General features: G+C 42.7%; 6 protein-coding genes across 16 annotated transcripts in view; 1 reads left to right on the top strand and 5 right to left on the bottom strand.

The window, feature by feature from the left end:
* Nucleotides 1–21,458: 21,458 nt before the first annotated feature.
* Nucleotides 21,459–41,387, bottom strand: LOC130189462 (large neutral amino acids transporter small subunit 3-like). Of its 4 annotated transcripts, XM_056408240.1 has the most exons (11): nucleotides 41,272–41,383; nucleotides 29,072–29,164; nucleotides 28,080–28,213; nucleotides 27,072–27,214; nucleotides 26,244–26,384; nucleotides 25,863–25,898; nucleotides 25,241–25,373; nucleotides 24,842–24,971; nucleotides 24,633–24,706; nucleotides 23,049–23,172; nucleotides 21,459–22,958 (listed from the first exon to the last, which is right to left on the bottom strand). In XM_056408240.1, the coding sequence occupies exons 2-11, from the start codon at nucleotides 29,153–29,155 to the stop codon at nucleotides 22,752–22,754; spliced, it is 1,206 nt and encodes a 401-aa protein (XP_056264215.1). In that variant the 5' UTR covers nucleotides 29,156–29,164; nucleotides 41,272–41,383; the 3' UTR covers nucleotides 21,459–22,751. The 4 variants fall into 4 exon arrangements, with proteins under 4 accessions (XP_056264215.1, XP_056264216.1, XP_056264217.1 ...); XM_056408241.1 differs by lacking the exon at nucleotides 28,080–28,213 and having other exon boundaries at nucleotides 41,272–41,387; XM_056408242.1 differs by lacking the exons at nucleotides 28,080–28,213; nucleotides 29,072–29,164; nucleotides 41,272–41,383 and adding an exon at nucleotides 27,845–28,073.
* Nucleotides 41,388–43,209: 1,822 nt separating this feature from the next.
* slc43a2a (solute carrier family 43 member 2a) lies at nucleotides 43,210–52,188 on the bottom strand. Of its 6 annotated transcripts, none has more exons than XM_056408251.1 (6): nucleotides 52,029–52,188; nucleotides 48,322–48,467; nucleotides 48,071–48,229; nucleotides 45,883–46,066; nucleotides 45,723–45,778; nucleotides 43,210–44,592 (listed from the first exon to the last, which is right to left on the bottom strand). In XM_056408251.1, the coding sequence occupies exons 3-6, from the start codon at nucleotides 48,222–48,224 to the stop codon at nucleotides 44,510–44,512; spliced, it is 477 nt and encodes a 158-aa protein (XP_056264226.1). In that variant the 5' UTR covers nucleotides 48,225–48,229; nucleotides 48,322–48,467; nucleotides 52,029–52,188; the 3' UTR covers nucleotides 43,210–44,509. The 6 variants fall into 6 exon arrangements, 5 of the variants coding, with proteins under 5 accessions (XP_056264226.1, XP_056264227.1, XP_056264225.1 ...); XM_056408252.1 differs by having other exon boundaries at nucleotides 48,328–48,467; XR_008830799.1 differs by lacking the exon at nucleotides 48,322–48,467 and having other exon boundaries at nucleotides 45,883–46,104.
* A 3,074-nt stretch (nucleotides 52,189–55,262) lies between these two features.
* si:dkey-28b4.8 (sarcoplasmic/endoplasmic reticulum calcium ATPase 2) lies at nucleotides 55,263–77,452 on the bottom strand. Its single transcript, XM_056408230.1, has 24 exons — nucleotides 76,667–77,452; nucleotides 74,716–74,835; nucleotides 73,785–73,802; nucleotides 73,553–73,635; nucleotides 73,256–73,360; nucleotides 71,527–71,665; nucleotides 69,320–69,486; nucleotides 67,510–67,665; nucleotides 67,267–67,408; nucleotides 66,993–67,159; nucleotides 65,775–65,863; nucleotides 65,508–65,610; nucleotides 65,247–65,378; nucleotides 64,837–64,962; nucleotides 64,080–64,301; nucleotides 63,844–63,955; nucleotides 62,045–62,277; nucleotides 61,729–61,949; nucleotides 61,406–61,608; nucleotides 61,204–61,289; nucleotides 60,035–60,168; nucleotides 59,780–59,897; nucleotides 59,544–59,678; nucleotides 55,263–58,950 (listed from the first exon to the last, which is right to left on the bottom strand). The coding sequence occupies exons 2-24, from the start codon at nucleotides 74,831–74,833 to the stop codon at nucleotides 58,768–58,770; spliced, it is 3,192 nt and encodes a 1,063-aa protein (XP_056264205.1). The 5' UTR covers nucleotides 74,834–74,835; nucleotides 76,667–77,452; the 3' UTR covers nucleotides 55,263–58,767.
* Nucleotides 77,453–78,364: 912 nt separating this feature from the next.
* Nucleotides 78,365–90,395, bottom strand: pold4 (DNA polymerase delta 4, accessory subunit). Of its 3 annotated transcripts, XM_056408256.1 has the most exons (6): nucleotides 90,287–90,370; nucleotides 81,595–81,674; nucleotides 81,035–81,147; nucleotides 80,748–80,831; nucleotides 79,626–79,737; nucleotides 78,365–78,649 (listed from the first exon to the last, which is right to left on the bottom strand). In XM_056408256.1, exons 2-6 carry the CDS (start codon nucleotides 81,621–81,623, stop codon nucleotides 78,625–78,627), a joined length of 363 nt encoding a protein of 120 aa, XP_056264231.1. In that variant the 5' UTR covers nucleotides 81,624–81,674; nucleotides 90,287–90,370; the 3' UTR covers nucleotides 78,365–78,624. The 3 variants fall into 3 exon arrangements, 2 of the variants coding, with proteins under 2 accessions (XP_056264231.1, XP_056264230.1); XM_056408255.1 differs by lacking the exon at nucleotides 81,595–81,674 and having other exon boundaries at nucleotides 90,287–90,394; XR_008830801.1 differs by lacking the exons at nucleotides 78,365–78,649; nucleotides 81,595–81,674 and adding an exon at nucleotides 80,075–80,215 and having other exon boundaries at nucleotides 79,651–79,737; nucleotides 90,287–90,395.
* A 24,909-nt stretch (nucleotides 90,396–115,304) lies between these two features.
* Nucleotides 115,305–123,513, bottom strand: LOC130189464 (P2X purinoceptor 3-like). Its single transcript, XM_056408244.1, has 12 exons — nucleotides 123,392–123,513; nucleotides 121,992–122,127; nucleotides 121,808–121,879; nucleotides 121,172–121,232; nucleotides 120,895–120,988; nucleotides 120,643–120,720; nucleotides 119,995–120,136; nucleotides 119,365–119,501; nucleotides 117,864–117,957; nucleotides 116,691–116,756; nucleotides 116,311–116,388; nucleotides 115,305–115,462 (listed from the first exon to the last, which is right to left on the bottom strand). The coding sequence occupies exons 1-12, from the start codon at nucleotides 123,511–123,513 to the stop codon at nucleotides 115,337–115,339; spliced, it is 1,206 nt and encodes a 401-aa protein (XP_056264219.1). The 3' UTR covers nucleotides 115,305–115,336.
* Nucleotides 123,514–126,152: 2,639 nt separating this feature from the next.
* Nucleotides 126,153–128,692, top strand: part of LOC130189868 (P2X purinoceptor 3-like) — a 7,383-nt gene continuing 4,843 nt past the window's right edge. Inside the window, exons 1-3 of the mRNA XM_056408855.1 lie at nucleotides 126,153–126,274; nucleotides 128,059–128,197; nucleotides 128,321–128,392. Of these exons, the coding sequence (XP_056264830.1) occupies nucleotides 126,153–126,274; nucleotides 128,059–128,197; nucleotides 128,321–128,392 (333 nt within the window). The remainder of the gene's footprint in view (nucleotides 126,275–128,058; nucleotides 128,198–128,320; nucleotides 128,393–128,692) is intronic.

Here is a 128,692-nt window from a genome sequence, read left to right as displayed (position 1 = left end):
GTTTCATTGTCTGTTTCTCAACAGTTTACAGACATTGAATCATTTCATGTGAGGAAGGCAGAGCTGTAATCTACACTGAAGTCTATCTGATGGGAATACTGCTGTTCCTGCTTTGAAAAATAACATACTGGTGCTGGTGTGCTGTCATAAGGATAATAATAATATTAAACTTAATTTGTGTAACGCTATCTTAAAGATGTTACAAGGTCCATCACAGCCAGAATGAACGTTTTTTTATAGAAGAATGTTTTGAGAAGATATTTAAAATGTGTGATAGATTTAGCACACCTTTTTCTCATTTGGTAAATTGTTTTAGAGTTTGAGTTGCCAGACTGCAAAAGCCCTTTTGTCCTTTGGTCAGCAGTCAGGCTCTGGTAATAAGATAAGATAAGATATCATTTTTGTTGTCCCACAGTGGGGAAATTGCAGGATCACAGCAGCGGATGCACATTAGAGCAGTAATACAAAATAAAATAAAATACAATAATATTAAATATACAGAGGAATACAAAATATATATAGAAAGTAGTGATTAAAGTGTAATGCTCAGAAGTCCACAACCAGCTGATCTAAGAGCGCACACGGGTTCATAGGAGGTTTTTTCCTGGTTCAGATTCAGATTGATGATAGTTAGTGAAAGGGTGTGGACTGTTGGGAAACACCTGGCAGACTGCCGAAGGACAAGGAGATAAGTGTGGAGGAAAATACAAGGTCAGATATTTATTGTCTCACATCGCACAGCTTCCAGTTAATGATTTGATCCTTTCATTGTATAGCTATGATGACTGATAGGCTGCGCAGATATGGTGACAGAGAGGAAATAAAAAAACAAGCGACGAAAACAATCACAAACTTTATGAGATTTCCAATCAGCATGTCATTAATTCATTCGTTGCTCTGTTTCACTACAGTAAAACGTGTTGTGTCTCTCTTGTGATGATTCCTTGTGAAGGTTTCCTCTCTCTGAGCTGACCTCCTGCATTTCTGCACTCTATATGGTTTTCTCATCTGATTTCTTGAAGGAAATCCTTTTTACTTTTAGCATGTTTTGGGCTTCAGTGCTCAGAGTGGCCAACACGCTCAGACAGAAGCTCTACGTCTCAAACTATGACGCTCTATGTACCATCCAGCAGCATGCTGTCCCAGGGACATTAGCATGAACTAGTGTTGTTACGAGATGTGCCGACGCTTCGAAGCGTGTGTCGAGAAATGGAGGGGGCGTTTCCTCGAAGCGCGTATCGAGGCTTGCTTCATTTAGGGGAGGAGCCAAAAATGATGACGTCCGAAGCCTCGCTGCCCGGCTGTACCACGTGACTGCTTCGGGAAGTGGTTCAGATTTTGCCGGGAGGTTTGACAGCAATATAAACCCCTCAGGCTCCATTCAAAATGTGGGTTGTTGGTTGAGAGTTTGGAGAGTTTAGAGAGAGAGATAGTTTGGAGAGTTAGGAGAGTGAGGAGAGAAGGATAGGTGATAAGATGAAACTGTTGAGAAACTGTTATAAAAATGAATAAAATGTCCCCTGTCCTGTAGGCCTACATCACTGTCCAAGTTACACAAGCATATTCAGTCCCCTCTTCCTAGTTCCACAAGCACTTTCACTGTCCTCTGCCATGCCATTTTCCTAAAGTGACATAATAACATTATTACACAACCTGCCATATCATATGATAGGCCTACTACCATTTTGGGAACATTTACAGACACAGAATACATTCAACAAATATTTTATGATGCACATATGTGATAATTTATGCAAAACGAAATTTTCGGATATCAGTCAGTCGCGCGCAATTCCAGGATGCTTTATTTTCATTGGTTGCTGGATTAAATCTTACCCAGATACAACAGATACATTTTTTTCTGATTGGCTATTGTGTAGCCCATTTCTTTTTTTTGATTGGCTGATAAGTGGCACCTCACAGCAGAACTCCAGGGGACCGCTTGATTCCTCCACGGTGAGGGCAGCGCGGCCAGCTCATGTTGGCGCGCTTCGGCACATTAAAACATTAAATAGCCGAGAGTTTTTTTCAGCGTGAGAAATACGATGTGTGGCGGGAGTGCGTGACTTAAGACCGAAATGCGTGAGTCTCACGCTCAATGCGTGACACTTGAGAGCCCTGCATAACAGACACAAAAATTCAATGCATCACATGATGTGGTTCAGATACAGCTGCCTGTAATTATACACTTGGCCAGTAGGTGGTGTCGTGTGCACATGAAGCTTCGAGAAATGAACCCTTTCTCGAACCAATCGGCTGAAGTGGTTCGATGCCTCATGAGGCTTCATCTCACCATCACTAGCATGAACCCAATAGCACGACTCAGGAGACAGAACTACAAATAATGATCCTTTACTCAGAGTACCGGCAAGAACAAAACAGGCAGAAATAGAGAAACACAATTTGGAACGCTGGAGGAATTGGTCGGAAAACACAAAACAATCTGGCCGAGGACAAGCGCAAGTGAGGGGACCTAGGTCGTGAGGGACTAATGAGGGAATGGGTTACAGGTGAGACGGGCATGAGGACCAGGTGAAGGTAATGAGACTGACGAGGTGGGAGTGACTGAACCTAACGTGAGGAGGGTGTGAGCTGAACTGTGACACATACTTATTCAGAAGGTTGGTCTCAGACATCGTGGGCCACTGCAAGTATTCACTCGAGTCTTACGAGTTGGGAGTATAAACAGCTTATTGCACAGTCTGACTTAGACATTTAAGTGAATACTGAGATTGGGCCTTGCTCCATGCTTTTTTTTTTACAGTGCATTCTACACATTTTTCAAAGAGATACATATGACCCATTTGAGCGTTAGGACATCCGAAAACGACCCGTCTCCCGGGCCTATTTGACACGGTTTTACGAGTACCTCTATGGTTTAATCAAATACTGAAGGCCTGCAGCATGCCTCCTCTTAAATTTTAAAACTCATCGCAAGTCGTCTTGTCGATGAGGTATTGATTACAGATTACTTAGCGCTGTCTGTGCAGTGTTAGTTACTGGCCAGGTCACAAAAGTGTCTGATAAAACAGACAGTGTCTACAGATGTATGACCGTAAGAGTCTGAGCTGGGCAGGAATGAGCTTCATTCTGAACTTCATTGATAACCGGAACAGTGCACATTATAAGCGTTGCTGTCCATGTGAGTTAGCCAGAAGGCTACTTTTCCTCTATACTCTCTGCACTACAGTCTCAATGACTGACCTAAAACTATACTTGATTTCTGTTTTGTCTTGACACTTTCTTGGTATGTTTGAAGGTCCTTTATTCAACATTATGAAGACACTGCTGGCCATAGCAAAACATATGAAACAATATTATATTTTAATCTTGTCGTGTATATGTTTAAGGTGTTTCTTTTAGGGTTCTCTGAGGGTTGCATCTTGGAGAGAAAAATGGAAAATGGAGCTCACTTCCTTATTGATGAAGCATTTATATGCGTTAGATTAAAGTTTATTGGGATATAGTTCTTATCACGTCATGATGACTTCTTATACGAGCGCTATCCATTCTGCCCACAAGGAATCATTTATTTACAGACCTTCTGGAACTCATTGAACACCACACGCCGCAGCCGGCATTGACTCACAGACTAGTTATAGCGAGTGATACATTGGTGTACAGTGTTGTATATTATTGTACAGTGTTGTGCAACGTTGTACAGTGTTGTTCATTGTTGTAGTGTTGTACATTGTTGTAGTGTTGTGCAGTGGTGTACATTGTTGTAAATTGTTGTACAGTGTTGTACAGTGTCGGCGATGCAGAACATCAGGAAAGCCGCTGTATGCCGAGGAAGTTTATTTAGCGCTTGAGAAACTTCTGGATGTGTTCATTATGTTCCCTGGCCCATACACAGATTGACATACACATATTCAAACTCCTCCTCCGTGAATCGCCACCTTAACGTGGTGGAGGAGTTTGAGAGGCTCAGTGATCCCGGGAGCTATGTTGTCCGGGGCATTAGCCCCTGGTAGGGTCTCCCAAGGCAAACAGGTCTCGGGTGAGAGTCCAGACTAAGAGCGGTTCAAAAACCCTGATGAATAGCAGCCCACGGACTTTAGTCACCTCGCCCGGACAAGGGAAACCGGGGCACCCTCCCGGAGCCAGACCCAGGAGGGGAGCTCGTCGGCGAGCGTCTGGTGGCCGGGCCTTCGCCTATGGGGCCCGGTCGGGCTCAGCCCGAATAAATGACATCGAGCAGCAACCCTGTGGACTCACCACCCGCAGGGACAATCATCGGGGTCGGGTGCTATGTAGACCGGGCGGCAGGCTGGGCAGGGGGCCTGGGCGAGCCGATCGCCGGCGACATAGACTAGCTCTAGGGACGTGGAACGTCACCTCGCTAGCGGGGAAGGAGCCAGAGCTGGTGCGGGAGGTGGAGCAGTACCAACTAGATCTGGTTGGGCTCACCTCCACGCACAGCGCTGGCTCTGGAACCAAGCTCCTGGAGAAGGGTTGGACTCTCTTCTTTTCTGGAGTTGCCCAGGGTGAGAGTGGGGATACTCACAAGCCCCGGCTGGCGCTGCCGTGTTGGAGTTTGCCCCGGAGAACGAGAGGGTCGCCTCCCTGCGCCTACGGGTTGCGGGGAGTAAAGCTCTGACTGTGGTTTGTGCTTATGCACCAAACCGCAGTTCAGAGTATCCGGCCTTCTTGGAGTCGGTGGGAGGGGTCCTGGAGAGGGCACCGCCTGCCGACTCCATAGTTCTCCTGGGAGACTTCAATGCTCACGTGGGCAATGACAGAGAAACCTGGCGGGGAGTGATTGGGAGGAACGGCTTGCCCGATCTGAACCCGAGCAGTGTTCTGTTATTGGACTTCTGTGCTAGCCACTGCTTGTCTATAACGAACACCATGTTCGAACAGAAGGTGGTTCATAAGTGTACTTGGTACCAGAACACCTTAGGCCGGAGATCGATGATCGACTTTATAATCGTATCATCTGATCTGCGGCCGTATGTCTTGGACACTCGGGTGAAGAGAGGAGCAGAGCTGTCAACTGATCACCACCTGGTGGTGAGTTGGATCAGATGGCGGGGGAGTCAGCCAGAGAGACCTGGCAAGCCCAAACGTGTAGTGCGGGTGAACTGGGAACGTCTGGTCGAGGACCCTGTCTGGGAGGTCTTCAACTCCCACCTCCGGATGAACTTCTCACACATCCCGAGGGAGGTTGGGGACATGCAATCCGAGTGGACCATGTTCAAAGCCTCTATTGTGGAAGCGGCCGACAGGAGCTGTGGTCGGAAGGTCATCGGTGCCTGTCGAGGCGACAACCCAAGAACCCGGTGGTGGACACCGGGGGTCAGGGAAGCCGTCAAGCTGAAGAAGGAGGCCTACCGGGCCTGGCTGGCCCAGGGGTCTCCTGAAGCAGCTGACAGGTACCGGCAGGCCAGAAGGGCTGCAGCTGCGGTGGTCGCGGAAGCAAAAACTCGGGCATGGGAGGAGTTCGGGGAGGCCATGGAGAAGGACTTCGGTCGGCCTCAAAGAGGTTCTGGCAAACCGTCCGACGGCTCAGGAAGGAAAGCAGGGTCTACCCAGGCTGTTCTCAGCGTGGGGGGGGAGCTGCTGACCCGGACAGGGGACATCGTCGGACGGTGGAAAGAACACTTTGAGGAACTCCTAAATCCGGCCAACATGTCCCCTCTAGAGGGGGCAGTGCCTGTAGACTTGGGGGGGGTCGCACCAATACCCCTGGCAGAGGCCGCTAAGGTTGTTAAAAAGCTCCTTGGTGGCAAGGCGCCGGGGGTGGATGAGATCCGCCCTGAGATGCTGAAGGCGCTGGACATTGTTGGGCTGTCTTGGCTGACACGCTTCTTCAATGTCGCATGGGGGTCAGGAACAGTGCCCTTGGACTGGCAGACCGGGGTGGTGGTTCCCATTTTCAAAAAGGGGGACCGGAGAGTGTGTTCGAACTATCGTGGAATCACACTTCTCAGCCTCCCTGGGAAAGTTTATGCCAGGGTACTGGAAAGGAGGCTCCGACCGCTGGTCGAACCTCGGATTCAAGACCAGCAGTGCGGATTCCGTCCCGGTCGTGGAACTGTGGACCAACTCTTCACCCTCGCAAGGGTCCTCGAGGGGTCCTGGGAGTTTGCCCAACCAGTCTTCATGTGTTTTGTAGACTTGGAGAAGGCTTTCGACCGGGTCCCTCGGGAATTGTTGTGGGGGGTACTGCGGGGGTATGGGGTTCCGGACCCGTTGCTTTGGGCTATCCGGTCTCTGTACGCCTGCAGTAGGAGCTGTGTTCGCATCCTCGGCAGTAAGTCAGACACGTTCCCGGTGGGTGTTGGTCTCCGCCAGGGCTGCCCTTTATCACCGGTCCTGTTTGTGATTTTCATGGACAGGATATCTAGGCGCAGCCTGGGGGTGGAGCAGGTCAGGTTTGGGGGTCTTGGGATCGCCTCTCTTCTGTTTGCAGATGATGTGGTCCTGTTAGCATCCTCAGACCATGACCTCCGGCACTCACTGGGGCGTTTGCTGCCGAGTGTGAAGCGGCAGGGATGAGAGTCAGCACTGCCAAATCTGAGGCCATGGTGCTCTGCCGGAAACCGGTGGATTGCTCCCTCCAGGTGGGGACAGAGTGCCTGCCCCAAGCGAAGGAGTTCAAGTATCTCGGGGTCTTGTTCACGAGTGAGGGTAAGATCGACAGGCGGATCGGTGCAGCTGCAGCAGTAAAACAGGCGCTGTACCGGTCTGTCTTGGTGAAGAGAGAGCTGAGCCGAAGGCGAGCTCTCAATTTACTGGTCGGTCTCGTTCCAATCCTCACCTATGGTCACGAACTTTGGGTAGTGACCGAAAGAACGAGGTCGAATACAAGCGGCGAAATGAGTTTCCTCCGTAGGGTGGCGGGCTCAGCCTTAGAGATAGGGTAAGGAGCTCGGACATCAGGAGGGAGCTGGGAGTCGAGCCGCTACTCCTTCGCATTGAAAGGAGTCAGCTGAGGTGGTTCGGGCATCTGATTCGGATGCCTCCCGGACGCCTCCCGTTAGAGGTTTTCCAGGCACGTCCTACTGGGAGGAGACCCCGGTGAAGACCCAGGACACGCTGGAGAGATTACATCTCCCGGCTGGCCTGGGAACACCTCGGGATCCCCCAGAATGAGCTGGAAAGTGTTGCGGGCGAGAGGGAAGTCTGGGTCAACCTGCTGGGTCTGCTGCCCCCGCGACCCGACCCCGGAATAAGCGAATGAGAATGGATGGATGGATATTCAAACTCCTATTCTATTTGATCATCTCCACATACATATACAAATGTATATTATCTACTTATTCTGGAAGAGTTGAGCCATTAAGCCAACTGCCAGCCAAAGAAATATAATCGGATTGATTGGGGTGATGAGGGACTTCAAATGATCCAAAACATTTTCCCAACATTTGTGCTGCGTTCACACCAAACGCGTTGAGAGTATATTCTTGAATGCGCAGATGAGAATGGATGAGAATAAAAAGGATTTTCATCCAGTTATTCAGAGGTAGTCGGTGGAAGTTACCGAGCTGTGTGAGTCTACGGTGATGTTATGTATAAATATATATATGATAGTTATGAACCCATAGTGCGTTTGATGTTCCAATGTTTGTGGGAGTTCCACAACAAGTATAAAGCAGAAATAGTGGTTATTTCGTCCCCCTACAGCGCAAAGGAAGTGAATGAATTCAATGACAGCAGTGTTAGATGTTGATGATTATGGTCTGGAATTGCTCATATGCATTTATCATCATCTCCTGCTCGTCATCGTTTGACTTTGTGCTGTTATAAAATCATGGTTTCAGTGATCGACGCTTCCCTCTTTTGATGTCGGACGGGCGCGCGCAATCATCCTGAGAAATGACTTCTCGTTTAAATTTACAACACAGTTTGAGGGCGGCTCAGCCTTTGAAAAATCGAGATAGCCTGATGTCATCATCTCGTTAATTTAAGCAGGATAATAGGACATTTGATCAACTTTGTTAAACCACGTACGAGAAATAGGACCCAGGAAGAAGGGAGGTTGTTTTGTTAAGAAAATGTTATTTAAAAAATCCTTATCTTTCACCTACGAGTGATATCGGTCTGAGCTATGACTAGGACCAGAAACACGTGTCAACTTAAGATTTACGCTGTGCTATGAGTTTCGGACACTACACTCTCCTCGCCACATCAATCACATACCAAAAATCATGAAAATAGTTTATTATGTTTTTATTTAGTTTCTTATGTCATTTTTCTTGTTTATATTGTTGTTACTTCTATTTTTTTGTTTACTCTGTAAAGGTCCTTGAATACCCTTTTAAAGCGATATACAAATCAAATGTATTATTATTATTATTATTATTAATAAATTGACTGGTCGGGTGAGCGCGGCCCGTTGGTCAGGGATAGAACATGAGATAGCCACTGGGAGACAGCTGTGTGAAGCTTTGTAGCTAATTCAATTCATTTTATTTTATATAGCCCAATATCACAAATTACAAATTAGCCTCAGAGGGCTTTACAATCTGTACACATATTCAATTGATCTTTTTGATTTTCAATCAAATTAGCCAAGTGTGATTGGTCAGGAAGTGATTAAGGTCACATAAGGCCACGCTCTGCACAGAGATCGTACTACCGGCTGATTCAGAGGACAGACTGGATGCACATGTCCAGCATGTTAAACACGATGCAGCATGTACCCTGTCTATAGAAGTGTTATCTGTTTGTGTGCTTTATTTGATCTTATACCTACCATTGTAAATGTAATGTTTACATTATTGCACTATCTTGACTGTTGATAGTTTTGTTTGTCTGTCTTATGTCCACACCAGCCACCAAGTCAAATTCTTCGTGTGCCCAACACATGTAGCAAATACATGATTCTTATTCTGTTTCTGATTCATTATTATCCTGCAGAATAAAAGATCATGCACATTAAGCTACTGCGTTTAAGGCAGGGATGCCAGGGTGAAATTGGACAGGGGGCCAGATTTTTTCGCGCGTGTTCAGGGTGGTATGGCCGTAAGCGAAAAATTTGCCTGCAAATGAGCTTTTTAAAGAATCGGGGACAACAATTTATTTAAAAAAAATAAAATAAAAAATTCTCCCCTTATCACCCGCGGTCCGGATGTGATGTACAGTCGGGCCGAGTCTGGCCCTAGGGCCGTAACCCTGGCACCACTGGTTTAAGGTATTATTTCAGTTGTGCAGCCTTGACCGACTCAGCAGCAGCTGAGCTTGTAACGCCCTGGTTTGTGCGTTTCCCTAGTGTGTCTTGATGTTTCATGCCCTGCACCTGCCCTCGGCCACTCCTGTCTTGTCATTGTCTCAAGATTCAAGATTCAAGATTCAAGATGTTTTATTTGTCACATACACACACAGGGTGTGCAGTTAAATGAAAGTGGCAATGCTCAGCAGGAATGTGCAAGGGCAACAAGTACACACTATTTACAATAAAAAACAACACAATATTTACAGTAAGTGTGTGTGTGTGTGTGTGTGTGTGTGCCTAAGAGGGGCAGTTGTGTGGGTCTATGTGGGGGTCCTGGTGAGGTCGGAGTTCACAATCCTGATGGCCTGAGGAAAGAAACTCCGTCTCAGTCTCTCTGTTCTTGCAGCGTGACTACGGAGGCGCCTGCCTGACCGCAGCAGCTGAAACAGTCTGTTGTTGGGGTGGTGAGGATCCTTCATGATCCTGCCGGCTCTGGTTCTGCACCTCCTGGTGTACAAGTCCTGCAGGGTGGGAGTGTAGTTCCAATAGTGCGTTCAGCCGAACGCACTACTCTCTGCAGAGCCTTCCTGTCCTGAGCGGAGCAGTTGCCAAACCAGGCTGTGATGCTTCCTGTCAGGACGCTCTCTACAGCTCCAGAGTAGAAGGACTGAAGGATCCTCTGGGAAACTTTAAATTTCCTCAGCTGCCTGAGGTGGTAGAGGCGCTGCCTTGCCTTTCTCACCAGAGTGTCTGTGTTCGTTGACCATGTCAGATCCTCGGTGATGTGGACTCCCAGGTATTTATACCCGCTCACCCTCTCCACAGTAGTCCCGTTAATCCCCAGTGGTGAGTATGTCCTCTGTTGTTGTACCCTCCTGAAGTCCACAATCAGCTCCTTAGTTTTGGTGACATTCATGAGGAGGCTGTTGTCCTGGCACCAGAGTGATAGATCAGCAACTTCCTCCAGGTAGGCCTTCTCGTCGTTGTCGGAGATCAGGCCCACCACCACTGTGTCATCCGCAAACTTGATGATGGTGTTGGAGCTGAACCTGGCCACACAGTCATGTGTGTACAGGGAGTACAGTAGGGGGCTGAGGACACAACCCTGGGGGGATCCTGTGTTCAGGGTGAGGGGTTTGGAGGTGTGTCTGCCCACCCTGACCACCTGTGGCCTGGCGGTCAGGAAGTCCAGGATCCAAGCACACAGGGGGGTGTTCAGTCCCAGCTCAATCAGCTTGCCGGCCAGTCTGGAGGGGACTATGGTGTTGAAAGCTGAACTATAATCAATGAACAGCAGTCTCACATAGCCCCCCCTCTGGCTGTCCAGATGAGAGAGTGTGGTGTGCAGTACCTGGGAGACAGCATCATCCGTGGATCTGTTTGGGCGATAAGCAAACTGCAGCGGGTCCATGGAGGAAGGGAGGAAGGCGCAGATGTAGTCCTTTATCAGCCTCTCAAAGCATTTCATGACCACCGAGGTGAGGGCCACCGGTCGGTAGTCATTCATACATGCTGGAGAAGCATTCTTGGGCACAGGGACAATAGTGGATCTCTTGAAGCAGGCGGGGACCACGGACTCAGCCAGAGAGAGGTTGAATATTGTGGTGAACACTGGAGCTAGCTGGTTAGCACAGGTCTTCAGTACTCGCCCAGATATGCCATCTGGACCTGCAGCTTTCCTGGTGTTCACCCTCAACAGAGCCCTCCTCACACTGTGCTCGGTCACAGAGAGTGTGTGTTCATCCCCAGCGGTAGAACTCACCTTGGCTACGCTAACGGTGTTGTTGTTAGCCGGCGAGCTAGCGCTGTTGTTGCTAGCCTCAAACCGTGCATAAAATGAGTTCAGGTCGCTAGGGATGATGCTGGCACTCACCATTGCGCGGGGTCTGCTCCTGTAGTCTGGTGAAGTCCGTAGCCCCCTGCCAGGCGCCTGGTGTCGCGCTGCTCCATCATGTTTCACCTCTGTCTCGGTACCTCCTCTTGGCTTCCTTCACCGCCCTCCTCAGTCCATAGACCGCTGCCTTGTACTCGTCCATGTTGCCGGATACAAGACCGGAGTTATAGGCAGCAGTACGGATGGATCTATCAACCCACGGCTTTTGGTTAGGAAAGACCCTAACTTTTACCGTGGGGACGATGGTGTCTGCTAGCGTTGCTATGAGGCTCATTGCTACGTCCGCAAACTCGCTGACGTCACTGGAACTGGATTGGATCATGTCCCAGTCGACGACACGCAGAGCATCCTGTAGCTCAGCCTCTGATTGGTCAGACCACCGCTTTACGTCCCTCGTCACTACCGCTTCCCGTGCAATCTTTTGTTGGTACTCCGGTAGCAGAAAAATGGCGGCATGGTCCGATTTGCCGAACGGAGGGAGAGAGACAGCCTTGTAGCCTCTCTTGAATGGCGTATAGCAGTGGTCCAACATTCTTTCCTCTGGTAGCACACGTAATGTGCTGGTGAAAGTTCGCATGACTTTTTAGGTTTGCCTATTAAAGTCCCCAGCCACCACCACAGCCGCTCGGGATACTTGTTCTGATGCGGACATGACTCATCACGTAGGTCCGATACTGCTACGCCGGTGTCCGCTTGTGGTGGTATGTGAGCGGCTGTGGTGATGACCGAGCTGAACTCCCGGGAAGGTAGAATGGACGGCATGAGATCGTCAGATGTTCCAGGTTCGCGAGCAGGAACGAGAAAGAGTCTTAATGTCATTGGGGTTGCACCACTTGTTGTTAGTCATGAAGCAAACCCTCCACCCTTAGATTTACCAGACTCTTCCGTTCTGTCTGCACGGAAAACAGAGAAGGACTCGGTTGGGCATATGACTCGATCCGCACCAGCGGGTCAGCCATGTTTCCGCCAGACAAAAGATGTTACAGTCCCTCATGTCCCGTTGGAATCTGATCCTTGCCCTAACATCATCCATCTTATTTTCCAGAGACTGGACGTTAGCAAGAAGGATGCTGGGCAGAGGTGGACGGTGGGCTTGAACTCTCAGTCTGTTCCGAATTCGCTCCGTTTCCCTCGATGTTTCGTCGTCTCCCGTACTAGCGGCTCCACTGTTGTTGTTGTGGTTCGCCGCACGATCTCTGCCGGCCACGCTGGATCGATGGAAAAAGTGGACAAAAACCCTTGTTTTGCGCAAAAGTTTATGTCCAAAAGTGTGCTGCGGTCGTATGCTGTTATTGCCGATGTGTTTGTGGCAAAGAAAATATTAAAAATAAACACAAAAACTAAAAGAGCGCACAATCTCCGCGGAGCTACCACGACGGCGTTTGGACACAGCCGCGCCATCTAGATGCCATCTGTAGCGCCATCTCATGCCGTACACATGCTTTCCCCCCTTCATATTGTGCCTGTCTTTCCCTTGCCCCCGGTCGGATTGCTGTCTTCCATAGTCTGCTTGTGCCTGTCTGGATTAGTGTCGCTGTATCTGCCTTGTCTGCTTGTCTTTGTCGCTGACCTGAGTTTTTTGCGTTGAACCTTTTGCCTCAGGAAAGAGTTTTTGTTTCATGTTAACTGGAGTCCTGCCTCACTTCTTCTGCACGTGAGCCCTTGCCAGGGATAACTCTGCTTCCTTTTCCGGAGTCCTTGTGACTTCACATCTCATAGGGTCCATTGGACCTGGCTGGGTCTGATGCCATGGCCGCTGATGCTCCGCCCACTCCTCCTGTCTTCTTCCATCTGTCTGATGGATCACGGAGATCTGGATCTTGGTCCATGCCTACCACCAACTAGTCATATTCATTGAATGTGTTGTTAATCTGTAATGGTTTCTTCTGTACACATGACATCCAGTGTTTCCCCTAGGTTTACAGCTTCAGGGGGGCGGGACTAGTGTCGCTGCTAGCCATGTTGGTGCCCTAAGCTTAACTCCTTCACGATGCCCCCCCCCTGAGATAGGAAAGGGACCCACGGCGAGCACCCTGTTATAATGGTAGGGGAAACACTGACATCTATTGCATCTGTCCAGCCGGGGAGAGGGATCCTCCTCTGTTGCTCTCCTGAAGGTTACTTTCCTCTTCTTTTTTTTTCTTTTTTTACCGTGAAAGGGTTTTTTCTATCTCTGGGGAGTTTTTCCTGATCCGATGTGAGGTTCTGGGACAGGGATGTCTATGTGTACAGATTGTAAAGCCCTCTGAGGCAAATTTGTATTTTGTGATAATGGGCTATACAAAATAAACTGGATTGAATTGAATTGCCTCAGCCGATCCCTGACTCTTCTTGCAAGTGTTGCAGCATTAAGATTCTTCCAGACAGCTGCAGCTCCACCTAGAGCATCTTGCAGCAACCTGCACTGCTGCACCATGTCCTGTTGCAATGTCAAGACCTCAGTGGAACAGCAGGAACCCACTCGTAAATATTACCTTTCAGATAACAGGCAAACACACAGCTCTATCGGAGTGGCTGATACATTCAATCTAACTTTTAGTTTGCATTCTGTTTACTGTGATGCTGAACTACGTGGCGCAGAAAGAGCTCTTTATCCTCCTACTCGTCTGAACTCAAGGTAGCATAAGATGTTTGGTAGTGTCTCGGTCTTTAGCCATCTCTATCTAAGCTCTCTTTAACTTGATTAATTATTTAGAAGTTTGTATTCTCCTCCTTTCCTTTAACCAGGCCAGATCCCAGTACTAATGGATAACTGGACCTTATCAACCAGGAACAGAGACGTGGTTGGGGTGCCTCAATCAACACCCTGGTGCTTTTGACCTGGCTGCTCAGTGGCCATCATACAGGGTGGTCTCCGTATTCTTTGGGATAACTTGATCCACTCGCCACCACATCGTCCATAGTCACTGAGGTCACCACTTCCCGGAGACCCTTGAAGACCTGGAGGCAGAGAGCCTCAGAGCTTTCAGGAAAGCTGCTGGATCAATCGACGGCTGCCATTTCTGAATTTAGCCACCAAGAGGCCCTCTTGATGGTCGCTGCAATAAAAACAGAAATATTTTCGCTTCCATCATCCTTTAGGCTATTTGAGACCTTCAGTGCCGCTTCATCCACACTTACGTGGGCTGGTCTGGGTCATTGTACAACTCCAGAGTGCTCCTTCACAGCCCGCTATACCAACTTTCACTCTACCCTCCTCTAGGGCACTTCATCCTTGCAGATGGAGGGAAACCCTGCCTCCAAAACGGACTCTCCCTCATGACTCCTTGAGAGCCTGTACAATGTGTTGGAGGCCAGCGACTCAATGGCCATGATTCCAGGGCATGCTGGAGGTGCATATACTAAAGGAAATACAATAAAACTATCTGAGCTTTCTTAGAAAACTCCTATTTTGTAATAATGTACAAGAACAAGAACACAAACAGAATTTTTAATGTATGTTTTTTAATTCTTTACATTTCTCTACAACAAAACAAAGCAACAATGCAAATCAAGTTGGAAATCCCCCAAATATGCAACACAATACTTTGAGAACGGTTATTTACATTGGACAATTATTTGTAATTACATTCTGCCTGGTCATTTGGTTCGAAAGATGAAAAAACATCTGTTACTTATTTCTTGAACTGTGTTTATTTGTCTTACTGTTCTATGTTATGGACCACCCGCCAAGACAAATTCCTTATATTTCCAACAAAATGATTCTGGTGACTTCATGCGTTTGATTTTGATCACTCAGTCGGTGGACACCATACAAGCAGCACTTGTACATTGTGATGTGATACAATAAATAGGACCTCTTAAAGCCTAGAATGTCAATTCCCTGCAGAATAATTTAAAAGGTCAATGTTTCTGTATTTGATTGGACCTGCTGCATATTTTATCGAGTCTGTTCAGACAAACAAACAGATTTTTCAACAAGGTGCTTTCTGTATTTGTGTGTTCTTTTAAAACAAAGCACTTCCACATCAGCACTTCTAAAGCATGCACAGTATGTCGCATATACCAACTGTAATTATTTTACATTTTGTGTAACCACTCATTATAGTTCATCATTAAACAATTGTCACATTTCTTGTATTACCACTGCACAAGTGTTCTATTGACAGATTTTATGCCTGATGGCATTCACAACAAATCCTTATTCACCACAGTGTGCTGGCTTTGTAACATTCAAGTGCTTCTTTAATGCAACTATATAATTATATTCACACTAACATTTTCTTGCATGAACTCCATAACTGTGCCTGCACAGGGGAGGAGAAGGAGGGTGCTGGGAGGGAGGGGGCCAAAATCCTTTAGCAGTCATGAAACTAAAAACAATTTTTAATGAGACTTTAAAAAATGTTTAAGGAGTCTCATTTCATACACAGATTTTTTTTTTTAAATGAGTAGTTTTCTTCAAATAGTCAACTCATTAAAGAAATACATGACCTCCTCCATGGTGAGACACATGCATTAACACCTTACTGTTTAAAACACTTCCTCATAAACAGGCTATGATGCATGTGACACTTTAATTATACTGCACCCGTTGTGTGTTGTTTTTCACATTCACTTCAATTTATCAAGACTTTTCTCCGTTGTTTTATTCTTCGTTCACCGTATGAGAGGGAAAACAAGGTTTCTTCCAGAATCCAAGGTAAGGCAGGGTGAGTCATTAATATTAAGATGGTCGTAATAGGGTTTAAGTATTTCTTTCAGTCACATTTAAAGAATCCAAACTTGACAAATGTGACAACCTGCCAAAGTAGTGATCTTACATCACCTTATCCTCAAACTGACGGTCAAGTGTCAGGTGACAGAAAGGCTGCTTGGTGCTAATAAAAAAATAATGATACATTTTTACTTAGGAAGCGCTTTTCAAAAAACTCAAAGACACTTTACAAAGGAGAAGAAATACGAGTAAATACATTTATTTGTGATCTTTGAAGGTGCTGCTAGGTAGTTGTTTTACAGTTAGACACGGTCAGGTAGGAAGAAGGTGGTTCTTTATGCTAAGCTAAGCTAATCAATGAACCTCAAATGAGCACACAGACATGAGAGTGGTATCAGTTTTCCAATTAGTTTTTAAACTATTCCTGGGGGATTAATTGCAATACTACATGCATGTAATGTGTGCTACATTCAGCAAGTAGCTACTTTAACAGTAGAAATACCTCGTCAAATGTTTGTTTACATTGTAGGGAGAGCGGGGTAATGTGGGACATCGGGTAATGTGAGACACCCCCTGTATCTAGGCAAAGGAACCCATTTGTGGTAATGTGAGAATTATGTTTTCAAGCCCCTCCCATTCCCCCCTTGCCATGAAAAAGAAGTGGTGCTGGTGCTGTGTTAAGTATGTTTTTTCACAAAAATTAGTTTTTTGCATGTAAAAGTAAATTTTCCTGCTGTGAACTAAATCAACTTTTGTGTCAAAACAAATTGATTTAGGTAGAAAACCATATATCATACATGTCGATGAACCTCGAACATATACAACCATGTGATTGATGCTAGCTGAAGATTAGCCTGAATGGCTAAGATATGTTGTTTTTTCTCAAATAGTGGCTGTGGGGTAAAGTGAGACAAATGTTATGGGGTAAAGTGAGACAGTTTACCCCAAGTTAAGTTTAGTCTTAAACATATTTGAGTGTAATATTACATTAATTATGTTGTATTTGTAATATCATAAACATTGGAGAAAAGCCATCATGCCAAGAAACTACACCAGGAAGACAACATAGGGCCAAACACCCCTTGCAGAGATGGAGAGTGCAGCCGCTGAGGTCATGCAAGGACATAAGTCCTAAAGAAAAGCTGGAAGGGATAGAAATATTGACAAGACAACCCTCAAAAGATTTATAAAGAAAAATAGAAAGGGGAAGTAAAATCAGTATCCTGGGGTGCAGTAGCTGAGGCAAAGAGAATATTTACAGATGAGATGGAGGAGGAGCAAACACTTGAAACAACTAGCTGACCAGTTCCATGGCCTTGCTCCAGTTAATTGCCGTGAACTGGCATATGAGTTCTAATCTAACTGGTTCTATCTGTCATTTGATTGTTAATTAAAACATTTTGCATTATATTTTGTTTTATAGGATTTTGTTTGGAGTTACTTTCAAGTGTTTAAATAAATGTGCTTAATTGATCTTAATCTCCATGATTCTATTACTAGTCCGATATTAGTTTTGGAATGTGTAGTTGTCAATCTAGCTGTCAGGATTGTAACTATTACAACATGTAATTATGGTAGTTTTAAAATGGAAAAAGTAAGTGGTTTTTTATTTAATGTTATGTACGTATTTCATTGTATTGTTTGTATTTGTCTTTATTTTTGTTTTATTTATTGTTATATTGTTACAAAGGGAAGGTGGTGTAAAAATAAAAAGCTAAAACTAGTGCAATGTGCATCTTTCTCTTAGGAACTGTTTTTTTTTTTTTGTTGTCCCTGAAATAAACTTCTAATTTTTTTTTACAAAAAATCACTTTACCCCCTTGATTTCTCAGGTCTGTCTCACTTTACCCCTAAGCTGGGGTAAAGTGAGACACAAGACCACTTTTTTTGAAACAATCATATTTTCACTGTCCTTTGTCCAAAAGACATTCTGATAACGTACATTGCTAGGTAACATCCTGAATTAATGGGAAATGTGTACGTTTTACTGATATATCATTTAAGCTCGCCTAGAGAGGAGCAAATGTAAAAAGTGTATCACATTACCCCGCTCTCCCTATATTGCCATATATGAATGCTATGTGAGATATAGAAGTACGGGGTGGCTGTCTTTCTTTGGGCACATTATCTTAACATTGCAATCTAAAGCCAGACGAGGTGACAGTTGTGGAACAGTAGCCACTGCTGACATTCTTGGCTTTGTATGGATCCTTTGTCCCAGCCCCTTAATTACTGTTGCGAGTTCAGAAAAACTTGACAACAGGAAACGTGAAGACGCTGGCAAAGAGTACAGAAGCAGAGACAAGACCCTGGTGCTGTTTTGAGAACCGGCGTTAGAGGGCACTGTGGTAGGACGCAGACATTTTGCTCTGAAAACACCACTGAGTCTGCGGTCATCGATGTATACAGGTACATCTGGAAATCCCGGAATCTTTCAACTTCCCAGTGCAAACTCTTGAATGGCCTCCCTGCACCCTCATTTTACTTATCCGGTCCTGCCGACTCCTTGCTCGCTGTATGTGACTGTAATGGATATATTGGCTGAACTGTAAAGCCTTTAGTATGATGGATGTATTATGGTTTTATTTTTTATTTTTTTATTTTATTTGTATAGCTGTATAGCCCATTTTCACAAATTACAAATTTGTCTCAGAGTGTTTTACAATCTGTACACATAGACATCCCTGTCCCAAAACCTCACATCGGATCAGGACAGCCATGTAGTAGCCGAGTAGCACAACCTAAACTGAATTTAACGCAGTATTAGTTTGAGGTCATCTACTAACGCGCAGGCTAAGGCCACAACCTGTTATGCACATCCATGGTCTGCGGTACATCTATGTTTGAGTCCTTGACATGAACAAGTTTGAGATTGTCTTCAAAATCCTGAGTGCTGGATTTCTCCTTTATGCTCATCTGGGAGGCGTGAGAAAGTTAAATAAATAAATAGTTATAGTATGCATATTTAGGATATTTATACTCTTCACCACATACTCTTTCTAGATACATAAAATATATGACAACGAATACTCTATAGGATGTCTAATTGTTCTTCGATATTCAGTCTAAAATGGTGGTTTGCTTTCACTTCCGATGAATATCATCTCTTTGATGCTTGTTCAGTATCACCGTGTGCCGCAATGTGTTTGAATCTGAGCGCCAGGCCTTATAGCTTCAAGAAGTCGACAGCAAGACCTGCAGTATGCAATGAAATTCATGTTCACGATGATACATTACACCCAGCTGACTTTTACCGTTGGGATGCACGTTGTGTATATCAAAATAAATAACAAAACAAATTAATTTAGGGTGGCACACAGCAGAGTATAATACAACCAAACAAACCAAATCAGACAAAATCATGCAGGTTGACCAGAGAGAGTGTGGCGCTCGGCCACACTCCCACTTTGCTCATTCCTCGGAGTAACTGTGTACAATATAAAAATCTGTCCATGAAGAATGGATCCAAAGAAGAAAGTTGACGGAAGTTCTGCCGAATTCAAAGCCCGTTCAACTGTTAACGGAGCTCAGAGCGAGAAGGGGTGGGACTTAAGGAGCGCCTATTGCAGGATGATCGTTACTTGGAGAAGAGCCAGCGAGTCAGTAAAGTGGCTTGGTGATCGTAGATTAATACCTAGCTCACGTTTAGAACAGCATCCAGGCAAAGCTACTGATCTGACTGGATCAAGTAAAATTCAATTCAATTCAATTCAGTTTATTTGTATAGCCCAATTTCACAAATTACAAATTTGTCTCGGAGTGCTTTACAATCTGTACACATAGACATCCCTGCCCCAAAACCTCACATCGGACCAGGAAAAACTCCCAAATAACCCTTCAGGGGGAAAAAAAGGGAAGAAACCTGGAGGAGAGCAACAGAGGAGGATCCCTCTCCTAGGATGGACAGATGCAATAGATGTAATGTGTACAGAAGGACAGATTTAGAGTTAAAATACATTCAATGAATATGACAGAGTGTATGAATAGTTCATAGTAGGCATATTCCACGATGGAGAACTCCACGATCCATCAGGCAGATGGCGGTGGGGAGGAGGAGTGGGCGGAGTCTCAACAGGACAGTGGCGTAGTCATGAGCAGGAATTCCACGACCCAGACGATCCATCAGGCAGATAGGATCTATGCCGTCTCATAGGGTCCGATGACCCCATGAGACGTAAAGTCAAAAGGACTTCCGGAGAAAGCAGAGTTAGTAACGTGTGATTGAGAGATGAAAATTCATCCTTAAGGAGAGAAACAAGAGGAGATAGGTACTCAGTGCATCCTAAACGTCCCGCGGCAGCTATAAGCCTATAGCAGCATATCAAGGGGCTGGACCAGGGCAAACCTGATTCAGCCCTAACTATAAGCTCTGTCAAAGAGGAAGGTCTTAAGTCTACTCTTAAACGAGGTGACTGTGTCTGCCTCCGGACTGAAATTGGAAGCTGGTTCCATAAAGAGGAGCTTGATAACTAAAGGCTCTGGCTCCCATTCTACTTTTTAAGACTCTAGGAACTACAAGTAGTCCGCATTTAGTGAGCGTAGCTCTCTAGTGGGGCAATATGGTACGACAAGCTCCTTAAGATATGATGGAGCATCACCAATCAAGGCTTTGTAGGTTAAGAGAAGAATTTTAAAAGTGATTCTTGATTTTACTGGGAGCCAGTGCAGAGCAGCTAGTGCAGGAGTGATGTGATCTCTTTTCTTAGTTTTAGTGAGAACACGAGCTGCAGCATTCTGGATCAACTGGAGGGACCTAAGAGATTTATTAGAGCAGCCTGATAATAAGGAGTTGCAGTAATCCAGTCTCAAGTAACGAACGTGAACCAATTTTTCTGCATCTTTTGAGACAAGATGTGCCTGATTTTGAAATATTACGTAGATGAAAGAATGCAGTCCTTGAGATTTGCTTTACGTGGGAGTTAAAGGACAAGTCGATCAAAGATAACGCCAAGATTCTTTACAGTGGTGTTGGATGCCAGGGCAATGCCGTCTACAGAATCCACATCACCAGATAATTGATCTCTGAGGTGCTCAGGGCCGATTAAAATTACTTCGGTTTTGTCTGAGTTTAACATCAAGAAGTTGCAGGTCATCCATGTTTTTATGTCTTTAAGACATGCTTGAATTTTACAGAGTTGGTTGCTCTCCTCTGGTTTTATCGATAAATATAGTTGAGTGTCATCTGCATAACAATGAAAGTTTATGGAGTGTTTCCTGATAATATTGCCCAAAGGAAGCATGTATAAGGTAAATAAAATTGGTCCAAGCACAGAACCTTGTGGAACTCCGTGATTAACGTTGGTGGTTATCGAGGCGTCATCGTTTACAAATATGGTAGAAACAAAATCCCTGAGTGTAAATTTAGCAAAAGTGTGTCTCAATATTTATGAATTCAACTTTCCATTTATATATTTCTTACATAGTCTGATTTTAAACATCTAGTTATCTTGAGATAAAACATTTTTGTAGTGACCATATTTGTCTCGTTTTTTTTGGGATTACAAATAATATTTTGATATTTTAAGCTAATTAACCTCAAAGGGCAGGTTCACCATTTTTCAAGTCTGCCTTAAAATCATGATAGTGAGTTGGCCATATGAATACACTGTACCCATTCCTCCTGTTTTTACTGGCCATGGACAGTAATGCCCTTTAATGCATCTCCACAGCCCTCTGTAGTATTGAAACGTGTATCTGAAGCTACCATGACATTCCAACAGTCCAAATCATGTGAATATTGTCCAAAGTTCCAATGAGTTTGGTAATTTATTCCCTCTTTTTGTTACTCTCCCTCCACTGCAGCTCAACAGCAAAACAGTTCAGTAAAACACAAATTGGGAATTTTATAATAAAACAAGTGTGCAATTATCCTCTTGATTTCTCTCAGACATCTGAAGCCTCTTAAAACTACATAAAAGGTTGTTTGGACCAAGGAATGTGGATTTTGTCCCCCATAACTTCCATGGAAAAAGTATTAGCATGAAGACTGATCACAGCAAACAAAACCGTATTCATTGTCCACATCTGCAGACGACTGTTGTCTGAAGAGAGACTTTAATCAATTGTGAAGCTATTCTTTAACTATACATTAAAAACACGTCCAAATTATCATGTCAAGATGACAGATAGTGCTCATAACTGTAACATACAGTGTGTGTACGCCTGCTTCTATATTATTTATGTTTATTAAAGGGGAACTCCACCTAAATAAAAAATTCCAAAAGTAATTTCTCTGGATTAGGACAATTCAATTACCATCAATCACTTTTAATAAGATACTCTTCCCTCAAATCCAGAAACTAGATAAATAGAAGCCACTCCAGAGACGAAGTGGAGAAAGTTGAGATATATTTATAAACAATGATGCACACATTTAAGTTTTAGGACTCTAGCTTTCAGATATGGGCGAGTGTTGCTCATGTTTGCTAATATCTCTCTTAGAATATAACATGATTGCAAGTTTCAAGCACATTCAATAATCAAAAACGTCTTGAAATGCTCAAACAGAGCTACTGTGTGTGATGAGAAGTGAACAGCATAAAACATGCAGAAACATGAAGTCTTCCTTGCACATGTTCTTATGTTCTTTTATCTCTCTAAGGTCAAGGGTCAGGGGACTGGAAACTTTCCCAGCATCTAATTCCCCGGTCCATCACATGTCCACTAAGTGCGCTCCACTGAGCCACCTTTACTTGTCATGTGTGAAAGATTTCCTCGTGGCATCTAGTGAAGAGTCAAAAAGCATTTTATAAATGAGGAGCCTGGCGTTCGGGTTACAGATATAACTTCCTGTTCCTTCATAAGCTTTGCCAAAATGTGGAACTATTGCTGGATATGATCTTTGTGTTTTGGTCGCTAAAGAAAGATATAAGAAGACTTGCTCAATATGTCTGCTTTTTTGTCTTGTTTTGATTTTGCTCAATGTGATAATTTTCAACCCAGAGAGAGGTTACATCATCAGAATAGATAACTACTGAACGGTGTAACATAAATCCATCATTTCATACCTGTCAATCATCTTCAACACGATGCACATTTGGTCAGTACCCATTAGCCGAATGCCCTTTGGCTTTGCTTTTAGCAGTCCCACTATCTGTTTGGGTGAGAGGAGCATTTTCTTTGTCTGATTGGATAGCAGCCAACCTATCACACTCAGCCTTTGCCCTGATCAGGTTTCTCCGGTGATAGAACAGGTAGCCCGGCAACAAGAAGCCAGCCAGTGAGAAGATGAGGAGACACAAATTGATCTGTTGCGAGGAAAGATATGTCAGTGCATGTTATACAACCTGTTGTATGTGTACACAACCTGATTGTGTGTATGTGTGTGTGCTCCCTACCCAGTAAGGATCTCCATTCAGGTGTCCCAACATCAGTATGAACAGTGGCTGTTGAAGCAAGGCGAAAGCAGCACTGATCATTGACTGCATGCCTGTCAGTGTTCCAAAGTGGTTGGATGGATACCTACAGTGAGGTGGGAGATAGAAATGATTCACAATCATCAGATTAAAAGCAAAGGAAGACAATGTTTTAATTCACAGTTAACACATTCTACACCAGCAACGCCAGAGGATCAAGTACCAATTCCACACAGTTGTGGAATGTACGTGAGTACATGTACTCAAGTACTGTATTTAAAACAAACATTTGAGGTACTTGTAGTTTAGTTGAGTATTCCAATTGTTTGCTACATGAAACTGTTACTCTACTACACCTCAGGGAGAGCGAAATACTGTACGTTTCACTTCATTACATTTAGAGTTGGTGTGAATGCTGCAGAGCGTTTACTCGAGAGGGTGCTATGTTGGTGAGAGCGTGGGAAAGCAACAGTATGCATACCCAAAAGCTTAAGCAATGAAAAGTTGATGCCAAGTGGGGCTGATTGTCTGTTGCCCCTCTGCAACTGGCCATTTTTCCAGTACTGTCTTCAGTTGCTCATAGTTGGCAGGAGTTTTAGGATATTTCAAAAAAAGATACTAAGTGTGATCTCCATGAACAATGTGAATTATCTTCTACAAAACATATTTGAAAGTCTGCCTTTAGTAAAAAATATTTTTAAAAGAACACCTTGGTGCCCACGAAACACGGAATATTTTTCGCGCGACCGAATCCCATGAAAAGTCAACGTACAGACGCGCGTGGCTGCGATAGACGGAACATTTTTCCAGACGGCGCGTTTGGGGCGACGCAATGTGGGCGACGCATTTACAGCGGCGCAATTTTCGCCCCGAGTTGAAATATTTCAACTTTGAGGCAATATTTTCATAACTCAGGCCAATCAGCTCTTGAGTTGCTCCGTGCGTCATTGCCATCCCGCCGCTGTGGAATGGGACAATAATGTTCTGAACACAATAACATATATTATAATGTCATGAACACAATAACATATATTATATATTATAATGTTATGAACACAATAACACGCGTTTAGATGTTCCGCTCTCGTAGCGCTGGAAGCGGAAGTCTTTCAGACGTAACAGTAACTTCATCGGTGAAAGTGGCCGAGCTGTGTGAGTCTACGGGTGATGTCATGAACCCAAACACGAGGGCGTTAGTGTGTGGGATGTCCTCAACAAGTATAAAGCAGAACTAGTGGTTCATATTCCGTGGTGGATGAAGGAAATGATAACGGTCTTTACGGAGACGAGACACGGAGATAAGCCCCGCCCCTCGCGCAGCGTCTCGACGCTTATGGCGTGAACGCGGCAAATGGTCGAGCGAGTAAACTCACGCGTTTTGAGCGACGCGACAAATCGCGTCGTTTTTGATGTGAACGCACCATTAGAGGACTACCGCATGTGGAAGCAGCAGGACAACGTAGCTGCCCAAACCGACGGCACATTGGGCGTGATTGTGTTTGCATTTGTCCAAAGTTTTGTTCCATCATGCCATTTTTAATATAAGATGCCAGTGGTGTTACTTACACAGCAGCATAGAGTCCTCCACAGCAGGAGTGGATGAATCCTCTCACTATGGTATGCAGAACAAACGACACCAACTAATAGATGAGGAAAGAGAAACAACAGATTCAGAAATGATCTTCAAAAGTGTCACTTTGTATTTGTAAATTCAAAGGCATTGTTTATGTAGTTAATGTCAAATAGGTTGTATTTCTGAACAGTATTTTTCTAACCTGTATATGCAGGTTGTCAATCATGGAGATAATTCCGAAGGTGACCAATAGGATGTTGGTGAAGATGAAAGCTCTCATGGCATTGGTCAGTTTCTGGATCTTTCTGTCTCTCTTTGAGGGATCTGATTGGCTGAAGAGGACAAACATCAAATGAGGAGGGCTGGATAGAGTATGAAACTGTTTTCTTTGGTCTTTTAGAGTCTGGGCAAGGAAAGGATCACTTGAGGGCCAGTGTGGGCAGCAAATCAAAACTATTTCATTGTGCATACATTTGAGAGAAACCTTCTTAGACTAATGTATAACCAAAAACATCTGTGTTGCTGACTGCTGTACAGCAATGTATAAATGTAGCAACAGGAGGTCTAAACCTAAAGAGAAGCCACTGGACCCTCTTCCTACCTCTTCTCTGTTTGTGTGTTGGCATTCTCCTCTTCACACTCCCTCAACCTCCAGTCCATGATGTAGCCAATCAACGGACAAGTCAGTAGACACAGCAGCTGCATCGTACCGAAGATAGACGAGTAGAAACCAACTGAGGAGGACACGCCGAGGTAGAGGGAAGTCCAGGGGAACGCATGGAGAAAAAGAAATAGGAGACAGGTTGAAGCCACAACATTCAGTATTGTATTATTTTAGAAATTCTGAGGCCTTAACACACTGATGTTTTAAGATTTATTATAGAACAGCTCTGGGTCAAAAGGGCAAGATGTTGCTTATCGTCCACCTGATGTATTGCATTCATCAGGTTATAAGAACAATAAGTAGTTGTAATATGTTTGATTTGTTCCCACAATGGTAAGCTTAAAACACTTTATTATAATGCCTAAAACTACTATTGTCATGTGTTTAAATAATAATGTTATGTTTCCAGTATTGTAACTGCTTCCTCAAAGGCCTGATGTGAATACATTTCTGAGAATAGTGACCTGGACATTTTTTTAAAAGTCAAATAAAGACAAAATATGATTAGAAACATCAGACTCAACATTGCAGGCACTCCACTGAGCCTCTAAACTCTTACCTTGTTCCTCCTTCTCCTTCTGCAGCTCCTCTGAGGCTGAAACAACAACAGCGTCTGGTCAGCGTTCACCCAGCTGGTTTGACTCAGGCTGCTCTCAAGCACTGTTCATACTCATACCTACGAATTGTAAATCACTGTATTTTGTATATAATCCATTTTATAGTGAGCCAGGGTGTGCAGGGCTGCCGCTAAAGAAGTTAGGTGATGTGGAATAAAGATGTTGGAGATTAGATATGATTAAGTCAGTGGAAAAGAATTCTTCACCTAGAATGTTGTAAGGGAATGGATGTAAGGGAACCATACATCCATGTTCTTGGCATTTTGTTCAATGATAACAAAGTAGTATGATAAAAACATGTCCATGGAGGTTATCATTCTTACGGTTGGGGTTGCCGTGGGTGACCAGGAACTCCAGCATCTTGTTCATGGCACCCATGAAGAAGATCAGCCTCAGCTGGGTCATCGCCATGGTGATGAGACTCCACAGGAAGATAGGAGTGCAGACAGAATGCCAGAGTGTCACTGCGCCAGAAGAAGGAGAGAGCTAATGTGAACAGAGGACTACTGATGGAGTCACTCAGTTTCCAGTTACATTGCATCAATTCACTGGGAGTTCAGTTCCATGGAAAAGTCCCAGAAGGCACTGTTCCTCTTTTAATTCTCATGGCACTTACATACCTAACCCTGAAGTTGGAGTTACATTATTAACATTCTCAACTTCACAAGTTAATGGAGGTGGCTGATAGCTGATCAGTGTCCCGAAGTTCATTGAATCCGTGTTTACATTCACCAGCATGATTTTGTCAGAATACGACCCGGTGGCACCAATAACAAGCTTTAGGAATGATGATGAAAAAGGCAAATCTTCTCCATTCAGTAACATCCATTTGGACCATTATTTTAAAAAATCAGTCTATCTAAATCCACAAATATTATGGAAGTTCAATACTAAATCGCTGGAGTCTTCTTTCTATTTGCATAATTAAAGCAACCACACTTGGTCTTTTCTCTTATTTCGACAAGCCACAAAGTGACTGAATTGCTAGCTGTTATGCATCAGCACGAAAACAGAGAGTTTGGTGTCATAAACCGCAGTGATCTAAAAGCTGTTTCACACATTCATCTATCCATGTTTCTAAGACAACAGGTAACATGTATATAGAAATGTAAATACAACAAAAGTTTATAGTCAATAAGAATGTTCCACACCTTGGGTTTTGCTTTGAGAGTCTGTCTGCTCAGGATCTGGCTGCTTGGATCCCATCATGTCTTCCATGACAGTCACATTGGTGACGTACCGGTCACCAGTCATCTTGTCCTCCGTCACAACTCCACTCATTTTCACCTTTTTACTGTTGAGTAAAGAGAAGTAGATTGATGCAATATCCACACTAATATGTTTTGGTTTAAAACCGGGGTTTTAGCCAGGGTCAGCTGTGTGATCGCTTGTGGCCCATACTGACCAGGGGCCAGTTAAGAGAAGTGAGTTTGGAGAAAGTCAACGGCAGTATGAAAAAGGCAAAAAAAAGGGCCCAGATACCCCAAGGAATATGCAGTTTGGTGCAGCAGTGTTCCTGATAATCTGTGGACAGACTGAGCTCACCATCTCCTGGTGAAGATCATAATTATCCTGTGATCATTATTAGATGATAAATAGATTGCCAAATCAATTTTCATGGCAATCTATCGAGGTGTTGCCTAGTTTTCTTGCTCTTGAGTTGGACTGTTTTCCCATCGGTTTGACAGTCCAGTTGAATCGGAGTCTTCAGTCTCTGTTCTGTAATCTCCCTGCAATCTGCCAGACTGGTCACTATGCATTGGGCCAATTCCTTACATTATAGCATAGTAAGAAGATTAATTAACCCAAAGTATTACCTGGGTGGGAATTGAGATATTTACATCCAGAGCTATTCATTTGAAACATGTCAGCCACGTTTCTCCGATCACCAACAGCATAATAATATATGAATGGGTCGCCTCACAGCAAGAGGTTTGGATCCTGGTCTGGGCAGTTCTTCTGTGTGGAGTTTGCATGTTCTCCCCACGTCACTGTGGGTTCCCTCCGAGTTCTCCGGCTTCCTCCCTCAGTCCAAAGACATGCAGCTCAGGTTAGTTGGACTGTAATTTGCCCGGAGGTGTGAATGTGAGCGTCTATTTTGGTCTGTCTATATGTGCTGTGCTGCCCAATGTCAGCATGTTATGACAGGCTGAACTGACGTGTATCTGATGTCTTCAGGTGCCGGGAAGGATTCACCCGGCCAGTTGAGGAAGCAGTTGATGAAGACTGTGCAGGCCATGCCGGACCAAACCCACATGATGATGCGGAATGAAACGCCAAGGTCGTAAATCAACTGCAGCGGTAAGAGGAGGGTTTGAGAGGAAGACAGAGAGAGAGAGAGAGAGAGAGAGAGAGACAGATAGACGAGGAAGGCGAGAGAAGGAACATGTGTTAAATTCAAGATGAAATGAAAAAGGATGCTTGTAACTTTTTTTGCTCAACACATTTCCAATATTTCTCCAGATTTAAAATCTTTTCTTGGTGCAAAAAAGTCGAGTACCAACCAATTTCAACCAATCACATCATGATATCCATCCACCATTCTGCAACGTTTAGTGTCAAAGGTATCGTGCATGTGGAGCCACAATCCTCCGTAGCTCCGTATCATGCGATATTCTACATTGTATTTGATTTGACCTATAAAAGAGGGCGCTTGGTAGCACTCAAATAAAATACAAGGATTTGTTTTAAATCCTTGTGTAATTGTACTGAGCTTGAATACTCTGTTTCACTGGGGAATAAGTACAGTCCAGATAAAATGATGAAATCACACTGTGATCCCTTCTTCTCTTTCATTTCCCCCGTCTCCCTTCTATCTCCCCGTGTGCATGTTTTTCTTTCTAATCTATTCCTCATTTGCTGGATCTCATCTTTTTCATTCTTCCTTCCATCCTCTCTCTTTCCTCATCTGTATTCTCTCTCTTCTTCCTGTCGCTGTTGTTCTTTTTGTAACTCTTCTTGTACTTCTTATGATCCACTGTAGAACAATGTAAACGACTCGGTTTGCAAATATGTTGCAGATTGAATATTTTTTGGAAAACTTCATGACAACAATCCTAAATAAGTATTTTTTGGAATGATTATGTTGGATAAAAAAAGATGTGTTTGTGTGGTTGTGTGGGTGTCTGTGTGTGTGGTTGTGTGTGTGTACCTTGACACCAGGGAAGGTGACGGCTGAAGAAGCATAGGAGCCGATCATCAGGGAGAGGATGATTGATCGTACATTCCCAAACATGTTAGGCAGCTAGATGACAAGGAGAGAGATGAAGAGAAAGGAGACATGAACCACCATCCTTACCGCTCAGCACTAAATGTGATCAAATAAGCTTCTGCTAAATCTATTAATCTTCTACTCTATGACCTTTGACCTCTTTCAGACATTTAAACTCAAAATAAAATTGTAAGTTGGTCTAAATTAAATGAGTCTATCTAAACATAAATCACTGACTAAATCACCGTAATGAGTGAACTACTTTTCATTCTCAGTGATGCAAGTGCAAAGAAAACCCACTTGGTGGTGCTACTGTATTGTGACACAAGCGTTTCATGCAGGGTGGACATTGATCTGATTAACACACACGCACACACACACACACACACACACACACCTCGCAAAACCAACACATCAAATCAGCAACAAGTGCAGTCAGAATCTACCGCTCAAACTCTGAAAGTAAATGCTCTTACTGCCAATACTCCCCCCCCACACGCACGCACGCACGCACGCAACCAATGTAATGTAGTCACGATTTGACATGAAACCGACTGTAGCAGCAGACAGTCCCTGTGAAAGCTGTGCAGCTTGCTTATAAACACATTGATTATAATTATTTTAGTTACATCACAGGGACACACCTGCCTCTATGTAACTATACATGTTCTAGCTCAGGTGTGGTGAAATATTGATGGGCACCTGATGTCATCAGCTTCACTCACTGCACGAATGCAACTAAATGAAACGCCACATGTGCATGACCCCTGTTTTAGTCGATGGAAAATGAAGGTTTAATGTCAGCGGTCGGTGAGATTGCAGAGGTCCAGTCAGGGGCTAGTGAGGCGCTCGAGGAAATGGTGTGCATGTTTTCGGATATGCCCCCCATACACACCCATCCTTTTGTCATAAAAACCTGTCATGTGTGAGTGAGTGTGTGTGTGTGTGTGTGCCTGTGAACATTCTCTGGCAATGCAGATGGTAAGTTTGGAGTGTGTGTCTGTGTGTGTGTGTGTGTGTGTGTGTGTTTGTCTACAGACGTTCACGCTAACTATAGACACAGCTGGAGTGCCGCCAATCACACAGCTGTTCACACTTCAGGCCTTCATGTTCCATTTAAACATATTGCTCAAATCAGGTGTTACGGATTGAGAAGCCCCATTGGCTTCTTGTGGAGGGAACGAGGATCGATGATAACTTCCTATTAGCCCACAGAATGACGTCATTCCTGCATGACTTTAGGGCGTACTTGACATTGATCCAGAGTTTTTATTTCCCTTGTGGCGCAGTCCATATATGTTGATGGAAGTTCAGCACAACATCCTGAACGTGCACACACAGACTGGAGAACAGTTTCTTCCCGAGAGCCATCAGGCTGCTAAATGGACATTGACACACTATCGACACTTTTGCACTCGTCACTTACATACACTGTCACTTTCAAATCACTGCTTGTACTTACACTTACATACTGTCTCTTACACGACAAATACATATTTATCAGAATTATTGCACTTCCTGCTACTCCCATTTGTCTGTAGTTTAGTTTATTATATGTTACTATATGTGTATTATATGTTATATGTATATATGTTAGTATTATATGTATAGGTTGGTATATGTTTTAGCATATTGTATTGTATATTTATCTTGGATATTTAGTAAGGTTATTATATGTTATTACATGTAAATTATGTTCAGAGTACTTGTATAGAGTGTATGTCATGTTATGTTATGTTATATTATGTTTGCTATGTTATGCTATGGTAGTTGTTGTGTGGTGCCTTGTCCTAAGAATTTCAGTGCCCAGTCTGACCGTGTGTCATTCTGTGCATCTGACAATGAAAGACTTTTAACTTGTAACTTGTAACTAGTAGAAAACTGAGGTCATTTCAAAAACACAAACACACTCTCTGAAGTGTCTCCAACTCTGATATCATTCTGCTGCTTCATTGCGATGCGGGGCGCTGGGCCCAAACACAGGGCTGTTCCACCTCAGTAAAAACTGTGGACTGATATCATTCTGTGGGCTGCAGGCAAAACTAATAAATGGTCAAACTTGGCTCTTAGCCAATCACGCGGTCAATTGTGTACACTGTAAACCCGAATAAGTTAGTAGAACTCAAAAAATTTGAGGCAATATATTGCCTCAAATTTTTTGAGTTAATGAACTTTTTAATTTGATTTTGCAGAACTTAAAAAGTTTGATGACTTGCTACTTGTACCTTTTGATTACAGCTTAAATTAAAGTGTTAATTTAGCTCAACTCAATTATTTTCAGTTAATAGTACTTAAAATGTTCAAGTTTTCAAACCACTGGAATAAGTTCACAGAACTTAAAAAAATAAAGTACACAACCACACCATTTCATGTTAACCAAACTCAATGTTTTCGAGTTCACATTAGTCAAATGTTTTGAATTTGTTTACTTAAAAAGATAAGACTCGAAACTTAATTTTTTTTGTGGCAATTTATTGCCTCAATTACATTGAGTTTAACAAACTCAAAATTTAAGTCATGAACATCTATCTATTGAACAGTATTTTCTTGCACTCACATTTAGCACACTGCAATATTAAAATAAATAATTTGAAAATATACTTTAATAAATTGTAGCTTAAACTTAGAGCTGGTGACATAAAACAATACCAACATTTTTTGTTATAGCGAAAAAACACTGCTCTTGGCTTCCTGAGTATATAGTGCAGCATTTTGGATTAAATACAACAGAACTGTTTCAGAACATTTTCAGGAAAAAAAGAAAAACTTCCATCTTTATAGTGGCTGATCATTTAATTATTTGAATGAATATGGGCACAACAAATAAAACATTTCAACTTTGCAACCAAAGTTAAACTTCCAAAATAAATTGTATCTTTACGTTTAAAAGATAATGATGATCTTTACCGCTATAGTGGGTTAAATATTGTTGATAAATTGACATTAACAGGAAACACGTACATGAGGCATAAAAGAATTTAATTTTTTTTTATCTGCACAAAGATAACAACCCGAGAACCATGACCTCTGCCTTTTTTCCTCCATAATACACAACACAATAACATACATGAACAGATCACATGATGGCGCTGCATTGCAAAGCTGCAAGACGTGATCATAGACCTTTTAACTTGAACATGTTGAACCTTTTATAATGGTATACCGCTGCAGCCTTCCGTTTCTAGGTCATCAAAACATTCTTGAGGGTCTGCAACTTCGGTGACAGTTTGCCACTTTCTAGGCCAAGTAAGATCTTTTGAATGAACTCAAAAGTCTTGGTAAGTGCTTTGGGGTAGCTGAGGTGTAGTGCATACATGAATCCAAAGACTACCAGGAAGGCATCGCCAAGTCTCAGGAGACTAACCATGACATCACTTTCAATAATCACAGAGATTTTCACAGGGTGGTAGTGAACTGCACTTGTGTTATTGTCACTGGTGACAGTAAGGAGGCCCACTGCAACCCCATCAAGCTCTGGCTCATCAGACTCGTCCTGAATGAATGAAAAGAGATACCAATCACAAACTAACACATGGAACAGCACAGATGACATAATGTATATTTCCTTAACCAAGTCCCAATGAAAACAAAGGCCTCTTTTACAAGGGAGACCTGTGTCTCATTGTAAGAGGGGAACAACATAAGATCCATGTTCTGCACACAAATCAACCAAATTACCAGAGAATCCAAGTGGTGAGACTGAAACCAAGCTAAAGGACATTTACAGGAACATGTTTTACTGAACATCTTCTCACTTGCCAATACAGTTCCTTTGTAGTGAGGCGAAAACAGACTATACCCGAAAAGTGTATGGGTAGACTAAACAAAGGTAAGTCCTAAAAGATATTAGTATTTTGATGAACTGTTTACATCATGCACACGTAGAATCTGTTAGTGACTTAAGAAGACTCACTGTGCAGGTTCTGAAGAATCCAGATACATCCTCGCACAGATAGACAGGGAGGCCGTGGAGAACAGTCGTACGTTTGGTGTGTATGTCCTGGTTTTCCTATTCAGATAAAAACACATTTGTACATTTAAAATAATCCATTCAGAGCATATGGCCACAAATAACCTGTTCACATCTTTAATGCAATCAAACAAATGTCAAACACAGAGTGGACTAATTGCAAAATTCACAAAGCTCATTTGAGTCATTGAACCTGTTCGAAGTTCCACCGGTTCAACCTATGAAGTGTGTAATAATCTATTTACCTGTTCATCGTGGATTTTTAAAATTTCAACCAGAGCATCTGCTGTCTTTCCAGTTCTTGATGCCTTCTGCCTAAATAAAGTCATTAGTCGTGGAAGATGGCGGTCAAGCTCAGCATAGAATCGGTTGGGCAGGTTCTGATTGGTTATCCTCTGGAACTCTGCATACAACTACATTGAAATAACAGCAACAAATAAAAAAACATTCAATTTGAAGAATCTAGCACATTTATTAAGCCGACAATAGCGGTCAAATGAATAAGAATCACAATTTTCACTTAAAGAGATGATCCATATTACCTCAGAAGATCTGATTCAAGTGGTCTACTATTTCCTGAATAGCTGTGTTCGAGACATGAAGGATAGCCTGCATCTTTAGAAATAAAGAAGCTAAATTTGTAAATTTGTTTTAAGTTGATTTCTTAGACTGCCAGTGTCACACTGATCACCGTTCCCCACTTCTCTGCTCTGGTCTAGGCATTCTTCATGCGAATCACTAGTTTCCTCAGAAATACTGGCTTGAAGAATATGGGGATCCTCACTGACAATATCAGTTTGAAAGTCAGATGCAAGACCTGCTTGGTGTTCTCTACTTTTATGAGAATTGAACGAGGAGTACACATTTGTGCTATAGCTACAATCCTTATATGGGCATGTCACCGTTTCATGATTTTTCAAATGCTTTCTGAGATGACTGAAAACGGCTGAAATAGAAAAGGGTTGCTGAAATGTGCATAAGGGGCATTTGAATAACACAGGCCCCTGACTCTGCTCTGTACAAATGCTAGGTTGTGCTGTATGATATATTGATAAATGAGTACTCAGTGAATTAAGTGTCTGAAACGTGCAAATGCAATCGGTGTAGAGGCATGGAAGAGGGCTGATTCTGGAAAAGTGGCTGTGCTGCAGCCTACAGTGTCTAAATAACTGTATTCTGGAGGTGCAAGAAGCTGCGCACAATTTACACTTCCAGATTATTTTGGAACCAGCAACCTAAAAGGCAAAGAAAAAAATGACAAAGTTTAGACCAACATCTAAAACTTTAAAGACAGAATTACTATTACTTACTAATTAATATAACAAGTTAATTTCTATTAGCTTACCAAAACATGATCATGGACTACAGCTAACACTGCTTTAAAATTGCATGTTTTCCATTTTTGTATGCGATGTAAAACTAAAAGTAAATATTTGATTTGAAAGAACACTGACTAAAAAAGGACCGGTATATTCATCAGAGAAGAGAAGAAAATGAAAGACTGAGTTTTGAATGCTATTACAAACACATTCTTTGCACAATTTTTCTCATTCTAAAAATATATAATGTGTGGTTCTTAACCTTTAAATGAGTCCAAAAATATGTTACTGGTTGGCCACCTTTTCAGAAATACTTTTTTTTAGTGGAGATAGGTTGATGCAAATGCTATGCCATAGTACAATTACTGTCAATTATTTCATTTTATTTCTTCAAACAAGATATTTCTGTGCTGTTCTTTGATATTTCTTACTTAAGGACTCTTCCCACAACACGTTGTGATTCCCATGCAACAGCCTGTGAGGTCCTGACACCCAGGTTAGGAACCGCTGGTATAATGCACTGACAAACATAGTTGTCAATACATAATTTGTTGGTGGCATATCTAAACATTTCATTTATGCAGCTTACATGCAAGTCTCAATAACACCACCGTAAAACACTATCTATCTAGGATTTTCCATACAGGGTCTAACAATAACGTGGTTTTTATTTGACGTGCACAAAAACAAAAGAAATGCCAGAGATGCGAGTGACGTGAATAGTCAAGCATAAACACCGGGCGCCGCCCGGGAACCAACAGAGAAGCACGGAGATCACTGTCGTTACGTTAGCTAAGCGTCGTTAGCCGCGATGTTCTCAGTCGAACAAGGTAGTTTAGTGGAACACCTCGTGCTCCTCCGCTGGTACGTCAAGTTACGTTAGCTTGCGCGAACCGGCGGCGTTAGCTATAGTACCTTAGTACACGAGGAGCGTACGTTAGCCAACGTTAGCCGCCACTTGTGTCTCTGAGCTCAAACCAGCCACTGCTGAAGTTGAGAGACAGACTCGGGAGAGGACTGGAGTCTCGTGAGTGAAGCAGACGTAGCTAGCTCGTAATGTCTCTCGCAAAGTCTAGGAAATTATTTAAAGTTTTAGTTTTTCGAGGTTTGGCAACTGGCTGATTGTAACATCATGTAACTAAACACATTACACATATCAACGTATATATAAAAACACTTAAGATCTCACTCACCTTGAAAACAGTCCGAGTCGACGATGACACCACAGCCTCGTGCGAAAGGGTGCAGGACGAAAGTAAAGTAACGACTCATGAAATCCCCATAATGCACTTTGATAACGGCCAAAACACGTGATGACTCCAAGTTGATTTACACTACAAGTTGAATGTGAATTTTCAGCGTAACGTTTTATTTGTCGTTGATATGTTACTAGTTATTTTGTATTATCATGACAACTTCAATTGTCTTTTATGATACCGACTAAAAAACAACTAAAAGGACATTACTGTGTATTTTACACTTTTATTGTATTTTAGCATGTGATTTAGGTTTCTTTTTAAATCATCCATATTTAAAACAATAGAAATAACAGGACTTTATCATTAGCAGCATATAATTACTAAATTCTATTACGTTGGGCGTACGTTATGTTTTACAAAATAGTTCCATTTAATAAAAAAATATTAGTTACAATTACTCAAAAAGAAGAACATGTTACACCAACTTGACATATTTAAGTTAGTAGAACTTTCTCTAAAACTTTGAGTATACACTACTTAATCTATTTGATTAATTTGGACGTTCGGGTTTACAGTGTACTCTGCTTGTGTGTCTTTTCCCTCTGTGTTATCTCAAACACTCTAATCTAACTTATTCTACATTCATTGACGACAAGCTTTCTGACTTTTCATGATTTGTTGATTCAGTTAACTGGAACCTCATGAGTTTTTATTACAGAGGTTATATTGTTGAAACTAAAACTACTGAACATTAAGTGGTTTGGTGCTCGCATATATGAAAACACAAATAGCTCAAATACATCTGCATAACATTGGAATACGTGTGATAAGTGTACAGGTCATAGCTGCTCACAAAATGTTCAAAAGCATTCTGCTTTTATAAGGAAACAAGAAACTTAATAATGAGCCATCATTTGTATTATCTGAGGATCATATACCTTCAGCTGATGGTGCAGATGTACTTGTGTGATTCTTCTCCACTCGTAAGGCAACAGCTGAACTCTGGTCGGCTGGCCTTCTTCCTTTCCTGTGTGTGTGCTACTGCCCAGTCTGTCTGTGTAACTATTTCATCAGCTCATATTAGAAATAACATATCTGATCTATCCAGTCAATAATGGAGGCTGATTGATTGCCACACAGTCATTGTGGAATTGATTATTGCTTTCGTAGAAGTATTAGAAGTATTAGACATTAGACAACAGCATGTACTCTTCTGCCTTCAAGTGGTTTCCATCAAGTCCAGAGCTCTAACTTTATTTAGTTAGTATGCGAGCACAATAAATTAAAATAACGAAGGTCTTAAAACATGGCTTGCCTCTCTTATAAACAGGGCTCCAAGAATGTAGAACAATGCCAGACCCACATTAAGTAATGCTTTACTTTAGTGGTGCAAATGCCCTCAGGAATTTGCAATTAGTCACTTTGTCAAAAGCCAATGGACACAAAGTCACCTGTTGGGGACATGTAGCAATTGCTATACATTTCTGAGAACTTTGGGAAGTTTTCAAGCTGGTAATAAAAGTAGTTAATAAAAATAATGAATGTTGTATATAGATGTTGATGGCCAAATATCACCTGTGTGTCTCTCCATCTGTCTTCAGTCCTTAAGCTCAAATAAAGTCATCACTCTCTGATCAGTCATGTTTCCATGTTGTTGCTTTGATCAACCTCATTTCTTTCCATTCTTATTTGCCCTCCCCCTTTTCCATCCTCCCCTTGTTTTTCCATTCACTTTTCCATCTGCTCTTGCCAACAGTTCCCTCTTCTCTCTTTCGTTATTGTGCACTGCTATAGTGCACACGTAATCGTTTGTGAAACATGTATGACCACGAAGCTCTCAGTGCTCGGTTCTCTAATATCAGGTAGCAGCAGGTAGCGATGGCTTTGCCTAACCCAAACGCCAAACTAGATTGGTGATATTGTACAATTCTACAAAAACAATTATGTTCAATGCCAACATTATTTATGTCAAATACCAAGTCATAAGTAGACTTTCATGTTTAAGTTTTCATTTCCTTTATTATTTAAATTCTCAAATGTAATATGCCCTGCTATTTTATTGTATATTTGTAGACATGTTTGCTGCTGCTTCAAGAAATGTCCCCATGAGGATGAATACATTAATATCTAATCTCAGCCAAGGTTTTTCTAAGTCTCACTTTCTGACTGCTCATTCTAACTACAGTATTCCATGTTTAGTAAAAGATCCTGGTTATGGCAAACTATGGTTCAAATGAGATCCGGGTTAGGAAACAAGATTTAGAATTAATGTCACGGCTTAAGTAAAAGGAGAGCATTAAACATATTCTTCTCACCCTCTAAACTTTCTGACTTGGGACAGAAAGGTAGTGCCTTGAATTCTAAAAGTGTTGGTGATCTTCAGATTGTTGGTGTTCACACTACAGAATGTATGCAAAATGTATTTTATTCGTCCAATACTTTGGTTCGCCTCGGCTGAGGCAGAGGACATGCTGTGGCTGGTAGAATGCTGCTACATTTGAGTTTTAATTAGTTGTCTTTTTGTATTTGTCATAGGAGTTGGGAGGTCGATTGTGGGTCAGTGGTTATCAGGTCTGTCTTTCAATCAGGGGTTTGGCGCTTCAAACCCCGCCCTAGTCGATGTGTCTTTGAGCAAGACACTTAACCCTGAATTGCTCCCTGTAGCTGTGTCTACGGTGTATGAATGTAACCTGATTGTAAGTCGCTTTGGATAAAAGCGTCAGCTAAATGACATGTCATGTAATGTAATGTATATGAACCTTAAGACGATCACCGCACACAGCCAGACCTGTAAGTGGAGTCAACTGGCCCAGGAAGTAGAGGTGCAATGGAAGCTAAACTAACCCAGCTAGGACCTAAGGCTACTCCTCTACCCAGTCGACTCCTGGCTAATGTCCAGTTGCAGGAAAATTCAGCAACAGAAGGTCGGTGACTGTTTTGCCAACAGAGACCTAGCTCCATCGAGGCATCAAGTATCAAGTATCACCAGACAGGTGGAGTGCAGGTAGCCTACATGGTAAATGGACCTGTACTTGTATAGATCGTTTCTAGTCTTCCAACCACTCAAAGCTCTTTAACACTACATGCCATCATTCACCCATTCACACCTATGTATACACTGATGGGAGGAGCTAACATGCAACGTTCCACCTGACCCTCATGACGAAGGCCACATTTACACATAGCCGGGTATTTACAGAAACAAATATTTCTGCCCCTCCGTTTTCAAAAATAACGTCGTACACACAAGGTCGTTTTCAAAAAAGTTTCTGTTCATATGAACCCGCATAAATACGCCCCCGGGCGCCATCATAACTATGCCAAACCTGTAGTCGGCAGTGTAACGAGAAGGATAAAGACATGCAAACCAATCAGAATTCTCAAAACCAACAACAACTATGAAAAACACGATCAACTTCCTTTTCCTTTAGAGAGTAAATATGGCGCGAGGTTCATTTGTATGGACAGACAGCGAAGTGGAGCTGCTGCTTCGAGTCGCCTTAGATTATAAGGCAAATAAAGCACTCAATAATGTGGATTGGGAATCATGCCAAACTAAATATAGGGATATGTTGGCATTGTTCTTAGAACAGTACCCGTCCGAGACCTCCGAGGAGTATCCTCATGTCAAGGAGGAAATAACTCGGGCGCACCTAAGCAAACTAACTGTAAACATAGGACGCTCACATGACGTGAAGCATTTTTAGTCGCATATTGTGACGTTTGACAACCTAAAACTCCATTTGACCTAGTTCACACGCAAACACAAAAACGGAGTTTTCAGAAATCTCGACTTTGGCTGGAGTTTTTAGAAATGATCGTTTTCCGTGATAAAACCTCCGTTTTTGTGTAAATGAAAGGCCAAAACGCATGAAAATATATGCGTTTTCCCATCGTGTAAACGGGGTCTAACTAACATTCTTAAATGTATACACCATGCACACCCGAGACAGAGCTTGGGGTTAAGTGTCTTGCCTAATGACACATTGGCATGACACGGAGCCGAAGATCGAACTGCCGGTCCTCTGTTTGAAGGACAATCCTGCTTTACCACTGACCCACAGCTCCCTGGTGTTCAAACATAGTCAAAGGTCATGAACAATGTCTGCAGGAAAGACAATGGACCTGTACTTATACAGCGCTTTTCTGGTCTTCCGACCACTCAAAACGCTTTCAACTCAGTGTTTGCGTGATATACACTTTGCAGTGTTAGCGGCTCTGGTCATCATTTTCCTGGGAGACTGCGACATGGTGGAAGAGCCATTCCATTTTACAATCAACATTTACTTGACAATGAGAAGTTAAAGGACATGTTTGCTACTTTTTAATGACTCTGCTGGCTCTGGTCAGTCAGTATATTATAGTAAAAACTGCCTTGCAAAGTTCACAGGGAATGTGTTTGCAGCTAGTTAGGTTAGCTGGGCATGTACACAGTTTACCTCAAGTAGTTATGTAAGAGCGTATCATCAAGATAATACACATCAGACACAAACACACACCAGACCAGAAGTGACAGCAGTGAGGCCAGAATGACTATGTCAAGTCTAGGACATGGTCTAGGTCAGAGAGGGGGAGGAAGAGAGAGTTGACAGGGGGTGTGTTGTTTCGCCCATGCTTTGGATTGGCTGAGAGGCCGCATCAGAATTTGTGAAAGTGGAACAGCATGTGCTGCTTGGCAAAATGCACGCACACAGGCACGCACACACACGGATGAACGTGTGTTTATAAACCCAGGTACGCACAAAGCAGCCCAAACTACACATGACTATTGGACTTTATGCTAGTAGATATATGGACTGGACTTTCTACTTCAAGACTTCCACACGGGTTAGCTTCTGCTGCACTGGCAATGTGCACAGACTACACATCACATGGCCTCATTAGTTTGACAATGAAACGCTAATTATCTTGAATTTCCTTAGCTTCAATTGGAAAATGTCAAAGAGGTAATGAAAGGTAATGTAGGCAGTCATCATCAATTCAAAATAGGAACACTGAAAGAAGCAGTATACGTTGGTAATGCTCCGTTCTTTTTTCCACCTAATAAAGTTGTTATGGTGAGCATGTCAGCAAACAGTTGTCTATCTACACAGCCAGCGGACACACAGCAACATCAGCATTCAACTGGAGTTCAGTTGGTGTCCACCAGATTAAATAAAGTCTATTATTCACTGTCTTTTAGTAGCTCAGTTGTGTCTCCACCTACTACTGAGAAAAAAATATGTATATATGTCTCTTTAAATGCTGAATGCTCCGATATGATCACCAGATAGTCTCTAACATTGCTGCTGTTTGGTGTTGGGCATGTAGTGGACGGTGGCTGAACTTAAATCAGTGGGATTTAAGTTCATGAGATGGAACCGCTTCAGGTTATAAAACCAAAACAATGAGTTAAAAAATGCTAAGCTTCTTCATAGCGCTGAGGAAACTGCAGAGTGGGCTGAGGATTGTCTCTGGGGGTGTCACTAAGAACACTGTTCACACTCTGTATCATTCAGTGACTTGGTGTTGGCATTTGTGTTTCGATCACGTCTTACAGCAATATGACATCATAACAGAGTAAGCTTTAAGTGGGTGAGCACAATATCTCATCGTTCAGATTCAGTGCACTGTGGTCCACTCAGTCCAGTTTTTTGTGAGTGGGAATCATACTGTGAGTGAAGTGAAGGTCAGGCAAATTCCTCCGAAGCCGTTGAAGGAGACAGCGAGGAAGATGAGGCCAGACAGCACTGAGGGGACACATGGAAATGAATGTTAAAAACATTATTAGTACATTCAGCTCTATTTACAATGTGGGTGTCAACCGTTGTACCTTTGTAAATCATCCCCAACTGAAAGGGAGTCCACGTAACACATCAGTTATTATCAGAATCAGAATCAGAAGAATCAGAATCAGAAACAGGTTTATTGCCAAAGAATGAATGTTTTCACAAACAAACGAGGAATTTTTTTTGGTGGAAGGTGCAACATTTGGACATGACAAACAACAATCAACGCAAGGAGGGAGGGGGAGTGGGAGGAAGAGGGAGGAGGAGGAAGAGGAAGGAGCGGGAAGAAGGAGGAGAGAGGAAGGTGGAAGAAGAGGTGGTAGTCCTGGGGGTGACAGTCAGTCAGTCCCGGGGTCCATTGATGAGCCCGACCGCCGTCGGGAAAAAGCTATTGGTGTGGCGGGAGGTCGTGGTCATGATGGACCGCAGCCTCCTCCGCGAGGGAGGGACTCGAACAGGAGTGTCCAGGGTGGGAGGGTCGGCGACAATCTTTCTGGCCCGCTTCAGTGACCTGGAAGTGAACAGGACCTGGAGGAAGGCAGATTGCAGCCGATAACCCTCTCGGCCGAGCGGATGATGCTCTGCAGCCCGCGCTTGTCTTTGGCTGTGGCTGCAGGGTGCCAGACGGTGATGGAGGAGCAGATGATGGACTCAACGATGGCCGTGTAGAACTGTACCATCATCTTCCCTGGCAGGTTGAATTTCCTCAGCTGCCTCAGGAAGAACATCCTCTGCTGGGCCTTCTTGGAGATGGAGCCGATGTTCAGCTCCCACTTGAGGTCCTGGGAGATGATGGAGCCCAGGAAGCGGTAGGACTCACAGCGTCGACGGGGAGTCACACAGGATGAGAGGGCGGTGGGGCTGCATTCCTCCTGAAATCCACAACCATCTCCACTGTCTTCAGAGCGTTGAGCTCCAGGTTGTTCTGGCTGCACCAGGTCACCAGGTGGTCAGTCTCCCACCTGTAGGCGGTCTCGCCCCGCCAGAGATGAGTCCAATGAGGGTGGTGTCATCCGCGAACTTTAGGAGCTTGACGGACTGGTGACTGGAGGTGCAGCTGTTGGTGTACAGGAGAACAGCAGAGGAGAGAACACAGCCTTGGGGAACCCGTGCTGGTGGTCCGGGAGCCTGAGACGTGTTTCCAGCCTCACGTGCTGCTTCCTGTCGGTCAGGAAGTCTGTGATCCACCTGCAGGTGGAGTCGGGCACGTGCAGCTGGGAGAGCTTGTCCTGCAGCAGGGACGGGATGATGGAATTGAAGGCAGAGCTGAAGTCCACAAACAGGATCCTGGCGAGGTTCCTCGGGAGTCCAGATGCTGGAACCTCCGTTTTGTGTAAATGAAAGGCCAAAACGCATGAAAATATACGTTTTCCCATCGTGTAAACGGGTCTAACTAACATTCTTAAATGTATACACCATGCACACCGAGACAGAGCTTGGGGTTAAGTGTCTTGCCTAATGACACATTGGCATGACACGGTGCCGAAGATCGAACTGCCGGTCCTCTGTTTGAAGGACAATCCTGCTTTACCACTGACCCACAGCTCCTGGTGTTCAAACATAGTCAAGGTCATGAACAATGTCTGCAGGAAAGACAATGGACCTGTACTTATACAGCGCTTTTCTGGTCTTCCGACCACTCAAAACGCTTTCAACTCAGTGTTTGCGTGATATACACTTTGCAGTGTTAGCGGCTCTGGTCATCATTTTCCTGGGAGACTGCGACATGGTGGAAGAGCCATTCCATTTACAATCAACATTTACTTGACAATGAGAAGTTAAAGGACATGTTTGCTACTTTTAATGACTCTGCTGGCTCTGGTCAGTCAGTATATTATAGTAAAAACTGCCTTGCAAAGTTCACAGGGAATGTGTTTGCAGCTAGTTAGGTTAGCTGGGCATGTACACAGTTTACCTCAAGTAGTTATGTAAGAGCGTATCATCAAGATAATACACATCAGACACAAACACACACCAGACCAGAAGTGACAGCAGTGAGGCCAGAATGACTATGTCAAGTCTAGGACATGGTCTAGGTCAGAGAGGGGGAGGAAGAGAGAGTTGACAGGGGGTGTGTTGTTTCGCCCATGCTTTGGATTGGCTGAGAGGCCGCATCAGAATTTGTGAAAGTGGAACAGCATGTGCTGCTTGGCAAAATGCACGCACACAGGCACGCACACACACGGATGAACGTGTGTTTATAAACCCAGGTACGCACAAAGCAGCCCAAACTACACATGACTATTGGACTTTATGCTAGTAGATATATGGACTGGACTTTCTACTTCAAGACTTCCACACGGGTTAGCTTCTGCTGCACTGGCAATGTGCACAGACTACACATCACATGGCCTCATTAGTTTGACAATGAAACGCTAATTATCTTGAATTTCCTTAGCTTCAATTGGAAAATGTCAAAGAGGTAATGAAAGGTAATGTAGGCAGTCATCATCAATTCAAAATAGGAACACTGAAAGAAGCAGTATACGTTGGTAATGCTCCGTTCTTTTTTCCACCTAATAAAGTTGTTATGGTGAGCATGTCAGCAAACAGTTGTCTATCTACACAGCCAGCGGACACACAGCAACATCAGCATTCAACTGGAGTTCAGTTGGTGTCCACCAGATTAAATAAAGTCTATTATTCACTGTCTTTTAGTAGCTCAGTTGTGTCTCCACCTACTACTGAGAAAAAAATATGTATATATGTCTCTTTAAATGCTGAATGCTCTGATATGATGACCAGATAGTCTCTAACATTGCTGCTGTTTGGTGTTGGGCATGTAGTGGACGGTGGCTGAACTTAAATCAGTGGGATTTAAGTTCATGAGATGGAACCGCTTCAGGTTATAAAACCAAAACAATGAGTTAAAAAATGCTAAGCTTCTTCATAGCGCTGAGGAAACTGCAGAGTGGGCTGAGGATTGTCTCTGGGGGTGTCACTAAGAACACTGTTCACACTCTGTATCATTCAGTGACTTGGTGTTGGCATTTGTGTTTCGATCACGTCTTACAGCAATATGACATCATAACAGAGTAAGCTTTAAGTGGGTGAGCACAATATCTCATCGTTCAGATTCAGTGCACTGTGGTCCACTCAGTCCAGTTTTTTGTGAGTGGGAATCATACTGTGAGTGAAGTGAAGGTCAGGCAAATTCCTCCGAAGCCGTTGAAGGAGACAGCGAGGAAGATGAGGCCAGACAGCACTGAGGGGACACATGGAAATGAATGTTAAAAACATTATTAGTACATTCAGCTCTATTTACAATGTGGGTGTCAACCGTTGTACCTTTGTAAATCATCCCCAACTGAAAGGGAGTCCACGTAACACATCAGTTATTATCACTGATTGCTTATGAAGAATTATGGTAAAACAGGTAAAGTCAGGAATCAGGACGGCAGACGACACCATTTAATTTCTTTGCAACACACAGTTTGGGTATTGGTTGTTCTTTCTTTTCCAAGTCTTTTCCAAGTGTTATAGCCCAAGTGTTATAGCCCATGTGTTATAGCCCAAGTGTTATAGCCCATGTGTTATAGCCCATGTGTTATAGCCCATGTGTTATAGCCCATGATCATCGGTGCCAACCTGCCCACCATCCAAGTCCTGTACACCTCCAGAGTCAGGAAACGGGCAGGAAAAATCACTGCAGACCCCTCCCACCCCGGACACAAACTATTTAAACTCCTCCCCTCTGGTAGACGCTACAGATCACTGTTCGCCAAAACCTCCAGACACAAAAACAGTTTCTTCCCCCTCGCCGTCTCACTACTAAACGGCTAACCCACTGTAGCATATATATATTTATCACTGTACTTCTCGCACTCTCCACTTGTTCTTGTACTACTGTTTCACAGCTACTGTATATAGCCATTCCGCCTTGTATATACTTTCTTAAGTCACTTTCTTAAACTTCTTAGACCGTTGCACTGTTTTGCACTGTTTGTTTTGTACTGCACTGTTTTGTTTTTGTTTTGTATTGTATTGTGTTGTAATGTAGATTTTCTGTAAGCACACAGAGTCACTTTACCAAGCCAAATTCCTTGTTTGTGCAAACTTACTTGGCCAATAAAACCTGATTCTGATTCTGATTCATGTGACTGCTGACTCTCCTTGTCCTGTTGGAGTCTGCTGTAAAGATGCTGCAGTTTCTCCAAACCTCACAGTGAAGCTGCAGAGGAAAGTGTTACCATACCGGATGATTGCAAAACTACCGATGCTTCCTTTAAGTACTGTACATCTGTGGGAATAATAGTGCTGTTGCAGTAGCAGGAAGGAATGGAAGCAAGCGAATGGCGACTCGAGGTTTGACATGTTGTGGTTGAAGTGTCTTACCGTCGGGGTCATATGCAGCAACAGCTATCATCGCACAGGAGGCTGCAAAACATGAACTGAAATGTCCACAGGGGTGTGGTTTTAATGTCATTTTTCATTTTAATTGTTAAACTCTCTTCTTCAGGTGGAAAGCAGACAATAAATGACCTGTCTGACTCACCTGCCAACGAGCCTCAGTGGGCGAGGTCCATATCTGTCCATCAAGATCCCCAGGGGTAAAGTGGCTGCACTCAAGAGGAAGGAGCCAATGGTGAAGCCAAGGTTCAGTACCTCCTCCTGCTCCACACAACTCCGCCAGACACCGTCCTCCAGAGCAGTCACGTTGGCGTTGACACTCACATTTTCTAAGTTGGGACGTTGAGAGAAGTCAGGAGAGGATGAACTGTTGAAATTCGAGAACCGAACACAAGAATAGACGTGAATGAATGGAACAAAATAAACACAACACGTCACGACTAACAGGACAGGCCCTGATGACTTAGTCAGTGTTAGAGGTCAAGGGCAAGGGGCACCTCCAGGTCTGAAAAATGAAGCCAATGCGTGTTGATTAAAGCTGCATTCCCTCTCATGTCCATCAGTGGCCACTCCTCTCGTTGGTCTACTTCTCTCTTGATAACATTTCCTCATTAAACTTTGTAAACAGTTATGGTTTCAATCTCTAGTTTGAAGTCATCTGATTGAACTCAATATGTGTATGTCAACAATGAAACATCCATGACTGCTAAAGTTAGTAAACAAAGGTCTGTGCTTAGACCAGGGGTTCTCAAACTGTGGGGCGCGACCCTCAAGTGGGGCGGCGAGGTATTACAGGTGGGGCGCGGGGGGGCAGTGCTTTGAACTTCACATATTACGGAAGTTTGTGTAAATACTTACGTTATGGTTACGGCGTTAACAGGTTACGCCGTAATGTAAATATTATTATCGTATACACCTTACCAGGTTTTGACCGATGCTATCATCTTTATCATTAACTTCTTGATGTTAAACTCAGACAAAACCGAAGTAATTTTAATCGGCCCTGAGCACCTCAGAGATCAATTATCTGGTGATGTGGTTTCTGTAGACGGCATTGCCCTGGCATCCAACACCACTGTAAAGAATCTTGGCGTTATCTTTGATCGGGACTTGTCCTTTAACTCCCACGTAAAGCAAATCTCAAGGACTGCATTATTTCATCTACGTAATATTTTAAAAATCAGGCACTTCTTGTCTCAAAAAGATGCAGAAAAATTGATTCATGCGTTCGTTACTTCTAGACTGGATTACTGCAACTCCTTATTATCAGGCTGCCCTAATAAGTCTCTTAGGTCCCTCCAGTTGATCCAGAATGCTGCAGCTCGTGTTCTCACTAAAACTAAGAAAAGAGTTCACATCACTCCTGCACTAGCTGCTCTGCACTGGCTCCCAGTAAAATCAAGAATCACTTTTAAAATTCTTCTCTTAACCTACAAAGCCTTGATTGGTGATGCTCCATCATATCTTAAGGAGCTTGTAGTACCATATTGCCCCACTAGAGAGCTACGCTCACTAAATGCGGGGCTACTTGTAGTTCCTAGAGTCTTAACAAGTAGGATGGGAGCCAGAGCCTTTAGTTATCAAGCTCCTCTTTTATGGAACAACAAACACTATGATGTTCATTGAGTAAGTTATGGTCCATTTCAAGTCAGATGGATCACAAAGCAGGGTATGCTTTAGGACGTGGCTACCTTGTGATTGACAGGTCGCTATCACTGCATTGTTCAGTTTTTCCCAAGCCATAATTAGCATCTTAATGTATATCACATTTAACATGACGGATGCACCTTGTTAATGTACCATGGGTAACGGTTATCTTTGTTATTTGAGTGTTCATTTAAAACGTACTCACAAAAGCATCCTCTATCATGTCTAACCTCTCCTGTACCAGCTGACAAAAACATCCTCCATCCTTCTAGTCCTGGATTCAATGTGTATAAAATATATGAATGCACGAGTTAATGGCAAATGTTGATGGACAATGCTAGATACAAAGCGTGGAACACAAACACTTGGCGTCTTTTTGTTGGCAGACACATCCAGGGTTATGTTGTCCATTGCAGCCAGATCCAACACAAGCAATATGAGGAATCAGATGGTAGGTTGACCTTGAATAAAGCTGAAACACCACTCATAACATGGTCAGAGCGTCTCTTCACCAAGTCATTGGCACCACAATGTTCAAGCATCCCGTCTGTGGCACATTGACCGTATCACCAGAATGCAGTGTAATGTAAACGTCTGTATGTGAGTGAAACTGCAGCTTTGTGTCTGATATAACGGACTGTGGACGATCACTGCATCCAGAAGAGCTGCGTGGAGGGTGGTCTTACCGATACAAAGGTAGGAATAGAAGCCTTCATTCTTCAGCATGATGAGCAGTGAGCCCCAGCCCAGCAGAACGGCAGAGAAGAGCAGGTTCTCTATGATGGCTGTGACAGCCATCCACCACCTCCTCCTGTATGCTTGGGCCAAGCTGGGAGCCATGGCAGCTGTCGACACAAGAAAACATTAGTCCACCAGACAGCCAAGTTGTGTCTGAGAAGGCAAATGTCCGAATCACTTGACATGAAACAGAGTTTACCCTGACCGATGCCTTGTTCAACGTCTGAGTAATGTCCAATGTGTGAATGGAGCTGCTCATTGTCCGGAGAATTCACGACGAGCGAGTGAGTGGGTGCATGATGTTTGTGTCATGCAGCTGCCGCTAAACCCGAAGAATACAAACATCTAGGGTGAAGAAGAAGAAGAAGGGTAACTTACACAAAGGCAGACACAAAAAGTTCTTACTTCAAGAGACTCTGTTGTTTATGACCAAAACACGCACTGGCTATGTGGCATGTCCTGCATGCTCTGCCCGGGCACCACCCAGCTCCTAAACCAAGGTGAGTATTTACAGTCGGTGACAACACATCTGACACAAACAATCTTCCACGTCAGTGACACATAACATTGAATGCCCTTGCACAGAGCTTCTTCTGTGTTTTCATTTTAATACATCCTTCTGTACTTCAGTTTACATGTTCTGTTATAGAAAAGTGTCCCTAACCAAGACAGCAAACTCCTCTTCCTCTTTTTCAAGGAAGGCTTTCTTTGAGCTTTCACTCAACTTGTCTTGCCAAACTCAACAGTCACCTTACATCAGAGGTGCCTTTCTCTTCAACTGATCCTTTTCTGTGGTGTTTTTGGCAGTGGTGGGCCGTCAGGGCCAGCAAGGCCTTCTCTGCTGGCCTAAACATCATCAGAATATAATTTTTTTTTTTAAATAAATGTTCCCAAAAATATGTATTAAATTATTCCCCAGAGTAAGAGTTATACTCTTCATTTCATAGCTTTCCTCTTGGTTGCACTGCTTCCAGCCCCAAGTTGAGATTTGGAGGGCTGGTCTTTATGTTAGATCTTTTATCCAATCATATTCAGCCATCGTGTGTTGCCAGGGGGCTAAAATCTTCCCTTAGGCCTTCAGAATCAACATTGCGGGCGCTGGTAGCTTAAAGTGAATGGGAATGACAAATTTAAGGACGCTGCACAGGAGCCAGCTAGCAGGCGTAGTGCGTGCACGTCTTTTGATTGGATTACCAATATTGAGAGGCGGGGCCTATGGGCAGGTATATGTAGAACCTCAGAACTAGGAAACTGAATTTGATAAACGAATTAATTCGCGTACTACTGAGCTGTTTTTTCAACCCACAATGATGGAAGGAGGAGAAGATATCGATTTGGTCGAGGATATAATTATAACGCCATTCTCAAGATGAACTTTAAAACCGACGCCGACGCTACAAAGCCCGTCACAGGCGGGACAGGGGCTCGCTCGCCACTTTAAAAGTTCCAACTACGAGCGCTACCGATGGCTCAGACTCCGAGAAGCTCTGCACACCGGACTGCTGGGAATGCCTGTTATTTGCAAGTGATCGATTTGGTGTTTGGACCCACACTGGCTTTGCAAACTTGAGTTGTCTAACGAAGGCAGCAACGAGACACCAAAGTACGACTCGGCACTTTCAAGCATCGGTGCTTTTGAAAACTTTTGGGGACACGGAGCGGATCTACAGATCAACGAACAAGCGGCAGGGCAACGGAGCTGCACAACGAAAAGGTGAAGAACAAGAGGGACATATTGAAAAGACTCATTATTGTGTCATGTGTTTGGGTAAACAGGAGCTTTCATCTTCATCACGGTGAAACTGCTTTGGGTGACAATGCGCTGTTTAGTGAACACACTGTAAAAAAAAGTTGGACTTAAAGTTTAAAGTTTGTGGACCAGAAATGGATAGAAGACGAATATTAATATAACTCTGTTGCACTCGACTATGTTCTTGCCTATTAGTTGAACTGAACTGTATTGTACTCTTCCCCTGCAATTCTCTGAATAAAAATGTCAATTTCAAGGTGACGCAACGCCTGGTTATACTGCGTCTCTGTCTAACTGTATAGTGTCTAAAGCCATGGCATCATAATGATGGTAATAAGAGGTGGATTAATTTGGGTGGGACTGTGTAGGACCTCACTGACGGCCCAGGCCCACGGCACGCCACTGGTTTCTGGCCTCTCGTTTTCTCTCTCTTGTGTTCTACTAACACAGACATAGGGATGGGGACACATTTCTGCAGAGGGAAGAGGGCAATAATGCAAATGTGTAGATTGTAGGATCCACAGTGCTAAAAAACAAGAATGTTTTATTATGGGTGTGGGGAGATAATGCAATTGGTCCTGTGTGCGTGTGTATCTACCTGTCCGCCGCTAATACTGGGCCCATCAGTCTAATATTTTGAGCACATGTATGACTATGCTAAAAAATGTCTAGTGGTTGTAGTGATTCACAATTTAAATTTTAAAACTATGATTTCCAGTAGTAAGTGGTGGTTGGTCTGTGAAGGATGTTCGTGCAATTATTTTGCTGTTTCCTTTTTTTAATGTTTTGCCCTGGGGCTTTCTGACCACTGTTGCTTGTAATTTGTAGATATAGCGCCACATCCCAGATCTTAGCTCTCTGCACACAGTTTGTTTTGGTGAGAAACACTGAATGGAAACTTGAACCCTACAGAGTACCCTGCAATATGTCACCATTAAATTGTACGTCATCATCACTGTTGCATCAGAAACATTGTGTGGAGCTGCACATGGTATCAGCTGGGAGAGGTCATGAACCTGAAGAGAAGCATGGGGAGTGGGAAGATGAGACCAACCGGGGAGGAGTTTGACCTTAAGTGACCTTTTACGGTAGCTGGAGCAAATGCAGACTACGAGCTGGAGCTATCAAGTGTCCTGCACTGATCTCATCCATGTGCACACACCAAAGCCCACACACAGACATTCCTGTTGAACTACAATTCAGTGGACCCTGTGTTCTGTGTGCAAATATTTAACGGACTGACTCTGGTGAGTGTGTGTTGGTGTGAAGAAAGCAGTGACTCAACCTGAGTAAATGACAAGGCTGCACACCGGAAGTCCAGCAGACCATAGAATAGTAGCCCTCCCTCTCACACATACGTACACACATTCTCACCCCTAACTCATCAAATATAAACAGTCAGTGAGCTTACGCTAAACTGTGACGCTCCAGGTTTCCCTTTAGTGCCGCTTTATGACATGTCAGTTTCCTCTTGTTTCATGCAGAGTGTCTATTTTCAAAATATACGTTCACTTAGCTTTTAGGTTTACTTGGTCAGGTTTAGGAAAGGATGGTCTATATTTGTCACGGAAAATAAGTATGTTTATTACATACCTGGAATGCACGCGCACACACACACACTTCAAGTCTGTGTCAATGCCCATAAATATTACTTCAAAAAGTACTTCCTCCAAATATTAGTCATGCTTATTTTCACAGACCAAAGTCAATGTCCCCTAACAAGGTCATGAATACCACTTGAGTTGGAATGGACTCTTCTAATGAACACAGTAAACACACAGACGTCATGGTCATGTTCCTCTGCCTGTCTCTGCCTCCAGAACAGGTTTATACATTCCCCTTTACGCACACACTCTTAAATAACACACATCAACACATGTTTGTTGCCACAAGCTGAATTATACAAAAGCTATTTGAGCCAACCTATTATCATGTAGCTCCCTTTCATGTTGGACATGTTGGACAATAAGACTCAGCCGTCAAACAATAATAAAGACACGAGGGTGGTTGACAGAAGAGGGAACTAACTGATCCCAATGCAGTTGTGACAACATGCACATTGTCAGACAGCAGAACTCCAGTCATGAAATCCTCAGTGCCGGTTATGTTATGATCGTCTCCAATCCAAACGATGTAACACGTTGAAAGTCACTTACTCGATGAGGTGAGCTCCTCCAGTCGAGGATCTCTGTTTAAATGGTGAAGAGTCCACGCGGTAGCTTCTGTTTCCTGCCAGGACAGTTTGATTCTGTTTTGGAGTTTAATCTTTCTTTCTGTCTCTGGTAGATCTTAAGTGTGCTATCCCTCCCACTGAGTGGCAGCTGTATTCACTGGCACATGTGCACTTACATTAACTCCCCCCCCTCTCTCTCTACGTACAGTATGTCTATAAATGGAGCTCAAGACTCGCCCGCCCACTGACCTTAACACACACACACACACACACACACATTTTGACTTTAAGGGACCAGGACGGCTTTTGTTCAATTTGTCCACACCGAATGTGTCTTACAGTCTGGAGAGATCTATAGTTCTCTGTAAGTGTATATCTCCACTGATATTTAATACTAAAGTGAAGGATTTACTTGTCATTAAAACTCTTTGGTTCCGAAAAGTTTCTCAGCTGACAGAGATAGTCACCGTCTGCCTCCTCCCTGGCCCCATCATGTGGTCAGCTGCAGTATGTCTCGAAAGCTTTGGTTGCACACTGAATCTAATATTTAAGGAGGAGGAAGAGGGGATGAGAAAAACCAGATTCGGTACTTAACTGTTAGCAGGTGAGGAGAGGCCAGGGAAGTAGGGTCTGTCTCGCTGGTCCTGGTGCGGCAGCCTACCAGGAACCAGACGAGGTAGGGCTGGCTGAATAATTATGACAATAGAGAGGGAACCGCAGTAAAGAAACAAACATTAAATTTAAAAAAGTGTGAACTAAGAATATTTAATTTTAGCAGGTGATCCAAGAAGGTGTATAGCTGACAACTGGGTTGATTTTTTAAATCAAATTTCAAACCAGACATTGGATGACAGAGGCCTGGGGGCAGTAGTTGTGGTTGCAGTGGTCTGCTGTGCCGAAGATAGGACCTCCGGTTTATTCTGGTTTCGCTGAACGAAGCTTTTTGCCATCCAGGATTTGATATCTTCCATGTAATTCTGCAGAGAGCTGAGGCTGAAAGGAACACAAGCTGGGAATTCTGTTACTACTGCTAGCGGTTAAATCCCTGTAATGACAGAACGGTCAAAGATGTTAGAGTACAGCTGTATTTCAGTATGTAGAGGACATAAGCTACAAACAATATAGGAATGTAAATAACAGAAAAACAGCAATGGAAAGAATTAAGATAGCAAACTGCTGGCTAAAGATAAACGTAAATACAGTGAGATTGTAATACAGATCGGCGGTAATGACTCCCGACTACCCCGTTCGGAGGTCACTCAACTTAACGTGGAATCGGTGTGTGCTTATGCCAAGACCATGTCGGACTCCATAGTTTTCTCTGGTCCTCTCCCCAACGTGATCAATGATGACATGTACAGCCGGATGTCGTCATTCAACCGCTGGCTGTCGAGGTGGTGCCCAGCGAACAATGTGGGCTACGCAGACAACTGGAAGACTTTCTGGGGGAAACCTGATCTGATGAGGAGTTTGGATGGAGTGCGTCTCATTTCTGATTCTGATTTCTGTCTCATTTCTGAAAATATGACCAAGTACAACCCAGGGTTCAGATCAGGAACCGGGAGCAGAGTTGTAGTCTTACACCCTTCTCTGCTCTTCTATTCGAGCAGTTACCCACCCACAACTCTATAGAGACGGTGTCTGTCCCACGGCCACTTCAAGTCAAAAATAACCAGAAGGCATACAAAATAACCTCATAAAGGTTAACACCACTATTTCAGCAGTGCAATAAAACAGGAGAATTAAATGTGGACTCCTAAATATTAGATCTCTGTCATCTAAAGCTGTATTAGTACATTTTTTAATAACAGATAATCACATTGATTTATGTTGTCTAACTGAAACCTGGCTGAGTCATGAAGAATATGTCAGCCTAAATGAATCGACTCCTCCAAGTCATATTAATACTCACATTCCTCGAGGCATCGACCGAGGAGGTGGAGTAGCAGCCATCTTTGACTCGAGCCTATTAATAAATCCTAAACCTAAATTAAACTACAACTCATTTGAAAGCCTTGTTCTTAGTCTTTCACATCCAACCTGGAAAACAATACAGTCAATTTGTTTTGTTATACTGTACCAGCCACCAGGTCCATATTCAGAGTTTAAATCAGAATTTTCAGTTTCTATCAAGTTTGACCTTGTGGCAGCGGGGTGTGTTTATGCTCGGCTGCAGAGTGGAGCGGAGGTGTGGTTCAGGGAACGGTGTCTAATTGGCCTCAGCTGCTGGCGAGTGAGGAGCAGAGGCACAATCTGCTGGAATAAAGAATCTTACCAAATACATCCGCTGTAAATGCTCGTCCTTTGGTGCTTGGGGGGGGGAGATACATACCTGTGACAGCCACCAACCTGTTACAGTCCTTAAAACTGATACGGTTATTATTGTAGGAGATTTTAATATCCATGTGGATGTTGATAATGATTGCCTTAGTGCTGCATTCATCTCCTTGTTGGACTCGATTGGCTTCTGTCAGAGAGTACAGAAACCCACTCACAGCTTTGGCCACACCCTCGACCTTGTTCTTACATATGGCGTTGACATTGTCATTTGAAGGTCTTTCCACAGAATCCTCGTCAGACCACAACCTCATCACTTTTGAGTTTATACTACCGGAGTGTACACGAAGACATCGGGTGTAAAAACTTTTGACGAACTGACAGTGCTGTAGCTAAATTTAAAGAAGCGATTCCTTCTGCATTTGATTCAATACCACGTCTCAATATAACAGAGGACTCCTGGTCTAACTTTAGTCCGTCCCAGATTGATCATCTTGTTGATCGTGCCACAGGCTCTCTGAGAATGACACTGGACGAGGTTTCTCTTTAGCACTGCAGCCAGGCTGACAGTCACAGCTCTGTGGAGCCGAGTACTCCTTTAGACCTCAGTGGTAATGACTTTATGAACTTCTTTGACGAAAAGATTTGAACTGTAAGAGGCTAGATTGATCCCTTTCCCTCAACCAGTGCCGATCTGTCCTCAAGTGGAGTGGCCTTGGAAACGGCTGCATATCTTTGTGTATTTTTGGATGGCTTTTCTCCCATCAAGCTTGACCAATTGTCTTCAACGGTTCCTCCTCACAGATGTGCGGTCCAGTGTATACAGTTTGTAAAGCCCTCTGAGGCAAATGTGTAATTTGTGATTTTGGGCTGCACAAGATAAATGTAATTGAATTGGAGTTTTTGTGTCATGTCAAACAAGCACAGCATACTTCACCCATTCGGACCCATTTCATTTATTCTTGTCTTCATCCTTTAACATCATTTCCATGACAACAAAGCTCTTCAGAAGTGGAATGAATAAGAGAAGCAACAAGAATTACAATCATAATAATAATGAAGAACAAAGTTGGTACATTGGGGACGTTGTATAATACACCCTTGCAAAAAGATACAATATAAATTATTAATGACAATAGAAAGTAAATAGTTAAGTTAAGTGCATCTACGCACGCTTCTTCCGCCTTAAATGTGCCAAAACCAAAATGAGCACGTGAGGAACGGAGCCAAAGCAAACTAAACTAAAACAGGCCGAACTTTGGGCAACTTCTTCTTTGTGTTTGGATACTTGAGTCGTCGTGGGGAAAAAAGAGATTTTGAGTTGGTCTAACTCAAAATTACAAAGAAAATCAAAATACTATGAGTAAAGTCAGAATTCTGAAATGTTTTTACAAGAATAAAGTGGCAACTTTACTGGTGAAATTTAAAAAAAATTACAGGAGTAAAATTGCACATTTCGTTAGGTTGTAATTTTGAAATGATCACATTATTAGAATTAAGTTGCGATTTTCAGTTTGAACTAAAAACACACATCTGTACATCGCTCAGAGAAAGAAGACCAGTAGTACATACAGTATTGTGACTTTACTCGCATAACATCATGATATTGTTTCTCATAAAAGTATGAGTAGGATTTTTTTCTCTTGTAAAATAACGACTGCTTTCAGATTTAGCTTTTCTAACAATGACTAAATGTAATATACAACTAAAGCTACTGAAATTACATGAATCAAGAACACTTTGCTGCAAAAAATTAATTCTAATAAAATCCCCTCAATGGCAAACAGAGTGAGATGTCACAATGGCATCTCTGGAGAAAATGGCAGATTTGCACAAAAAACACATTTTACATGGAGTACGGCCTCAGCGCCTCGAAGCTGTCTCTCTCTCTCTGACCTTCTGGAAGGACACGACGACCCGCTAAAATAATTTCCAGCACACCGACAAGAGGGACAAGCATCGCAGTGCCGAGCCGGACTGCCGGAGTGAAGTCTAACCATATTAATACGTTTACATACATGTAGCAGTTTGAAGATAGAGAACCGAATGAGCGGCTGTGAAGGCCGTCAGTCGCTTCAGGAGGTCAAGTCAGGGCGCCTCTCAGACTGGGTCAGCGTGTCAGTAACAACAGAAAGATACTGAACTGGAGATCGACCAGAATATTGTGAGGAAGTGCACTCAGTGTTGGACTTGTGAACCATTTCACACCCAGCTGGACATTTACGGCCCACTTTAAGGCGAAAAAAACATCGGATTTCATGCACATCCATGTTTGATAATTGTGGTCTAATTTTCTTCTAAAATACACATTTTGCCGCTTTGTCTATTTGCGTCTGTCATTATTTACTAAATTCAAGAAGTGACCATTAGATAAAGCCTCCTTTGCATATCTAATTTGAGGAAACGTGTAGTCCAAAAATTAAGTCTAAATATAAGTAATCAGCTGGGGAAGTTTCATGGTAAAACCCTCTTCACCTGCAGTCTTCAAAATGTCTGTAATTTAACATAACATCATCTTAAAGGCCGTTTTCCCTAAATAATTTTTTCCGCAGATTTAGAAATCTCCACATCAGTATCTCATCCAACAAACGTTACAGTTTCATTCCTAAATATATTCTGACGGTTTCTACAGAAGGATTCGCTCATATTATTCATAGCGGGATATAAATATTTTACATTCTACAACTAAAAACATGGTGAATTATGTTATTAATGGCTAATTCATGGAGTGATACGAAGTGATATCTAATATTACCACCGTGAAAACCTTTGAGTCTAATATGTCCATCAAATGACACACGACTTCTGAACCTGGCTTTATCCAGTGTTCACATTTATGTGTTTGGAAATGTCTGTAAATTAGCGCACACGTAATAAGATTACACCTCATTCGCATTTCCAAACATTGACTTTTTAGGAAACGACTCGTACAACAAATAACTGTGAATCTGTGTAATCAACAGGGGAAGATTCATATGGATGTTTCCTAGTGAAACGTTTCAGTATGTTCACCAGTGGCTCTCCTCTTACGCACACCGCATTCTGCAGGAAAGGATGAGTTCCTGCAGAATCCAACAGTCACAGTTTGGACTGTGGCTTTGTGTTATAAATGTGTGGGCTGCGCCGACATGCATCCTGTAATGGTCTGCTGACATCTCCCCTCTCAGATAAACGCTTGTTTTACTCTCATGGACAGGATCGACAAGGAAGGTCCAACAACAAGGAGACTGTTGCAGTGGCCGGTTGGGTTCTATTGTACATATCTAGTCGTCCGTCTTCATTGCCTGTTAATGACCTCAAATTATTACTGGTGGTACAGTGTGGACGTAAAGCTGGTGTGTGTGTGTGTGTTTTGAGACCACTCAGCACTGCTCTCCTTCTATCTGATGCACTTGTTGTTCAAGCAGGCATCTAAAAAGGTGCAACTTTAATCAGCGATACATCATCAACGTTTGCAAAGAAGATGTCGTTTCTGTCAAAATCATTTCTACACGTTCTTTCTGTATCTGCTGCTCTTGGAGACCAGGGGAAAGGTTCCTTTTTTATTTGTTACTTATTCAAACTTGTTCCAAGTCGCTCTTCAAACTTGGTTTCTATTCATTTGGAACAATGTTCAAGTGCTGCTTGGACAGAGTCGACAGAATTTGTGGCTGAGATGACAAAGAAAGCACCTGGAAAGAAGGCCGTGCATCGGTGTGTCCACTCGGGTGTTTCCATCGCCACCAACTAGAGCTGGAGCCAATAAATATCTTTGACTCCTGCAGAGACATTGGTCCCAGGAAGGCGGGCCGGTTGGTAAAAGGGGCTAAAGACAGTTCTCAACTGTTATTGGTGCATTCTGATTGAGTGAAGGACTATTTGCAAGCTAGCTGGTCAAAATGTGTGACGGTTTTATAAATAGTTGGTGAAACCATAGAAATAGATGCCATCTGTGACAAGCCGGAGCAGCTGGAACCATTGATGATTCCATCGTTTGTCCCCAACACAAATAAACGAGTTGTAGCATGCTAACATGTTAATGTCTATCTTGTAAACCTTTGTATTTTAGAACGCAACAGTTAGCATTAAAGTACAGCTAAAGCAATACCACAGAGACGTATGTCACTCTGGGCCCAAGTGTCGGACAGACAAACTGGGCCTGTGGCTTCTGACCTCATGGCAGGACAGTCTACGTGAGCTATGGGATTCGGATGAAATGCTCCACGTCGCACCTTTTAGTATTGAGGAGCTCTTTCCTTCTTGGTGTTGTCTGATTGTCTGTTGGCTTAATATTTCACTCTTTACACTTTATATTCTGTCTGCCCGGAGAGGATTTATCCTCTCGGCTTGTTTGTTTCTCACCTCACCCGTACACACCCAAACCTCTGCATCGTATTCCAACAGTCCTTCTTTAGATGGTCTCTTTCTTCTCTCCCCCACGTTCTGCCCGTCCTCTCGTTCTTCCATCACTCCCAGAAGATGTTTGTTATGTCAGAGTCCAGGCTGAAGATCCAGATCAATAGCGGTGCAGAGATCAGGACGAACGACCAGGACACGCCCCTCAGTGACCGGTTCAGCCTCGTCCTCATGGCCCCGACCAATCCCGTGCTCGGCCCCCTCCTCCGCAGCTCCTCTTCCTCTTCCAGAGTCTTTTTGAGAGTTGGATTCCAACAAAGCAAAAGGGTTAGGCACAGAACACTTTGAGATACAAATACCATGGTAACTCTGGTGTCGGTCACTTGGAAAGTATTACTTGAAACATATTATTGTCTCAGTGACTGATGTGGACAACAGTTCTTGAACCTGGTCCAGTATTGAGCGACAGTTCTGCAGTCACCGGCTGCAAAGACAGTTACACACTGTGAGAGTAACATTACGTCTACTCAAAGGGCCGTCTTCACCACCGACAGACTCAGGTTGTTAATATAAGTGTCTGACAATACTATAGAAAAGACCATACAGAGAAGGAGACGGGAAGTCTCATTCTGAAATCTGGTGAGAGGTAACTCAGTGAGCGCTGGAGAGGAGGAGCTTAGTGATCTGTCAGCAGCCACAATGAGCACTTTCAGTGGGCGTAGCGCTACACTGTCGCTGGGCAATGACCCTCACATCTCTTCTAGGAGCTCACAGATACACACTGGACCAGTTACAAACTCTGTTCAGTCAGCTAGAGGAGCATCGACCGATGGGGTCCAGGCTGAAGACGACTTCAACTGAAGCACCGTCAGCCATGTCTTCTGACCTGGATCTGGCTTCCTGGCTCGATGAAGTTGCGGGCCAGGAACTTGAGCGCCTCGTCCATCAAGATGACAGGAAGGGACATCTTCAACACCACCACCCATTGAGGCCACGACAGAGGGCGAATTTGGAAAACTAGCTGCAGACGGAGAGAGGAGAGTTCATTTCAGCGCCGGGTCGATAAGAAGTGTCAACGAACATATATGATATATAATATATGACCCGTGCATGGACACTTACTGGCAGTGGATCGACATATAGAATGAGGAAGTGTAGCGCCATGGACAGACAGATGGCCCCCACCAGCCAGGGGTTGGACCAGGGTGGCATTTTCAGCAGAGACTGGTTCTCTGAAAGACTGGAGAGCACAAAAACAGAAGAAAGACAACAACTTAGTCTGTATCCTGGATCCACGCTCTTTAATCGCCAGACGATATCCCAATGACAGGGTTGTTTGCCATAGAAAATGAGCTTTAATGGGTGTGTTATTTGTACCTGTTCAAGGCATTGCACATCTCTATGGTAACCAGGACAGACAGGGCCATCGTCATTGGATAAGGAGACTCAAAGACTGAACACTGCACACCAGCAAACTCAACGTGGCCGTCACTGCACTGAAGGTAGTGGGACTGTGGAGGAAACAAACATGGACATTACATTCCTGGCACCTTCCTCCTTACCTGGGATCCTTTTGTTCAGTGATTATCCTGCAGGTGCAAATCTCCTAAACAGAGTCTGACCGATACACGGCCAATTATTATCAGATCCATCACAATCAGCATGTCTGAGGTGATCCTCCATTCCAGAGCAGTGAGTTCTTTAATGCTCAGCACGTATCTTGGTCACAATATCTTCAAACCACATTTCAGCATTGACCTCCCCTAAATGTTTAAGGAATAGTTTTACCCCAAAATGACCATTTGTACATCACTGACCCTTTTACATTGAATTTGTGAATAAAACGTAGCTTTTCTCTCACAACTCAAATGTAAAAAAAGAACCAAGTATTTCTTTAAGCCTGCATTCGCCGGCCTCTTGACATATGACCTTGTTAAGTTGATTTGGTGACGGTGTTGGAAAAACATGCTGGTGCTGAGCAGGTAGTATCCAGAGGATTCATAAGAGCGGTCTGCTGCTGCTGATCAGAGTGGTGACAGCTCAACAAAGAACGCAGTAAAAGACAGTAAAGCGCTCCACAGAGCTGAGGGAAGACTTTCACATTTGATGTTTTAGTTATACTCTTATATAAATGTATTCTGGTTGTGTAAAAAAAATTATATTTATCAATATTCTCCTCCTGCCTGACTACTCAGCACTGGAATAAAAAAATATTATAGACGGAGCAGCTGAAACTCGGGTCCGACAGCTCCACTACGTCTGACCTATAATGTCTTTCCATTAACTTACTCTAAATAAGCGGTTGTTCATATTATCAATAGCAAATATAAGCTGGTTAGTACCTTCCATCCATTGTCTTATTTTTTAATTGTCAACCTACAGTTGATAGTTATTTTTTATAATAACATTTTTATCAACATGTAATAACATGTTTGTGGTCACAAGGTTTTACCTGCTCACCCTTCTTGTGTCATCACCACAGTGCATCTATTCAACTACAGGATGTATGGAAGCCGTGTCGTGATGGTGAGGTACTGTGTGTTTACCAGTTGATAGAAGGAAAGCTTTGGTCCGTCGTGAGCTGCCATGAACCACCAGGCAGCCGCTCCGACAGTGGCAGCTCCCACATAACCTGCACAGAAGGGTGGTAAGTAGCTATTTAGTCGGTACCTGCAGGTCAGATGCTGTGACGATGATCTGCAGATAGATTTCTGTGTGTGTGCTTTCTGTTCCAAGCTCACGACTCACATCCGACGATGAGGTAGCGGCAGAACAACCAGCTGGAGATTAAAGGCTCTTTAGGGGAGCGTGGGGGGCGGGACATGATGTCCAGATCGGGAGGGTTGAAGCCCAGAGCCGTTGCAGGGAAACCGTCAGTGACGAGGTTGACCCATAGAAGCTGGACTGGGATCAGTGCTTCAGGCATACCCAGTGCGGCCGTCATGAAAATACTGAGGAGAAGAGAGGGACAGGTGGAAGAGAAGGTAACAGTGAGAGGCCCAGATGATCCATAAACTGAATGTTGGTACACCACGTCTTCTGCATCCACTTATATCTGCTCCTTTACTAACCAGACCACCTCTCCTATGTTGGATGAGATCAGGTATCTGATGAACTGTTTCATGTTGTTGTAAATGGCTCTGCCCTCCTCCACTGCAGCGACGATGGTGGAGAAGTTGTCATCAGCCAGGATCATCTCGGAGGCGGACTTAGCCACCGCTGTGCCGCTGCCCATAGCGATGCCGATCTCCGCCTTCTTCAATGCAGGTGCGTCGTTCACCCCGTCACCTGTCTACGTGATGAGAGGGGCGGGAGATGAAGAAGGGCTGTTATACTGGTTATTAGCGCGTCTGTGATACGGCATCAAGTACGAGAAGGTGCTCAAACCATAGCAGTGATGTCATCGAGGCTCTGCAGGTACTCCACAATACGGCTCTTGTGAGCCGGTTCCACCCGGGCGAAGCACCTTGCCGTCCTACAGGCCTCACGCTGCATGTGAGGCGGCAGCTCGTCAAACTCCCGCCCTGTCAGGCCCCCGATTACCCCCTCCTGCTCCTCTTCCTGCTCCGTGATGATGCCCACCTTCCGACAAATAGACAGCGCTGTCCCTTTGTTGTCACCTGGAGAGAAAAACGAAAAGTGTTCAATTTATTAGCCAGATGTGATTTATGAAAATGTTTAACAACTAAGTTCTCTGAGTTCAGTGATTTAAGTCACAAAAGCAACAGGAAGTTGGATGAGAGATAATAGATGCTCCCATGAAATATTACCCCAGGAGCAAAACAGTTTGAGTGCCTTAAAAACAGATAAACCTCAGCATTTCCAATACTCCACTGAATGATGAAGGAAACACATCAAATCTATAATGTCCTGTCATCAATCATTTTAAATGTGTGTGGTCTGCCCTGGTTAGCGACTTTATCTTTTGTCTATAATGTGCATAACATGATTAATCTGCATCGTCAGGGTGTTTATTGGGTATCATGGCTAGTGATAGTGACAGTTAATCATTAAAACCGAGAACATGTCTTGAAGCGACGTAAAGAGCGGTGAGAAAGCAGAAAAATTAGTATGGAAAACATTTAAATTCAGAATCGATGTGTCATTTGATCGGCTCCTGTAGAGACCACCAATCAAACTATTTCAAACTAATAACAGCTAATAACAATCAATCATTCTTTTTGCAGCAGAAAAGTAAAGTTTATGTCTTTTCATTGTGACGTATACTCTAATTTTACATGTGCACGTGAAGTAACAACAGTTTCTTAAAAATGTACATCGCTGTGTAAAGAAATATTTTTTGACACACAACATTTATACTTTTATCTATTACTATGATATGATTGATTTTTTGAACCTTTTAGCTTAGATTGAACAGATTTAATGGCTATGAAGCACTTGATACTCCAAAAAATGACAACGCAAGAATTAAAGACACACACACACACACACACACACGCACGCGGCTTAGTCGGACTGAAATCGAATTATCCGTTTCATGTAAATACCTTTGTTCGACTATGTGCGGTCCGACTACGATCCGATCCGGTTGATAATTCGACTATCGCGGCATGTAACGGTGAATTGGATTAGGAACTGGACTTTGCGTCTTTGCGCATGCTTGAGATCCCGCCGCCCTCCTCCCCCCTCCCTCCCATGTCGTGACCCGGAAGTCGAAAGAGACGATAAGTTGTCACTGCCGGGAGCCTGGCCGGCAGAAAACAAACAAACAACGCTATGGAGAACACAAGAGCCGCCACACATTTCTGGACCGAAGAGCAGACAGAATTTATGCTTAATGTATTGAAGGAGTTGAGTTGAGTTGCCAATAGCTCCATTTGCATTAGCTGTACTCCTATTAACATCATGCAAGAATAGTAGAGGGATGTAGCTTCGCCTTGCTCTCTGTTCGCCATCTTTCTCGAAATGTTGATGTTGTTGGTTGTTGTTGGGAGTGGTGAAGAGGTCAAGCGGAAATGGCCGTATCACCACGAGTTGTAATGAAAACAGCGCCGCCTATCGTATCGGATATGACATGCTTTCGGCCAATGATTCGAATTACTCACTGCCATGTATATTGGGATAACAGCAGATCCCCCAAAAGATAGCATAGTCCGACTAAAGCAAGATTCGAATTATACCATCATGTAAACGCACTGAGTGTACGTCTAGATGTGTGGCGGTACCTGTGATCATGATGACTCTGATGCCAGCCTGCCGACACAGTCGGACTGCGCCAAGCACCTCTTTCCTGGGGGGGTCCAACATGCCCACACAGCCCACAAAGGTCAGGTCGGACTGGGCAGAGGAGACACGGGGGACAACAGTCACTCATTTAGCTGGTAGAGCAGAAACAGATTCTATATCTTGTGATATGGATACAGTGTTTTGTTTTTTAATAACATTTAAGCATCGTCATCACCTCATAATCCCCAAAGACAGCCACGTTCTCCAGGTTGAGGCAGTGGATGTCAGGGGGCGTGTCCCTGGTTGCCATGGCGAGGCAACGCAGCATGTCTCGGCCCGATGCCCACTCCTTCACATTGGACAGGAGCTGCTCTCGAACCGCCGGGGTCAAAGGGACACGAGAAGCACCGCTGACCCGGATATAATTGCACCGCTCCAACACGCTCTCTGGAGCTCCCTGAGAGACGGGGAGGAAGAAGATGCGTCTCTTTACTCCCCCGTACACGTAAAGGACCAGCTTGGTTTAAAAGAAACAATGGCGCTGATATGTGTATCTTTGCCCAAAAGGAGCATTTAGATAAATACAATAGGAACAAATCCACAATTCTTTGGTGTTTTATTGATGCCTCCGAGAAATGAGTTATCAAATCATATCAAAGAGGGCTTCCTCTGGGGTTTTCTGGTGGGGAATGGGGATGTAGAACAGGGTGCATGGCTGGTAATGTCACCCAGTGGACATTTAGTCATCAATTCCTGCATGTCTTTGGACTGAAAGAGGAAGCGGAGAACCCCAAGAGAACCCAAACAGACACAAATTATATTGTTTTGGCTGGACTAGATTGAATTAAATATTCAATATAATCGAATAACAAAGGACATCTCACAAAGAGATGAACCATTTGAGTTGTGGTCGACTAAAACAATATAAAAACGACTAAAAAGGGGCTCGATATTGAAGGCAGTCACTGGATAACTAGTGGTGTGGAACCCACCTTGACAAACATCTTGGCTCCAGAGGCAGACCGTGCGAGTTTATTGGATGAACAGAAGACAGACATGGACTTCCTGTCTCTGGAAAACTCCAACGTCAACTCCTTCCTCATCAGCTGCTTAATCACCTGATAAAGAAAAAAAGCAGCACAATTTAATGAGCTTTTTTTGTCAGAACATACAGAAAGAAAAACACGTGTTGCTGTAGCCACGTTGGACCGCTGCTCCCAAAGGACAGACAGACAGAATGACGGTCAGTACAAGTGCTCTCGCTGCCTTTTAGGTAGCAGGACAGGAGAAGACAATGGAAAAGGTTGCAGCTCAAAGGATGCAGAGGTCAGATGGGAGGCTCAATGAGTCATTAGCACCAGCACTTTCTTCAACTTTACAGAAGCCTCTCTAACACACTTACGGAGCAGCACGCTGTCGCTCTCTCGACGGGGCTCAGTCCCATCAGGTCAGTGTCGAACACGTTCATTTTCTCCACCAGACAGCAGAGAGCAGTCTCTGTTGCCTCTCCAACCTTCTCAAACACACCCTTGGTCTGACACACACACACACACACACACACCAGAGGTTAAAGTATACTGCTGACGGTATTTGTTTTAACACACCATCAGTTGTGAATCTTCTGGCACCATATATGGTAATCTAGGGAGCAGTCGAGTCTTACCTCATTGTAGTCCAGTGATGAGTCATTGCACAGTGCACAGATGGAGGCCATCTCCACCAGGCCTTCATACCGACTGGGCTTCACCACCGAGCCGTCCTTATAACTGCAAAGAGAGAAGCACCGGCCACGACCGAGGACACAGGAATAAAGAAAAGAGGCAATGTCTTTTAAGAAAAAGTGAGAAGAGATGAATTGTGGGCCCTCATAATCCATATCCATAAACTGTCAGAGGTTACGGGTTAAGTGTTAAAGGTTAAAGACACTCACACTTCCCCTTCAGGGGCGTAAGTAGATCCAGTCACTGTGAACTCGCTCAGGCTGCAGCTCTCCCCTGACACACTGTCTACGACAAACATCTACGCACACACATGCACACGCACGCACACAAACAAACACACAGGATTAGTTCACATCATATTAGAAGATCACATCTGAGGTTAGGTCCACATTCAACAGGCCATTATTCCACCTTATGAGCCCCAGGTTTTTAAATCAAAGCGTAAACTTCCTCCAGGAAGACTTGCTGCGATCAACAATTCTAAAATGTATGTACCAGCATGTCGATCTGAGACTTTTATATGACCACATGCAATGAAACGTTCGACCTATTTGTGTGTCATACTTGCAGAATTATTACCAAAATTAATTTGGATTATTTTCAATATTAAAACAGTAGATCATTTATTCAGAGTCGACTGGCTCAGTAGTAGTAAGGTTGTCCTTCAATCAGAGGATCGGCTGTTCAATGCCCGGCTCCACTAGCCCATGTCGATGGGTCCTTGACACAGGTCATGAGACTTAAGACAGTTGAGTTCAGGACTTGTGAAGACCCACAGAAACCCCGTGTACCTTATTGTTTCACACCAATGCTACTTTTCACCACTGATGTGAAGCAAGATTTCTTTAATGGTGAATCATTCTCAAATGGAAGCTTAGCGGCAGTAGGGATGAAGGTGCGCGAGAAAGACCGGAGTGACCGCCAGGAAGACGGCCAGAGGAGAACACAGTCTGCCTGAAGCGGCAGACGAGGCCACAATTGGCCGACGGAGGAACGAGATGCAGCAGCTGCGCTCAGCGGCGCGGCCGAGAGCGTCGCTGCTGTAGGAACATTGAAACTGTCACCTAATAAAGAACGCGTTGAGAACGTGACTGCGACGTATCTTTGTGCCGGGGGGAGACTCACAAGGTAACACAGAGCTCGTTGCAATCATTGACAATGCATCTATTTATTAAAAACAATGTTAATCCAATGTTAGCATGACAAGCCATTAGATTATCTTTTGGAATAGCAAACCACTTTGTATCGATGTCCAAGTCGCCTGGTTTTGGATGGGCACCTCATCATCAGTATGATGTAATCAGTAACACTATATCTTAGTCTGAGATAGAGTGTATGAGAGCTAAATGAGGCTGACTGGCCCACGTAGTGTGTTTGATACAAGGTGGCTGTACCAGTGTGACGTCACATTTCTTCTTCCATCTTACCCTGCTGACTGACATCTGGTTGGTGGTCAGTGTTCCTGTCTTGTCAGAGCAGATAACAGATGTGCAACCCAGCGTCTCCACTGATGGCAGGCTGCGGACGATGGCGTTCTTCCTGGCCATCCTCCTGGTGCCCAGAGCCAGGCAGGTCGTGATCACTGCTGGGAGGCCTGTGAGAAAACACGACAGGGTGATGAGAAAAACAATCATAAAAAATATTGATGCCGTTTGATTAGCTGTGATTTTTCTGCATGGATAGATGGATAAGATGTCTGACCTTCTGGTATGGCAGCTACAGCCAGCGCGACAGCGATCTTAAAATAGTAAACAGCTCCTCTTAGCCAGCTGCCTCCATGGACCGGGTCATTAAAGTGTCCTACATTAATGGCCCAAACTGCCACACAGATCACACTGATGACCTGCAGGTTAAAACAAGACAAGTGTGAGGTTGTAACACAGACCATAACATTTGAGTCCAGAGTGACCGTGACCACACCCACACACACACACACACACATGCCTTAGACAGCTGTTCTCCAAACTGGTCCAGTTTCTTTTGAAGAGGGGTCCTTTCTGGTTCAGTGGAGGCCATCTCATCTCGGATTTTCCCAATCTCTGTCTGCACCCCTGTTGCCACGGCAACCCCGATGGCACGGCCTGCTGCAATGTTGGTACCCTGGACAAAGGTTGTGACCTTTACGTGCAACTCGTTTCAATCGAAACAAACTTTGAGACATAATAACGCACGGTTTCTGCACTTCAGCAGTGCACGTGTCATGTGTGTCTATATCATATGCTGCTAAAGTAAAATGTGATAATTAGGTGAGATTTCCTCCATATCAGTGTATATTTATACACACACACATATATATATATATTAGTGCTGTGAAAAATAACGCGTTAACTCAGTTAATTAAATTACAGGTTTAACTTCGTTATTTTTTTTAACGCATTTAACGCATGCGCAGAATGAGCTTCCAATCCGTCTGTTGTTGGTCGTCTCGAACCAGCAGCATGTCATTCTGTCTCTACGTGTCACGTTAACACGACTCCGATCCCCGTCTGGCCGGATGCCGGCGTGTGCGCACATCGGGACGAAAAAAAGTCACTTGCACCAATGTTTTAATGCAGGGGTGCTCAATATGTCGATCGCGGTCGCCGCAGAGTTCAGATGCCGGTCTTCGCGCATGAAAAGTCACTAGCACCCCCCTAACTGTTACTCATAAAATGTAGTCAAACATAAACGGAGCAAATCACCGTGTTCATGGCCCGGCAAAGACAGCGCGGTCTCCTGGCTTCAACACGTTACTGTCAGGGAAGACACAGCGCACCAAAAAAAAAGTTTTTTTGTAAAACTTGTTACCTTTTCTGATTCCGCTAGCTCTTTGCTAACTTCCGCGAGTACTTCCGCTAATACCTCCGCTAATACATCTACTTAGAAAGTGTATTCTGTACGTTTTCTCCGTCGAAATGTTGCAAGACCCGACTTGCTGCATTGATCGCGACTTTAGACATTGTGTGTTAGGGCTCCTCTTGTGAAAAATTATTACGAAATAAAAGAAAATGTATATGTTCTTTGCAAAGATGAGGATATGTTGAATGCTGGGATACCAAACATGCCCATGTTTATTGACGTGGTCTGCGTGAGCGAGCCGTTTAAAGGGAAGAGGGTCTTAAGGACGCCGCGTCCTCAGTGGAGTGGAAGAGGTTAACCCTCCTGTTACCTTTACATTTACTAACATATTTTACCCTCGGGGTCAATTTGACCCCAGCAATTAAAACCTACAGAAAATTATTAGAATTAATATTGCTTCCCAAGTTTAAGTGTGAGGTACTTTATGTTTGTTTGTTGACTACCTAAATAGCCCTTTAAATATATAACAACGTTGATATTTCTTATAAGTTTGACACAGTGAAAAACAGCCTGGGGTCAAATTGACCCCAAAGAACACCGACATTAAACATTGAATGGGGTCAAATTGACCCGAAAGGTAACAGGAGGGTTAAACATTCTGTTTAGGATGAAGATGTATTAATGTTCCATATGGAAGAAAACTGCTAAATAACTGCTGAGTTGCAGCACCATTGTATAGAAGAATGTATAAATGTATATATCCGTCTTTTGTCATAAATCTCTATGTTCTCACAAAATATACCGAGAATATCGGTAATATGTGATTAATCATGATTAATCCACAGAAACCTGTGATTAACCCGATTAAAAATGTTAATCGTTTCACAGCACTAATATATATATATATGTCTTTCTCCTGGTTTTATGTGGATGGAATGTGACTCAGGAAAAGACAGCTACTGTTGTTGAGACTCACTGAGAAGAGCATGTTCTTCTTGTCCTGGTTGACGGCCCGAGGATCCGGTACAGGGTCTGTGTGTTTGATCACCGACATGGACTCCCCCGTCAGAATGGACTGGTCCACCCTCAGAGTGGTGGAACAGATGGATGTCAGCCTGATGTCAGCTGGGACCTTATCACCAACTGCAGCGAGTTTGGGACAGGAACAGAAAAACAAATTCTTAATTTCACTTTTGTGTTTAGTTTACGTTAGGAAAAATGTGGTCTTTGTATTCAATCCTGTCTAATTAATGTTGCTTCACTGACTTAAATAAGCCAGAAGTGTTGGACAAGAGGTGATCCTCTAACAATCAAAATGATAGCATGAGTTAGACATCAACTAATACTTTGATACAGTGTAGATAACGAAGCAGAAAGCTGCCTTTCCTTTTATACTGCCACACCATAAGACAACAAGAAAGGCACTAATCTGAAGATCGTGAGAAACATTAGCAACAGTTAAATAGCACGTTCTGGACGACAAGCGTTTTAAATAGAAACCACTCAAAATGTCCTGTACTTCAGACACTGTGGCTTAACCAAGCAAATCACTTCACTTCTCCCCTTCCTGTCAAAGCTGCAGGTCGTCGAGCAAACAATAGCACGGACTACATCTGCTGATTGCTAAAACCAGCTGAATGACCAGTGTTGTTGGGGAACTAATGGCTATAAAATCCTCCTTACTTCTCACCACACACTGTGTCCATCACATATTCAAGTATTGTATGACATCTTCAATAAAAAAAAGTTTATACCAAAATAGTGGTCTCCTGAAAAGTGAAGCCACAGCTTGACATTAATCTTACTTACCCGTCCAAAATGGAAAATGTGGGCCTATCGTTGAATAATTACAATATTTGGATAATTTTACAAAACAAAGCTTCTAAAATTTATGATAATAGCAAACTACAAAGATAACATATCGTTGTAGTTTGTTATGGTTATCAATAGTAGTTGGTTGGACAACACTTAAACACACTCAACACTTTATACTGGAAACATTAACCTGCTGACAATACACTTTAATCACTATCTTGTGTATATATTTTGTATTCCTCTGTATATAATTTTTTTAAATTTATCTTTACCTACTGCTCTAATTTGCACCCACTGCTTTCATCCTGCAATTTCCCCACTGTGGGGGGACTAATAAAGGAATATCTAATCTAATCTAAAAACAAACAATTAAAATGATTAGAAAATAAAAGATTGCATTTTTTATTGATACAAATCTTTGGCATTAGTAGTTGTAATGATGAGCTAAAGGAGGTAAAACCGACCGTAATTTTACAAATGCATTTAATATATATATATATATATAAACACACACATACATAATTATCACTGGTCACATTGGTAACAAACCAGTGGCTACAGAACCTTCGCAATCTCATAGCTCTGAACTAGAGATCCACCAACTGATCAGCCGGGCGTCAGCTGATCGGCAGCATAAGTGGTGACCGCCGATGAATCTCATACATTTGATTTGATAACCAGAAGGTCCTACAACTAAATGCAGTTTTGGAGAAAATATGTTTCAGGATCATTAGGAACATAAAATGGAATATAAATGTACAAATGGGTTGTGAATGCTGTCAATTATAGTTCTTATAAAGAAAGAATATCTGCAAATAATTGCAATTGTGAATCTCTACACTAAACACTAACGCTGGTAGTCACAAGTGCCTAGAAACTCTTTCTGAACTTTAACATTAAAAAACAAATCTCATTGACGTCCTGTTAAAGCAGGATTTATTCCAGCTTCAATGAATCCATACGGCAAAACCTTCCCAGATTGCTGCTTTAAAATGAACTCCAATCAAATATTTTCCATTACGGCTTTGTGTGCCTCTTACTGAGTTTCCATGACGACAACAGCCAGACGAGAGGGCAGAGATTAAGATGTTTGCCAGGAATGACTAAACAAAGATGCCGCTGTGTTATTTTAACCATGTATAAACAACAACGCAGTGTAAATGCATTGTCTTTTAAGCTCATTGCAGCACTGCAGACACACTGTTAAACAGCATAGCAAGTTTGTGTAAAAACATGTTGGGGATGGAACTTTCCATTACCGCTGGCTCCCATTCAGCCATGTTTTTTTCCCAGTAAACACTTCAACTACATTAAAGGTAAGAGTAGAAGAGAATTTGTCCCCTCCGGTAACTTTATTTTTCGACTTACCAGCGACCTCCACAATGTCTCCAGGAACGATGTCTCGCGCTCGGACTCTCTGGACGCTCTTCTTGTCCTGCCGGTAGACCTTGCCCATCTCTGGCTCGTACTCCTTGAGGGCCTCAATGGCATTCTCTGCATTACGTTCCTGTGGGACACGGCAACACAGGAAGGTTCTCTGAGTTCTTTCTATTGGAATAAACGCATGGTTGTCCTCATGGTGTGTGTAGTGACGAGAAGCAACAGGAGAAGGTATTATTGTGATTATTATGAGAGACAGTTCTGTTTGACACATGCACATTTTGAGCAGTGATTTTAAAGTCGGGAATAGTTTGTGAAAACACATGTGCACGGACCAGTTTCTGTTTGACTCTCAGCATCTATGTGAGCATTTAAATGCCCATCCAAGAGGCTTCAAAAACCTGTGGGTTCCCTGACTGTTAAAGCCCAAATGAGGTCAACAGGAAACGCCAGACGAAAAAATAAACAAACACAACACAGAAGGAGCTACAGTCGTCCAACATGAAGCCAGCGTCTCTGAAAGGAATTGGAGGAGTTCTGTCCTCTGAACTGACAACTATCCGAGTGGTCGTTATTGTATTCAGCTTTCAATCATTGATAAAAGTGGGGTAGACAAAACAATAAGAAGGAAAAGGATGAAACAAAAACTGGACATTAGAAGTCATGAAGGGAGGAAATAGTAAACTAAACAACACAAAAATGCTAAACACTCGCCTCAAAACTATTTATACCATATATTAGAAAAAAGAAAAAAGGACCAACTACCAGATTTATTTGACCGAGAGCAGCATCTGTCAGTCTGTCTGAGGTAACTGTTGAATAGCTCAAGGTATGTTATTGAGTATCCTCTTAGGGAAATACATTTAATATACACTACCGTTCAAAAGTTTGGAGTCACTTAGAAATGTCTTTATTTTTCAAAGAAAAGCACTGTTTTTTCAATAAAGATAACATTAATCAAAAATACCCTCTATACATTGTTAATGGGGTAAATGACTATTCTAGGTGGAAACGTCTGGTTTCTAATGAAATATCTCCATAGGTGTATAGAGGCCCATTTCCATCAACGATCACTCCAGTGTTCTAATTCAATTCAATTCAGTTTATTTGTATAGCCCAATTTCACAAATTACAAATTTGTCTCGGAGTGCTTTACAATCTGTACACATAGACATCCTAATGGTACATTGTGTTTGCTAATCGCCTTAGAAGACTAATGTCTGATTAGAAAACCCTTGTGCAATTATGTTAGCACAGCTGAAAACAGTTATGCTGGTGATATAAGCTATACAACTGGCCTTCCTTTGAGCTTGAAGTTTGAAGAACAAAATTAATACTTCAAATATTAATCATTATTTCTAACCTTGTCAATGTCTTGACTATATTTTCTATTCAATTTTCAATACATTTGATAAATAAAAGTGAGTTTTCATGGAAGACACGAAATTGTCTGGATGACCCCAAACTTTTGAACGGTAGTGTACGTCTTGTTCCTCAAAATGTGATTGGTTTATCACAAAATCGAACTTCCAAAAACAAAAATCGTTGCTCTGCGCTCTCCACCCCCCCAGTCATATTTGCGTTCTTTGTGAAAGAACTCAACAAAAACTCAAGTTTGAGAAAATATTGGACATGCAAAAGATTCAATTACATTTTCTAAACCATTGGTAACAGCATTTAAAAAGGTATTGTCAATCAATTGCACCACATTGTTTACCTGCCACACTCCCACAATAGCATTAGCGATGAGGATGAGGAGGATGACGAAGGGCTCAACAAAAGCTGTGATTGTCCCCTCCCCTTCTTCAAACCAAGCCAGGGTCTACAGGACAGAAGACAAGAGAGAAATGTGAGTTTGCGTTATTGGAACTAATTTCATTATAGCAGGGTTATACTAATCTGTTTACACAACTACATCGTCCATACCAACCGGTACACATTTTTACCGGTGCATGCGTGTGTGTGAGTGTGTATGCATTTGCTCGTAGTCGTGCACACAGTTGTGTTGCCTTACAAAGGAGATGAACGCAGCCAGCAGCAGGATTCGAACCAACAGGTCCTCAAACTGTTCCAGGACCAGCGCCCAAAGGGACTTCCCTGCATGAGGACACCAAGCAGCCCAATGAGCAGCGGACGAAAGGTAAACACAAAGACGGGTTTAATCTCGATGAGCTACTGAAGGACCACGGGAGATACAACAAGACACAGGAGCAACAGAAAAGAATGCAATAAGACAGATAGCTCACCTTCTTCAGCTGGCAATTCTGTGAGTCAAGAAAGAGTTCGAAATGTAGATAGAACGGAGCGAGGGAGGATGGAGAAAAGGAAAAAAATAATGACATCATTATCAACACTAGCATTTTATTTGTTCATTTGTTTATTGAATTACAGTGCCGAATAGTGACCAGTGTTTTTCTTTCCTTCAGCACATGATTTTTTTCAGAAGCAGGACTTGATTGATATTGTGCTCGCTGTAATTTGATCATGATGCAAATACACAGGACCTCTTTTACTGAAGACAGAATGTATGATGCAGGGGCGGCCAAACATTTTTATTCGTGGAAGAAGCCTTTAACATGAATGTAGTCTCATGTCATAGGAATATGTTTTTCTATATCATGATCAGCGGTCCCCAAACTACGGCCCGCGGGCCGGATCCGGACCGCCTCCACATTTGGACCGGACCCCTGAACAATACCAGAGACGCGTTCCGCTTCATTATTTTTTTCACCTGGCCCGCTGCCGTTGAGATTGCAGTGAGACGCGGAGAAAATCTGAAGTGGTGCTCTTCGCAATAAAACATCTTTGATGGGACGTGTCGCGTCTCGGCCAATCAGCGTTCAGATGTCCACAGCGTTTAGGAAGTTAGGTTAGCTTGAATGTTAGTCCGCTACATCTGCTGCTGTCACGCTGCACGGTGTAGCGATACTTACAAAGTACCCGTACGTTAAAAACTGTGATTTAGCATATTTTTAGTATCGATACTTCATTAAAAGAGCGATCAGAGCGCACGCGCTGCTTCGCTCCGTTAAATGCTGTCTGCGCGCGCAGCGCTCACAGCGAGCGGCGCGCGCATCACTCAGCCGTGATGCGCGCACACAGGTGAGCACACTCTCACTTCTCACGAGCACCCCCCTTTTTGAAGAAAGTGTTTTATGAAGAAAAAAAAAAGATTACCGTTGGGTCCCCATCTTTCCCTGGTCTTCTTCAGCTGTTCACAGCTCAGACCTGTGGACTCATTCACACTGAAGAAACCCAGAACCTCCTCCACTGTCTTAGTATGAGCATTATCCATCACTATGGAGGCAGGAAAAGACAGAACACAAGACAATATCAACGACCAGCCATGAGCTTCTTCAATACTCTTGTTTGAACCCATGTTTTTTAACTTGAGAAAATTGTAAGAAAAGGAGATTGTGTCTATAATCACCGAGGAAGGTTTGATGGGTTTAATAAGGCTGACAATTGTAGTTATTGTTGAAAATGTAAAGAGAAAATATATTTAGCTGTATTAAATTTTCTTTTAGATTTGATCATTTTCTTGATAAATTAACAAATCCGAACTCGTCTAAAGTAGCATCTTTTTAATCCCACCTATAAACCTTCTTTTATAGGAAAGTGCTGATAAATATGATGCTGGATCCCTACCTGTCTATTTGATTTAGTTGTAAACTTTATTTTATCCTTTGGGATTTTTGTATTTTAAGATGCCTCTTTTGTTTGTTTTATTCCATTGTTATTGCACTGCTGTTTTTGTTTTTTAAATCTGCTGGTTCTTCTCTGGAAAGCACTTCGTAAACCCGGTTTGAAAAGTGGTATATACATTTAGGTAAGTATTGTAATCATTATATGAAATATTTTAGAAAATTCTGTGTTTTCCTCAGACTGATGTTTTTATTAGTGCCCTTTTTCATATCAGATATAGAGCCCACAGACTGGAACCAATCTGGTTTCCAATAACTTGGCAGTATTTCATTGTTTTCACTCATCAACATGTACTGAATGTGTAAAAATGGCACACTGTTACAGCGCAACTTGGCTGGGGAACCAAATGCACTGTATAGCCAAGCAACTGCACAATGTGGAACCCGCAGAGACAAACAGGCCCAGGAGACATGAATCATTATCCACAGGGTCGGAGCCGGCTCTGAAAATACATCACCTCCCTGTGCCCAGCAAATGACACAATATTTATGTTTGTGGTTTTAGGATGTACTTCTGTGAAAGACAACTTGATCTTAGACGTATTACGTTGCTCCAGACACCTTTTTTTTTTTTTTTTACAATATCACACTCTCTTGCCCATTGACACATCAGAAGTACCAGTTCGACACAGTAAATGGTTGACATCCAACGCAGCCAGTGGGCCAGTGTTTACTCATTTAGAGATGATCAAAGGGAAGAAACACATCATCATGATCTCCATCCCCCACGGTGGCCGTGTGCAAAGGGGCAGCTAGGGTTAATTCAAAAACGTTGATCATCAATAAACGTCACCGGGTACGTGCATCGTGCTACTTCATATATGCCCACATCATCTCAAACTCTCCTCGACACGATTTGTTATGGGCCTAGATGGTCCACGACGTGGGCCATGCGATTATCAACGGTAAAAACATGAATGTAATTATTAACTCAATAGGATCTCCCCAACGCCATGTATAGATGCGCATCCGCAAAGAACCGTATCGAGCGCCCACCCTGCATCCCGCACAGGTGGCGGACGTCATGCTAATAGCTGGTTGTCAGCCACACCAGAATAAGGACCGGGCACTTCCGATCATTTGCTTAACGTTAGAAGTCAAATGGTTAAGGGTTACCGGTGCAGTTGTCATGCCTCTCCTGGATTCTTTGTAACATGGATGACATAACGGTAAAATATGTAAAAGCTCGCCATTGAAATAGCCACATTACGAGCTGGTTGTAGCAGTCTACCATAAGCCATATGTTAAATGACAGGTGAAAATAGATAAACATAACTGGGCGAAAGCGCCAGAGCCACGAGCTCGTGGATAGCTCTTGAGCTCGCTATGACTCGCGCTAGCTGGCCCGGTAGCTAGCGCGAGTCATCTAACAGCTAACTAGCTAGTTGTAACGGTAATCCTCCCGAGATGAACAGGTTGCTTACCGGAGCGTCACGTCCGTCCACCAGCACTACGCTTTTAGTAATAGCACACGGTAAATCACTGCACCATGTGTTTTGGACTCAACTCCCGAGGGCGACGAAAAAAGCAGCAACAAGTACCTTCAAAAAAAGATGTTTTACAACAGGCTATCTAACGTTAGCTGAGATGTGCCGTGACAGCCGCTCATATTTCTATTGAAAAAATATTGTTATCGAACGTTAATTCCCGACCGGTAAAAAATGGTCTGTTAAAAAACATTAAGGCTTGTTTAAGGCAAATTATTCTCCAAATGTGGTTCAAGACGATTTATTAATCAACGCGTCGTATTATTACTCTTTATCCTGGCTGCAGGAGTGTCTGTTCGTCACTAATACTCAGCCTACAGGCAACAGCAGCAGATATAAATCAAGCTACCCGATCACAAAATACAACTTCCGGGCCCAACCTTCAAAGTAAATGTTTCTGCTTCTAAAATACTTCTTGTGAAGTAGTGTATCATCGCATTTCAGGACAATGCTTGTTTCAGAGTACTCACGACCAGGATACCGGACAGCTGTATTCCTTCTAGCGCAAACACATTTTGGACTTTTATTGTGAAATAAAATTGTCTGACTTCTCGTCCTTTCCCGGGTGACTTTGTCTACCTTGACGCTACTGCCCCGTAATGACCGTGATTAACGGCATAAAACCAACGGAGTTACGCATAAACCAATGAGAGACCCGGGAATCTGAGTGACGCAAACCATGAGCACACCGGCGTGTAGGATTCTCTCAAATCCCGCCCAATCGGATCTTTACTCCAGAAGCGCCCGCCTCTGATCCCAGTAGCGCTAGCTCAATCAGCGGGCGGCGCGTCTGCGGTCGCGCAAATGATCCACATGCGAACCAATCAGCTTTGCGTGTTTGGCAACACTGCAGAACACTGTACAACCTCCAAAACAGAGCGGCTGATTTTTTTTATTAGATAATTTGTGTTATCCAATTCACTTGTAGTGTCTTCAGAATGTATGTCATTTTACAAATCATTTCTTTAAAGGCAGTTTAAAAAAAAGATTTTTAGAACCATAATACACTCTTACAGTTTCATCTTATGAATGATTTTAGAGGGGTTAGTTCATATATCATCCATAGCACAAATTTGATAAGACAACACCTCATTTGAATATTTAAACAAACATTTTCAGAAAACCGGCATCCATAAGACAGTTTCATGGGGCCTCCCCTTACATTTGAAGAGTACATTCTTTGTCGTTTACCTGCATTCTCAATGGATAGACTGCATGAAGAGAGGCCTTTATATTACAAGAAATTGTAGCAGTGTATGTGCATTATCATTTGGAATATGTTCCAATAGCCATATCCCCCTCTGTCTTACCATCACTTTAACCACTAACATATAATTACAGGCTGTTCATGAATGCTGAACTGTCCCTCTCTTGGTAGTATTGTAGAACACATTCATTGACTCACTCATTCTCTCCCTCCTGTGTGCGCTGGAGTTGAGAGAGGCTGAGTTCAGTTAGGTCAGTTATAAAAAGACAAATGTATGTCAGTGTGGAGTCCACATGGGAGATAACAGAGGGAAGCACAGTATCTGAACTGTGACAATCTGAACTTTTTTGAAAGTAAAGGGTGAAAGAGACATGTATGATAGTGAGGAAACCCCTCACTAATACGTCACAAGATAGATGGAGACAGTATTTCTTTGTAAAAATCTTTATTTTTATTTTTTTATAACAAAATTAAATTACAACCGTTGCATAGAGAGGACAACCTTGTACAACTGCAAGAAGAGAACATCCCAGACTGGATTATCTGTCGTTGATCTGACCCCTCCTCTTCTCCTTGTCTTAAGGTTTCACCTCTTGAGGATACAAAATAAATCCCTCTAAGAAACATGTTTGGGATTTGTCGTGAAACATGATTAACTTGGCTTTTTTTCTTCCTTACAACATCTTCCTCACAAAGGATATTCACTCCATAGGCTGTAAGAGAAAGAACACAATCATTTTTCAACATTATTTATCGGAATCTGTGTCTCAAAGAGTTAACCCTACTGAATCATGATTATGACTTATTATACTTATTTACGTTCATAGAATAATTAAAGAAGAATAAGAATCCAAGCTAGACATTCTGTATTGACAGTGTTTCATACTCTGTCTTGATTTATGGACACATGGTGGTATTATTTGAAAAGAAGTTTCCCCGCCGTGGCCGAGATGGAAGGGGACTTTTATTTCATCCAGCAAACGTAGTCAGAGTGGGATGCATTTCATCGCATGATACATTTTCCACTTACTTATGAAAGACATCATCGATATGCAGTCACATTGATAATACATATTTCTAATTATTATACATGGTTATAATACATTGTGATTTATTACACGACAAGAAGATAATACATCTGAATTAAAGGGCAGGTCTATCTGTGCTCGCCAACTTAGCCGTTAGCAAAGAGCAGTGACGGAGGATCACAGGATGCTAGTCAATACGGGTAGGAACAAAGCATTTGCCGAGTCAGCATATATTTATATTAAAAGTTGCAAGTTGTCATCTTTGCTGCATCATTCACAGGAACTAATTACTGTGTTAACTATTTAGGTTAATTGTACAGTGTATCAGTTGTTCTGTACAACTGCTTTTGTTATGCATTAAATATGATATGAAATACACATGAAACATGTCACTTAGTCAGTTTGATCAATGATATAAAAGGGGTTGGGCAATACATTCGTGTATCTGCCCCATTTAACACTTAACCTCACACAATTTGATACATCAAGTCAATGTCAGCTACATCTTCTGATCTGTGGTAAGAGATACTTCTCGATTCTTCTCTCTACATGACTTAATAGTTGAATGACGTAGTGAGTATAGGAGTTCATAAAGTCTGCATCGCAGGGTATATTCAAATACTCCAGGCATACCACCAAAGGGCATGGATGTGTGTGTTACCTCAGGTTGGACTTGGGATCAGTCTGTGTTTGCAGCAGCAGGTCTCGGACCTCCTCAGGTGGGCTCAGACCATGGAGCTTTGCTCTCTCCCATCTCTGCTGCCTGCTAATACCTGGAGAGAGAGAGCGAGAGAGAGAGAGAGTATATTCATGCAGCACATGTTGTGAGTAAAGCTGTTTCTCCTCCTTTCCATTTGAACATTTGGTGAATCAACTGCACTATCTATATGTTCAAATTATTTATATATATATATATAAAATTAATTATTCAAACCACGTTTCTTTTTGCAAAGCCAGGTATTCTACATTGCAAACGTCTCCTGAAGAAGCCCTCTCTTGATCCAGAGGTGTTCGCTAACTACAGAACGATCTCTAACCTCCTCTTCCTCTCTTCCTTGAGAAAGTGGTTGCAAATCAGTTTTGTGATTTTTTTACATCATAATAGTTTACCATTTCCTCCCCGGAGTCTTGGACCTGGCTGTGTCTGAAGCTGGTCTTGGGTCCTTGCCCCCTGCTTCCTGCATCCAGCCCCTGGCCTGGACCTGGCCTCCTTTCACCTTCCCAATGGCCTTGCCTCCTTCTTTGTGCCTCCTGCGTCAAGGGTGTGGCCTCATTGGTCAGTCCTCTTCTGCGATGCCTCCTGCCTGGTGGGTCGGCCTCTTGCCATGGCCCTGCTGATACCCTCCCCACCCTCCTCTCTTCTTCTGTTTCATGGATTGTAGAGGTCTGGATCGTGGTCCATGCATACTAATAATTATTTATACATTTCTGTCATATTCATTGAATGTGTTGTAACTCTGTAACGCTGTTACTCTGTACACATGACAACTATTACTTCTGTTCATCCGGGGAGAAGGATCCTCCTCTGTCGCTCTCCTGAAGGTTTCTTCCCTTTTTTGCCTGTTTGTTTTTTTAGAGTTTTTCCTGATCCGATGTGAGGTCCTGGGACAGGGATGTCTATGTGTACAGATTGTAAAGCCCTTTCAGGCAAATTTGTAATTTTGGGCTATACACAATTGACTGCATTGAATTCAACAGTGCATATTTTATACTTTATCTCACTTTATCTCCTTCCAAATACCAGGTTTTCTACAGAGCGTACATGTGTAGGGATGCCACCGACCTGTGCACGGCCCAAATCTCCAGTTCAGATCAAACTGCCTGAGTCTCTGCAGCTCCTCCTCGGGGGCCACTTCACTTTCAGGCTCTGCTCCAATGAAAAGATCCAAAGATAATTCAAGTCCATGATACAGTATCACAACACTGGTAATATTCTACTGAAATGCAAGAAATATATTTGTGTTGCCTTTTTTAAGATCCGCAGTTGGTGAGTGAGATCTGGCTTTCACTCAAAGGAACTTATCTACAACACAGAACAAAGCTCCCTACAAACACCGTGCTGACGTTCACCTTTCTGCAGCGGAGTGGGAGGCCTCTTCCTTTGATTCACCCCATTCCTTGCCCTCTTCACCACCTTGAAGGTATCAGTGATCAGTCCATGCTTGGTTGTCATGGTGACAGATCTAGAACACACATACAGAAATACTCTTTACTCTTCCACTTTGCTGTTTATAGTCTGGTAAATTTTGCCTAAAAAGTAAACAGGGATTTGTCAGAACACAGATTGTACTCCTGTTGATGGGTTAATAAGGGGTCCACACGTCTACTCGGTGGTGTTGATGCCATTCACCATCTCACAGACATGGTAGGGCAATTAGGTGGTCAAATTGGTGAGTCCATCATATCAAAGTTAATGTCAGCTGGTGTTGTAAACATGAACAGTGACTACCAGACTACTCCCACTCCGACCACACACTGTAATGTTGACCAACATGACCGTCCTTCACATGTGACAGTCCATGGGAACTCTGATAAAGGACTTCAGACATTCAGAGGTGACAGCACCAGCAAATATCCAGTCAAGGAATAAATTGACATGACTAAAAACATCTCAGAAAACAAGAAATTACTTTGTGTCCTCTTTCGTATGGTCCTTCATGACTCTGCTGTGATGAGCTATGAGAAGTGCGTGCCGAGTCTCACCAACGATCTGAAAGAAGCAATGGTTAATGCTCAGGTCCATGCGACAAAAGAGCAGAATCGACATATTCCGCTGTACAATAAGAGAGTAAAAGGATCCAATATCAAGATCGCTCACAGAGTGCATATGGTCTATAGCAGGGGTCGGGAACCTATGGCTCGCGAGCCAAATATGGCTCTTCCGGTGACGGCATATGGCTCGCAGACAATTTTGAGTTGGAAAAAAAAAATCCGCCCGTCCCCCTGTAATTTTCTCTATCGCGCCAGATGACAGCAGCAGTAATGTCAGGTCCTTTTCTTAAAGACGTCTTTGTTCTTTTATTAAACTAAACATCTGTTATTGATCGTCTCTACACAGCAGCATGTCATTTTTTACACTGTCATATTCATTGAATGTATTTTAACTCTAAATCTGTCCTTCTGTACACATTACATCTATTGCACCTGTCCATCTTGGAGAGGGATCCTCCTCTGTTGCTCTCCTGAAGGTTTCTTCCCTTTTTTCCCCCTGAAGGGTTATTTGGGAGTTTTTCCTGGTCCGATGCAAGGTTTTGGGGCAGGGATGTCTATGTGTACAGATTGTAAAGCACTCCGAGACAAATTTGTAATTTGTGAAATTGGGCTATACAAATAAACTGAATTGAATTTAATTGAATTTCTGTATCTACGTGTCGCGGTAACACTTCTCGGCTCGCCGTCTCGCGCGCCGCAATGCGCCGATGCCGGCGTGTGCGCGCATCGGCGCGGAGCAAAGAAAGTCACCTGCACCCCCCCCCCCTCCCCCCGTAGCATCATGCACCATCAGAAGTCGCATTAAAAGCAAGACATATTTAATTTATTATCCGTTAAAAATACTATATGGCTCTCAGTGAAATATATTTAGAAATATTTGGCTTTTATGGCTCTCCCAGTCAAAAAGGTTCCTGACCCCTGGTCTATAGGAAAAAGAGATCCACAGGAACGTGCTGATGCTGGCTAGTTTCTTCCCTGTGAAAGGAAGAGACCTGGTCTGGGAGAGGGAGTGAGCCTCATAGTATGGCCAGTGAGAGTGACAGAACCACCGGTGACTGAGAGATAGACAGGGCCCCTTGACTGATGGATTTGGAGAAAAGAACCAGAGAATGGATTACTCAGTTGTCTCTACCGAGTCGAGTTGAACACTACTAACTTGAAGAGTGTTACTTCTAACCTCCAGAACACCTCTATCTCACTCGAAGAACATATAACTGATCAGTCTGTGACTTGTGATTCTTGCCCTTTGACTATTGGGGATGGCCAGTCTTTGCCCTTGACATCATGACACACACAGACAGATCAACACATCTGACTCTTTGCATACTGTTGTTCAGTTCTCACCCACACACGGTGGTTGTTCTAATGCACAGGTCAGGTGCACGCACCATGTCCAGGCAGGACGATGTCCAGCTGTAGCTTGATGTTGAGGCTGTTTGTAACTTCATGTTTCAGATTTTTACTTTTTAAAACTGTAAGCCAGTAGCGTATGCCTTTATGGGCTTGGAAGTTATTGCATTAGTATAATGTCCCACTGTTCTGTTTTTCTTATCCGTCATGGGCCTGTACTGCACTGCACTTTGTGTTTGAGTCTTCTTGTGCGGTGCACAATGCACCCTGTTGCCAGTTGAGGGACACGCGCTGCTCTCATACCACTTCATCCTTATGGAATGCATTTGATAATGGTTTTCTGATTACTGGCCCTTTGTAATTTGTCGACTTGTAATGTTAAATTTGGCGTGCACTTTGTACCTCATGTTTGATCAAATTCAGTGGGGGTATAACAGAGTAAAAAAATACGGTTTATCATTTCTTATTTTCAAATCGTAATATTGTATATTTGTTCATCATTTAACGATCCTGTTGAGTCTGAATTTGATCTAAATTAGTTATTTTTATTTCGGGTTATTTCTTTATAATCTGTTGACTGCAGAAATGACATCTCACCTCTTCTGCGCCTCCTCAGCTTCCGTAGTCCTGTTTCCCCCTCAAAATGATATTCTGCATTGCTGAGTAAGTTGTGTGGCAAATGTCGTTGCACTATTTTGTCATATTATCCAAAAATGTGACATGTTATGTTATACTTGGTAATGATCGTTAATACGATCTCGGTGTCCAGCTGTTGTAGACCATGAAAATATGTTTTGTGGACCGCGTTTGGTTGTGCAGAGGGAAGGAGAGACCCATGATCAATGTGTGTCTGTTTTATTGTCTTCTGCAGGTATGCAATTTCCTTTGTTACCTTTGCATTGAAAATGCGGAAGGTTATGTTTTGATCGCCGTGTATTTATTTATTTGTATGCGTGTTATTCGCATAACAAAAAAAGTTTTAAACCGAATCGCATGAAATTTGGTGGGATGATTGGTTATTATCTGGGGACCATTTGATTAGATTTTAGGATCGATCGGGTCAAAGGTCAAGGTCATGAAAAGGTCAACATATTCTTGAATCGCATGACATTTGGTGGGATGATTGGTTATTATCCGGGGACCATTTGATTAGATTTTGGGATCAATCGGGTCAAGGTCATGGATAGGTCAAAATCATTTTTTTACCATAGCACGTCAATTTTTATCCAATGGGCATGCAACTAATGCCAAAATGTTCATAATTCAATGCCCAATCTTGTGATATGCGAAGGTATGCGCTCTACCGAGTGCCCGTTCTTGTTAAATGTTAGAATGTTTACCACTCTAGCTCCCGTAGTTGCTTATTTTGTCCACATGGGCTTTACCTTTGTATATTCCAATTCATGGTTTTGAAAATAATTGTTAGAATTTAGGTAACCTCCTGGGAACTGAGAGAAAGTAGTGTTTTCCAACTTCTTATTGGGGGGGGGGGAATTTCCTACCTATTTAGAGATAAATAAACATCTTACAATTTACACATTTCTTAAATTATTTTTATTTAAAAATAGTTTATTTTACAGCATGTCCACTGTGGACCACAGAAACATTTGTGTCAAAAGACATGAAACATAACAGATAACAAACTAACTAATTAGAGTAGAGTGATATTAAACCAATACTTTAACTTGATTATAAAACCAAATCATTCATCCATCTGGATTCATTTGCTTGTTGGTTGCATGGATGGTGGTACATTTTCTATTAAAACTGAACGCACTGACATCTTATGTCCAGAACTAAACTTAGAACAGATATATTTATTTTAGGGCTGTGAAACGATTACAAATTTTAATCGGGTTAATCACAGGTTTTTGTGGATTAATCATGATTAATCACATATTACCGATATTCTCGGTATATTTTGTGAGAATATAGAGATTTATGACAAAAGACGGATATATACATTTATACATTATTCTATACAATGGTGCTGCAACTCAGCAGTTATTTAGCAGTTTTCTTCCATATGGAACATTAATACATCTTCATCCTAAACAGAATGTTTAACCCTCCTGTTACCTTTCGGGTCAATTTGACCCCATTCAATGTTTAATGTCGGTGTTCTTTGGGGTCAATTTGACCCCAGGCTGTTTTTCACTGTGTCAAACATATAAGAAATATCAACTTTTTTATTTATTTAAAGGGCTATTTAGGTAGTCAACAAACAAACATAAAGTACCTCACACTTAAACTTGGGAAGCAATATTAATTCTAATAATTTTCTGGAGGTTTTAATTGCTCGGGTCAAATTGACCCCGAGCGTAAAATATGTTAGTAAATGTAAAGGTAACAGGAGGGTTAAACAGAACATTTTTCTCTTGTTTGTCAACCATTAACTCCACCATGATACAATCTAAAGGCCTCTGGTCTTCCTTTAGCAGCTGCTGAGGCAAACTGACTGTGTGGGTTTTCTTCATGAACTGGGCCGTGATGAAAGGGACGGCGGGGACACCGCTGCAAAGCTGAAACCTCACCGGCCCGGACACGGACAGGTGGACAGATTGACAAGTGACTTTTTTTGCTCGGTCCCGATGCGCGCGCACGGAGCTCTGTGGCGCGAGACGGAGATCGATAAGTGTTAACGCAACGCGAAGAGACAGAAATGACATGCTGCTGTGGAGATACGATCAACAACAGACGTTTAGTTTAATAAAAGAACAAAGACGTGCTATAGAGAACATGTCAGGGGGCGGGCCAATCTTTTTAATGTCATGCGATCTACCGACACTACGCCGCGATCGACTGGCAGGTCGCGATCGACGTGTTGAGACCCTGATCTACAGGAAGTAGAAGTCGTAACAAGGTTTCCGTAGGTGAACCTGCGGAAGGATCATTACCGATGAACAGCACGACCGTCTGCATGAGAGCGGACAGAGTTCAGATTGAAGTGGTGTATTGGAAGCTCATTTTGCAAGTGACTTTTTTTTCGTCCCGACGACCAACAACAGACGGATTGGAAGCTCATTCTGCGCATGCGTTAAATGCGTTTAAAAAATAAAAAAAATAGTTAAACCTGTAATTGAATTAACGCGTTATTTTTCACAGCACTAATTTATTTTAAATTATATTTAATTATTTGTTCAAACCAAACTAATCTTCTTTTTCTTCTTTTAGTGGTCATATTCCTGGAAGCATTTTTTGAAACAGTTTAGTTCCACACCTTCCTTTTATTAGTCATAGATCCTATCTGCCTGATGGATCATCGAGGTCTGGATCGTGGAATATGCCTACTACCAACTATGTCATTGCCCTGTTGAGACTCCGCCCACTGTAGAGACTCCGCCCACTCCTCCTCTCTACCTCCATCTGCCTGATGGACCGTGGATGTCTCCATCGTGGAATATGCCTACTACGAACTATTCATCCACTCTGTCATATTCATTGAATGTGTTTAACTCTAAATCTGTCCTTCTGTACACATTACATCTATTGCATCTGTCCATCCTGGAGAGGGATCCTCCTCTGTTGCTCTCCTGAAGGTTTCTTCCCCTTGAAGGGTTATTTGGGAGTTTTTCCTGATCCGATGTGAGGTTTTGGGACAGGGATGTCTATATGTACAGATTGTAAAGCACTCTGAGACAAATTTGTATTTTGTGAAAATGGGCTATACAAATAAACTGAGTGCCTACCCCAAGCGAAGGAGTTCAAGTATCTCGGGGTCTTGTTCACGAGTGAGGGTAAGATGGAGCGGGAGATCGACAGGCGGATCGGTGCAGCTGCAGCAGTAAAACAGGCGCTGTACCGGTCTGTCTTGGTGAAGAGAGAGCTTCGCCTTTCGGCTCAGCTCTCAATTTACTGGTCGGTCTACGTTCCAATCCTCACCTATGGTCACGAACTTTGGGTAGTGACCGAAAGAACGAGGTCGCGAATACAAGCGGCCGAAATGAGTTTCCTCCGTAGGGTGGCCGGGCTCAGCCTTAGAGATAGGGTAAGGAGCTCGGACATCAGGAGGGAACTTGGAGTCGAGCCGCTGCTCCTTCGCATCGAAAGGAGTCAGCTGAGGTGGTTCGGGCATCTGATTCGGATGCCTCCTGGACGCCTCCCGTTAAAGGTTTTCCAGGCACGTCCTACTGGGAGGAGACCCCGGGGAAGACCCAGGACACGCTGGAGAGATTACATCTCCCGGCTGGCCTGGGAACGCCTCGGGATCCCCCAGAATGAGCTGGAAAGTGTCGCGGGCGAGAGGGAAGTCTGGGTCAACCTGCTGGGTCTGCTGCCCCCGTGACCCGACCCCGGAATAAGCGGATGAGAATGGATGGATGGGATGAATTGAATTGAATAGTTGTTTTCATCCTGTCTGCCTGTTTCACTCACTATCATGTCATTCCAGATCCTGCTTCCCATCTCGTCAGTCCAACTCCCCTCACCTGTTCTCTCACCTGCCTCTGATCACTCCCTAGTCAATCCCTCATTCCCTTCACCTGGTCCTGATGCCCGTCTCACCTGTTGCCCATTTCCTCATTAGTCTCTGTCTACTTACGTCCCCTCACTTGCGCTTGTCCTCTGCCAGATTGTCGTGCATTAGATATTGTGTTAATATATTTCTTAGTGTTCTGTTCCCGATTATTCTCTGAGTAAAGATTAGTGATGGTGAGATGAAGCCTCATGAGGCATCGAACCACTTCAGTCAATTGGTTCGAGAAAGGGTTCATTTCTCAAAGCTTCATGTGCTCACGAAACCACCTACTGGCCAAGTGTATAATCACAGGCAGCTGTATCTGAACCACATAATGTGATGCATTGAATATGTGTGTGTCTGTTATGGCTGTTGGGAATGACTATGAATTACAAAAATGTATGACCAAATCATTTCTGTACATAAATTATCACATATGTGCATAATAAAATATTTTTTGAATGTATTCTGTGTGTATGTTCCCAAAATGGTAGCAGGGCTCTCAAGTCTCACGCATTGAGCGTGAGACTCACGCATTTCGGTTTTAACTCACGCACTCCCGCCACACATCGTATTTCTCACGCTGAAAAAAATTCTCGGCTATTTAAATGCTTGAATGCAGGGGCGCTCAATACGCCGATGGATTGGTCGCTGCAGAGCTCCGACGCCGGTCTGCGCGCATCGGGACGGAGCAAAAACAATAGTCACTATAGTCAATAGTCTGATGTACAGGACAAGGGACATTTTATTCATTTTTATTCAGAAATAACAGTTTCTCAACAGTTCCATCTTATCACCTATCCTTCCCACCTCACTCTCCTAACTCTCCAAACTATCTCTCTCTCTAAACTCTCCAAACTCTCAACCAACATCCCACATTTTGAATGGAGCCTGAGGGTTTTATATTGCTGTCAAACCTCCCGGCAATATCTGAACCACTTCCCGAAGCAGTCACGTGGTACAGCCGGGCAGCGAGGCTTCGGACGTCATCATTTTTGGCTCCTCCCCTAAATGAAGCAAGCCTCGATACCCGCTTCGAGGAAACGCCCCCTCCATTACTCGACACACGCTTCGAAGCGTCGGCACATCTCGTAACAACACTAGTAAAGATCATTATTTGCTCTTCTGTCTCCTGAGTCGTGCTATGGGGTCCGCCCTAATACTCCTGTGAGATTTTTAGTTGTTTGTAATGCAGAGGAACACCTTGCATTTGGTACACCTCTTGTACATCTTGCTTCTGTATCAGGTACACTGGTACAGGATCCTTTCTGCTCGAGTTGTCTCCTACAACAATGTTAAGTCATTAAATACAAACATGTTGTCCTGGTGTCTACTATAATTGACCTTCTTAAAAGATGTATTTTTTAAGACAAATTTAAATGCTTTCAGAACTATATATATATATCATTTCTGGCATGTAAATAAACGAGAAAATATATGAATGTCATTGTAAAAAAGACAATTAAGCAGTACTTGACTTGAAATAGTTAAGTCTCAAGACCATGGCACTCTGCATTGCTGAGGGAAGAAGATGTGCAGAGAGAGTGAGCGACCATAGGACAATGTGTGTTTTACTGTCTCTGCAGGAGGATATAAATAGGCTACGGGGAAATCATCTGAGTCCACCTCTTCCATATCTTATACAACATTAAGCTACACATTCACAAGAATCGATCGGTGCACAATGAAGGCAGTTAGGTGTGTGTCCGACTTGAACCCGACTTCCAACACATAAAGATTGCCTCGCTCTCGTGAGGTTGATGCAGATTTTGGAGCCAGGCGCAACAGTCGCTCTCCACCGATTTGCATGACCCAAATGCATGATGGGAAACGCCTGGCTGTCGACCGCTGAGAGCTGATTGCTCTCAGATTTGACAACGATGCTACGTTTTTTAGAAAATCCCATTTTTCTGTGTAGTCAAAAAACACTCGATTGCTAGCTCTTAATCTCAGGTTTAATCTAAAAATATATTGTCTGGTTGTTAAAAATAAAGCGTATCTATATAACTATTAACCACTTCAGTTGAACATGTCCGGGCAAAGGCTTTACTTTTCGTACATCCGGTTTTAACTTTCAAAATAAAGCAACTGTAAGCACCTAAATGTTTCTATAAATAAGGTATTATTTAAATGAGACATTTGAAGATTGTAGCCGACCCCTCTCACCCTGGACACACGCTGTTCGTGTCCCTTCTATCTGGCAGGAGGCTGCGGTCCATCAGGACAAAGCATTTCCTACTGATCACTCCCACTGCTCATCCGTTAATTCTTCACTTTAAATACACGTGTCACTTTAAACTTACATTACATTGTTTAAAGTATGTCATCCGTTTGCCTGTGCATTTTATTTTATCATTTATATTATACTGAATTTAATGTTTCTATGTTTGCACTGTGTTGAGTGTTTAATGTTATTGTTCATTGTTGCGCAGACCCCACCATGACATATTCCTTGTAGCCTATGTGAAAACAAACTTGCCAATAAAAGGTTCCGATTCTGATTCCGCACAACCACACCGTGACTTGGCGTAACCGACGTGCAGCGTTAACAATGCATTAACCAGTTATGATAGCATTATTATAGCATTACATCCGCCTATCAGCAACCGTACTCGGTGACATTTCAGACGGCTTTGCGGATTTAAAACAGAGGAGTCCAACGTCGAGTAATGGACAGTGGACGCAGCAGGAAACAACCAGACGCTTGATCGGAGCCTCTTATCTGTCGTCTATGATTATAGCACAAGATGTAATGCTATACTAATAAGTAAACAGGTTTCCTCTCTCACAATACTTGCACTCACCTCGTTGTTGAAACAATACCGGCTCCTACTGACGGCTCTCCCTGATCTATCGGGGTGATCTTCATTCTGGCTGCAGCAGCCAAAACAAACGACGTGTTCTTCTTCTGTCTCTACGGTAGACTGGACCCCGGTGGGCCCTCTGCTGCCGCCTGTCGTTTCTCCTCCGTGAGCCGCAGGTCGTCAGTGAGCCACTAGAGGGCCGTCCAACCAACCCTTTCATCAACTTTACAGGCTCACGGCTTATTTAGATTTTTGGATACGGTGGAAAGCTTTCTTTCAAATTGTATAGGTTAACTGCATGTACACACATTTATTTCATCTTGAAGTGTTCGTTTTATAAGAGGCTCCATCAGAAACATGAGAAGACACAACATGCTATTGCTATCTTTACTGAATGCATTGTTTTTGTCCACAGCTTCCGCTTAATCTCATTTTCATGTGTTCCTATGTGTCATCCATCCCCTGTTCGTCCAAATATATCCCCTTCTCTTTAACACGTCATTATATATCTTTTATTGCTCTTTACATATTCCTATTATCATTTTTTTGAAGACTGTGACATCTTAGATTTAGCTTGAAGTTAACCCCAGAAGTGCTGCTGGAATTTTGTTGGACCATCTCTGTGGTGAAGCTTTTCTTCTGCGATAAAAAAATTAAGATCCTGTAAGTCATAATTATGAGATAGTATCTCATAATTATGACTTCACTATCTCATAATTATGAGATAGTAAGTCGAAATTATGAGATAGTGAAGTCATAATTATGAGATACTATCTCATAATTATGACTTACAGGATCTTAATTTTTTTATCACAGTGGCGGAAACGGGCTTCCATAGTTAGGGCCCTGATCCAATTCAAAAGTGAAAGAATTTTGAGAAATTGCATCCTGACCCGGCCCGAACCTGGCCAATCAGGTTATGGCAGAGAATCGAAGCTCCAGCATGCACTAGTCTGACTCATCAGATGTAGACTGTCGGTATACTGCTGCCATTGATTGTGTTTCTCATGCAGCATTCTCCTACTGGAATCTGCTGTCTATTTGTAAGGTCATTCAATTCAGTTTCAATTCAGTTTATTTGTATAGCCCAATTTCACAAATTACAAATTTGTCTCGGAGTGCTTTACAATCTGTACACATAGACATCCCTGCCCCAAAACCTCACATCGGACCAGGAAAAACTCCCAAATAACCCTTCAGGGGGAAAAAAAGGGAAGAAACCTGGAGGAGAGCAACAGAGGAGGATCCCTCTCCTAGGATGGACAGATGCAATAGATGTAATGTGTACAGAAGGACAGATTTAGAGTTAAAATACATTCAATGAATATGACAGAGTGTATGAATAGTTCATAGTAGGCATATTCCACGATGGAGACCTCCACGATCCATCAGGCAGATGGCGGTGGGGAGGAGGAGTGGGCGGAGTCTCAACAGGACAGTGGCGTAGTCATGAGCAGGAATTCCACGACCCAGACGATCCATCAGGCAGATAGGATCTATGCCGTCTCATAGGGTCCGATGACCCCATGAGACGGAAAGTCAAAAGGACTTCCGGGAGAAAGCAGAGTTAGTAACGTGTGATTGAGAGATGAAAATTCATCCTTAAGGAGAGAAAAAGAGGAGATAGGTACTCAGTGCATCCTAAAACGTCCACCGGCAGCTATAAGCCTATAGCAGCATATCAAGGGGCTGGACCAGGGCAAACCTGATTCAGCCCTAACTATAAGCTCTGTCAAAGAGGAAGGTCTTAAGTCTACTCTTAACGAGGTGACTGTGTCTGCCTCCCGGACTGAAATTGGAAGCTGGTTCCATAAAAGAGGAGCTTGATAACTAAAGGCTCTGGCTCCCATTCTACTTTTTAAGACTCTAGGAACTACAAGTAGTCCGCATTTAGTGAGCGTAGCTCTCTAGTGGGGCAATATGGTACGACAAGCTCCTTAAGATATGATGGAGCATCACCAATCAAGGCTTTGTAGGTTAAGAGAAGAATTTTAAAAGTGATTCTTGATTTTACTGGGAGCCAGTGCAGAGCAGCTAGTGCAGGAGTGATGTGATCTCTTTTCTTAGTTTTAGTGAGAACACGAGCTGCAGCATTCTGGATCAACTGGAGGGACCTAAGAGATTTATTAGAGCAGCCTGCTAATAAGGAGTTGCAGTAATCCAGTCTCAAGTAACGAACGCGTGAACCAATTTTTCTGCATCTTTTGAGACAAGATGTGCCTGATTTTGAAATATTACGTAGATGAAAGAATGCAGTCCTTGAGATTTGCTTTACGTGGGAGTTAAAGGACAAGTCCCGATCAAAGATAACGCCAAGATTCTTTACAGTGGTGTTGGATGCCAGGGCAATGCCGTCTACAGAATCCACATCACCAGATAATTGATCTCTGAGGTGCTCAGGGCGGATTAAAATTACTTCGGTTTTGTCTGAGTTTAACATCAAGAAGTTGCAGGTCATCCATGTTTTTATGTCTTTAAGACATGCTTGAATTTTACAGAGTTGGTTGCTCTCCTCTGGTTTTATCGATAAATATAGTTGAGTGTCATCTGCATAACAATGAAAATTTATGGAGTGTTTCCTGATAATATTGCCCAAAGGAAGCATGTATAAGGTAAATAAAATTGGTCCAAGCACAGAACCTTGTGGAACTCCGTGATTAACGTTGGTGGTTATCGAGGCGTCATCGTTTACAAATACAAACTGAGATCGATCTGATAAATAGGATTTAAACCAAATTAGTGCCGTGCCTGAAATGCCAATCGACTGCTCCAGTCTCTGTAACAGGATGTCATGGTCAATGGTGTCGAATGCAGCACTAAGGTCTAACAAGACCAGGACAGAGAGGAGTCCTTTATCTGCTGCCATTAAGAGGTCATTTGTAATTTTCACCAGTGCCGTCTCGGTGCTGTGGTGTTTTCTAAATCCTGATTGAAATTTCTCAAATAAACTATTATGATGTAGAAAGTCGCACAACTGATTTGCGACCACTTTCTCAAGGATCTTGGAGAGGAAGGGAGGTTAGAGATCGGTCTGTAGTTAGCCAATACCTCTGGATCCAGAGTGGGCTTCTTCAGGAGAGGTTTAATAACAGCCACCTTGAAGGAGTGTGGTACGTGGCCTGTTAGCAGAGACACATTGATAATATCTAATAGAGAGCCGCCAATTAAAGGCAAAACGTCTTTAAGCAGCCTCGTCGGGATGGGGTCCAAGAGACAGGTAGACGTGTTCAAGTAGAAACCGTTGAAAATAATTGGTCACGGTTGATAGGAGAGAAACCCTCCAAATATACACCAGGGCATACAGCGGTTTCCAAGGCCATTCCACTTGAGGACAGATTGGCACTGGTTATGGGCAAGAGATTATTAATCTTGTGCCTAATAGTTAAAATCTTTTCATTAAAGAAGTTCATAAAGTCATTACCACTAAGGTTTATAGGAATGCTCGGCCCACAGAGCTGTGACTCTCTGTCAGCCTGGCTACAGTGCTGAAGAGAAACCTGGGGTTGTTTTATTTTTCTATTATTGATGAGTAATAGGCTGCTCTGGCATTACGGAGGGCCTTCTTATATGTTTTAAGACTATCTCGCCAAACTAAGCGGGATTCTTCGAGATTAGTTGAACGCCATATGCGTTCAAGCTTTCGTGACACTTGCTTCAGTTTGCGGGTCTGAGGGTTATACCAGGAGCAAACCTCCTCTTCCTCACTGTCTTCTTCTTCAGAGGGCTATCGAGTCCAGTGTCATTCTCAGAGAGCCTATGGCACTGTCAACAAGATGATCAATCTGGGACGGACTAAAGTTAGACCAGGAGTCCTCTGTTATATTGAGACGTGGTATCGAATCAAATACAGAAGGAATCGCTTTTAAATTTAGCTACAGCACTATCAGTTAGACATCTAGTGTAGAAACTTTTGACTAACGGAGTACACTCCGTAGTATAAATTCAAAAGTTATGAGGTTGTGGTCTGACAGAAGAGGATTCTGTGGGAAGACGTTCAAATGCTCAATGTCAACGCCATAAGTAAGAACAAGATCAGCGTGTGGCCAAAGCTGTGAGTGGGTTTCTGTACTCTCTGACAGAAGCCAATCGAGTCCAACAAGGAGATGAATGCAGCACTAAGGCAATCATTATCAACATCCACATGGATATTAAAATCTCCAACAATAATAACTTTATCGGTTTTAAGAACCAAACTTGATATAAATTCTGAGAATTCAGATATAAACTCTGAATATGGACCTGGTGGGCGGTACAGAATCACAAATTGAATTGGCTGTAGTGTTTTCCAGGTTGGATGTGAAAGACTAAGAACAAGGCTTTCAAATGAGGTGTAGTGTAATTTTGGTTGAGGATTAATTAATAGGCTCGATTCAAAGATGGCTGCTACTCCACCTCCTCGACCGGTGCCTCGAGGAATGTGAGTATTAATATGACTTGGAGGAGTCGATTCATTCAGGCAGACATATTCTTCATGGCTCAGCCAGGTTTCAGTTAGGCAACATAAATCAATGTGATTATCTGATATTAAATCATTCAGTAACACAGCTTTAGATGACAGAGATCGAATATTTAGGAGACCACATTTAATAGACCTATTTTGTTGCACTGCTGAAATAATTGTGTTAACTTGTATAAGGTTATTGTGTACGACTCCTCTTCTGCTTACTTTTGATTTATTTAATTGAAGTGGCCGTGGGACAGACACAGTCTCTACTCTAAAGTCAAGGGTGGGTAACTGCTCGAATGGAAGAGCAGAGAAGGGTGTTAAACTACAACTCTGCTCCCGGTTCCTGATCTGAACCCTGGGTTGTCATAGATTAAGTCCGTGATCAACTTGGTCATATTCGCAGAAATGAGACGCGCTCCGTCCAACGTGGGATGAATGCCGTCTCTCCTCATCAGATCAGGTTTTCCCCAGAAAGTCTTCCAGTTGTCTACGTAGCCCACATTATTCGCTGGGCACCACCTCGACAGCCAGCGGTTGAAAGACGACATTCGGCTATACAATTCGTCTGTCTGCAAATTTGGGAGAGGGCCAGAGAAAATTGCTGTCTATTTGTAAGGTCATTGTCTCTGCATCCTGTGCTGTGCACATTGTATTAAAGAAATCAAACAAAGCAATGTGTTTTATTCTCCTCAGTAGTAGTATATAGGGGACATGTATGCGCGTATACGTACGTGCACGCGCGCAACCTCACATGCACTCTCACGCACGCATATATATGTCCCCTTATTATGCATATTTTTATGGAAAAAAATAAAAAAATTAAATAAAAATTTAAATATATTATTTAAAATATAAAATATGATGACAAATTAAAAATCTACAAAAGAAAATAATTCCCTATAGACAGGAGCTATTGTTTGTACCATTTAAACATTTATAAAACCCTTCCCTGTGTCTTTAATAATACATAGTGTTTAGCAACGTGTTGAAATGACTAAGGGGGTGTGTCACATGCACTAATGTAACTCTGACAGCATACAGGCACGAGCGGTAGGGGGGCGGGAAGCTAAGGTATGGGGGCGTGTTTGGTGGGGAAAAAAAAAAAAAAGGTGTGTCCTAGAGGAGTAGGGAACGATGTTATTGGGTGCATACTACTTATGAATAAGGGGGAGGGATGAAGGGAGGGATGGAGGTGTGTTCATTAAAAATGTACCTCAAGGACAGCTCAAGCATTAACAGTCTACAGTTATCTGCCTGCTAAGCACGTCGCTATACCCGTTGGAGCAGACCATTCCTTGAGAATAATTTTTCTCCAAAAAAAAAAAAAATTTAAAAAAAAAAGGTAAGTGATGTTATGTTTGATAAAATGTTGTATAATATATCTATTATAATAGGGTTGTGTACAGGATAGCGAGGGTGCCGCATGGCGTCGGTTGAATGTCCGGGGCTCAGTCTAGAACCGTTATACACCGGACCGTTAGCCCCTCCGGCTCTATATGACATAGCTCAGCCCCCACTGATGGTGTATAATATATCTGTGGGTCCTGTGCCGTGCACGGCAGTCTAGTACCGTTAACCTCCGGTCCGTTAGTCACTCCGATGCTATATGGTCACACGTGGTCCCGAGCCACTCCGATGCTATATGGTCACATGTGGTCCCGATGCCGTTGTATAATGTTTCGATTGTAATAGTGGCGTGTTCGCGTTGGAGGCGCTACAGTCTATGGTCGTTAGCGGTGCTACTGTATAATAGTCTAGTGGTCTTGTTCGTGAGGGTACCGCACGGCCTGGGATGTGTGTGTGCCCGCTAGCTACCGTACAGATAGTCCCATGGACTACAAGGAGACACGTGGTCACTATACTGTTGTATAATATTTCGATTGTAATTCATCTTTATATAAATATATATATTCAATCACTCTTTTAGTATAAAACATACACTGACGCTGTGTTTTTATTAATTAGCAGATCATGGATAATATAAATATTGGTAACACCGAAAATATGCCTCCATCAGCTGCTGTATGTTCCGGTAGTGAGTATTAAATAATTATAGTAATGATGATATGGGCTAATAGTGTTTTTGTCACGGACTATATGTATGATTTATCGTGTTTGTAGACAGGCTGAAACGTAGGCGTCCTCCTCCAGGCGTAAAGACATGCGCACCAACGCCGTTTGACTCCGCCCCACCGGTCAATGACGCTGCATCAGAACTAGATGCGGCCATAGCTGTTATTACCGGGGATGTCAGTGAGTATTTGGCAGTAACGTCAACAATACACCCTACGACTACTGCGCCGATGACATTGAGATAAATTCAGGTTTTGACGCAACGTCCCCACAGAGGGTGATACAACCTATGGTTCATACATCAACAGATCTATGTTTAGAGGCCTGTGATATACCATCCGAAGTGTTAGAGCTTTTGGCCAGCTTCTGTCCAGAGCCACTGGTTGATGGGAGGGGTGTTGTCGATAATCAGCATACAGAATTGAGAGGTTTGCTTGGGGACATACAGGTGTGCATTAGTACGCTAGACACATCACACATTGACTTGGTAGCCGACCTATCTGACCGTTACATGTCTGCGGATAAAACGGCCGTCTTTAACACTACACTTTTAGAGGCCATCAATGCACTCGGTGTTGGTCTGTCGGCCGACATACACAGGGAGTTTAGTGTGCTAAACACATCACTCAATACCTTAGGCTCCACCCTATCTGCCCGTTACAGGGCTGAGGATCAAGCATCGGCCATCGTGAGCACTACGCTTTTAGAGGCTATCAGTGCCCTTGGGGTTGGTCTGTCTGACTACTACCGTGTCGAGAATAAAACCATTATTGATGCGGTAAATACCCTCGGTGTAACTCTCGTCAGAATTGCGCAACAGGTAGTCCTCAGAAGCAATGCCAACAACACAATCACTCGTGCTCTAATAACCACAATACACAATCATGTTTGAACAGATGTAGACTGCGGCAGTGTTATACCAGCCACCTCCACAGGGGGGAGCTACAGTTGTTGTTGTTTGTTTTTGTTGCCTCCATTTAAAAAAAAAAATTTAATACGCTATTACGATCTAATGTAGTTTTTTCTTTGTTTCAACTGTGTTGCTTGTTCACATAATGTCGCCACCACGTAAGGTCTATCGTTATAGCCCTCAGGACCTTACTGTTGATAGGTTAACAGATACACCTGATGATGATGATGAGCTGGCGTGCCCTATACACACACAAATAAATCCTTTGTCAGCTCTTGAGATTGAATGGAATGAATGGTTAGCACGACACGACTCCCATCCACCGACCATTGTGAATAGGAGTGTCCCTGACGAGGGAATGATTGACACGCTAATAAATCCTTTGACAGCTCTTGACGATGTCTTGAATGAATGGTTAGCTCGAAACGACACCAATCCACCGACCATTGTGAATAGGAGTGTCCCTGACGAGGGAATGATTGACACTCTGATAAAGCCTTTGTCATCTCTTGAGAATGAATGGAATGAATGGTTAGCTCGAAACGAACCCAATACACCGACCATAGTGAATAGGGGTGTCCCTAATGCCTGTGTGATTGACGGGTCCTTGTGTGATGACGGTGCTGTATCCATAGATGAGCTGTTAAACATTGTCGAACCACCTCCTGATATGACACACGACACCCCACCTGATATGACACACGACTCCCCAGGGATTGATGAAGCTACAAACTCTATGTGCGTTCAAAGAGGGTCTACACCCGTACAGAATGCCTCAAACGGCACACAGGAGGGAGGGGGTGTGCTTGAGCAGCCTTCGTCATCATCAGCAACAACAACAGCGTCAGCAGGGGGGTGTGTTACAGGCAGTTTACCTATCCGTGATATACCATTGTTTAATGCTTTTGAGCTACGCCAACGTGTTGATTTTCGTGACATACGGCTTCAGGATATTGAAATGATTCCCGCCATGATTCGTGATGCTGTGGGTGGGGCTATCGACCAAGCTGTGAATACAGCTCCTAGAGGTAGTGTTTTGAATGTCGTATTGCGAGGGCCGTCGCTGGCCAGCGATGTGCAAGCCATATTACGGTCCGATGATGCATACAATGCGGATTTGTTTCTTGAGCTAATATCCAGGGTATTGCAAAGCAATGATGACTCGTTATCTGACGATTCGTTGGACCTGATTGTCACAGTAGCCCGTAACAGGAGTGGAGGTGTTGGGGAACGACTAAAATTGGGAGGGGTGACCTATGACGAAATACTGTCTAAAAAAGGACGATTTCTCTACCATGCGGGTAACCTGGACAATCAACTGTGCTTTGCCATGTGTATAGCACGTTATAAATACCCCCAGACCTCAGCTGTTGATAGACTGACCTACGCTACACGGATACATCAGGCAGCCGGTTTTGATATAAACCATCCTATCACACTCACAGACGTTGGTAAATTTGAAAGACTTTTGGGTGTAAAGATCATAGTCTTTCACAACCGGGTAGGCTGTAAACGTCTCGAATGTTTTCAGACCCAAGACACTCCACACCCTCAAACAGTATGGTTATATCTACACAATAATCATTACTACCTGATCGAAAACAAGAAGGGTTTTTTCGGGGCGAGATACATTTGCGACTATTGTTATCAAACATACAGTACCATATTGTATCACAATTGCTCACAGCTATGCAATGTGTGTTTCAACATAGAGTGTCGGACCCGTGGCGAGGCAAAGCTGAAATGTGGTGATTGTAAACGCCTCTGTAATTCAAAATTCTGCTTCGAACAGCACAAAAAACCTGAAATGGTTCACAAGTATATCCCTGCAAGACCTTGAAACACTGTGACGACTGGGACGCTCTACAGACTGGTTAAAACCCCACACGTGTGCTGCACAAAAGTGTACACACTGTGGGGAGCCCCGACTGGAAAGTGTCAAAGAGCACAACTGTTTTATTCAACCTGTTGAGAAGAAAGTAGCACAGACAAACTATATACTGTTCGATTTCGAGACCCGGTATCACGGAGGGAAACATGAAGCAAACTTTGTGTGTGCTATGGAGATGTCTGGGACCGCTTTTGTTTCACAACTTTAAAGTGTGTTGGGGCATTTGTCCGGCGTTATCGAATGCCAAAGTACAGAGGCTACACATTCATAGCACACAATGCGTCGGGCTTTGACAACTACATACTCCTAGAGTATTTTGTCAAGCAAGGTATCACACCTAGTGTAACTATGAGAGGGAGCCGTGTCATTTTGATGTTTGATCAGGCCTATCAACAACGGTGGATTGACTCCTTTAGTTTTCTGCCCATGCGTCTGTCGCGGACTCCTGAAGCCTTAGGCTTTGTCGACCTAGCCAAAGGACATTTTCCCCATCGGTTTAACACTCGCGAACATGAAAACTATGTCGGCAAATATCCTGAACCGTCTGACTATGGGTACAATGAAATGATCGACAGTGACAAGGCCACGTTCATGATATGGTACAACTCAGTTTGTGGAGGCACGTTTGACTTCCAAGTGGAGATCGCACGGTACTGCGTCAATGACGTTGAACTATTGAGAAGGGCATGCACAACCTATCGTAGTAGTTTCATGCAATGTACAGAGTTAGACCCCTTCAGCTACACCACCCTCGCCTCCGCCTGTATGGGTGTGTTCAAGACACTGTTTCTGCCCCGCGACACTGTAGCTTTGACGTATGATGGGGCATACACAACTCAGAACAAAACATTCTCCGACGCCTCCATTCAATGGCTCGAGTACCTGTCGCTGTCAAACAACTGTGACATCAAACACGCCCTCAATCATGGCGAGCAAGCATTTGACCCCTTCTACGTTGATGGTTATAATGCTGAGGAGCGGATGTGCTACGAGTTTGCAGGGTGTTTCTATCATGGATGTGTCAAATGTCACGTACAGGGGGACGTGAACCCTGTTACCAAGGTCACCTATGGTAGAATGTACAATGCCTTTAAGGACAAAGTGCAGAGCCTGCAAAGACACCATGGTGTACGTGTCACGGTGATTTGGGAGTGCGAGTGGGCATCCTTAAAACGTCACAATGCCTCCGTGAAGGCATTCATGGCCACGTATAAAAAGCCTGAGCGGCTAAACCCCGAGAGGCGCTCTTTGGAGGCCGAACAAATGCCATGAAACTGTACCACAAGGTCAGTGCTGAAAATGACGAGAAAATCAGATACTACGACTTTACAAGTCTGTATCCCATGGTACAGAGTACCAAGCCTTATCCTGTAGGACACCCTATGATTATCTTCAAGAACTTTGATTCTATAGATAACTATTTTGGGTTTGTAAAATGTGTGGTACTCCCCCCAAGAGGCTTGTTCCACCCTGTCCTCCCCCACAGATGTCATGGAAAACTCATGTTCCCCTTGTGCAGGACATGTGCCGAGGATTTGAACCAGTCTACAGCATGTACACACAGTGATGTAGAGAGACAACTCTCTGGCGTATGGGTATCATTGGAGCTCCAGAAGGCCCTTGAAAAAGGATACCTGATAGTACACATTGATGAAGTGTGGCACTTCCCCACCAAGACAGACACCCTGTTTAGGGGATATGTAAACACGTTTCTCAAGTGCAAGCAGGAGGCTTCGGGGTATCCTGGTCACGTCAAGACCGATGTTGAAAAAGCAAAATACGTGGCGGACTATTTTGAGAAAGAGGGCATTCAGCTCGATCCAGCCAAAATATGTGTCAATAAAGCCATGAGGAGTTGTAACAAGCTTCTTCTCAACTCTTTATGGGGACGTTTCAGCATGAGAAACAACATGCCGTCCTGTGAACTGATCACCGATCCGACACGATTCACCCAACTGATGTTCAGCGACCAGTTTGACGTCCGTCAGTTCTGTTTCATATCGGACGATGTGGCGTTGGTGCAGTGGCGACATGCCGACAGTCGGGGTTCTCGCATTAAAGATGTAAATGTCTTTATAGGTGCTATGACAACAGCCCATGCTAGACTGATGCTGTACGATGTGTTAGACACCCTACAGGAGAGAGTGTTGTACTGTGACACAGACAGCATTGTGTTCACATCGGGGGCTGGCGACCTTGTACCACCGCTGGGGCCCTATCTCGGTGATCTAACCGATGAACTCAACAGTGGTGACGTGTGGCTCCCTGAGGAGGATTACATCACAGAGTTTGTCTCGGGGGGTCCCAAGTGTTATGCATACACTACGAAACAGGGCAAGACCACTGTGAAATGCAAAGGCGTGTCTTTGACGGCACAAAACGCTGCGGTTGTCACACGGCTTCTTTAATAGGTATGGTACACGCTTTTGTAGCCAATCAGCAAGCTCCAGCTCCACCCCTAATGACTGCCACTGACACCATCAAGCGGGATAAGAGGCACTTTCATCTGCGAAATGAGACAGTTTTCAAGAAAGTGCGAGTTGTATACAACAAGCGGAGAGTAATGCCGGATTACACCACGCTCCCCTATGGCTACTGATATAACCCTGGGTTTTGACGCTCGTTTTCAACATCCCTTCAGTCTGGTAGTCAGCGGTCCTTCAAACTGTGGAAAGACATTTTTTGTCAAGGATATTATTGCCAACGCAGATAGGGTTATTTCGCAGCGTTTTGACAATGTGGTATACATATATTCGTGTTGGCAGCCTCTACGACCAGTTACTGAAGATACGCAAGATCACTTTTGTAAACGGATTACCCGAATCTCTGTGTGATGATGACTTGTTACCCGTAACCCAAAACAATCTACTAATCATAGACGATGTAATGAATGATGCCTGTAACAGCCTAGAAGTTCAAAATGTTTTTACTAAATATGTACATCACAGAAACCTAAGCTGTATATATTTAGTGCAAAATGTATTCATTCAGGGAAAGGCTAGTCGTACTATTAGTTTAAACACAAACTACCTCATTTTGTTTAAGAATCCTAGGGATAAATGTCAGATTATGTTACTGGCACGACAAATGTTTCCTGGTAACACGCAACATATTTAGAGTCATTTAATGATGCGACACATCTACCCTTTGGTTATTTACTCATAGACTATAAAGCCATGACACCGGAACACTTAAGACTCAGAACATCTGTGTTGTCAGACCACCCCGTGGTGTACATGGCTAAGAAGCACAAGAGATAATGTCTCTGCGTATGCAAAGGAATATTGCTCTGTTAGAGTTGATATATAAATCGTCTCCTAAGGTGCGGAGAGTCATTGTGTGTAATGCCGGAGCTGATTTTGTCAAGTCTCTGTGTGAGATTGCACTAAATGTTTTGAGCGGTAATATCCCCTTGACTGACAAGCAGTACAAACTCTTAAAGAAGAAGAAGAAGCTTATTAGACTGGTGGCATCAAAGAAGGGTTCACTCACTAGTAAGAAGAAGAAACTCAATCAGACAGGTGGTTTTTTATTCTCTCTGTTGGGGGCGGCTATTCCTTTTATAATTAATCTTATCAGAGGTGGTCAGTGAGTGCAAAGTAGATGGATCATACGCAGAAAATGTTTCTGGTGCCGCAGCAACAATTGGTCGCCTAAAGCACACTATGCCTGACCAGCGACAAGGATCTATAAGACAGTCTGTGGAAAACGACCTTGATAGAACCATGAGCGAGGTGTTAGAAAACCGGACACGGACGATATGAAAAAGCTAAAAATATGCGGGTATTTTACAAAGATACTTGAATTTTGTGAGACAAGGTGAACGAGAAGAGCGTCTTGACTCTGTCGCTGCCGCCTGAGAGAATCATGCTGGTGCTAACCCCACAGCATCAAAAGAGGAATCGGTACTTACGACATGGTGCCTAAAAAGGATCTTGTTCTGGGGAGTGTTATAAAACATTTGCCTAAAAAAAAGCAAAAAACATGCTGAATGTATTCTGGATACGTTAAACAGCTCAAACGATGTGTCGTGGAACGAGAGGGGGGAGCTTATCATTAATAAACAAATTATTCATGGATCACACCTGCATGATTTGGTGAGAGGTGTCACAGCTACCCATAACGTCTTAGACAGCTCTAGACCAAAGGGATGGGCTGTTTTTTTAAAAACACTCGCCGATTTAAATGTACCATTGTCGGCTATACCCAATCCAGTGGTCCGCCAGATTGTAGCCATAAATAAGATGAATGACCCAAATAACTTTAGTACAGATGAGGACACAGCACATACATCCCATAAACGTAGTGTTGATGAATATGACACCCCTTTTAAGACCCCCAAGACCTCAAAGGGTAGATCACGCCGACCTGTTAAGCCTTGGGTGACTTTTTAAGCTTTTTACCAGTGTATAACAACTTGTACCTGTCTTTTTATAATATATATATATGCATGTATGTATGTGTGTGTGTATATCCATGAGTGTATGTATTGCTCTATTTTTATTTTGACCGATCTACCTCGTTGTTTTATTACATGTATTAATTGTTTTTGTTTTAACTACTCTACCTCATTGTTTTATCATTACCCGTATTAATTGTACATATCATATACTCTGAATAAAAGGCTAAGCAATAACTGTGTGTCACATGTTTTATTTATAAAGTATCTGATAATACATTACATATACTCTGAATAAAAGGCTAAGCAATAACAGGGTGTCACATGTTTTATTTATAATGTATCTGATAATACATTACATGATGTTTACGAACACTGCACACAGGGAAAATAATCGCCACAACAATCTGTAGAGTGTCATTTGTTAACGAAACGAGTAACACCCGCATCATTAATAAACAAATTGTTACCGTAAAGGGCCAACACTTTAGAATAAGACCAGCCTTTTTGTATATGACACAGAAAAAACACACAATGCTGCCCACAAGTAGTGGCTAGATGGTTCTGCACCTGTTTTCTCGAATAAGATATGTGCTCACATGTTTCATTGAGGAACTCTTTTATTTCTCTGGGGAACCCCACATAGTCGGGGGCATGCCCAAAGCTATCGAAAAAGTAACCGTGTTTGTGTTTTGTGATATAAATTGCCAACCAATGCTCTCCAGGTTTGTCAGACGCGTGGGTGTTTACAATCATCATTGCAGGGTACGTGTATAATTCTGCCTGAGGTAATTGATCACAGGCCAGGACCCCACAAAACGTGTTCCATTAATCATGCATTTTCTGACTATACTAGTCAACTCTATGGTATTCATCGATTTCAACAGGTACCCCTCAATATGCATCCATCAATACCTGGCGCTGGTTTGATATCTCAAGTACAGAGTCAAACACTGAATAACATATCAACGCCACTGTTCTAGGCAGAGGTACACGGAATCGAGCCTCCAGACGAACGTTGCCTGTTCTAATCAGAGACACATTCCCGAACATCCTTCATCAGGCTCCAGATTAATGCAGAACATTGAGTAACCATTCCCAAAATCACGGCGGTGACGGCCAGCGGTCTATCCTTTAAATGCCTCCTGTAGTTTGAATCATGTGGTAATATTCTCTAGTGTAGAGACCGTATTGGAATGAGGGCTGGAATGGTCTTGATGGGTGTGACTGTCCGTCTGCAGAGATGCTCAAATACTCTAAATCATAGTGTTCAAAATTAAAAGGGTTTCTTGTAGCTACCTGTGTATCCTTCATTGTCCACAAAGCATAATACCATGAATTTAGGAGTTGACCCATGTATAAATTCTCCTGATTGCATACTCTTGTCCCGCTGGTATGGAAAAGTTTTAAAGCGACTCTGTCAAGAGCATATTTAGCATTTGTGTGCTGTAGGGCGGCTATGAGCCAATCTGACAGGAGGTGCCACAGTAACCTTTTTCACAAAAATACTGGCTGATACAATCTTAACTCTGTACAGCGTATCCGCTGTTGTCATTAGGGCAAATGCATCTTTTGATCGTATGAATTTCAGAGAAATATCGACGTTAAGCAACAACTTCTCTTGAAAAACAGATCAGAATGTATCGGTGCTATTAGCTCAACCGTCCGGCTAGCCCCGTGTAGCTTCCACGCCCAATAACCCTGTGTTAGCACCATGTATGGTGGTCACATTCATATGTGAGCCTGTGTCCTTGCAAAATAATCCGGTGCTGAATTGTGTATCCAGAGTGTCTTTGCTGTAGTTGAGCAGACATTCTATTATTCCTCTGTAGGGGTAAGTATTTGATGATTGTGATATGAGTCTATCACCCAACATGATGTCTACTTGGGAAAATAAGGTGCATCCTGGGTAGTTTATGAATCCTACATCTGCGGCAGCGGGTAAATCAGACCCGTCAGGATTCGTAATCTTCACCCTCAAAGACAGATATGAATCATTCAAATCAAGATAATCTTCGCCGCTCGACGAGATGTAGAACTCAAGGGTCCGGTCTCCGTTATTGCAGACACTGGAGGAATTTCTAAAATGTAGATTTCGAGGATGTTTGAGTGTAAGGAACCGTAAACAGATCCAGCTCTGTCTTGACACATTCTGCAGATTGTTTATGTATAAGAGACATAGCTTCTTAGTTTCTTAATTTAGGTCTTGTTGTTTTTTCTTTTCTTTTTTTCTTCTTTTTTCTTTTAAAAGATGTCTTTAGCAGTGAAGTGAGCACGTTTTCCTGTGATCTGCTTCGTTTGGCTGCTGTTTTCTTTTGACAGGTTTCTTGGTTCTACCGCCTGTTTTACGCCTTTTATTTGTGGTACGGAACGCCCCTATTCACTGGTGGTCGCTTCAGTGGGCGCTTCATATGCACCAACATGCCATGCCCCTCCTGCTTATCCATGTTATGTTTAGTAATTTTCGAGACAACATCACCCATGATATTAGAAGCCGCTGTCCGTAGGTGTGGTTTAGCAATGTTAAATCCTCTTTTAAAAGAGGTATGGCCATTCTGAAAAGACTTCGAAACATACCTCCCAATCCGTTTCCATACTGGGTACTAGCACCTATAAAACCCTGTAGGTCGCCACCAGCCTGATTCATGTAGTATGTCATATAACGCCATCGCCTCGAACGTAGGGGGTTCGACCCATCATTCAATAGTTTTAGAAATACTGTTATATGGGTCTAAAATGTAGCTTTACAATCACTTTACCGTATAAAAAAGGTATATATCTGTTCTGGTCGTCTTTTAAAGCTAACTCAATGTCATCAAACACCGCTTTGGAGAGCGACGGTAGTGTGGCTTGTCAAAAGTTAGAGTGGGTATACGTCGCACCTCGTCAGACACATTTATACATCTCAGGAGTGGTACATGGCTATCGCCAACCAGTTGATAGTCTACAATATCGCTATATACATATATGTTATAACAGCCCCATGAATATCGGCAGCATGTGGGCGTAATTTCGTGTAGAGGGTCCATAGCTGTGGGAAAACCGTGCTAGGAACGAAGTTTAGAATCTCAGCCAAACGGCCATTTATGACAATGTCCCTATTTGCCAGGCCGCTGATGTAGACCCTATTTTTAAAGCTATCATAGTACATGTATTCCTTGTAAGGCTTTTTGGTTAAAGCACGGATTCGGACGTTAAACTCGTAAACCAGCTCCTCTATAGACCCATAATAGCCCACCGTCATGACGATAGAAGCCCGGTCCCCCGTTGTTATATCGTAGGATATTTGAATACTGGCGACGCTATCGTTGAAGCTGTTCCACATTTTGGGATATTGAATCTCAATCAGTCCGACCTCGTATGGCTCTCTCAAGACTATAGTTTTTGCTAATTTGGTTCTGTAATTCCATATCTTATTATTCGGATATACCAGGAGGGAAGCGTTACTAGGAAGTGTAACATAGAAACCATTCTTATCCATAGCTATACTGTACCGATGTTGTCTGATGAATGGTGCTCAAGTGTGTGACCTTTTGAACGATGGGCCCTACCCTTTTCTATACAGGCACCATGTCTTTTTCAGGGATCCATGTGTTAAACTTCTGGGGCCACCCTAGCCATTTTACAAACACCATATTTTTACCATGATGTTTTTTTCTGGTCAATACGCTTTCTATTTTAAACGTCTTGTTTTTACCTATAATGACCTTGTGTAGTTCTCCCTCGTAAAAGGTTCCCCTCACAGGATCGTTGGCACTATCGCTTAGTTTATAAACAGGCGGATCCCTGGATAGACACTCTGATATGATGAAATGCTCATCTGTGAACGTCTGCTTATAACCTTTCCTAAACACCCCACGGAGTTTTGAGATTCTTACGTTGTCTCCCTTGCTAAATTTAAAAACCAGGGGTTTCTGAGGCTTCAACTTATACAGATGCATGAATACTATTTTTTCATTGTTTTTATCTACAGTGCTTGGTGTCATATTTATAGACCTATGATGAGAGTTATTATAGGCATTAACAAGATCCTGAACCACCTCTACATATCTGCGTGAGTTAACAGACGTTAAATACCTCCACATGCGTGTCTTGAAGGTTCTGTTAAAACGCTCTATGATGCTAGCCTTTGTCTCGTTTGATGTTGAAAAATGCTTGATTTTATACTGAACCATTAACTGTTGAAATTTTTTGTTATAAAATTCTGTCCCCTCATCTGTCTGCAACTTCACAGGGACGCCCTCGCTCAAAACGTCTTTAAATGCATTTGTCACAGAAGCAGCTGATTTGTTAGATAGACATCTCACCCAGGCATATTTAGAAAAGACATCTATACACATCAATAGGTATCGTACATTATCGTTTTCCTCTGAATATTCGATCATATCTACAAGATCGGCCTGAAACTGTTGGTCTATACCCCTAACCAGTACTCTATTCCTAGGGAAGTTTATAGCTGCTTTGGCATGGAGGGTATAAACATCTTGTTCTAATAAAAAATTGTTGACCTTGGATAATTGTGGCATAATACCTGTTTGCTCTCTGACGGCATTACAAGTTTTGCTACACTACCTAAGCCCCCCGGATGAGCTGGATCGTAATAAATCGTCTGTAGTGTCCTATCCATGATAAAGGTTTGTTAGAAATGATCACGGCAGTAACTGTAACAAGCTGTTTTATTGCATCCACACATAAACAACACATGTTTGATACCATAAGAAGAAACAATAGCATACTCAACGGTTATAGGGTGGCCGATGTACAGACTTTAGCCACCTATCACATAGTTTCTCAAGCCTGAGGGCCCAATTGTACCCTGGGGGCTCATACTCAGATGGCATGGGGTCATCGTAGTTTACAAGCGCTAAGGGCACATTATCAACGGTAAGCAGATTATGGCATATCATGGCTGCAGCTCCATTGATCCTATCAGCTGTTGTTTCAATACCATAGAGTGACACATACATTTGCACTGTTGGTATGAAATCGTCGGTCCACAAGGTATACATCAACTCCTCATAGTGCTCAGTGTAGAAGTCTTCTGGTATAGGCCACAGGCATGGATGGTGGATCTGACTGGGATGAGCAGTATAACATCCGTAACATTTTTTCTCCTTGTAGTACTGGACGGCAGCAGACAGCAGACGTAGAACTCCCGTTTTAACACATTCTGTGAAACACGGGTGTTCTTTTTTAGGGGAGTCGGGAGGTCCGATGATGTCAAGCCCTCGGGTGTTCGTTGCCACGGTCTCCCACGTGTCCTGATGATGCTGTATGGTCATAGCATGCCCGCCATAAATATGCAACCGGGTCAACAGTGCATGTGACCTCGGTGTCCGTATTGTCAGTATGAGGGGGGTTCTTCACTTGATCGGCCCATGAGTGGTTGGCATCTGTGTTTTCAGCGCCTGAAAATAAAATAAAAACATTTGTGTCAATTATGCATCAAATTTTAAACACATTAACATATAAAAACATACACATGTTGAAACATACCTTGATTTCCCCCGTTTAGATGACATGGGCTTGTCGACTTTATCAGTTCCGTGTCCGCATGATAGCAGACACCCCAATTTGCATACCAATTGGCGCATCATCGTAGACAAGACGTTTTCTAAGAGCACCGTAAGTCTCATAGACTCTGTCTGCCCTGATAGCGTTGTCAACTTGGCTGAACAGACCCTGCATGGCCTGCCAATCACACCATTGAACAAAGAATGTAGTCTGAAACCACTTATCATACTCGCTACTATTGAACTGGTGGGTTGTCTGACCATAACCCGTCATCCCTCTACACACCAACGTGTATTCACGGTTCAGACAACTGCTAACCAATAGAAACCCTAGCGGTGATCGGGGGAGGGGTCCTGTATCTATATGGTATATTTGAGCCCCTGTTTCACTATACCAGTGGGCTGTGGTCATACTATCAGACGGATTATCCGGCTCAAATGACCCACCGATTACTGAACGACACTGTCTCCAGTCACTAACAGACAATAACATGCCCTTCACGTAGTCCTGGGATCTGGTACGCCCCATATGTGTACTCATTAGCCCTACAGTACCGTTAGCATAGGTAACCTTGTAAACATACCCATAGACCCCTAGGTGCTCAGCAACTACGCGGGGACCATCATCAGAGGTACGCCGCCCCTGTATGACTGTATCCACATCTGTATACACGGCTGCAGCGACACCTGCTGGCTTATCTATATTATTAGGATTACAGGACCCCAACGTACCTATAGAACCAGCAGGGTTGTCTTTATCGTTGTTGATGGTATCGTTGTTGATGGTGTTGTCGTTGTCGATGTCAGACATAATGACTGTATGTAGATAGCTCAAAAATAAAAACAAACAATAAAATCAAAATCAAAAAAAGAGATAGATCAAAAATTAAAATAAAAAAGACGAAAAATAATCCTGGCAGATATCCAACACACTCCCACAAACAGTAGCAGCAGCAGCAGCAGGAGAGTTAGCAGTTAGCAATAGCTGTAACAATAGTAATAGGAGCCAACTACTAAGTACACACAAGTGACCAGGCTGTTGGAGACTGCCCTCTTACCCCAAACCCCTCTCTATATATATGCATACCGGTATAAGTCCCTCCCTCCCTCCCTCCCTCCCTCCCCCTTATTCATAAGTAGTATGCACCCAATAACATCGTTCCCTACTCCTCTAGGACACACCTTTTTTTTTCCCCACCAAACACGCCCCCATACCTTAGCTTCCCGCCCCCCCTACCGCTCGTGCCTGTATGCTGTCAGAGTTACATTAGTGCATGTGTGACACACCCCCTTAGTCATTTCAACACGTTGCTAAACACTATGTATTATTAAAGACACAGGGAAGGGTTTTATAAATGTTTAAATGGTACAAACAATAGCTCCTGTCTATAGGGAATTATTTTCTTTTGTAGATTTTTAATTTGTCATCATATTTTATATTTTAAATAATATATTTAAATTTTTATTTAAATTTTTTTATTTTTTTCCATAAAAATATGCATAATAAGGGGACATATATATGCGTGCGTGAGAGTGCATGTGAGGTTGCGCGCGTGCACGTACGTATACGCGCATACATGTCCCCTATATACTACTCTCCTCATAGCAGAATGAGAGTGGGTGGTGTGAAGATATTTGAGATGAGGCGCATATACACATTTTAATTTTACACTGATATAGATTTACACACACACACAAATACTCACATACATTAGAAATAGCGTGCTCTCCATCACAGTTGTGGCTTCATCCAGCTTGATATCATCCAAGACAAAATGGCTGCTTTTAACAAACCAAACCACTATGCAGCTCCATTACCCAATAAGTAAATCAGAAAAAGGAACCACAAGATAGTTAATAAAGAAGACCACGCGAGTGAATTAATTCATGCCAGCTGTCTTTATTCCTGTTTTATTCTCACAAAGCCCTTCATATAGTAGCTGTGGTGCATTACAGAAATTCCGATGCAAGTTGTAAACTAAGCAAAGAAAGCCCACATCTGAAATCTTTCTCATGTTAAAATTCTTCTTTAAATGGTGCAACAAACGACATTCGGAGCATTTCAATTGTCTCTCAACGGCCCTCAAAATGATGACATCTGAGTCGATGGCTCGTAGCTAATGATGCTAACAGTGCTAACAATACAAAGTAGGCTACAACAACAGTGCTGACGGAGCTAACAGTGTTTACCTGAGGGTGGATGCTAAGCTTCAATATTAAACGCTGTCGGTTGGCCTGCTGTTATCAGCTGTAACCCGCTGTTTGAGAGCAGTGAAGAGCGGCGGCTTTGAGCTAATCAGGGGGGTAAGCTTACATGCACTAACATGCACGCACGGTAGCCTACCGGCTATGTCAGCAGAGCAATGTGTGTGACGCTCTGACAACAACACACAGAGATGGAGAGAGATGTCATTCTCTGCTCAGGTAGACATCACTCCTGAATAGATTTACATAGACAATAGTTGTCTGATGACAGATTCATGCTCTGAATGTTATATCATGCTCCTTTACACACAAACAACTTTTTTTCCTGCTCAGAAAATCCTGAGCTAATGCCATGCAAAGACACTTCTGCTTTGTTTTTTGAGTGATTTGAAACATTTAAGAGTAACTTAGCAACAATTAAAGGTTCTTCACATGTTTTTCATGTTAAAAATGTAAGGGTTTTTTCAATGTAGAAAAATGTCTGAAGTTTAAAAACATTAACATTTTGAGAGAAACACAATCTATGTCCGTCTTTCTCAGTCCACTGCTCCCTGCTCCTGTCTATTTAGCTGTAATGTTCAATAGAAAATGCCCCCGAGTCACTGGACTTCATCATGGCCTCGCTATGTCTGAGTGACAGCTGGGAGCGGGAAAACCCTTTGTTTCGGGAATCCAGCGGGCTGTCTGACACCTACAGGATATGAGAGAGAGGGATACATGTTGCTCTTTAGTAGGTTACCACACATATTGCCATCTGTCAAGTCTTTGCATTCCCATGTTGTAGTACTCAAGATCGGCTTTTGTTTCGAAACCACTTAGGCTGTGTTGAGACTGCAGGCAGCAAATCTGACTTGTTTCTCAAATAAGGAAGACCGACTTTTCACATTGTCATCTGCAAGTGATCCAACCAGATTTGTGTCCAAGAAACCTGAATGGGTTTCTGCAGTACCCACGTAGGTTTCAATAACTATGTCGCTAAACTGTGTTGTTCTCCTCAGTTGTCCTCCATAGCACTCTGTTTCTAGCAACATGGATTTTGCTCAGCACTTTCAAATCCGAGTTGAGTGGCCAGAGCTAACGGACGTATCAATGTGGAAATGCCAAAACGGATTTTAAGCGGGCCCTCTGAACAAGGCTGTTTTAAAGGTTCTAGCCTTGTAAAAGAATATGCCATGATTTCCTCTATTTTCACAAGTTTAATGGTCCCTCCCTTCCGCGACCAAGATGGCTACGGTTGAGGATGAGAAGTGTCCAGCGGAGCACAAGCTCAAGACTATTGTTCTGTGAAAAGCTCTGAAAGTGTTCTCTACACTTCCTGCTCAGCACCAAACTGCAGATGGACAGAGTTGGAGACGAGCTGGTGCTCATAGTGGAGACCAACAAAGGTAAAAGAGGAGTGAATATTGGACTTAACAACTTTAAAGATCGAGATTTCAGCTTGTCGCACTGCTTCTAAATAGCTTAAAATAAATAAATAATGCAGCTTTAATAAAATTTGCTTCACATATTTGTGATAATCGAAAGAGCAGGTATTTTACCTCTTCAAATTTCTTGGCCTTGTACTGCTCCGCTCCTTTCAGGAAGTTCAGCAGTATGATATCACACAACACGGTGCCCTGCATGATAATGATAATAAAAATCACTTTCATTGATAAAGCATTAAATGAACCAAGAGTAGAGATGAAATGTCACCCAACAGTAGTCCCACCTTTCTGATGTTTATACAGTAAAGTAGTGAGTTAACATCATAAATTAAATAGGTAGTGATAACAGATCGCTACAGACTTGCCATGAGATAATACTCAAAAACAGTCAAAAGAAGAATGTTTGGCTCCATATCAGTTCTGAGAAAAAACACAAAGCTCTGAAATGAATGAGCAGTTTTACAAACATTGTGTCTCTTACCCCAAACCCCTCTCTATATATATGCATACGGTATAAGTCCCTCCTCCTCCCTCCTCCCTCCCTCCCCTTATTCATAAGTAGTATGCACCCAATAACATCGTTCCCTACTCCTCTAGGACACACCTTTTTTTTTTTTCTCCCACCAAACACGCCCCATACCTTAGCTTCCCGCCCTACCGCTCGTGCCTGTATGCTGTCAGAGTTACATTAGTGCATGTGACACACCCCCTTAGTCATTTCAACACGATGCTAAACACTATGTATTATTAAAGACACAGGAAAGGGTTTTATAAATGTTTAAATGGTACAAACAATAGCTCCTGTCTATAGGAATTATTTTCTTTTGTAGATTTTTAATTTGTCATCATATTTTATATTTTAAATAATATATTTAAATTTTTATTTAAATTTTTTATTTTTTTTCCATAAAAATATGCATAATAAGGGGACATATATATGCGTGCGTGAGAGTGCATGTGAGGTTGCGCGCGTGCACGTACGTATACGCGCATACATGTCCCCTATATACTACTCTCCTCATAGCAGAATGAGAGTGGGTGGTGTGAAGATATTTGAGATGAGGCGCATATACACATTTTAATTTTACACTGATATAGATTTACACACACACACAAATACTCACATACATTAGAAATAGCGTGCTCTCCATCACAGTTGTGGCTTCATCCAGCTTGATATCATCCAAGACAAAATGGCTGCTTTTAACAAACCAAACCACTATGCAGCTCCATTACCCAATAAGTAAATCAGAAAAAGGAACCACAAGATAGTTAATAAAGAAGACCACGCGAGTGAATTAATTCATGCCAGCTGTCTTCATTCCTGTTTTATTCTCACAAAGCCCTTCATATAGTAGCTGTGGTGCATTACAGAAATTCCGATGCAAGTTGTAAACTAAGCAAAGAAAGCCCACATCTGAAATCTTTCTCATGTTAAAATTCTTCTTTAAATGGTGCAACAAACGACATTCGGAGCATTTCAATTGTCTCTCAACGGCCCTCAAAATGATGACATCTGAGTCGATGGCTCGTAGCTAATGATGCTAACAGTGCTAACAATACAAAGTAGGCTACAACAACAGTGCTGACGGAGCTAACAGTGTTTACCTGAGGGTGGATGCTAAGCTTCAATATTAAACGCTGTCGGTTGGCCTGCTGTTATCAGCTGTAACCCGCTGTTTGAGAGCAGTGAAGAGCGGCGGCTTTGAGCTAATCAGGGGGGTAAGCTTACATGCACTAACATGCACGCACAGTAGCCTACCGGCTATGTCAGCAGAGCAATGTGTGTGACGCTCTGACAACAACACACAGAGATGGAGAGAGATGTCATTCTCTGCTCAGGTAGACATCACTCCTGAATAGATTTACATAGACAATAGTTGTCTGATGACAGATTCATGCTCTGAATGTTATATCATGCTCCTTTACACACAAACAACTTTTTTTCCTGCTCAGAAAATCCTGAGCTAATGCCATGCAAAGACACTTCTGCTTTGTTTTTTGAGTGATTTGAAACATTTAAGAGTAACTTAGCAACAATTAAAGGTTCTTCACATGTTTTTCATGTTAAAAATGTAAGGGTTTTTTCAATGTAGAAAAATGTCTGAAGTTTAAAAACATTAACATTTTGAGAGAAACACAATCTATGTCCGTCTTTCTCAGTCCACTGCTCCCTGCTCCTGTCTATTTAGCTGTAATGTTCAATAGAAAATGCCCCCGAGTCACTGGACTTCATCATGGCCTCGCTATGTCTGAGTGACAGCTGGGAGCGGGAAAACCCTTTGTTTCGGGAATCCAGCGGGCTGTCTGACACCTACAGGATATGAGAGAGAGGGATACATGTTGCTCTTTAGTAGGTTACCACACATATTGCCATCTGTCAAGTCTTTGCATTCCCATGTTGTAGTACTCAAGATCGGCTTTTGTTTCGAAACCACTTAGGCTGTGTTGAGACTGCAGGCAGCAAATCTGACTTGTTTCTCAAATAAGGAAGACCGACTTTTCACATTGTCATCTGCAAGTGATCCAACCAGATTTGTGTCCAAGAAACCTGAATGGGTTTCTGCAGTACCCACGTAGGTTTCAATAACTATGTCGCTAAACTGTGTTGTTCTCCTCAGTTGTCCTCCATAGCACTCTGTTTCTAGCAACATGGATTTTGCTCAGCACTTTCAAATCCGAGTTGAGTGGCCAGAGCTAACGGACGTATCAATGTGGAAATGCCAAAAACGGATTTTAAGCGGGCCCTCTGAACAAGGCTGTTTTAAAGGTTCTAGCCTTGTAAAAGAATATGCCATGATTTCCTCTATTTTCACAAGTTTAATGGTCCCTCCCTTCCGCGACCAAGATGGCTACGGTTGAGGATGAGAAGTGTCCAGCGGAGCACAAGCTCAAGACTATTGTTCTGTGAAAAGCTCTGAAAGTGTTCTCTACACTTCCTGCTCAGCACCAAACTGCAGATGGACAGAGTTGGAGACGAGCTGGTGCTCATAGTGGAGACCAACAGAGGTAAAAGAGGAGTGAATATTGGACTTAACAACTTTAAAGATCGAGATTTCAGCTTGTCGCACTGCTTCTAAATAGCTTAAAATAAATAAATAATGCAGCTTTAATAAAATTTGCTTCACATATTTGTGATAATCGAAAGAGCAGGTATTTTACCTCTTCAAATTTCTTGGCCTTGTACTGCTCCGCTCCTTTCAGGAAGTTCAGCAGTATGATATCACACAACACGGTGCCCTGCATGATAATGATAATAAAAATCACTTTCATTGATAAAGCATTAAATGAACCAAGAGTAGAGATGAAATGTCACCCAACAGTAGTCCCACCTTTCTGATATTTATACAGTAAAGTAGTGAGTTAACATCATAAATTAAATAGGTAGTGATAACAGATCGCTACAGACTTGCCATGAGATAATACTCAAAAACAGTCAAAAGAAGAATGTTTGGCTCCATATCAGTTCTGAGAAAAAACACAAAGCTCTGAAATGAATGAGCAGTTTTACAAACATTGTGTCAAGTATACATAAAACTCACCACTCCCACTGAAGTGAAGGCTGCCACCATGTTGATGAGTGTGGGGATCATGTTGAACTTCCCAGCCTACAGAGAAAGAATAGTCGTAAACCTCAACAGGCTTCAGTCCCTTTGGGTATGACTACAATGTTATCCTTGTAGTAGACAAGAAATAACTTCTGTTCATCTCCTAAGTCCCCGAAGTTTACCTTGTGATTAATGTCAATTGTAAATGGACTGTACTTGAATACCTCTTTTCTAGTCTTCCGCTCAAAGCACTTTAATTCTACGTCTATGTCATCATCATTCACCCATTCATACACTGATTACAGGGGCTGACCAATGACCTGACCATCAGGACTAACTTATCATTCCTACACCATTCACACACTGTAGACAGAGAGTACTTGGGAACAACTTGGGGTTAAGTGTCTTGCCCAAGGACACATCGACATGGCACATCGACGCAGCCGGGGGAAGAAATGTCCCCCTGGGGATGAATAAATATATATATATTTATATAATCTAGAACCTCCGATCATCTCTTTAAAGGACGTCCCTGCTCATCCACTGAGCCACAGTTGTCCTATATAATGGCCCATGTGGAGACTTTCCAAATCAAAGACCGCAGGCTTTATTATTGAAAGGTTGACACCTTCTGATAATTTTACTTCCTTGATCATAGCTACTTTGTGGCTTGACATTATGACAGGGACTATGGGCCTTATCTAAACGATCTATAGTGCATAATCTAGTTGACGGTGCAGTGCATTCAGGGTGTGTCTAAGTGCATTTTTGATACGTAAACGATGTATAATCTCAGCCAAAACAAAGAGCAAGTGGCAAAGGGCTTGTATTGTTTTACCCGTACTCCTCCCCTCCCACCCGCCCTGAACTATTGCACTTGTGTTACATGCTCAATGAGGGTTGCATGTCCCGCCTTCAATTGTTCTGATAATCTGTAATGCTAAATAGGATATTTGTAGCAGGCCTTCCCAAGAGGTTTAAAAGGATGTGGAAGTATTGTGCATGAAAAAACAAAGCAACTGGTGCCATAAGATTTATTTTCGTGCATTATGAAGATGAAAAGGCCATGTTGAAGTGTTAAAACCACAACTTTCCTATCTATATCTCTTTATTCATTATTAATTAAATGAATTATACACACGTTATTACACATTATTATATACTCACATTTCCATTGACTAGAACATCAAACCTAATAGCATAGGCTTTGACCAAAGTGCGGTAGTCCGTCCCATTCTCCATCTTATAGTATTTGGCAAACCTGTCCAGATGGACAAATCTGTCATTATTTGTACGTCATATTTGTATGTCATATTTGAAAGCATAATAGCACTTTTCAAAGCGTTAAAAAAAAAAAAAAAAAAACACAATGGTAAAAGTTCTAACAGCCTGATACAACAATACAAAATCAATAAATGAAGCTGTTGAACATAGGGTGATAGTCGCCTCTGTAACTGAATGATTTAGTAGTTTCTCATCGGAGTGTAGTGAAAGATTTTCTCTGTTAATCTGGAAAGAAGGAATGAAGTCTCTGAATCAAAATTGCCTTCATCTGTTTTATTCCTTGCAAGGAGGAAAAGTCCGTCACAGCTCTCAGGGAACTCTGTGACACAAGATTCAACGAACAACAATCACAGCCTTCTTTATACACATTCAGGTTACACCTCTTGGCCCCGGTCAAACAAACACAAGTGTTGATTCTAAATTATATGACAACTACAAAGAAGAAGTCCTTTCTCCTACAACCTGAAAGGTCAGCTCCTTATCTTGATCAGGCCCCCGAGAACTTGTATCTGCTCCCCCTAACACTATCTGGTTCCTAAACCCCCACGTAGTGAAAAGCTATTAGTTTTATGACAGCAGGCTGGTCCATCCCTTATGTTCCCGCTACCCCAAATCACTCTCCCAATAAACTACTAATCACCTAAGATATACTTTCACATAATATGACAATACTATATTTAACCATTACAGGAGTCAAAGACATGTATGAAAAGCTAGAAGATGTTGCTAATGTCGGATTACAGATGCAAAGGTCTCAAGGTCTCATATTGTCCTTTTATCAAAGCTCAGATCTGGAATAGCCATTCTTGCCATAATCTTTACAGATACAGCCGCATGTTGATCTCATCTTGTCGATACAGTTATTTTAGCACGAGAGGAAATCTCAAAGACTGTCCATCATGGTCAGGGTTCCTCAAGTGCAAAATAATCTGACAGCAGAAAACAGACACTGGTTGCAGTCATAATGAACCACGGTTCTGTATATTAATTGGGAAATTGCCAGAATTCATGCTGAAGAAAGGGGTATTGCCTGAAATTTCCACAAGGCTTCAAGGTTAATTTATTATCATTGTTGCACAACGAAATGGAGTCTGTGTTCCCATTTTGCAACATAAGAAAAGCACACATAAGAAAATAATGAAACTGTTACTTGTGAACGGTACGGGATGAGTTTACAAGTCTCACCGTCTGAGGAAGGAAGCTATGAAGTCTGGTGGTTCAGAAGCTTATCCTTCTGTATCTTTTGCCAGACGGCGGAGTGAACATGCTGTGTATGGGTGGGGTATTGTCTTTTAATATCCTTTGGGCTTTTGTAGGCCCAAATATACTGAGCAAATATTTTTTCAAAAACGTTTCCAGTATGCATTACTGTGTCGCTAAATACCTGAAATTGTAGCCCGGTGAGACAGCGTTCTTCTGTGACATGGCATCCAGTCGGGTGAATGAGTACGAGGGGTTACACTGGTCATCTGACTTGTCCAGGTCACATATCCAGCTGATCTTTATTCCAATCACTCCCCCCTAACGGAATTATCAAAACACGAGACGTGCTATTATTATTGGTTTTATGCTGCTATCATATGGTCATTTTGTGTAAAACAATATATAAATAAATATATATGTATAAACAATATGAGGTTGTCAACTGCCAGAACGCTAGGAGGGGTTACTGACCAGTAACTCAGTGTGTTGTCTGATGTATTAACTCAGTTGTTTACACTCAAAACAATTTACTTTAGACTTAAGTCACAAGAGACCAGACTTTTGACTTTGATTTGCCTTTCAAAGTCTCAGATTTGACTCTCTGATGTCCCCAATGTCTCAGAACAATAACAAATAAGACCACGTCATGCAGAGCAGTCCACACCCACACTGTTTCTGAAGTTATTAGGCCCATTTCAACTCTATAAAAACACTGTTGGCATAGCTTTGAAGGAGAAATGCTGTGTCGTTGGAGTGATCAATACTTAGAGATCAGAAAACCATCTGCCTTGACTCAGACTCCTGACTCTACCTTCTCTGCTAGCTTGGTGAAGTTCTGCTGTGCGTAGCGGACCACGTCTCCCACTCTGAAGATGGGGCAGTAGGTGTTGTTGACCATGTCAAAGTTACATTTCTTTATGTAATCGCTTGTGATGGTAGTCAGGAAGTTCCCTCTGCACACATACAGACATACCACCAAATCAACATGTCAGACTTTGGTGTCATTACCATCATCACATTTACAACTAGAATGGGCACTCGGTAGAGCGCATGCCTTCGCATATCACAAGATTGGGCATTGAGTTATGAACATTTTGGCATTAGTTGCATGCCAATTGGATAAAAATTGGTAAAAATATGGTAAATATGGTAAAAAGAAGATGTTGACCTTTTCATGACCCTTGACCTGATCGATCCCAAAATCTAATCAAATGGTTCCCGGATAATAACCAATCATCCCACCAAATTGCATGCGATTCAAGAAGATGTTGACCTTTTCATGACCTTGACCTTTGACAAGATCGATCCCAAAATCGAATCAAATGGTCCCCGGATAATAGCCAATCATCCCACCAAATGTCATGCGATTCGGTTTAATACTTTTTGAGTTATGCGAGTAACACACATACAAATAAATAAATAAATAAATACAATGCGAAGGTAATCATCGTTGTCATACTTAGTGTAGTTGAAGGTTGGAAAACGGATGCTATTCTTAATAAAAATGGTAAAATTCGCAATCTCCTTCATTGGCGTCCTGAAAGAGAGACAAAGGGAGGAACATAGAAGAAGAGAAAAGACAGACAGACATTGTGCACTTTGTGTTAAAAGCCAAGTCATTTTCTCTTTGATTGTCATCGTATTCAGGCTCAGTTACTACCAATGGACACATTTCAAATGGCTCTCTATCACATGCACAGCATCGTCGTACGTCTTGATGGTGTCGATCTCAGCAGGACACCATCCTTGTATCTCACACATCTTGATGGTGGAGTTGAACGGAACACATCTCCCTGTCAAGATTCCTGGGCAGGAAAAGAAAAGCTTCTGTGCTAACTGCATAAACACTGAATAAACACTGATTCTAACGTAGTAATTAAACACATATGCATACATGCAATAACAATAACAACAAAATTGTTGTCATCAATTATGTTCAAACACATGATTAAATATGATGAGTAAAGAAACAACAAAAAAGTTCTCACCATAACTACCTGGCTTCCTTTTGCATTGACTGTCCTTCGTACACTTATACTTATTCTCACTCTATGTGCACACACACACACACACACACACAGACACACACACACACAATAGAGCTGAATCATTACTTATTCTGCATTAACAGTGGATCAAATGACTGTGTGATGTGAAAGCCGTCACTGGTAACTTCCATTCCTGTTAGATTTGATTGTCTTGAGGATCCTGGCTTTGGTTTTGTGGCCACAACATGACTGTTTTGGTTTAATCTCAGAGCTTTAGTAGCGTCAGTTCCAGCAGCAGGCAGCTGTTTTCAGTGAGTGAAGCAAGAGCGGAGAGGTCCTGATACAATATTTTTTGGGTCTCGTAATACGGATTTACTCCCATATGCCTTAATGTGATTCTCACAGACAACTAGAGACAGATCTGTTGGGACTGGGTGAGCAGGACACTGGTGTGTGGTTGGGAGTGGGACAAACTACAAATCACCGGTCACACCAAGTGCCTGATGTTTTCTACAGTAGGCTACCGTCCTTTGCCTGTCATCCATTTCACCAATGGTGGTAGAGGTATCAATATTTATGTGGAACGAATACTAGTTATTCATAGTATTTTCAGTAACAGTAGTGACAGTAACTGACCTCAGGACAGTATCCTTTGACCTGGTTCTCTGTGGTTATGATGTTGGTGATAATGCAGAACACTGAAGCTCCCTGTGGAAAACACAGATGGCACATTTAGCACTAATGTCAATCACCTGTCTGTCCATCCATCCACCCATCACTGATCCATTCATCCCCCATCCATCCCCCCATCCATCCATACCTGTGTAGGAATGACATAGTCTGCAACATCCATGACCTTGTTATTGTAGATTCCAAAACCTTTGACCTTGGTCATCACTGAGGATTCAATAGCTGTGTCGTTCTCCTGGTAGGCCTTCTCATTGATAAACACCCACCTGAAGCACGCACACAAAAATAACACAAAACGGGACCTTGAGCTCAAACTGAAACGTTATGCCTGTTTATTTAATGGAAAGATGGCTCCCAAAGGGGTGTGTCCTCATCGGGGGTGTACACCTACATACTGTAGTACGTGTGTTACCTGTCCACTATGCTACGAGTGGTACGCTACAAGGGATAATGTGGCAGCTGTCTCCAATTTGGCCTCGGCTGCTGGTGATTGGCAATCAGTCAGCAGCCGAGGCCGCCCTCATAAAAGCTCTCAGTTGAGTGGAGGGGAGGAGAGTGAGCAGAGGCGCAGTTTTGCGGTCTGCTCGGTGTTGTGTGGAACACAATAAAATATGTTATCCAACGGAACCTTGTTGCTTTTGGGGGAAACCCATGGGTAACGGCGCGAGAACTGCTACAGATATGCTATACTGATACGCTACAAAAGGTAGAAGATCTCGAAGTGGACAAGCCCTGACAATTGCATCCCAAGTTTAGGCAGCGAGGAAAAATGACACGTTGTTTTTTACAGACCGTCAAACTGCTACATATTTTCAGGAAGAGCTAAAGCAGCGTCACTGGACCTTCTCAGACAGGCAAATTGTAACCAGCAGCAACGCAGATGAATGTAAAAAATGTTAAAAGCCCAGTAAGAGCAGATTTGTCTCTGGCAAACTAGGATCATTTTATGTATACAAACCAGACTGAACTTCAATTTAGTCAAATGAATGCTTACTATTGATTATTATTTTTAATAAATCAATAAAAAAACGTTTGTTTACATTTACCCTACATAAAGACAAATAATATGCGTCTAGCGCTTCTAAACTGTAAACTTGTAGTATGTGTTCTCCTTTGTTGGTAACAGGACAGCTGAATCTTTTTGTTCGTGATTAAAGAACAAGTTAAATATTTGAATATTAACATTTTAAATTGATACAATGTTTACAGTATTGGAATAGTTAAGAGTGATGTGATAACACTCGTGATGAGTTATATGATCATTCAAGGCTATTTCATTGCAATGTAAGTAAGTAAGTAATTTATTTTCCATAAGTACATACATAACGTGTACATACTGACAGACATTAACAACAGAAAAAATGTACGAATGGAGGACCGTCCAAAGACCGAGGTCTGTAGGCTCCTCTGAGATGAGGAGTTGGACGGCCCCTCCCCTAACCCTTTAACCCCCCCCCCCTGCATATGAATGTCTTATAAATCTACATTTCTGTATGTATGAAGAATGAAGAAATGAAGTGAAATACTCACCAGATGAAGTAAGTGATGATGAAGAGTTGGACGGCACGATTGATGATGCCGATGGTCCAGCTCTTCACAACCACTGACTTAGTGGTTTCATAGGTGAAGAAGTCTTTTATAAAAGTCCACATCTTAGCCGTATGTGTGCGAGTAAACACAAGTTAAGCTTGTGTTTGTGTAATTTCTGTATGGTTAAAGAAATATAAAGCAATTTACAGAAATATGAGGAAAATGTCGCTGTGTTTGGATTATGGATGTAAAGCCTGAAACTGAACTCCAATTGAAGCGGTTGTTGGTGTGTGTGCTGTCCAGCAATTACAGATGTCGGTCCCCAAACGTGACTGACGTCTTCATTCTTCTTTTGTGTTGGAAAAAGAAAATACACTGAGAGCTATATCCAGATATCCACGGGCTGTATCTCTTCTTCAGGAAAGTCTTCTGTTAATGGTTCAAGGTTGAGCACAGTGAGAGGAGCAGAACTCTTCTTGTGTAGACGGCTGCTATCAGCCCCATCCATCAGTCTCTATATCCGAATACACACCGCACATCATATCCAGAGATATCATTACACTCTAATTCAATCACAGCTGTCTTCAGTCTATTCTACCACTCTCTCAATACCTCCATTAAACGGCAGTCACATGATAAGGCGATATTGGACCGCCACTGATGAGAACCAGGAAGTGGTCAAATATCAGTTTAAATTGGTTGAAAATTGCAACCTTATTGCTCTTTGCCGCCAAAAAAACACTCCTCAAAGTCCCCCTCCCCCTTCCCTCTGCTCAGCTTACCTTGGACGTCCATGGTTAAGGTTTTTGGTGCATAGCATTCAGAGTTTTTAGATTAAAGGAAAGACAAGAGATGTGTGATAGCTCTAAAATTGTATTTCAGAGGTATTAATTTTTATTTTATTTGTGATATGTTTAGGCTGGTGACGAGAGGGCAATAAAACGTATCTTTCAAATAAAGATAGGATATAGTCCAAAAGGGACCCAAGGAGACATAGTCCCTACCCTGGCCCTATTGGACTCAATCATTTAGATCCATGAGACACTTTTGTGGTCTGTCAGTTTTTCTCGGAACGTCAGGATAATAATATTCATGGTGAATTTAGCTGTATGGATCAAACTGTTATAGCTCGATGTTTTGCATGTCGCTAACATACCTAACTTTAAAACAAAATGACAATATAATTTCAGAACAACCACTTTAGTGTAGCAGATCAATTCTCTGATAATTATGAAATGTTTAAACGATTCAGAATGCATTTTATCGCTCAGGTTCAAGGTTGAGCACAGTAAGAAGAGCAGAACTCCTCTTATGTAGACGGCTGCTATCAGCCCCATCCATCAGTCTCTATATCCGAATACACACCGCACATCATATCCAGGAGATATCATTACACTCTAATTCAATCACAGCTGTCTTCAGTCTATTCTACCACTCTCTGAATACCTCCATTAAACGGCAGTCACATGATAAGTCAATTTTGGACCGCCACTGTTGAGAACCAGGAAGTGGTCAAATATCAGTTCAAGTTGGTTGAAAACTGCAACCTTATTGCTCCATGCCACCAAATCCTTTACATGACTCCCTGATCCCTCCATCCAAATAGATCACTTACTGTATGATCTAATCAAAGGTGTATGTGTGTGTGTGTGTGTGTGTATACACTTGAGTGTTAAGAGAAATGCCACTTTTTCTTTGTCTCAACACTGATATCCAGGGAAAGCTCATGAGCGACTTAGAAATAACAGTCATGTGTCGTTGTTATTTTGTTACATTTTAAAGCACAAAATCATTTAATGATGAGCTTTGTATTTTAACATGCAAAGCTCTGTGACAAAAAAAAAGTATGATTCTTACAGATCACCAAGATAACCTTCATATAGAATGCCCCTTTTAGGATTTTTGAAGAATGAAAACAACCAGCGAAAGCTAACGTTAGTCTATCGAGGACTATAGCACGGTCACATGACTTCAGGTCTCCACCACTAAGATAAAGGATGATTTGTGTAGTGAGGACATTAAGTTACTTCATTTAGACTCATCAGTTACCCTTTTTAAGACATGTAAAAGCTTCTAAACCCAACCGAGGGGTATTTATATTTTTCATATTGTTTAACAAAACCTCTCTTAAAGGTGCAGTGTGAAGGATTTGGCGGCAAAGAGCAATAAGGTTGCAATTTTCAACCAATTTAAACTGATATTTGACCACTTCCTGGTTCTCATCAGTGGCGGTCCAATATCGCCTTATCATGTGACTGCCGTTTAATGGAGGTATTGAGAGAGTGGTAGAATAGACTGAAGACAGCTGTGATTGAATTAGAGTGTAATGATATCTCTGGATATGATGTGCGGTGTGTATTCGGATATAGAGACTGATGGCTGGGGCTGATATCAGCCGTCTACACAAGAAGAGTTCTGCTCCTCTCACTGTGCTCAACCTTGAACCATTAACAGAAGACTTTCCTGAAGAAGAGATACAGCCCGTGGATATCTGGATATAGCTCTCAGTGTATTTTCTTTTTCCAACACAAAAGAAGAATGAAGACGTCAGTCACGTTTGGGGACCGACATCTGTAATTGCTGGACAGCACACACACCAACAGCCGCTTCAATTGGAGTTCAGTTTCAGGCTTTACATCCATAATCCAAACACAGCGACATTTTCCTCATATTTCTGTAAATTGCTTTATATTTCTTTAACCATACAGAAATTACACAAACACAAGCTTAACTTGTGTTTACTCGCACACATACGGCTAAGATGTGGACTTTTATAAAAGACTTCTTCACCTATGAAACCACTAAGTCAGTGGTAGTGAAAAGCTGGACCATCGGCATCATCAACCGTGCCGTCCAACTCCTCATCATCACTTACTTCATCTGGTGAGTATTTCACTTCATTTCTTCATTCTTCATACATACAGAAATGTAGATTTATAAGACATTCATATGCATTGCAATGAAATAGCCATGAATGATCATATAACGCATCATAAGTGTTATTACATCACTCTTAACTATTCCAATACTGTATACATTATATCAATTTAAAATGTTAATATTTAAATATTTAACTTGTTCTTTAATCACGAGCAAAAAGATTCAGCTGTCCTGTTACCAACGAAGGAGAACACATACTACAAGTTTACAGTTTAGAAGCGCTAGACGCATATTATTTGTCTTTATGTAGGGTAAATGTAAACCAACGTTTTTTATTTATTTATTAAAAATAATAATCAATAGTAAGCATTCATTTGACTAAATTGAAATTCAGACTGGTTTGTATAAACAAAATGATCCTACTCTATAGATATGTAAAAGTGTAACTAACTTGCCACAGACAAATCTGCTCTTACTGTGCTTTTTACATTATTCCACAAATTTATAAATTAATGGAGTCTTTTTACAGAAACACTGGAGGGCTTTTTATTTTAAAAGGACACAGAAGTCGTTGAGTTTCAAACTGATATTCATATTTACCTTCGCATTGAAAATGCGGAAGGTTATGTTTTGATCGCCGTGTATTTATTTATTTATTTGTTTGTATGCGTGTTATTCGCATAACAAAAAAAGTTTTAAACCAAATCGCATGAAATTTGGTGGGATGATTGGTTATTATCCGGGGACCATTTGATTCGATTTTGGGATCAATCGGGTCAAGGGTCAAGGTCAAGGTCATGGATAGGTCAAAATCTTCTTTTTACCATAGCACGGTAAATTTATATTTAATTGGCATGCAACTAATGCCAAAATGTTCATAATTCAATGCCCAACGTTGTGATATGCGAAGGTATGCGCTCTACCGAGTGCCCGTTCTAGTTTCTTCATGCTTTGAGTTTCAAATCTCTTCATGCCTGTAAAATATTGTATGGCTACAGACATTGAAACTGAAGTGCAAAGTGTATTGTTGCTGCTATGATGTCATTATTCCCATCATCATATTAGATTTTCCCTGTTTATGCCACGAACCGCACACAGAAAAGTCCGACTGTGTGGCTGTTCCAACAAGATAACACGGACTCTGAAATAGAAGAAAAGCGGTCCAGGGCATCAGTGGAATCGACTCAGAAGCTGCAGCCGCAAGCTTGACATCATCGACACGAAGCAGAACGAGCTCAGGGAACACAACTTCTCCCATTTCACTCACTGATGATTTGCATACCATGGTGAAATTTTCCCTATTCCCCACAGTAATTGCATTTTTGCAGCTGGACAGTGTTTCATTCTTAGCTAACTTCTTGTGAGATCCAAACCTGAAGCACCTGCGTTGCTGCTGGTTACCATTTGCCTGTCTGAGAAGGTCCAGTGATGCTGCTTTAGCTCCTTGGGCTCCCCTTTCTTCCTGAAAATATGGGTTTGCAGCAGTTTGACGATCTGTAAAAAACAACGTGTCATTTTTCCTCGCTGCCTAAACTTGGGATGCAATTGTCAGGGCTTGTCCACTTCGAGATCTTCTACCTTTTGTAGCGTATCAGTATAGCATATCCCTTATAGCGTACCACTCGTAGCATAGTGGACAGGTAACACGCATACTACAGTATGTAGGTGTACGTCCCACGATGAGGACACGCCCCTTTGGGAGCCATCTTTCCATTAAATAAACAGGCATAACGTTTCAATTTGAGCTCAATGTCACGTTTTGTGTTATTTTTGTGTGCGTGATTCAGGTGGGTGTTTATCATTGAGAAGTCCTACCAGGTGACAGACACAGGCATTGAATCCTCAGTGATGACCAAGGTCAAAGGTTTTGGAATCTACAATAATAACAAGGTCATGGATGTTGCAGACTATGTCATTCCTACACAGGTATGGATCGATGGGGAGATGGATGGGGGATGAATGGATCAGGGATGGATGGGGGAAAGATGTGTGGATGGATGGACAGGTGATTGACATTAGTGCTAAATGTGCCATCTGTGTTTTCCACAGGGAGCTTCAGTGTTCTGCATTATCACCAAAATCATAACCACAGAGAACCAGGTCGAAGGATACTGTCCTGAGGTCAGTTACTGTCACTACTGTTACTGCAAATACTATTAATAACTAGTATTCGTTCCACATAAATATTGATACCTCTACCACCATTGGTGAAATGGATGACAGGCAAAGGACGGAACTGTAGAAAACATCAGGCACTTGGTGTGACCGGTGATTTGGAGTTTGTCCCAACCACACAACAGTGTCCTGCTCACCCAGTCCCAACAGACATGTCTCTAGTTGTCTGTGAGAAGCACATTAAGGCATATGGGAGTAAATCCGTATTACGAGACCCAAATAATATTGTATCAGGACCTCTCCGCT

Source organism: Pseudoliparis swirei, chromosome 24 (genome assembly GCF_029220125.1).
Source record: "Pseudoliparis swirei isolate HS2019 ecotype Mariana Trench chromosome 24, NWPU_hadal_v1, whole genome shotgun sequence".
Lineage (NCBI taxonomy): Eukaryota > Metazoa > Chordata > Actinopteri > Perciformes > Liparidae > Pseudoliparis > Pseudoliparis swirei.
This window is presented reverse-complemented; position numbering and strand designations above follow the sequence as displayed.

Excerpts from the sequence above, each read along its gene's own strand:
- LOC130189462 (XM_056408240.1), bottom strand. The coding sequence starts at position 29,155 with ATGTTTGGGAATGTACGATCAATCATCCTCTCCCTGATGATCGGCTCC. Across the intron at positions 28,214-29,071 it reads TCACCTTCCCTGGTGTCAAG|TTGATTTACGACCTTGGCGT; the intron begins GTACACACACAC and ends TTACCGCTGCAG. Across the intron at positions 24,972-25,240 it reads AACACACAAACAGAGAAGAG|CCAATCAGATCCCTCAAAGA; the intron begins GTAGGAAGAGGG and ends TGTCCTCTTCAG.
- slc43a2a (XM_056408251.1), bottom strand. The coding sequence starts at position 48,224 with ATGGCTCCCAGCTTGGCCCAAGCATACAGGAGGAGGTGGTGGATGGCT. Across the intron at positions 45,779-45,882 it reads CCACTGAGGCTCGTTGGCAG|TTCATGTTTTGCAGCCTCCT; the intron begins GTGAGTCAGACA and ends TGGACATTTCAG. Across the intron at positions 44,593-45,722 it reads TGCTGCATATGACCCCGACG|TGCTGTCTGGCCTCATCTTC; the intron begins GTAAGACACTTC and ends GTGTCCCCTCAG.
- si:dkey-28b4.8 (XM_056408230.1), bottom strand. The coding sequence starts at position 74,833 with ATGGATAATGCTCATACTAAGACAGTGGAGGAGGTTCTGGGTTTCTTC. Across the intron at positions 64,302-64,836 it reads GAGCCAAGATGTTTGTCAAG|GGAGCTCCAGAGAGCGTGTT; the intron begins GTGGGTTCCACA and ends CCCGTCTCTCAG. Across the intron at positions 62,278-63,843 it reads CAGAGTCATCATGATCACAG|GTGACAACAAAGGGACAGCG; the intron begins GTACCGCCACAC and ends TTTTCTCTCCAG.
- pold4 (XM_056408255.1), bottom strand. The coding sequence starts at position 90,351 with ATGAAGATCACCCCGATAGATCAGGGAGAGCCGTCAGTAGGAGCCGGT. Across the intron at positions 80,832-81,034 it reads TCCCACTCCGCTGCAGAAAG|AGCCTGAAAGTGAAGTGGCC; the intron begins GTGAACGTCAGC and ends TCATTGGAGCAG. Across the intron at positions 79,738-80,747 it reads GAGATTTGGGCCGTGCACAG|GTATTAGCAGGCAGCAGAGA; the intron begins GTCGGTGGCATC and ends CTCTCTCTCCAG.
- LOC130189464 (XM_056408244.1), bottom strand. The coding sequence starts at position 123,513 with ATGTGGACTTTTATAAAAGACTTCTTCACCTATGAAACCACTAAGTCA. Across the intron at positions 119,502-119,994 it reads TCACCAAGCTAGCAGAGAAG|GGGGGAGTGATTGGAATAAA; the intron begins GTAGAGTCAGGA and ends TAATTCCGTTAG. Across the intron at positions 115,463-116,310 it reads AGGCCAAGAAATTTGAAGAG|GTGTCAGACAGCCCGCTGGA; the intron begins GTAAAATACCTG and ends CATATCCTGTAG.